Source organism: Vitis vinifera, chromosome 14 (genome assembly GCF_030704535.1).
Source record: "Vitis vinifera cultivar Pinot Noir 40024 chromosome 14, ASM3070453v1".
In the NCBI taxonomy this organism is placed as follows: Eukaryota; Viridiplantae; Streptophyta; class Magnoliopsida; order Vitales; family Vitaceae; genus Vitis; species Vitis vinifera.
In genome coordinates this window covers 3,466,426-3,578,721 of record NC_081818.1, presented here as the reverse complement: position 1 = coordinate 3,578,721, position 112,296 = coordinate 3,466,426, and the positions used below count along the sequence as shown (strand labels likewise).

The window sequence follows — 112,296 nt, the reverse complement described above, 5'->3', positions numbered from 1 at the left end:
GCGGTCACATGTTAAGTCACAGTCAGGTGCAACTGGCGAGAAGTACGTGTGCTGTTGTAGATAGAAGCCGACAAACAAGGAAAAAGGGCATGGGCCTGCTCTCTTCATCAATATCTATCTAAAAGCGATCCATTGGCTGATCAGTCTCGGTGGAAAGGTCAGATGACTCATGGCTTATCACCTTATCACTTATATACTTTTTTTTTATTTTAATAATAATTTATATTTAAAATTATATATTTATATTCTTAGTAATAACCTAAATTTTATTATATATATACTCTTTTTATACCCTTAAATGTCTAAAATTTTCTTTATTTATACGGGTCTGACATGATTCTTAGGGTACGTTAATATTTAGATAAAAATTATTTTTTATTTTTTGTTATGTATTTTAAAAATATATTTTTACTTATTTTTATTTTTATTTTTAAGTATTTTAAAAAATAATTATATAATATAAAAATTATTTTTAAAACATATTAAAACATATTTTTTGAGGTTTAGTTGCCCGTCGTCCTTGATTTGACAAATTATGAAGGACAAATTGAAGTGGGACCAAATATGATATTTTAAATTTAATACATGGGTCCACTTCCGTGCAAGTTTGGATTTATATTACTAAATTACTAATCCACGTATAAATAAAACTATAAAAGTAAAAAAAAAATTAGGTGAATGTAGATTCTTTTATTTTTATTTTAAATAAAACCTATATGAGAACTCTGGTATGAAAAGAAGAAATTTATCTTATATTTTAAAATCATTTTCTTTTAATTTAAATTAATTTAATGCTTCATTGGATATTATTTTTATAATAAAAATAACAATAACTTATATAAAAAAATATTAGAGTTGAGATTGGATGTTCAAATGGATTGATCTGACTCGATGTAATAAATGAGGTTGTAAACAGTTTTAAAATTATCAAAAAAATTGTCACTATAAGGAAAAAAAATTAAAAATTGTGCTCGATTTCTCAAATGTCATTTCTTTTTAAGAAGTCATTCTCCCTATCAAAATAAAAATGAAAACAATTCTTCATTTTGGAATAGAGGTCATTTCTTGAATTTTTCTTTCATTTTCTCCATAAAAATGAACATCAAGAATTGTGTTATGAAAAAAAGTGGTTTTTGTTGCCATACGACCAATAATTTAGTATCTGACTACATTCCGCTTGTAGATGATAAATGGACTTGCACAAAGGAATGTCCGAATGAATTTTTCAAGTACACCCCTTCAAATATTAAGTCAGACATAAAAGATTTGAGTAAGAATTTATTTGAAAAAAAAGGCAACATATATTTCTTTTGGTAAATCACAATTATTTATCCTTGCTAAATATTAATGTCTTTTTAATACCTTAATTGTGTATTTGATTGTGCTTTTACCATATTTAATGTTAATGATTATCGGTTCATAACAACTGTTATATCTTGATGAGCTTTGAAGTCTTGGCTTTTTAACTTCGCAACAGTTGCATCAATCAATCCACTTAATGTTTGTTGTAGTTAATACTTAATAGGCAAGAATGTATAGTGTCTGGTTGGTTTATCGGTTTATACCCTAAAGTGGACAGATAATGCTACATATTTCTTGTGCATAACATACATTGCGTTAGACGACACATAGGGATCATGTTAAACAATAGTGAGCGTCCCACAATTTTCATATTTTTAATTTTATTCACCATTTGAAAGTGAAAATTTTGGTTGATGAAACAATTAAGCGAGATATGTAGGTATCTCAAAAAATAGCCTAAAACCATTTTTAAATTTTTTACTATCTGATTTTTTTTATATTCATTATCTTTTTAAGATAAATTTTAAAGTTTATTTATTTTTTATTTATATATTTTATAAAAGGAGTTAGTATCATTATATCTAAAAATATATTTAGACCAAACCATAATAATTTAATATGATATCATAAAGTACTGGGTCAATTCTTGTTAACTTAACATAATTGTTTGGGAGATTGAATTCTAGTAAATTAATTAAATAATTTCGATACATCTTATAATTTAATGTCTAAATCTTACATTTATCTATCAATAATTTTGATTACACGTTATTGATTTAATGTCTAAATCTTAAATTCCTTGGTCAATATATATATAGATAGATAGCTACCGCCTAACAAATTTCACCAACTACACGTAAATGAAAGTATCAATTTTCTACGAATATAATAATAGTTTCGTGCTTAGAAAATCTCAAGTTGGACCCATTGACAAGAAGAAAATATCTTCCTTGTCATGTATGAAAATGATAGATCTACCACCGTTTTGTGACATGGCCCACACCATATGATAATCTGAAATGAAATTCAAATGAATTGAAATTCAATTCATTCTCTCATTCTTAGCTCATTAGAATATTGTTCCGTGGAGTAATTGGCTGCGCTTGATATGATGGCGAGACAAGGACAAACCAGCATAGGATACTGTTCTACTCCCGAAAAAGTCCATGATCTTTGGTGGAATAGGTGTCAAACATAGAAAGTTGGCTCCTTTTTTTCCCTTCTTTTCATGTTTGGTGGTTTTGGGGGAAGAAAGAGAATCATAATTGCAGAAAGCCGGCGTAAAAAAGATTGAAAGAAGTCAAAGTCCAGGTGTGATAGGAGTAATTCTAAAGAGGGTGAAGAAAAAAAACAAAAATTTGACAAGAATGATGAGCACATTTGATTTTTCGTGTCAAAGTTAAAGTATTAGATGTATGTTAGTGGGGGGAAGTTGGTATGCGATTTAGTAATTTAAAGGTCTCTAAAAATTTTAATTCTCAATAAATTCAAAGAAAATTAATATAAAATATTAAGTATCATTTTGTATAAAAAAATATATTTTATTTTTATTTTATATAAATAAAAAATTTAAAATTATGATGCATTGAAAAGGATATAACCGTAATCACATTTTTATTTTATATAAATAACAAAATTAAATGTTTTAATAAAACAAAAAGTTAAGATCTGTTTGAGAAATAAGAAGCGCATGTGATATTTTTTTATTTGCAAAAAAATATTGATGTGAAAATATAGAAACAAAGAGCTAATATTTGAAAAAGAAAAAGAGTCGATAGGGTAACAATGAATTGACTTATTTGAAAAAAGTCTTGTTATTTGAAAATTTTATCTTGTGTTTGGTACTACATGGTTCCATTCCACAATAACTTTGAATCATTCTCTTGAAGCTTATCCTCTTCATCATTAATAATTTGCTTACCTCGAAAAGATTTGACTATATAGGAAAATCCCAATCCATTGGTCATTTCAATACAATCAAATAGAAAGTCGTAAAAACTATATGATTGAATAAATCCATCTCAAATTGTTGCGAGTCGGGAACTCTTTCTCCTAACCCTTCTTCAAACTCCGATTCATATTTTTCATGGAGAAATCTCTTATCAAATGATAGAATAAGATTCATTTTGCATCATATTTAAGGGATTATTTGATTCAGGCCAAAAAAACAATATCACCACATCGTTATCAAACCGACTGCAACCTTTTTCTACTCATACCTTATTTTATATAAATAAAAATATTATATTTTTCAACAAAGCAAAAAGTTAGAACAGTAAAAAACATAAGTAAAATACCTAAAGCCATAATTGCAATTTATACTTCTTTTATTACTAACCGCATATTAAAAGGCCATCCTGGACATGCCAGCAATGTTGAATATACATATGGAGCATGTGCAAGTACACACATGAAAGGTGAGTCACTGAGTTGAGATCTGGAGTTAAGATTATTAAAAAGGAAGTTAATTAATTAATGAGTTGATTCAAATACTGAATGACATGGATCCTTAGGGAGGTGGGTCTTTCAGTCAGAGAGGGTTATAGAGGGAGAAGAGACAAATCCTTGGAGAATCAAGACTGACCTTGGCCATGCCAGCTACCTAACGTGTGGGGAAGATTGGCTACAATGGATGAACACATGAAGGTACACAGACAAATGGGTGGTGTTCCATGTGGGGGGTTTGATCCAACCACAATTCAGTACATACGTTGTCATGTGTCATTCGAGCATTCCGCGGAATCTTTCTTTCACATCTGTACGTCTCTTCTTACATCATTTTTGAAGGTTTTTTTTTTTTTTTTACCAAGTATTCCACCTTTAAGAATAAAAATTCAAAATCTAGATGGGGTTCGAAAATAATTTTTAATCTAATGTATTTTTCTTCACGTAAAAATCTATATCATACAACGGCATTAAGTGATTATGATTTTTTTTTTTAAAATAATTAAATCGTAGTCATCAATTACGATTTTAAATTTAAGTTTAAAATCGTAATTATAATTTTGAATTTCATTTTTTTTATATCTAGAAAATTATATTATTTCATTTAAAATATTTTAATTTGTTTTTTAAATGAATTTAATATTATGAATTTATTATATTATTTTTATTTTCTATTTATTATGAGTAATATTTTGAAAATACTATGTGAAATTAAATAATTCTTATTTTTAATTTAATATAAAAATATATTTTTTAGTTTTATTAAAAAAGTTGGCATTATAAATTATTAACCACTTACATATTAAAAAATAGAAAATAAAAATAATATAATAAAATATTAAATTTATTTTAAAAAATATATATGAAATTTAAGTTACGAAGCGTAGTCATCAAATGCAGTTTTAAAATTAAATTTAAAACCTTAATTGCTCATATTTATTTTCTTAAATTAAATCAAATCTAGTTTATTGATTATTTTCTTAAAAGGGATTATTTTTGGTCAAAATTCTCATATTTGGAACGCTAAAATAGAGGAGTTTAAATTGATTGGATTGCTTTTTGAACAAAAAACCAAATTTTATTCTCGATCTTTTACTAGGATGATTTACCTCCATTCTCATCATATTTTCATTACTATTCCCATGTAGTGTTAAAAGGATTAGGATCTGTTTTCAGAGGTTTCCATGCACAAAACAGCATCTCAAAGAAGTAGAAATGAAATAAAAAATCTGGCTGGTATATTCATTGATTTTCTGAATTTTGAGGAATCCACTGAATGGGTCAATCAGCTTCTTTGATTTACTAAATGGGTCAGCCAAATTCTTTGATGCTGGCATGCTGTGATTTTGAATGAGCCCTTCTGCTTCATGGGCTTATTGCAGAGAAAGATGAAGATAGGAGCAAAAACCCTGAAGAAGGATCATGGGCCTGTATCTTAAGCTTACTGTTAAAAGGCTAAGGTTAAACCATGGAAGTTGCAGCCCATCTAGACTGAGACAGTACCATGTACCAGCTCAGAGAAAAGGCAGTCAGTCATCTGTGAACTCATGAAAAACTGAGGGAAAAGAAAAAGGATTTGTATATCAGACATTGCCATGAGACTAGAATGTTATTTGGAGATCTCAGAAAAAGCCAAGACTGTAGTGGGTACTTAGTGAATAATGCAAAAAAACTGCAGAAAAAAGTATTTCATTCACAAAATTTCGATGCAAATTGAACAAGAAATGCCCTCATACAATCCCTCAGAATTTACAAATGCCTGAAACAATTTTTTTTCTTTCAGACTCCATTAGCTATGAGCTCTAAGCTGCTTTGCAGCTGTCAGGAAAATCTGAACTGCCCACAACTTGCCATTAGCAGATAAGAACAACCATGGAGTTCTGGGATTTTGGTTTGCTTCAAGAATGACCCATCAAATCACAAATATGATTTGGTTTCCAAATTAGAAGCACGGCAGCATACTACAAAGAATACAAGACAATCTGGACTCTGAAGCAGCAAAAAAACACCACCACCAAGTGAGTAACAGTAAAATTCTCAATGATCAATTTTCCTACTTTTTGATAGCTTCAGAATTATTTTCCAACTTCTTGGACCAGAGGCTTTATCTCAGGTTGAAGGTTTCGGCCTTGAGCTCAAGAAGTTGGGCTAAAATTTCTAGAAGAAAAGGATCATGTCCTAATTTTCTTCATTGTGGTGGCATGACAAATAATGAGGGCATTCCAAAATCAAGAGATGATTCTGCAAACCTGTTACATGATTTTTTCTTGGAAGATGACTATAACAGTGTCAGTGATATAGCAGCAGAACGAAGCTTGACACCGTCATCATCCCACTTAAACTGTGGGGCAGCTGCTCCAGCAATAAAAGCCTACAGGTTGCAAATAAAAGACAGATGGGATTCACTTGAATTGATAATTATTCATCCAAATGACCAAAAAAAAAAACAAAAAAACCCTGGTCTTCAAGTGGAAAAATTGGGATTCTAAATCTTGAACTGGCAGGTTCAACAAAGGGTATTCAATAGGAAATCTGTAAAGTTGATCAACTGTAAGATTGAAACTAGAGTGCTGCACGGTGAACCAATCAGGTTTACCAAAATGATTAGCCAAATACATTCAAGGGATAAATTGTCCCTCAACACCATTGACTGAGCCAGTGAACCATTTTGGAAAATCTGATCAGTTCACAATGCATTTTTCTGGAAAACTATTATCCATCATGATGCACAAAGTCCTAAGTGTGGTCTAGCTATAGTCCTTGATTGTATTCGAACACTAGAGGACATGTGAGAACAAACCTTTCCGCCGTTAACAGCAGCAACTACAGCTAGGTGCTGTTCATCTCTACCAAACTCATAGAAGTAATACGTCCTGAAATAAATCAAGTATTTAAACAGATAACCATGACAAGCAATTGCTTCAAAAGGCAGGATGTATTGGAATTTCGTTAACTTTTATAGAATATAGAGAGACAAAAGGGGGAGTATGCTAAGTCATATAGTCCAAACAAGCATAGTTGGAAGCTAGATGAATTCCTAATAATGTCATTTGTGTTATTGCTGATGATTGTAGTAAAGAAGGGAAGGTGCTTATAATTACTTTTGATTGTATTGAATTTCATTTCTTTTCTTGCCCTTCAATATATTACTTTTTTTTCCTCAGCCAAAAAGAAAAGAAGAGAAAAACAAAAGGAAATTACTAATCTTTCATAAAGACATAACTAGAACTTTGGAGGAATTAATTCTCAGTATGATTTAAATGCCCTTGTCTCAGCCTGAAGATAAAGTTACCTGAAACCATCATCTTCCTTTATTTTTATTGTTCGGGCAGAGTACAAAGTTGCCGCAGCTGCAATGGAAGTATGACAATATTGAAAATCAATGCCAAGATGGCAGAAGGAAGATAAAAAGAACTGCACTATGGGGGCATTAGGCCCATTACTCATACATAGTAGTTGATAGGGAAAAACTAAATCAGTTAGAACAGCTCTATGCCCTCTGAAGAAAGATTTTGCTATAAAGTTTTGCCTAAGAAATGCAAAAAGGTGGAAGAAAATAATGAGACAAAGTACCTGGGACAAAGATTTTTGCTGCCTCCTTCAAGGAACCTAAATCAGTAATATCTTTGGCCTGTTCATGTACGCAAAGATTATGTAAATTACTCTTCTAGTAAGAAGATTGTAAAGGGATGAACCACAATCATGAACGATATTAGATCTAAAACTATCACTGAGGATGATATTGATGATCCCATGTTGGTATTTCACTAATAATTGTGAAAATTGCCTTCCACAGGGCTAATGATTATGAAACAGCACAACCACCTCAAGGCTAATTGCTATAGCTTACATGGAAATTAAAATTTTTTAAGAACTGAATGTTCTCATAGCTGCTTATTGCAGAAAAACTCCCAGCTTGATCTTTATCTTGTGAGAGAATTCAAAACACTCTGGATGCTCTTATTTTCAATGAAATAGAGAAGCATGTTATCAAGAATGTCAGTTTACGAGAAGTATTAGGGAGAGAGTTAAGCAATGCTGTATCAATGTAATTGATTACAATGACAATTGTGTTAACAAACTTCATGAGATAGGATAAAAGCAAACCTATATGGTAAGACCTTCAGCTAGGTCATGGAAATCTACTTCTTAATCTTGAAGTTAAGGACTGTATGAATCAAATTAACAAGCAGAGTATGGGACAAGATACTTCAGAATTATACTAAAGGAGGAACTAGGCAAACAGATGCTTTTATCTATACCTCTTTTGAAACTTGAAAAGGCAGAGTCATTATTCAGGAAGGTGTTACATACGGATTCCCACAGGATTCCACAAGCCGCAAGCTACTTGGTCAGAACAAGCTCAAGGATCTTGTTCTTATTTTAGATAAAGAGTCATCATAGATCTCTTTTTATCATGGCAAAATAGAGTTAGAGGTCCTCTGGAACTTGAAACAAGAATGAACCCTGACATCATAGTTGAAAAGGCCAATCCACCATGGACCTCACCAAGTATCTAATCTTATGGGTAATCATTTACTTGGGAAGCCAAGCACTACTGATGCCAACGCATACTTAGAAGCATAGAATGGGAGAAGAAAATTTTGGCATAAAAAGCTTCTAAAACCCGTAGGACATCCACTTAAAACACCAGTGGTTTGTCTCATCTCAGGCATACTAAACGGACAGTTAACTTTTCCTTCTATTAAACCAACATCGTCTCAATAGAATAAAGGCACACATTTTGCCCACAATCTTCATTACTATAACTTAAACCAAGGTAGTTTCAAAATTGATAAGAAAACATTGTGCCAAATTCCAAAAATTCCAATTTTTTTTAATTAGATATGCGAAACATTATTTCTAAAAGAAAAAATTTCAAGCTTGCCACTGATAGAGATAATTAAACAAAAAGCACAAGACTATCGGTTCTGCACAAAATTAGAGAAAAAAAATTGAAATGTCACAATGTGGTATCTTCTAGCACCATTGGGCACAAACTAAGCTCGTCCTTATTTAAGAGTGGCAATATAAGGCTAATCGCTGATTGCACGACAACAAATATGGTAGAAACCCCAAATACAACCATTCAATAACAATTATTGATTTACAGTTCGTCTAGTAAAAAGAGCTCTATGATTAATTTAACAATGAACAAAATATCATAAGCACTGTTATTGTCAAAGCACAAACCTCCAAGAAGGTGATCTTCAGCTGATTGGTAGGCCGAATTACAACGCTCAAAACTTCTGATCTGCACCAAACAATAAGACATTCAGTGATAAAGAAAAGATGCACAACAATGAATGTCTATAAATTTGTGGAAACTTCACATATTCAGAAACTAAATAGCATAAAAAAATAAATAAGGGGTATGAAATTCAACAAAGCACAACTTGTATAGCCAAAATTCTCAAAAATTTCTTCCATTTGATTAAAATATAAACACAAAATCAAAGGAACTCGACATCTGATTGCATACCCATCCGAAGATGCAAACCTAGCTGCAAATGTCCTGGGCTTTGCCTTATCTCCATAAAGAGACAATCCAGCATTGAAATCCTAGAAACATAAAAAATTAAAACAGTCAAACAGGGACTTTTTGATATCACAATTCAGTGTTCAATACTGGAAATTTCATGCTATTGTAATCACAGAAAGTTGAATTTTCAGTTCTACCAAACAATTCTTTAGTCAATCACAGAATGTAGAAGAATAACTGTGTGAAACCATTTTCACCTCAGGCTCCATAATGTCCTCAAACTCAGGTGGAACCCGGATGGAGAACCCATCACCAAAGAACTGAAACCAAGTTTTGGTGTTTGCTATGGCAGACAGTATGGATTTTGAAGATGGGGAAGTATCAGCAAAGGCTATGGCAACTGGGTAGTGTGCTGACAAAGAAAATGCACAGAGGGAAGCAGTGTTGAGTATGAAGTCTCTCTTGGAGGAATTGCAGAGGATTCTGGGTTTTGGGGTGGTGGGGTTTGGGTTTTGGGGAGGTTTTAAGGGGCGTGGAGAGAGAGACAAGTGAAGAATGGCCATTAGAGAGAGTGGAGATTGAGTTCATGTCTGGTAGAGAAGGGAGTGGATAATGTGAGCGGGTATTCGGAGGAATGTTAGTGGTAGTCATAGTCTTTTTGCTTTAGTGGGAAACAAAAACGCTGCGTTTTGAGTTTTTTGATTTTGTTTTGTAAGTAATTACAGTGACAATAATTATTTTATTTAATTGAATTTGATAGTATTTGTACTCCAAAGTGTTTTAAATAAAAATATTTTTAAAAAATATCTGTCAAAGAATCATCTACAAATATTTTTCCAAAAAAAAAAAAATACTATAAATGATTTTTCAAAAATTTGAAAGTGTTTTTCAAAATTTTCAAATAAAAAAAGGAAAAGTACATAAAAATAAAAAATAAATTAAAGTTACTAAATTATTTTTAAGAGTTTTTTCGAATTCATTTTTAAGAATTTTTTTTTCTAATATTTGATTTATTATAAAAAATAAAAAAAAAATCAAATATAATTAAAATTAATTAAAAGTTTGTGTACATATTACTTGAGCTTTATATAAAAATAAAAAAATAAGTGAAATGAGTTTGAAGCTCTACCTAGAAATAGTTATTAACTTTAAATATATGTTTTATTTTATTTTTCTTTTTATTATTCATTTTTATTTTCTTTCATTTGAATTCTCCTTCAAAATTTTTAAAAACCAAATATAGGGTAAGAAAAATGAATTAAATAATAATAAAAATGATTATTTTCATTTATGGTTTACCATAAAAAATACAAAAAAAAATAAAAAAAATTCAATTTTTATATTTTCTTGTATTTCCTTTTTTTTTTATATCTCAACCGTTCAAGAAAGTTAATATCGAATGTAATGTAGTTGGAAATTCAAGTTGATATTATAATGTAACTCAAAATTCAAAAATAAAACTTATTTCAATTAGAATAAACTTCTCTTGTTATATTTTATTTTTATTATTTTTTAAAATAAACCTTTTGCCTTCCCTTGTTATTAATATTATTATTTTTTATAGACAAGATATAAATAATAATTTCTCTTGTTCATTCTCTTTATATTCCTATTACTTTAAATTGTACAAGTAAAAACATGCATGCCCACTTAGAAATTTTAAGGATAACTTTTATAAGATTTATAGGAATTATTAAAAAGGATAAATATATATAAAATAAAATAAAATTTGGAACTAAATATGGAATATCGTTATCATAAATTATAATTTTATGGAGTGGGAAGAAGGATTCCTATTGTCACGGATCATTCTTGCTTGTTCCGCACGTCAAGTACATTATTGGAAACAATCCCTTGCCCTCACACTACTACTATGTATAAAACTAGGGCTGAAGAAGAAACCCTATCAATTGCACTCATGGCTTCCCTGCTCAGGCCATGGTCGAATCTCCCTGATGAGATACTAGTGATGGTATTCAAACGCCTCCTCCACATCTGCGATCGGATTCGGTTTCGCGCCGTTTGCAAGGGTTGGCGGCTGCCGGTACTGTAGGGACCCCTCCCCTTGGGAAACACGTGGCACGCAGCTCATGGTGACGCGTGGCACGTATTATCAGCCGGACCATCATTATCCGAATTCCCCTAAAGATATGCATGGTGCAGTTATCCTATCCGGACCCCCTCAAGAAGAGGCAAACGACGTTTCAGCTTCTCCTATCCAAGGAAGAGCAAACGACGCTGGCAGAGTGTAGACATCCGGATAGTCTCCACAACACATCCGGATAATCAGCATGAGCCATCCGGATATAAATCGTCTGGATGGTCAATTAAAGTAAAGCGAGTCTTACACGCAATCACAACAAGCAGCCATGGCCCACATCCCATCACCTGCAGAGTGAGAAGACAAGAGGAAGTGACAGCAAGTCACTTCCCACGATCTCTGACAGCCGCATCACCTACCATGGTCTCTGACAGCCATTCGTAGGATGATAGTGCTCCTACTGACACCTATTATCATCATCACAACATAAAATATCTCCTCACCATTAATGAAAGGGGCAGTATCCCTGAAGCTGTATATATATGCCTTCACACGAAGAAGAAAGGGATCTTCCTGGTAACCTCTTGATACCTAAAAAAAGGCCAACTGATTTATATATCTTTCTCTGACCATGGCTAACAAAACCATCGGAGGGTGTGTCCGGACACCCTGTCCGGATGCCTTTTTGCAGGTGCAACCGCTGAATCAAGAACCCCTTGTGTGTTGAGAATCGCGTGTCCATCCATCTAGCAGCAACGTGGACCATCGGATACGCGAGGTGACAACAGGTACGACTCATTCAAGGGCTCTTTCCCATTCCGAAACTGCCATGGACAATGGAATACATGTGGAAGAAGACAACGGATTCAAACCGTACATCGAGTATTTGCAAGCTACGTGAGCCTGATCTCCATCAAGGCAGCAGCGCATCCCGATCTTACATTGTAGAAAACGGGATGATGGAAGGGAGGAGCAACTTCGTGGATGCGGAGGCTTGTGCGTCCAGAGACGGTTGGGTGCTTTTCTCCAAAGAGGAAGGAAAAGGGAGTTTGCTCTTCTTTTTCTTTAGTCCATTTACTAAAGCGGTGATATCCCTTCCTCACCTGGAGTCACCTGGGTTTGAAGTTGCCACATTCTCCTCCGCCCCTACTTTCCCTGATTGCGTTGTGTTTGTGACGCATCCACCCGAGTCGGGTAAAATCTCCATAAGCATATGCCGCCCCTGTGGGGATGATCGGACATGGAACGGCAGTATATTTCGTGTACCTGAGTTTTTCGACTCCGTGGAATCCGTGGCCTACATGGGAGGAAGTTTTTACTGTCATTTCGGATGTTTCTACCGGATGACATCTTTCAACACTGCCACTCAAAAATGGAGTATTACAAGAATTAGATCTTCTCCAACCTATGAAAACGACTATGCTATTGATGATTGTACTTTGTTTTGCTTCAGTAATCCGAATTACTTGCTGGAAGGTGAAGGAGAGTTGTTATTGGCATATGCAGCCAAAGATCGCTATTCCCTATATCCTGGTGAGTATGATGACGAATGGTTTCTTCTGTACAAGCTGGATTGGAAGCGCAAGGCATGGCGCAATAAGGGAAGGTTGAGAGGTGGGGCGATATTTCTTGGTAAAACGTCGTTTTGGATTTCAAGTGAAGGAGAAACAGAGATGGTAGCAAATAGGGTCCACCATTACTCCCGTGGCACCCCTAAATTCTTTCTGTCGCCCTCGGATTATCCCTTTGGGCTTCTCGAAGAACATAGAGAGAAGTGCAAGATTTGCTATCATCCTTGTACGCAAGGGCTAAAAACAATCTGGATTGCACCTCCTCCACAGTTTTAGCATCTTATATGTTTAATCATAGATTTGCCAGCCTCCTTTTTTCTCCCCAACTTAGAGATAACTTCAAAATATCAATAATTTAATATTTTAAAAAGCGTTTTATTTTATTTTATTTTAATTGTATGAATTTATTATTATAATTATCTGAATTTATGTTAACTTTTAATATTTCTACTTCAAAATATCAATAATTTGATGTTTTAAAAGTTTTTGTTTTTTTGACATTATTATATTGGAAGTTACATATAAATTTATTTTTTATATTTATCCAAATTTTCTATCACTATTGTTTCAAATAAATTTTTTTAACTCAAATTTCATTATAATAACTTTAACATAAATATTAATTAATGTTTGAAAAAGATTTTTATTGGAATAATAATTTTTTTATCATTATATTTGATAAAAGCTCACAAGTTTAGTAGGTGTGTTGTTTATACATGACGATTTGCTAATATCAATGATAAATTATTATCTTTAAATAATTTCTAAATACTTTAAAATTAATTAAAGCAGTACACATAAATTAAAAATATAATATTAATTAATAAATAATATTGATAAATAGATAAATGAAATATATTATAATATAATATAATAATATAAGATAATCTTTTATATTTTTTAAATTATTTAAATTTTTTTATAATTAAGTAATTAACTTAAGTTTTATACTTATCTTATCATATATTTGTTTTTTAATCATTTAAACATTTAGTTGTATCACGATTTTATTTAATGATTTAAATTGAAATTTATTATGATAATTCTAAATGTAGAATATCAATAATTTAATTTTTAAAAATTAATTTTTAATAAATAATATATTCATATAGTAAAAGTAATATTCCTATCATTTCCTAGCTAGGAATGATATTTTTAATATCACTTAAAATTAAATTAATTTCAATTGTTAATTTTAAATATTAATTTCTAATAACTGATATCATATCTCTTTATCATTCCAAATAAAATGATACTTCGGATTTTGAATTCTCATTTTATTTATTATTAATAATTATTCGAAAAATTAAATTAACAAGTCACATGGGTGAAACCCTAACATGGAAAGAGATAATGTTTGTTATTGTAAAGGTAATATGGAAAGAGATAATGTTTGTTATTGTAAAGGTAATTAACGAGTGAATTATTTTTTAATAATGAAATAATTTAAATTAAATTTAGGAGTTAAATATATACATATTCAATATTAAAAAAAGAGAGTAGTTTGATGATAAATTATTTGCTTTAAATAGTTTATAAATAACTTAAAATTAATTAAAATAATACATAAAACGACATAAATTAAAATATAATATTAATTAATAAATAATATTTATAAATAAATAAAATATTATCTATTATAATAATAGATAATATTGTAATATATTATAATAATACAAGATTATCTTTTACTATTCTTTAAATTATTTATATTTTTTATAATTAGGTAATTAACTTAGTTTTGGTTTTATCACTATTTCATTTAAATTCTTTAAACGGATATTTATTATGATAATTCTAGGGTGTAGAATATCAACAATTTAATTATTAATTATAAATAAATAGCAATGGTTTGTATTATATCCCTTCATATTGTAAAATTAATTTTTAATACTTACTTCCTTTGTATTCCTATTATTCCCAAGAATTTTTTTTAAATATATATTTATATAATTATTTTTTAAAACAATTTTAAAAAATTGAAAATAACTAAAATATGTTCTCTAAAAAATCAAGTTTTTTTAGAGAAAACTGTTTTCTATTTTCTAGTTCTTAAATGTTTTTTCTTATTATTATTTTTTTTTAGAGAATAAGAAATTGTTTTGAAAAATAGTTACCAAACAAACTCTAAAACTTTACAAACTGTTTATAAAAATAAAATTTTAACTTGAAAAACCTATTTCATAATTTTGTCATAAAAATGTAATTTTCAAATATTTTTTTGATAGTTTTATAGAGTATTTCAAAAAATAATTAGAAACATAGATAATATATCCATAACTTTTACATTATAAATAAGTATATAATTTCTAGAAATTAAGAAGAAGTTAAGTGGGTCTTTGGTAAACGTGACTTAATAACTTAATTTAAGTCATTAAGTAAATTGTATAAAATAACTTAATGATATGATTTAAATTCAAAAATAATTTTAAATAAAAATAATTAACGTATACTTAAATTTATATTTTCGTTTTACATTTTTTATCCCTATTTGCTCTAATTACCTCCATTATTTCTTTTGTTGATGTCCCACGACCTCCAATATTACTCGACATTCTTACCCTAATTATAATTTATGAAGATAAATATATCAATTTGATGATTTAAAATAAATTTTATCAAACAACTTTAATACTTAAAATATAAATTAAATAATAAGTTTTAAGTTAACAACTTAAACTCAACTTAAGTTATTAAATAATAAGCATTAAATACTACAAACATGAATTCGTAATGTCCTCCTAAATCATTTTTATACAAAAGCATAGACATGTTTAAAAATGAACAAATATGACTACGAGTCTTGAGGAGGTTGAATCCATATGGTCTTTAGGCTTTTCCTACAATAGCCATAAATCTTGGCATTCCCCGCTTCTCTTTTCTTTTCCTTCTGCCAAGTTAAATAATCATGGTCTCGAGAGTCATATTCATCAAAGCTACATAAATCCAGGGTTTGAAACTCTGGAACACCATCGTGGTGGTAGTAGATCCTGTTTGCTATTATCTCTGTCTCTCCCCCTGCTGATACGCAGAACGAGGTCTCACCCAGAAACATCGCACGCCCCCCCAGCCTACTCACACGCACCCATTCATTCCTCGACCAATCCAACTTCAATACATACAACTGATGCCAGCACGACAAGCTTTCGAATAAATATACGAGTAACAAATCTCCCTCACATTCAAGCAAGTAACTTTGAGAAAAGTAGTTAAACAAAGAATCATCAAGATGATCCATCGCTGGACAAGTTAAAATCACAAGACTGAGTTCTTGGTCAGCAATGTTGAAGGCCGCAAGATGGAAGCTACTAAAGTGACAGTAGAAAGTTCCTTCCATGTAGCCTACAGCTTTCAGGGTGCCAAGAGGATGATCATTAGCCACTAAGTCATGGGTCTTCCATGTTTTATTCGCATGGCTGTATATGTTTATTGAAATTTCATCGTAATTGCGTTCATATGGAACAAACACAAAACAGTGGGGAGAAGTTGGAGCCAAAGAGAATGTGGCGAATTCAGACACAGGTGACTCAAAGCAAGGAAGAAATATCACCTCTTTAGTAAAAGGGTTAAAGAAGAAGAACTTTCCTTGCCAGTAGTCATCCTTGTAGAAAAGGACCCAACTGTATCTGGAAGCACGTACCTCAGCTTTCGCGAAGTTTTTCCTCCCTCTCATTCTTCCCTTTTCTACCATATAAGAAAGTCTTCTGTTATGATGAAGCGGTTCGTAGAGCTTGCAAACACTCCAGAAAGAAATTGATTTTGGGTTCCGCCATTTATATTCCATTGTCCATGGCAACTTATCAATGGCTTTAATCCCACGATTAGGTTGTAGATGCCAATCCTCCGCTACATAGAGTCGTTCCATTATCGAGACTATTAAGTCTTGAGGAAGATCTGACCATGGCCTGATTTCGATTTCATCCATCTGGCTTTCTTCTACGTTCTTACGCTTTGGATTTCTCACTTTGAGGGCAGACATCATCACCCCTTCACACTTATTCGGTCTCCCTTCAACATATTATATATAAATATAATTTCCTAATTTAGTCTTATATTTTTTAAGTTTTCAAATTTGAATCTCACACGTTTTGCTTTCCTTTTTTTTACCACTTCTATTCTTTAAACCATATTTGGAATAGATAAAAACTAAGAAGGAAAATCAAATTTTATTCCAATTAATAATTAAATTAGGAGTTTTATATATCATAGGAAATCTAAAATAAATAACAATTTTTAATATTGCTCAAATTTCTAAAACTCTTTTGATTTTAAGAAGGATTACTAATTTCAAAATAAAATAAAAATGGAGGGTTAGATTTCCAAAATTGGATTTTCAATGACCATTTTAATCAAATAACCCTTAGAAATAAAATAATATCGTTATTCTGCACAACCATGTATCTATAAATATTTGGGAGGTTGAATCTAGGTTGTTTTGAGCCCTTCCTTACCATGACCATATTTTTTTTTTTTGGCTTTCTCTAACCTTTCTCTCAAACCAGAAGTATAATAAACTCATGTTAAAAGGTAAAGTCCAAGTTTGAGAAGTTGAATATGATATTGATGCGACTAATTTTAAAGCTAAGAAGATTGCTAAAAATATTAATTTTATCTTAAAGTAAATTAAAATAATTTTTTAAATTTGAGAAACATTACAAAAGCTATTTATTGATATTTTTAATATTATTTACAAGTGTTTCATTATAATTGGAGCAATTTGTTTATCATAAATATAGGTTTATTATTATGTCAATCAATATGTGAAATAAGAAAAATTCTTTTAAAATTTTAATGTGACTTTTTTAATAATTTGATAAATTATGCATATTCAGTTATATTTATTTGCAAAAATAAAGGAGGAAACAAAAGTAACAAATCCACTTTCCTTTTTCTTGCAAATTCCTTATTTTTATAAAGTAAGGTAGTTACTTTGTACCGAGTTAATCTGCTTGGATACTTCCAATATTTTGTTTCTAAACATAGAAAAATAATATTGTACTCATCCATAAAAAATTAAAACTAAAATTTCCAAACAAACACAACTTAAGATTTTTTTAAAATTATACTCATCCGTGAAATCCCTTATCTTCATTTTCTTCTCATGTTTGATAACTGTTTTAGAAAATAATTTTGAAAAATAGTTTTTGAGAACAAGTTTTAGAAATTGTTCTATGAATTTTTTAGAATAAAAGTCTAATTAGAAACTTTTAACCTATTTTTAAATATGTTTTAAAAATCATTTTTATATTTAATATTTTATTTTTAATTATTTTGTATGTTTGTATAATTATTTCTTAAAATAACTCTAAAAAAAATAAATAAAAATAATATAAAACGACTAAAATATGTTTTCTAGAAATATTCTATTTTCTATTCTTAAAAACAAAAAACAGTTAACGGTGTTTAGTTGTCCAACAAGTTTTTTGAGTTTTTTATTTTAGAAAACATAAAACTATTTTAAAAAACAGTTTCAAACAAATCTTAATATTTTTAACATATTTTTAATATTTTTAAATATGCTTTAAAAATTATTTTTATATCTAATGTTTTATTTTTAATTATTCTACATGTGTATAATTATTTCTTAAAATAACACTTGAAACACAAGTGAAAATAATATAAAACAACTAAAAGATGTTTTTTGAAAACATCCTATTTTTTGTTCTTAAAAATTGAAAACAAAAAACGGTATTTGATTGTCAAATGTGTTTTTTATTATGAAGAACGAAAATTTGTTTTAAAAAACCAGTTCTCAAACATATCCTAATATTTTTATTTTTGTGTCTTTTTAACAATCTTGTTTTCTATATTTGAAAATAGAAAATAGTAACTTTAATATATAAAAATAGACTCAAAGTATGCTTTAATCTCATTACTATCACATAATTAATAGGAATAATTACTTATAATTTATCTCATGAAAGAAGACCTATGTATTGGTTTCATTTTTCGCATCAATCTTTTTTTTTTTTCTTTTTAATATAAAATGTAGAAATATATTTTAAAAACTAAAAAAGACATAAATTTTATAACTTTATAAAATATATTAACTTTAATTATTTTTCCCACTTGCATAATTTTTTTTTTAAGTTTTAGTAAACACCCTATCTCCATCTGTTGCTTTTAATAATATTTTTTTAATTAAAATTTATTAGTATAGTTATTGTGAAAAAAAAATTAAACTTTTGAGCTTTAAAAAATCATTAAAATCATTAAAAATTAAGAAATTCTAGTGAAGTTTTTTTGTCAATACTTTTTTTTATAAAAAAATAAATAAATATTCCTTGGATTTTTTTCTATAAATTTTTATTTTAGTTCTTTAAATTACTAGATGAATAATTATTTTAGCATTTTAATTATTTAGCGTGCATGATAAGTATGTAGCGTGTAGAGTGGAACAAAAGTACCTAATATATAATACCATATAACTTAGCCTTCTAAATAACATTAATAAACCTATTTACACCTTAGACATTAATACAACCAAAGCAGCACCACATGAAGCTCCTATGGGTTCAGATCTCTCCATCTGGAAAAGAAACCAAGAAAAGATGTTGAGAACGGCAAAGAAGAGAGTTCTCAACCTTCTTGAGAAGATTTAAAACCATTATTAGATCTGAAGTGCACAAGTGTTGGAGTGGAACTCAAGTTCTTGCCCACTTCACTTATAAAAGATATTATCCCCAAATAAATCAATGAAGCCAAAATAAGTGTGATTGTTAGAGCAATGGTAAAGGTCTTGGACAGTTAAGTTTACGTGTGTAGTTCAAGTCTTAAGAAGGGCCATTTTGCCCTATAGTGGGAAATTAGGTCTAGGGTTTTCAGAATAAAGTCCTGCGCAATTCAGGAATAAGAAAATAAGGTTCTAGGATAAGATTAAAGATTCAATACGGTTAACAGAGGGATTTTATATCAGGTTTGAGTTGAAGAACAAATAGTCTTTGATTGCAAAGAAATTATGATGGGGAGAAGAAGCCTTGGCAATTAAGGAAAAGCAATCTAAGCAATCACACCTAGGATTCCAAACTAACCATGCTAAATAACAACAGTCAAGCACTCTGAACAAGTGATCATTTATTACTAATTGAGAAACTAGAGAAGATGAACAGCAGCTGGAGAAGAATTTGCCTATTGTTGAGGAAGACTTCCAAGGTAAGGTTTGTAGAAGAGAGTGGAGGGCCATGGATTGTTCTCACAGAGGGAAGCCATAGAGCTTCTCTTCCGTTGGTCTTAAGAAAGAAGAGATTGATTGGCTTTGAGGCCATTTGAAGAAGGCTTCAGATATGGACAAGTCCCTAGGATTTATTCTCAAATACAGGGAAAAAACTAGAGTGCACCTCTTGGAGGTGAAAATAAACCCCGATGGCAGATTTTGCAAATCCCAAAGTTCATAACAGGCCCAAAAACAACCTTTCTGGTGATCCCAAAAAGATCCAAAAGTAGTGGATGGGGAAACATTAGAGAAGCCATAGCATCTTCAAAATTTTTTCCCTCTCAAGCAATGGTTATTAAGGAAACACAAGTAGTAAAAAATGGCAAGGAGAAGCTAGGAATATTATTCATCTAGTAATTTAAAGAACTAAAATAAAAATTTATAGAAAAAAATCCAAGGAATATTTATTTATTTTTTTTATAAAAAAAAGTATTGACCAAAAAAGCTTCACTAGAATTTCTTAATTTTTAATGATTTTAATGATTTTTTAAAGCTCAAAAGTCTAATTTTTTTTTCACAATAACTATACTAATAAATTTTAATTAAAAAAATATTATTAAAAGCAATAAATGGAGATAGGGTGTTTACTAAAACTTTAAAAAAAAATTATGCAAGTGGGAAAGATAACTAAAGTTAATATATTTTATAAAGTTATAAAATTTATGTCTTTTTTAGTTTTTAAAAAATATTTCTACATTTTATATTAAAAAAAAAAAAAAAAAAAAAGAGAGAGATTGATACGAAAAATGAAACCAATACATAGGTCTTCTTTCATGAGATAAATTATAAGTAATTATTACTATTAATTATGTGATAGTAATGAGATTAAAACATACTTTGAGTCTACTTTTATATATTAAAGTTACTATTTTCTATTTTCAAATATAAAAAACAAGAATATTAAAAAGACACAAAAATAAAAATATTAGGATATGTTTGAGAACTGGTTTTTTAAAACAAATTTCCATTTTTCATAATAAAAAACACATTTGACAATCAAATACCGTTTTTTGTTTTCAATTTTTAAGAACAAAAAATAGGATGTTTTCAAAAAACATCTTTTAGTTATTTTATATTATTTTCACTTGTTTTTCAAGTATTATTTTAAGAAATAATTATACACATAGAATAATTAAAAATAAAACATTAGATATAAAAATAATTTTTAAAGCATATTTAAAAATATTAAAAATATGTTAAAAACATTAAGATTTATTTGAAACTCTTTTTTAAAATAGTTTTATGTTTTCTAAAATAAAAAACTCAAAAAACTTGTTTGACAACTAAACACCGTTTTCTGTTTTTTGTTTTTAAGAATAGAAAATAGAATATTTCTAGAAAACATATTTTAGTCGTTTTATATTATTTTTATGTATTTTTTTTAGAGTTATTTTAAGAAATAATTATACAAACATACAAAATAATTAAAAATAAAATATTAAATATAAAAATGATTTTTAAAACATATTTAAAAATAGGTTAAAAGTTTCTAATTAGACTTTTATTCTAAAAAATTCATAGAACAATTTCTAAAACTTGTTCTCAAAAACTATTTTTCAGAATTATTTTCTAAAACAGTTATCACACATGAGAAGAAAATGAAAATGAAGATAAGGGCTTTCACGGATGAGTATAATTTTAAAAAAAATCTTAAGTTGTGTTTGTTTGGAAATTTTAGTTTTAATTTTTTATGGATGAGTACAATATTATTTTTCTATGTTTAGAAACAAAATATTAGAAGTATCCAAGCAGATTAACTCAGTACAAAGTAACTACCTTACTTTATAAAAATAAGGAATTTGCAAGAAAAAGGAAAGTGGATTTGTTAATTTTGTTTCCTCCTTTATTTTTGCAAATAAATATAACTGAATATGCATAATTTATCAAATTATTAAAAAAGTCACATTCAAATTTTAAAAGAATTTTTCTTATTTCACATATTGATTGACATAATAATAAACCTATATTTATGATAAACAAATTGCTCCAATTATAATGAAACACTTGTAAATAATATTAAAAATATCAATAAATAGCTTTTGTAATGTTGCTCAAATTTATAAAATTATTTTAATTTACTTTTAGATAAAATTAATATTTTTAGCAATCTTCTTAGCTTTAAAATTAGTCGCATCAATATCATATTCAACTTTTACTTTACCTTTTAACATATGAGTTTATTATACTTCTGGTTTGAGAGAAAGGTTAGAGAAAGCCAAAAAAAAAAATATGGTCATGGTAAGGAAGGGCTCAAAACAATCTAGATTCAACCTCCCAAATATTTATAGATATATGGTTGTGTAGAATAACGACATTATTTTATTTCTAAGGGTTATTTGATTAAAATGGTCATTGAAAATATAATTTTGGAAATCTAACCCTCCATTTTTATTTTATTTTGAAATTAGTAATCCTTCTTAAAATCAAAAGAGTTTTAGAAATTTGAGCAATATTAAAAATTGTTATTTATTTTAGATTTCATATGATATATAAAACTCCTAATTTAATTATTAATTAAAATGCAAGTATTATTATTTTATTATAAATAGATTTTTTATTCTTTTATAAATACATATTTTTTACTAAATTATTATCAATATATATTAAGTACAAAATAATCACTAAATTGAGAAGAATAATCCTCACTCTCACTCTCTACAAATAAATCATTTAATTTTAAAATAAAATTCTAAAATTCTTCATAAAAATTGGACTTAATTTTCATAAGAATAAAAAAAATTTCTTGTTAATTTTATTAACTTTATTAATTGGAATAAAATTTGATTTTCCTTCTTAGTTTTTATCCATTCCAAATATGGTTTAAAGAATAGAAGTGGTGAAAAAAAGGAAAGTAAAACGTGTGAGATTCAAATTTGAAAACTTAAAAAATATAGACTAAATTAGGAATTTATATTTATATATAATATGTTGAAGGGAGAGGGTGATGATGCCTGCCCTCAAAGTGAGAAATCCAGAGCGTAAGAACGTAGAAGAAAGCCATATGGATGAAATCGAAACCAAGTCATGGTTGGATCTTCCTCAAGACTTAATATTCTCGATGATGGAACGCCTCTATGTAGCGGATCGAGTTCGTCTTCGTGCAGTTTGCAAGGATTGGCATCTACAACCTAATCGTGGGATTAAAGCCATTGATAAGTTGCCATGGACAATGGAATATAAATGGCGGAACCCAAAATCAATTTCTTTTTGGAGTGTTTGCAAGCTCTACGAACCACTTCATCATAACAGAAGACTTTCTTATATGGTAGAAAAGGGAAGAATGAGAGGGAGGAAAAACTTCGCGAAAGCTGAGGTACGTGCTTCCAGATACAGCTGGGTCCTTTTCTACAAGGATGACTACTGGCAAGGAAAGTTCTTCTTCTTTAACCCTTTTACTAAAGAGGTGATATTTCTTCCTTGCTTGGAGTCACTTGTGTCTGAATTCGCCACATTCTCTTTGACTCCAACTTCTCCCCACTGTTTTGTGTTTGTTCCATATGAACGCAATTGCAATGAAATTTCAATAAACATATACAACCATGCGGATAAAACATGGAAGACCCATGACTTAGTGGCTAATGATCATCCTCTTGGCACCCTGAAAGCTGTAGGCTACATGGAAGGAACTTTCTACTGTCACTTTAGTAGCTTCCATCTTGCGGCCTTCAACATTGTTGACCAAGAACTCAGTCTTGTGATGACAACTTGTCCAGCGATGGATCATCTTGATGATTCTTTGTTTAACTACTTTTCTCGAAGTTACTTGCTTGAATGTGAGGGAGATTTGTTACTCGTATATTTATTCGAAAGCTTGTTGTGCTGGCATCAGTTGTATGTATTGAAGTTGGATTGGTCGAGGAATGAATGGGTGCGTGTGAGTAGGCTGGGGGGGCGTGCGATGTTTCTGGGTGAGACCTCGTTCTACGTATCAGCAGGGGGAGAGACAGAGATAATAGCAAACAGGATCTACTACCACCACGACGGTGTTCCAGAGTTTCAAACTCTGGATTTATGTAGCTTTGATGAGTATGACTCTCGAGACCATGATTATTTAACTTGGCAGAAGGAAAAGAAAAGAGAAGCGGGGAATGCTAAGATTTATGGCTACTGTAGGAAAAGCCTAAAGACCATATGGATTCAACCTCCTCAAGACTCGTAGTCATATTTGTTCATTTTTAAACAAGTCTATGCTTTTGTATAAAAATGATATAGGAGGACATTACGAATTCATGTTTGTAGTATTTAATGCTTATTATTTAATAACTTAAGTTGAATTTAAGTTATTAAGTTGTTAACTTAAAACTTATTACTTAATTTATATTTTAAGTATTAAGGTTGTTTGATAAAATTAACTTAAAATTTATTTTAAATCATCAAATTGATATATTTATCTTCATAAATTATAATTAGGGTAAGAATGTCGAGTAATAATGGAGGTCGTGGGGCAACAAAAGAAATAATGGAGGTAATTAGAGCAAATAGGGATAAAAAATGTAAAACGAAAATATAAATTTAAGTATACGTTAATTATTTTTACTTAAAATTATTTTTGAATTTAAATCATATCATTAAGTTATTTTATACAATATATTTAATTTACTTAATGACTTAAATTAAGTTATTAAGTCACGTTTACCAAAGACCCACTTAACCTCTTCTTAATTTCTAGAAATTATATACTTATTTATAATGTAAAAGTTATGGATATATTATCTATGTTTCTAATTATTTTTTGAAATACTCTATAAAACTATCAAAAAAATATTTGAAAATTACATTTTTATGACAAAAAAATTATGAAATAGGTTTTTCAAGTTAAAATTTTATTTTTATAAACAGTTTGTAAAGTTTTAGAGTTTGTTTGGTAACTATTTTTCAAAACAATTTCTTATTCTCTAAAAAAAAAATAATAATAAGAAAAAACATTTAAGAACTAGAAAATAGAAAACAGTTTTCTCTTATTAAAGATAAAAAAACTTGATTTTTTAGAGAACACATTTTAGTTATTTTCAATTTTTTTAAATTGTGTTAAAAAATAATTATATAAATATATATTTAAAAAAAAAATCCTTGGGAATAATAGGAATACAAAGGAAGTAAGTATTAAAAATTAATTTTACAATATGAAGGGATATAATACATTAAAGTGAGTATGGGGATTTTCGGGTTTTAATTCAGAAATCGAAAGTTTTAAAGAATAGATTAAAAATGGAATTTTAAAATAAATGAATGAAATATTAGTGATTAAATAAATTAAAGTGAGTATGGGAATTTTCGGAATTTAATTCAGTAATCAAGAATTTTAAAGAATAGATTAAAAATGGAGTTTTAGAATAAATAAATAAAATAACAGTGATTTAAATAAATTAATATAAAATTAGAATTTTGGAAATTAAAAAAAAAACGGAATTTTGAAGGGTTTTAAATTTGTCACGTGAGATAAAGGGTCATGCACAAATGCATAAACAGGCTTAAGGGCATTGAGATAATGCTATTGGGCTGGGCCCAAAATGGAAAGGGACTCTTAAAGGTCATTCATGGGCTTGAGCTGCATTAAACAGTTTAGGCCCAACTAAAAAAACCATCCCCATGAACGCACTGCTCTCCCCCCCTCCCCTCTCTTTCCCTTCTTTACTCCGCCGGAGGGTCCTCTGCCGTGTCCGCTGTGAACGCCTGGCACGCCACTGACAGGTTCGTCCTCATCCTTTCCATCACCGGCGAGCGACAAGGGCTCACGGCGGCGACGTAGCCCCGCTACCCGCTATAGCCCTGCACCGCATGGTCGGATACCGTGACTGCCATGCCGCCGCTGCACTCACCAACGCCATAGATTCAGCGGTCCCTGCTTCTAGGCCTAAATGTCCATATCCCAGAATCTATCTATGGACTCAGTGCGGATGGGATAAACAAGCTCAACATATCCATCCATCATCAAACCCGAGCGGGAATTCGACCATTTATAACAATAGAGACCATGAGTGGTAGAGAGAACAAACAAGAGAAAATCAACAAAAGGAAAACAGAGCATGCGTATGCGAGCAGTCATATGCAACCTAAACAATCCTGTGGCCTTAGATATCCACAGCAAAAATTATCCAATGGTCCTAAAAGCTATATATATATAAGGATAGAACCTTCTGAACTGAGAAAACACAAAAGAGAGTCGAAATCATACCTGGGCCGAAACTGATAAGCTCCTCCTTTGCTCTTCTTTTGCTCCTCTCGAAAACCTCTCTCTGCGAATGCCCTTAGGTAGAATTTCTTCCTTCAAACACCACCTTCCTTCTCCAGCCCTGACATCTCGCTTGCCATTCCTCTTTTCCTCAAGTTGCTCGTCACTCTCTCGCCACCATGCTCTCCTCCCCAAGCTCTCTAAAACTCTCCCCTGTCCCCCCACCCCGCAACTGCCTCTCTTCTTCTTTTTGCAAAACTCCCGCCTTTCTTCTCCTTGCCACCCACTCTCTGCCCCCTGTCTCAATCCGGCCGCCTCATTCAGCCGAAATCCCGGGTAGTCAGAAAAGTAAAGGGGTGGGGGTCTACACTCATCTTCCTTGTGGATGTCTTTAGGCTTCTCTACAATCCTACGTACCACTCAATTGGTAATTAAATGACTCTAGGTCCTACTCCTCTATACTTTTGTATAAATACAAAATTGCACAAGGACTTATAATTAAAGGACTTACAAGTTTTATTTAGACTATTTAATTAAATGGAGCCATTTGGATTAATTGATTGAATAGAATTCATTGGGTTAGATTAAGTCATCCATGCTCATAAGATGAACACTTGAGCCCAATTGAGAGAGTCCATTTAAGCCCTCTTAGGATTTGAAGTTAGACTAACTACTATCTTCCACATTGTTTGGAGAGAAACCCTAGCCAACACTCCTCTAGAAAGAAACAAACACTTATCAATTATTGGGTGGAAGATCGTAAGGTATTTGAGATTTTTGCACACCTTAGAGTAATGCTTTGAAAATTAGGTATTACGCTTACGATTTTAGTTGCATGCATCCTTTAATCTATATTCAAAGGTTATTTTCCCAGTAGTATGCAAGTGAAATTCTTAAAAAAATCAAGGTGGAATTACACAAATATATTTTAACTCAATTTGAAGAAAATTTGAAATTCAAGAAAGATAAGTCAAGTGGGTTGGTTGATCCTACAAATTTTAGAAAAATGATTGGAATGTTTATGGAATTTGATTTCTATAAGACTGGATATTGTATATGTAGTTGAACTTGTAAATAGGTAGTCTCCACATTGGTCTCACTTGCAAGCAACAAATTGTATCCAATAATACATGAAAGATATGTAAAGCGGCAATATTTTTTTATACATACAAGATTGAGCTTGTTTGATACATAAATAGTGATTAGATAAGTGATATAAAAAAACAAAAAAACTTTGATATTGACATTATGCCCTATTTGGTAAATATTTTTTAAAACATGAAAAAAACCAAAAAAAAAACACATTTAATAACTAAAAAATAAAAAACTATGTTCTATTCTTAAAAACCAAAAACAACTCCTTTTTAGATAGTATTTTTTAGTTATTTTTATTTGTTTTTTAAGGAATCTTTTAAAAAATAATTATATAAACATAAAGAATGATTAAAAAAGTAAAGCACTACATATAATAAATATTTTTAAAAAGATTAATAAATAAAAAGGAGATAAAATGAAAAATAAAAATAAAAATATATAATTTTAGTACTCATCCTTCTCCACTTTGTTGGGCATCAAACTTTTCTCAATCCTTATTTTTTGACCTTTTTACATATTAAAAAATAAAATAAAAACAAATACATGGAAATAACAATTGTAAAATGACGAAAATGCCCCCAAGTGTTTTGCATGGCCACTAATAGACGTTATCCACAATCAAGTATAGCCACCAATCCAAAGCAGACATATGGCAGCCACCCAAAATCCAAACCAAACGCAAAACACAAAAAAACAGTTCCAAGAAACAAAAATAAATAAGTAAAAACAGAAAAAACACTTCGTTCTATTTTTCTTTCTCTGGGTCTTCTCTCTTTCCCGTTTCTAATCACAATCTGATATCATGGAAACCATTCTCTATCCTCACTCCTCTCCTCTCTTCAACCCCAAACCTTCCTCCTCAAAGGCCCTTTTCTCTCCTTCTATCCAACCCAAGTCTAACTCTCTCTCTTTGATCACCAAACCCATTACATCTAACCTCAAGAAACAGCCCTCTCAATCAGCAAAACCATTTCTATCACTACCAAAAAGCTGGTTTTCACATGCCCACCATGGGCTAGCAGCTCTAGCTCTATCTTTAGCTCTCAACTTTTGCCCACTCTTGCCTACTAATTCTGCATTAGCATCTGAGTTTGATGTGCTCAACGATGGTCCACCACAGGAGTCATATGTGGTGGACGATGCAGGTGTGCTTAGCAGAGTGACAAAGTCTGATTTGAAGCGGTTGTTATCAGATTTAGAGTCCAGGAAGAACTTGCGCATCAATTTCATCACTGTTCGGAAGCTCACTGTAAGTTTAGAATAATGTGATTTTCATTCTTTCTGAGGAAACCCTTTTTGGTAATCTGTGATTTGGGCAAATGGAGCTGCCTCTTGCATGAGTTATTCAAGTTCATGAAATGTCAAATCATTGTGTAATCAATGTCTTAGCATTCTGTAATTTGAACTCTTTTTGCAACACCCTTTTGATAATTTCAGCAAATGGGGGTCTTTGTGATCTAATTGTTTGGGACTTCATATGCAGAAAATGAGAAACTTGTTTTATTGTGTGCTTTGGTGCTTAGAAATATGGGGAAGTCTTGGCATATGTGAATAGAAAAATATGAAATTTAAGATTGCAATTGTGTAAGGGTTTGGATTTTAGGTATGAAAATTGTGATTTGAATTGGTTTGCAGAGTAAAGCAGATGCCTTTGAATATGCTGACCAAGTTTTGGAGAGGTGGTATCCCACAATTGAAGAAGGCAGCAATAAGGGTATTGTTGTGCTTGTCACCAGTCAAAAAGAAGGAGCAGTCACTGGTGGCCCTGCCTTTGTCCAGGCTGTTGGTGATACCATTCTTGATGCTACAGTATCAGAGAACCTTCCGGGTATAAAAACATTTCCTTTCACTTCTTAAAATTCTGGCTGTCTTGTTGTTTTATCATCAAAAGCTTGAATGGTTTTAACACTTTAAGGAATTCCAAAAGATGTAATGGTTTATTAATTCAATTTGTTGCAAGAAACCCTGATAAAAAAAAAAAAAAAAAAAGAGAACTGTTTGAGCTTGAGAAAGAACATTGAATGGAACACAAGACTTTAGGTGTTGTATAGATGATGAATAGAAGAGAGAGCCTATATTATGAGAATTATAAGTGCAGAATGGAACAGATATAAGCCATATAACCCAGAGCTCATTTGGATTCTTAAACCCAATTGTGAACTTACTGATAAACTCAATTGTAGCTGGATACAAACCAGAGAACTCATTCTACTTCCTATGAGATATTATGTGGTTTTACATGGCACAATGCTACTTGAACAAAGGGTTCAAAACACAATTGGGAAATAGATAGACGAAGGGCTAATTGCAAAGAGCACATTGCATGGCCTTCACTGCACATTCCAGGACATTCATCAGATGGATTTTGTTTTAAAACACTTTCAACATTGATGAGAAATTTAATTGTACGATGCAGTGGACTGATACTTAATGTACAAGATGCAGTGAATTAAGATTCCTGGTTGCTGTCTCAAAGGGTGGTTGAATGTTCAAACCACTTTTTTGCTTCTTTCTTTTCTCCTTTTTTTTTTTTTTTTTTTAACTTGAAGCTTTTCTCAAATTTTTATAGAAGGAATTTTGGCATTGGTGAAGTTGCAATTTATGCTAGTAGGGAGGTCATGGCAGATTCAACAAAGTGGGCCATCTGCACCCATCTACTAAGCTCAGCTGAAGGAATATTTACTTACAGAATCCTTTCTCGGAAAATATTAATAGGACGGTCATCATGCAGATAAATGCTGTATTCCAGTTTACCAGGGACCTATTGGTCAAGCCAGATTATAGGATAGTTCTTGTGCTTCAAAATGAGAGCATCATTTCAAAATACCCTGCAGGTGGAAGCCACCTAACCATGGTTGTTGGGTAATTGTAAGAATCCTTTCCATAATTCTGTCCTTCATGATGCATTAGGTGAATATGTATGCATCCCAAGGAGTAGCTTAAGATTCACAACCTTTGCCTTTTGCAAAAGGTTGCTCACTGCTTCTATTTTCATCGCAAGCTGCAAGCCCTTCAATCATGGAATTGACTGAGTGTTGAGCATGTTCTTTTGGATGTTGAGGTCTATTTAGCTGTAAGTGCAACAGATGTACTTGTGGATCTTGATATCATGGTTGGAGGAATTAATGGGTTCAGGGTATGGAATACAACTATTATCATTCTTTTCCTTTTAACAGAAACAAGCTCAGCAGTTCCTTCATTTTTGTCTGATTTTCTTAACTCTTCACAGGAATGACTTTTGTTAGCCAACGCTTTTCCTAGTAAGCTCTTCCACATTAAGGCAATGATGGGTGGGGACAAGTATGCTCTTACCTCCCCTCCGTTCATAACCTTGCCAAGCCTCTTCCCACCAAAATCAAACAAACAAAAGAAACCCCATTATAAGGTGGCTAGACATATATGACGGGGATTTCTAATATATTGAGTAGACTTCAAATGACATTGGTGAAAGGTAAGCATGTAGACGGTCTCGCATTAAGGCCCCTTTAAATGATCTTGAATATTCAATTCTATTTGATAAGTGAAGTTGAATCCATTGACACATCATATTGTTATTCAAAAGCTTCCCATGCATTCTTTTTATTTCCAGCCACTTTCAACCGGTTTGAGTGAAAAAACAATATCATACATATGAAAACAAACCCAACAACCCCTACAAGAACAGATTCTCATTTTTCTTGATTTGATAATGAATAGCAGTAAATTTTCCTCAGCAATTGAATTCATGGTAATTGGAGTATTTGATTTTGGTTGACTACTGCAGTTTTAGCAACTGAAGAAAAGTACAATGAAGCAGTTTTCAGCAGTGCCAAACGGCTAGTGGCTGCCATTGATGGCCTTCCAGATGCTGGTGGCCCATCAGTTAAGGACAACAAACGAGAATCTAACTTCAAAACCAGGGAAGAGACAGAAGAGAAACGTGGGCAATTCACTTTTGTAGTTGGAGGTTTGTTAGTGATAGCTTTTGTTGTGCCCATGGCACAATATTATGCTTATGTCTCCAGGAAGTAAGTAGCATCTATATTCTTAGATATGTGTTAAAATTAGGTTCTCTGAAAACTTGTATATCTTGTAATTGTACAAATGATCATGTTGTACAAATGATTGATGAGAAACTTGAACTCATGATAAGAGCAGATTTTTGGGTGAATTGTAAAATTTTTACAAATATTCTGCTGCCTTCTAGTCCAACAGATGATGCATTCATTTCATTGAAACTAGATGTACTCCTACTCATTGGTAGCTTTATGATTTCACTTAGGAGAGTGCACTAAGATTGCATTTAGGAGAGTGTTTTTACTGATTTTGAAGATGAAGTGCAAGAAATGAATTATGGGATATACAAAATGCTGCAGGCTTTTCATTTCTGACAACAAAATCGTATATTTTATACTGTACTGCTATGAGATAAAGGGGCTTGCGGGCAGAGTCTAATGTGAGGGAATAACTACATCTCCATAGCTTGTGCTGAGTCTGCTGGCTATAAATTCATGTTTGTATCATGTAAACCCTTTGGCAAGATCAAGTCGAAGAAACTAAAACAAAGCATTAACCACTCTTTCAGCATTTCTAGCTTTTATTCACCACCCATACTTCTTGTGATTATATCTATATATATTAGTGGACACATAAACAGGTGAGGAAGAAGAGAACAGAATGATATCAAGCATTTCGGATATTCAGGGCTTACGCTTGAGAAGGGAAGGCATTATCTTGTTTTAGAAAGGCGGATCAGAATATTTTCCAGTGAGTATTTGTGATGAAACATACTGGTTTGAAGCCTGTGTGTAATGGATTCCATCCCAGTTCACGTGCTCAGTACTGTCACTGCATCCTTTGTCTGTGACTGAGGTCCCTTCCACAACTCTGCCTTTTCCACAGTTGACTTGATGGTTATACTTTAATGGTGCACCTCCATATCCACAAGAAGCCATTAGGGGTTGTTTAAATCCTGGAAGTTAAATACATAAGCTGTTATCCTGATATACATTGTGGACCATATCCAAAAGTTGGTAGCTTAACATGGTATCAGAGCTAGAGGTCTTGGATTCAGGGAACTAACCATAGTGGGAATAATTTGCAATGAGGTTGGATATAATTGTGAAGATGTCAACATATATGACTTCTGCATCCGAAAATTGAGCCTGAAGTTTTCTACAGAGAGCTTGAAGCTGCAGATTGAAAAGCATAGAGGCTTGGTTATGGGAGCTGACACATCCTTGCTTATCAAGCTTAGATGGATGAAGTTCCAAATCGGGCGATATTCTGAGGCAAGCATCCAAGAGGACCCATGTTATGTATCCAAAAATTTCTTTCTCCTTGCTCGTATAGTTCCTGAAAGAGAAGAAAAAAAACAGAATATAGAAGGGGACTGTCATAAGGGTCACTCAGTCTAGAGAACAAATCAGGGTTTACTGATGGAAACTTGGCCTAACCTTGAGTCCAAATTCAAACTCTGCTAAAATTATTGGAACTGAAGCAAGAATCTGATCCAGTGATTTGGAATAGAAGGCATAGGCGAGATCATTCTGGCCTATATCAAACATGTAAAGTCCCTTCTGAAAATAATCTTCTCGGGGAACACACTTCTCATACTCTTTGTCTGCAACAAAGTGAGGCCACAGCATGATATTTGTGAGGTTCTTGTTGAAAACTGTTTCATGTTCTCCTTAGCCAAGTTCAAAGAAATTCTATAAACGAGCATGCAGCTGCAGCTTAAAACTTTTACATAAGAGTCCATACCTTGAGCCAGCAATTCAAGAACCCGGTTTTTGAATTGCAGAAACTGAGCCATCTGAACTCGAAATGAAAATGGGATGACCAAAGATGCATGTGGAAGTATGGTGGACCCTGCAGCAGCAAAATTGCATCCTTCGGGGAAATTCGGCATGCCAACTGAATCCAAATATGGAGATAGAAATGGAAGGCCCATTGCATCCACTGTCACACAATGGAAGAAGACACACTTAAGATTCAAAAAACCCTGTGAAGTTCTGTCTAGGTGACCAAATGGTACATAAAGGATTGAGGACCAACTTCAATGTTGTGGAAAAACAGAGAAACAGGGAGATATACAGTGAGAGAACGTGGATGAGATGGATATAGCAGAACATAGCTGTTTCAAACCAAAAAAACTATCAGTAATTTAAAAGTCTTCCAAAATGATGTGTAGTTTACTGAGAAAGTCTATGATCAAACGGCCATCACAGAACCGCCCAGATAGTTTTTGAAAGTAAGTCTGCCCATTAGGTGGATCAAGACGGTCACCCATTCCTGCAACAAGCCCGCCTGTGTCAGAATTCGAATCACCAAAATTGAAAACAGCAGGAAAATCAAAGTCTATGGAATTGGATAGTGGTGAAAAGGCTGAAATCAGGATGAGAATTTCGAGGATGAAGGTCTTGGTGGCCATGGCTATTAAGTTGTATATTAACTATAAACTAGGCACAGGCTTTTATAATTCACTGTCAGAGAAAGATTGGTGGCTTTTATCCATAACTGTAACTTGCTTTGAGATGTGGAAAGCTGAAAGAAGTCTGTTTTTATGCAGTGAAGAATGCGTCCTTATATATTCATGTTAGCATGTCTCTGTTCTTCTAGAATAATGTGATATTGGTTTGTTTGACACCCTTTTGAGGATTGAAACAAATCAATTTGTTTTGCTGCAAAAATTGTTGTTTGAGTTCATGAAAGTACAAGCATTGGATATGCTATTTTTTGTGTACCTATACCATTTTAGTATCCTGTAATTTGAACTCATTCTGCAACACCCTTTTCATGATTTGAACAGATGGAGTTGTCTGATACCTAATCTGCAAGTGAATCATATACAAACAATGAGAACATTGGTTTGGTTTCTGATTTCGTTCATAGTTTGCAGTAGAGTTTTGGCATATAGGATGTGACTTGAAAGAGCAAGTGAATGGGGTTAAAAGTTTTAGGTAAGAAATTTTTTATAATTTTTGGTCTGCATAGAACAGCTGGTGCTTTTGAGATATGAAATCTGTGATGACATTTGTAGGTAATTTCCAAAACTTTTACTAAGGTTATGCTGCCTGTTAGGGTAAAAAATATATTGATTCATTTGGTTGATGCTTTTCTCTTCTAGATCAAACAGGGTTCAGCAGTTATACCATCTGTAATGGGATTTGTTTGGGTCAAATTACCCACTACATATATAGTATCAGAAACCTTTTCCCCGAGTCATGCACCAGATCACATTATCTAAACCCCGTTCCACTTTTGAAACAGTAATAAGAGCACACTGCCTCTAGTAATACCAGAGAATCATTACACATTCACTAGTAAAAGCCCCAAGTAAGTTGTTAGGCAATGTATTAAAATAAAGAACCAAGTGCTATATAAGCATTTGTAGCTTTCATTGAAACTGAGCACTGCTTGTCAGATTTGTATTTTGTTCAATTTCTTGAAAATATCAGTGTACAATAATAGATTAGGAAGCAAAGAATGAAACAATAGGAATAAGGGCATTGGGCATTTAGAACTTGAGGGGGAGAAGGAAAGGCATCTTGTCTGAAAAGGGGGGATCAGAATATTTCCCAGTGAGTATTTGTGATGAGACATACTGGTTTGCAGCCTCTGAGTAATGAATTCCATCCCAGTTCACATACTCAGTACTATCACTGCACCCTTTGGCTGTGATTTCAGTCCCATTCACAACTTTTGTCTTCCCACAGGGGACCCGACTGTCATAGTTCAATGGTAGACCTCCATATCCACAGCAAGCCATCAGGGGGTGCTCAAAGCCTGCCAATAACCATTCAAACAAAACATAAATGTTTTACTTCAATCTGATTGGATTGAAGAAGAACACTGCAGAATAAAAGGAGCATGATCATAATGGTGAGGAACAAACCATATCGAGAATAATTTGCAATGAGGTTGTATTTTATTGTATAGATGTCAACATGTATGACTTTTGCATCCGGGTGCTGGCCCTGGAACTTCTTGCAGAGAGCTTGAAGCTGCAGATTGAAGAGTCTAGCAGCTTGGTTGTGCCCACTTACACAACCTAATTCATCGAGCTTTGAGGGGTCAGTTCCAAACTTGGCAATATTCTGAGTCAAGCATCCAAGAGGACCCGTGTTGTGTATCCAAAAATTTCTTGCTCCTTGGTCATATAATTCCTGGAAATGAAAGAAAAAGAAGGGAGAGTCGTAATGTTTACTCAATCCAAGAAAGGGGGCCTTGAAAACTTGAAGTTTGCTAAATGGAAACTTTCCTAACCTGAATCCCGGTTTCGAATTCTACCAGAATTGTTGGAATTGAAGCAAGAATTTGATCCAATGATTTGGAGTAGAAGGCACCAGCAAGATCATTCTGGCCTATATCAAACATGTAAAGTCCTTTCTGAAAGGAATCCTCCTGAGGAATGTACTTTTGAAACTTTCTGCCTGCAAGAAATTTAGAATCACAGCTTAGCATGGCGGTATCTGTTGAAGCCAATCAACTCTGATAAATTTATAGCTTCAAAGTTCACCTTTCTCCAGCAATTGGAGAACCCGAATTTTGAATCTCATAAACTGAGCCACCTGAATCCCAAATGAAAATGGGCTTACAGCATTGGCGGATGCTGGAAGTACAGTGGACCCTGCAGCTGCAAAATTGCACCCTTTTCGGAAAGTTGGCGCCCCAATTGAATCCAGGTATGGATTAAGAAATGGAAGGTCCATTGCATCCACTGTCACATAAAGAAGAAATAGTAAAACTTCTACCTCAGATTAAAAGACAACTAAAAAACAGGGGAAACAGGGGGAAAACAGGGGAAACAGGGGACCAGTCTCAATGTAACATACTGAGGAAATCTATGATGAGGCGGCCATCACAGAACCGCCCAGCTGGTCTTTTGAAGAAAATCTGCCCATTAGGCGGATCAAGGCGATCACCAATTCCGGCAACAAGGCCCCCGGTGTCCGAATTCGAGTCACCGAAGTTGAAAACAGCAGGAAAATTGAACTGTATGGAATGTGCAAGAGGTGAAAAGATGAAGATAAAAGCGAGAATTTGCAGGATGAAGGATTTGGAGGCCATGGCTGTAGTAGCAGAGGAGCTTGCAGCTTTCACTTGTAATTTTAACTACCAAACAAACCACCCACAAGCCTTTTATAAATTAAAATGACACAAAAATAAATAAAAAAATAAAATAAAATAAAAAGGGTTTGGTGGGTTTTATTTATGGGAGAATGTTTGCTTTGAGATATGGAAACTAGGAAGAGGAGTCCTTTTTGTTGAATGAAAGAAATGGGTGTCCTTTGTATTCATGAAAATGACCAAAATGCCCATTTGAGTCAACCAATAAATGTTATGATGCTTATTTTATAAATAATCTTATCATCTTATGAATCTTTTGACAATAAGATATTTAAAAAAATAAATTGTAAAGGGGAAACATTGTTTTCCTCACCCTAATGTAAAAGAAAACAAAATATAAATATGAAAAATATCTAAAACATCTATATTTTGAAAATAAATCATGAAAACATTTGTTGAAATGGTAATATTGTTGTCTTAATCCTAATGTGATAATAAATATGATCTTTAGTCTTATTTGGTTCATTAGATATACTATGAAATAAGATAAAATATATAAATCGTATGTCGAATATAATGTTTGGTTAATAATGAGATAAGATATGTTATAATATATCACTTATTGTGCGACGTTTCAACCATAGAAGCAAAATATATTATTCGATCATCGTTTTAGATGTTAAATATGATAATCTTCAATTGAAATATAAAATATACTTATCTTATGAATCCTAAATTTATTTGTTACATCCATTTCCTCATTTTTTTTTAATCACAAATATTATTAACAAAAAATAAAAAAATATGTCCGTTAAATACTAAATTGTAGAACAATTTTCAAACAATATTAAATATAAAAGAAATTTCATACTTTTTTTTAATAGCGAATAATGGGATATAATATAATTTTTATTTTAAATAAAAATTACTCATCATGAATATAGTATATGATATCTCTAAATATAATATTCAAAAATATTATTTCATGTTAGAAATAAAATCTTAGGTGTCTCATCTACCCATCAAAGATAACTTTTAAATTTTGTTGGTGCTAAAATGTTTATGAGAAAGGATGTAAGAAAGAAATATAGAGATAAAATGAATGAAACATGAGGTAGGTGTAAACTTATTTTTGTATATTTCTAACTTCTATTTCAATATTTATAAATTTATAAATTTCTAACAAGTTTAAGACTTCTTTTTATTTATTATTTTATAAAATTTAAGAAATGGAGGAATTATTCAAATTTCTCTTTATATTATATCTGCATATATAACACTTGTGAAAGAAGATTGTCAAATATTAATAAAATATCGATATCTTTTTTCAAAGTCAATATCTTTAATAATCGAATTTATTTTAAGAGATTATGCAACTAAGTGAAATAAATTATGCGTATTACATGTGTGCTACCTTTAATATGCAACTCTATTATAAACTCGAGATTATTTTAAAGTTGAATCTCAAATATTTATTTACATATAATACTCCAAAAAACTCTAATTTATATTATAAAAAAAGTCACCATCAAATTAGACTTTTAGTATAGCTTATCTATCAAAAGAATTGAACCTTGCCCTTCTAGAACATAAGTTTATTATGAATTTTTTTTTTTTCCTTTTCCTTTTCAAGTGTCCTTCAAATTTAAATGCTATTCATGTGCACGTAATCCCACACGCTACACTATAAGTGAAAAGGGATTTGAGATTTGTACTAAAAACAAGGTCATCGTTTCAAACAAGTAAGATGTAATGAAATCTAAAAGGACAGAAAAGCGGTGGTGTGAAAGAAATGTTTGGAGGGGGAGTTTGGAAATTATGAGAAGCTTGAGGAGCATTGAAAGCAAAGGGAGGGACCATTTCTGAGCTCCAATTTGGAAGCAATGGGTTGATTTTCCCTTTCACGAGTGGCAAGGTTGCGAAGCGTTGCAGGCTGTACTCCAAAATATTGGTAAATCCCAATAATGGGCCTTGTACTTTTGGAATATGACTATTGCATCCTGATTGTGCCACCCGAGCCACTTTGAGATGACATCTTCCTCCTCCCATTGTCTTCAAATCTTCCAACTTCACCACCTCCCCCAATCTCACATTTTTCTTCCTCAAATTCCTTCAAACCATGACCCAATTCAACTTAGGAGTCAGACAACTTCAAACGTGATGCTTGTGATCTTCTTCAACTCTAACAAATTTACATCGCTACTAAAAGTAGTCATTCAAATTCATCCTATAACATCTGGTTGGACCTTGCTATACCATCGATATGACATGGCAAAATGAAATCAATCAGATCTGATCATATATACACTTTTAAGTCTCATTATTTTTATATTAGTTTCATATATTTGTATTTTCATCGAACAGCTTAAATTTAATCATATATTTTTAACAATTTAACTCACATATTCGATCATTACCAATTTGAGACCCAAATTTTTGCGCCTATGAATTACCTATATTTGCATTGGAACAGCAGCTGATTCCATGCTGGCGCAGGATCCTAGAAATTTGGTATAAGATAGCTGTCTTGCAATTTTAAGAGATTCCATTCCTGTCACGGGAATGTATTGGTTAAATAATTTGACAAGTCACGGGATCTGCAGGTGCATTAGTCCAAAACTGTCGCAAATGCCACTCAAAATCTCACACCTTCCAGAAAATGACAAACGAAACATGATACAATCGAAGCAGTACTGACAGAGAAAATTGATGTAAAATCTGTAAGTCCAAAGTTCAATCAGCCTACTCTATCCAGTCCTTGATAGAAACTCAGACACCATATTTATTCTGAGATTAGGAACATTGGACATGGTAATTTGCTAGATGCCTCTGGAAGTTGGTAAGAAATGGTTGTCATGGAGGTTTATATAGAATTCAAGTGTTGCTAGGTTGACTACGCCTCTCATTCCTCCTAACAAACTGATCTGATGAAAACAGTCGAACAAAAAATTGAATGGAGGCGAATTATGCAGAAATGTGGAACTATGCATTGTCATTATCGGTCAAGCCATATCAGGAATTGTAAAAATTTGCTTCCTTATCTGTAAGGATAAGTGGTGCTCAATGATTTCATTGGTTGTCGGATGAAATGGTATATGGTCCAAGTGAAGATCAATCAAGTGGCAATTTGGATGCATCTACCTATCCACATGCATATCAGGCATTTCATCTCTTTGGGTTTCTCCACCTTTTCATATTATGCAAAAGAGTGTAAAAATAACAGATGGCAATAGTTATTCAAATTGATTAAGCAGAAATTTTCAAGTATGGAAATGCAGTTTGTGTTTTGTATGGTATACTAATTTTTGTTTTCAGCATCTTGACATGAGAGAGTGAAACAGCCCAGGAAAGGAGAAAGCTGAGAGTGCCTGAAAAACCTTATGCAGAAAACTGGTATTTCCTCCAGCCTTCTTGTTGAGTGTGTCAACCCTTTCAGCAGCTGCCAGTCTGAACTTGAGAGCCTTATTCTCTATCTTAAGCTGTGAAATGTAAAATCCCAAATCAAATTGAAACAAACACAGTAGTTAAAGCTTAGGTTTCTCTCCTTAAAAGTTCTAAGCGACTTCCAGGAAGAACGAGCTCTAATTGGATTTGAGCCAAACTTTTGTAAAAGTTTCAAAAAAGGAGCAAAAATTGCTCATTTTGGGGTTTGATATATGTACTTAAAAGATGACCATTAGAGTAGGCCGGATATTGATATCAATTGCATCTAATATTTTTCTCTTACCTCCTCAACTATCAATGTCAGCTCTTCCAGAGCTTCTTGCAATGAGGATATTGTTCGTAATGCAACATCTTCAAGAGTTAACTCCAAGTCTTCAACTGAATTTGGATAAGAGAAAATCCCCTCAAGTATGAACAACTCCTCCAGTAAATTTACATCTTCAATATCCAGTTTCTCTGTCAACTATATTAATAGAAGCTGTGTATTAGAGACTGACAAACAGAAGTTTGAGTAAATGCTGATGTAATGTAATTTTAATCTCCTCAAAGACTGGTATATAAAAGTCTGGATAAATAATTTTTCTATGTAATTCTAACCTTGTTTAGAATTCTCTCACATGACCCATCTTTAGATGGTGATTGAGTTCCATGCTTCTTGGTATACTTATCATCGTTGTGACTGACACGTGGTGATGCCTTTATATGTTTCGCCCTGCCCCAATAGACACTGAATCAAAGACTTTGTTTTGTTCTTGTGAGAGTAGGTGATTACAGCTAAAAAGGATCTAGGAAAGGTTTAGCCACAAAGGAAAGCACACCAAACATTTTGAGAAATAGATAATTTCCCCCAACTGTTTTGTTAGCAAGTCCTAGTTGTAAACACAAATCATTATGATGATCTTCTCACATCAATGACCAAAAGCCTTAAAAAACAAGCATATCGTAACTTTGTAAGCCTAACAAAATGCCACCAAAACAGTATTTCAATTGTTACTCTTTTATTATATACAGATTTGTTATAGGTTGTTTGGATTTTGAATCAGAAGGTAAGTAAAAGTGATGCTTCTTTGGGAGAAAGGGACCTAGAAGAAAAAGGTCTACAGGATGGAATAATTTAGATTATTTCTTTATTCTCACCTAGGTGAATCAATTCCATGAAGAGTTCACTATGCTTTCTCTTAATTCAAATTTTCCTCCACATTTTTTGTCCATTAGTTATCATTTTATTTCTCTATATCAATATAGAAATAATAAGCCTTCAAATGAATGTGGATTAAGATACCTTGCACCAAAGCGGAGGGTGGACAGGCTTTCTGAAGCATTAGAAGGGCTCGGTGAACAACAACACAGTAATGCAGTTCGCGAATTCCCTCCCTGTAAAATGAGAAATACTTGGTTTTCTATAAAAATTGATAATCAGGACAGTGGATTGGGACCAGAGGATGGAACACCTACAAGAGCATCTTGTAGAATCCGTGTAAGCTTAGAATCACGATATGGGATGTGATTTGCTCTGCCCTGTGGACTACAAGTCAAAGCATTTATCACATTCCCAAGTGCAGAAAGGGATTTGTTGATAGTCTTGGCTTCATCAAGAAGTTTCCCCTCAGCTCCAGTTTTCTCTACTTTCTCTGACCCCGCCAAGTCCACAAGAATTAACTTTCCAGTTCTTATCCTGTCACAGTCCCAAAATGTTCAAAGTTTCTTGGTACGTATTCCCAAAACTAAATTGGGAGGAAAGAGAACCTCTTATCTTTAGGAAATTCCTGCTGGACTGTAAAGATGTAAACACAATGACTTCTACTGCTTGCCATGTTCATTTCTATCCAGGTTAAAACGCAAAACAGAATTTAGCAACTTGCTTGCCAAAAAATGGATGAAAAGAGATTGAAAAAGAAAAGTAAGGATACGGGTCTCTCCAACTGCTCTGTTGGCTATTCCTCTCTGCATTCTCAGGGTCTGTATTAGAAGGTGACCTAAATCTATATAACTGAAATGATTTATGACTTAGTTCTTAATCTTACAGAGAGGCTATGTAATGCTTCTGTACTGTCCAATATAGAGACCTGGAAAATGAGAAAGTTAAAACACTCTTACAACTGAAAAAGAATATAATAACACTGGTTTTACGAAAAACTCATCATCCAAGTCAAGGATGAATATTCAACTTCATGCAACCAAATAAAATTCAAATATCAGCAACCATCATCTTGAGTTGCAATGTAGTGGCTTAGTTGGAGTTGGTTTCAAATCATAACACTCAACTGACCAGCATGCTGGAAGTATTATTGCAAATGAAAAAAAAAAAATGGAGGAATATGGCATTGAAATTATTCCTTTAATTTTGGATCATCAAAAATAGGATTAATCATCAAAATTGGCGGCAAAAGATAAGGCTTACTTCTGTTACTCCAGACAATAATATCCCATGCACTTTACTCTCCTTGATCTGTATATTGTCTTTCAACAAATCAAAAAGGTCCCTGAGAAGTAGGAACAACTATTACAGTTAAAAAATTGTGCATTAAGCATAAGCTATCCAGAATTTCAAGAATTTTCATTTCTGTATCATTGAGTTAGGAATAGCCAACCAGTAACCTGGAAGAGAATCACATATTTGAGGATAAATACTGTGATACAAACCTTACTTTCTCCATGTAGATCTCTACCTATAAGTCAGAAGACGTTTAAAAGTTAGATTTTGTGTTTGATAATGAAATTGCAGGCCTTGCAGCTAGCTCACAGCGCAAACCAAAGATATAATATGTCCTTATACCATGGACAACTTAATTGTGTACTTGGTTGCTTCATCAGAAGATTTAATGCACTGAAAAAGTCCATCAACCACTCTGGGAAGTAAGCCTTTCTTCTGCTGATCACATTCCAGGATGCTCGGTCCCTGATGCAAAGGAAAAAATTGAGAGTAATATCTATCATTGTAGAACATCTTTATGATGTTATTACTTTACCTCCATGCTATATGTCTTCCCTGCTCCTGTCTGTGACCAAAGGCAAAAATAGGCATCAATTTGACACAAAATTTAAACATTCTATTGAAGAAACTAGGACCAAATCATGTGCACTTAGTAGTTTCATTACTGATTACCAAAACAATAACTGGGAAGGGGGTGGTGGAGTTTGTTAATAACACTGAAAGTCTAACACTTACCCTTTATGCCACAATTTCCATAAATTAACTATATCTTACCTGTCCATAAGTGATGATTGTCCCATTAATTGCATTAACAGCATCTGTTTTTAAGACAGACCCAGAAAAAAAAATTACAACCAAATAATGAGATGAAGATTATGCTTAAGCTGCTTGGGAATTGCATTAGAACATCAAGCAAAGTATTTAAACTTATCCTATGTTTAACTGGTTAGAAAACATAAGAAAGGAAACTTGATAAAAATTACAAAGTTTTAAATTTTCTGCATTATGAGAAAACTAGAACTCCCAGTGTCTTAATTGAGTTGACTTCTCATTTTAGGAGAAAAATACAAAATAATAGACCACATAACATTTTACAATTTCCTTTTTCTCATCTTAGCAAACCAACATAAAAATTATACACACAATCAGGCAAAACTGCTAAAGGTAAAACTGATGGGTTCAGATTGATACCTCGAACAATAGGCAGGGCTAGAAATTCATAGACATCAACTTGCTCAGATCCCTGATAAAAAACCCTATCAAAGCTAAAGGTGAAATCCTCTTCCTTCTCATCCTGCCATACATCAATTCAATTATTATAATGATTTTTTCATGAATACACAAACAGAAACAGATGAGTAGTGAATTTTAGTGAAAGATAACCTTGAAAATGAACGTTTCTGAATCTAGGCTTTGGACAGAAACGCTATCACCGTGATCTCTTCTCTCTTTTGAACTTAAAGGTCTAAAGCGAGCGCAGACTGTTATGTGCGACATATTTTTATGGTGCCAAAAACCTTAATCTTCCAAGAATTAGTGTTGAACTGTCATGAAATTCAGCACAAAAAAAAAAAGTATGACATAGTGGACCTGAAAATTTTAGAACTAGCACTCTGTTTTGTCATTGAGGCAAAATGAAGCGAAAAAACAAAAGAGAATAAAATTCCGTTTAACTTGAATAGAAGTGAGTGAGGCTTATATATTGTTATATTATTGTGTTAAGTTGAGATTAAACATTTCTTTTCCTTCAGTTTTCTCGGCAACCAAACAGGGGGGGAGGGAGATGAACTGGAACACTGATTTGTACATCGAAACACAAATGCTTTGTCACCGAGAAAACCGAAGGAAGATAAAAAAAGAAAAAGAAAAATCTAGTTCTTAAAATTTTCTGTTTGGATCCGAGAAAAAAACTACGAACCTTCCAAAATCGGAACCATATAACAAAAAAATGTAAGTACAAATATAACCTTCTCTAGTTTCCTACAATTTTCGCAGCAACCAAACAGAAAATGGATTTTCGTGACCTTACATTAGGGTGAAGAGTAAATTTCACTGTTTTGGCGGGAATGGGTTGATTGGAATAGAAGTGAGTGTGGATTATAATTTATATATAGGTTCAATTTGGTTGATTTTGCCACGTCAGCGTTAAAAAATAGTCTACTCAATTGCCAACAAGATTAGATTGAGTTCACGTATAATTAATTGCACTCCTTTTTCCTAATGAGGGTATAAATCATATTAAATAATTTAAATAACCAAATAATTTTTTATAGTAGTGATTTATTTTAAATCATCAAATTAACATATTATCCTTATAAATTATAATTAGGACATATGAGATTGAGTAATAATAAAGGTTGTGAAATAGTAAATTCAATTTAGATTTAAAAATAAGTTAATTATTTTTATTTATTATTTAAAATTATTTTTTTTAAATCGTATCATTAAGTTATTTTACCAAACGTACTTAATTTATTTAATGATTTAAATTAAATTATTAAGTCACTTTAAGTCATTAAATAAATTAAGTATGTTTAGTAAAATAATTTAATGGTATGAATTAAAGTAAAAAAATATCTTTAAGCAATAAGTAAAAATAATTAATTTATTTTAAAGTCTATATTTTCATTTTATTTTTTTACTTTTATTTATCCTAATTACTTTTACGATTTTTATTTATTTATTTTTTATGACTTTTATTGTTACTCGAGCTCACTTGCTTTAATTATAATTTATGAGGATAAATATGTTAATTTGATAATTTAAAACAAATTTTAAATTAATTTTATCAAATAATCTTAATATTTAAAGTAAAAATTAAGTAATAAATTTGAAGTCAACATCAAATAAAGATATCTCTATTAGGCTTCAGTGTTTGTTTTTTTGATTTTTTGCTGAAAGTAATTTAGTTTTAAAATTTAAGTTGTTTGTTTTTTTATTTTTTCATGACTTATTATAAACTTTTTACTAAATAGAAAAAGCTAAAATATGTAGTTTTTTTTAAATAAAAAAAATAACATATTGATTTTTTTTACTTTTTAATACTTAATAAAAATAAAATACTACAAAAACAAATAACTTAATATTCAACACTATTAAACATTAAGATTCTATTCAAAATTAAGTAAAAAAATAAACACCACAACTTAAAACTATAATTAATAACTATGGCTTTGATTTTTTTTATAAAATGGTTTAAGTCATAATCACGGACGATTTTAAGTTTTACAAACTACGGTTTTTTTGATGTGGATACTTACGTGATTGAGACATATTAGGTCGAGTATTATTTTGGAATTAGGTTTAGTTGGTGGAATTTTTTTATATTAAAAAATGAGTTATTATTATTGTCTAAACTCAGTTTTTATAGGGTGGAATACGTACGGTCCACCGCAATACTATGGAGCAACACACGTGTCAAAGCTCGATTGCATTTGGACAAACCAAGTCAAAGAGCGAAAATCTTTGACCTTCGGAATTCATCACAAACCCTGAACTACTCAGACGGCAGAAGCAGCCATGGCGGAGCAAGGCGTCGATCCCATGGCTCCTCCGTTTCTCCACTTGCTTTCAGCGTTTCTCGCCATGGAACCCACCCATTGCCTCATCTCCTTAGCCCGGTACTCCCCCGGCGCATCTTAGCAGGGCCCGCGCGTTCTAGCAGTTCTGTAGTTTCTTTCTCCTTCTTCATATTTGTATTGGAATGTAATGGATGTGTTGTGTTTGTGTGCAAAACGCAGTGTTTGTGGTGGAGGTTTGATTACTGAAGGAGTTCAGCGTTTCATTTGGGACAATTGTATCAGCAAAGTGAGTATTTATCTCTTCGTATCTGTTTGGATGCCGAGAAAAATGGAGGAGAAGAAAAGAAAATGATATTTTGAATCAGGTGTTCTGTGTTATTCTGATTTCCGGAAAATGAAAAACTCAGCTGAAGTCAGCGAGCTAGTCGCATTAGGCTAGGTGGAGTTAGTGATTTGGTTTCTTAGGGATGATGAAGAAGTTCAGATTTTTCTTCGCCACCAAAAGGATTTTTAGCCTCCGTTCTGTTAAGTGGAGGAATAATAACGAAAGTTAAATTTTGAATCTTAAGGTATATTTTTAGTCCTCCAGAACATCAAAGACATGGCTCTGCTAAGCCTAATAATTGCAGTAGATTGAGTCAAGTAGAGGCTTTAACTTTCTTAGCTTAGATGAAAAAAAAAAATGGTGAATAACCTATACTCAAAAATTTAACTTCTGTTATTTTCTAGAGTGTCTGTTTAACCAGAGAGATGTTCATCTGCTGTTTGGCTGCTGAGTGTAGAGAAACAGAGAAGAAGAAGAAGAAGAGAGAAATAAATGGGTATCTCTTTTTTTTTTTATTCAATGAGTAAAGCTGGGCTTCCCCTGTTTTTATACAGAGAAGGGGACTGAACAGTACATGGCCTTTTCAAATTTAAAACAAACTTTCAAAACAACCTGCATACGTGTCACATTCTTCCTTGTTAGTAATGCATTACCACACCATTTACATATTACCAGCTTCAATAAAACTAGGGAAACGATCAGAGAATGAATCTTTGAATACATTGTTTATAGCCAGATGGTTCTGTTCCCAATCAAGTTAAGGTTTTATTTATATATATAAATTAATAAATTTATCGTACCCTGTTAAGCTTAATTCAGCAATGCAGGTTGAAAAAAGCCATGTGCCTTACTCGAAGAATTTTCTAAAGAAGCTTATAAATGAAATTGAATCAGCTCATGGTGATATATTGGATGAATTATACGAACAATATGCCTCTTACATGATTTTGTTGAAGGTAAAATGTTCTATCTCTGGCTGGGCTGGTTATTGTTTGTTTCTCTCTCAGTTGGTATGAAACTATAAAATCTTAACTTGTCACATTTTAGGATGACAGGTTGGTGAAAGAAAACTCAAGGGTCTTGAAATGCATTTCATTTCTTTTTCCTCCAGGTATGAACTCTTAGTTGTGAGATGTTTACTTCTGGAATTTCTAGAATCTCTCTGCACTAGCTCATGTTTAATTGATGTTATTGTACTTTTGTAGGCTGCTTTGGAGTCCCAAGTTGTCCAAAATCAATGCAACTGGCAGTTCCCCTGCACTGTTCACTCAACATGCTTGAAGGAGATACTGGGTATGCTTTCTTGCAGTTACATTTTGTCCTGCAATTAACAAAAGCAAATGGATGGTGTTGATTGCGCCATTCATTAAGAGCATTTGATCTGAATTAACCATCGGCAGTCCTTATTGGAAAAAATGCAGTCAACCTTACCACATAGTCTTAACTATTTTCTTCCATGAGGGCACCTCTTGTTATACGCAATAATTTAGTAGAGCTTTAACAAGGTTACCTGGAGTCCATAAGAGCTATTGGTTGAGGCTGTGAGAAAAAAAATGATAACCTATTGTTTAACTTAGGACGAATCTACATTTTGCAGACAGAATAGAAGAGCAAAAGTGTATTTGTTTTGCTGAGATCCTGAGCTTGGTTGTTGAGTTGGGTTACAACAGGATTAGTGGCAAATCTATGTAATAAACTAGAAGTTACTTAATCTTTGTCAAACTGAGTAGCCAGGCTTGCAAGCAGAGAAAATTCAGTCAGTCCACTTTGGAACAAGCTAAAGAAAATTTTAGGAAGTGTGTTGACTAGTTCCTTATGTAAAACCTAAAATAGATTGGAATTTAATTGAGGCATTATTTTTAACATGGATGATGGTGTGTTTTTCTGTTAATGGACCTTAAAGGGAATTTTGAGTTGGCTGGGAATGGAAATAATAATTATTGAGCTTTTCCTCATCATCCAAAACAAGTTAAATTGCTTAGTATTGTGTGCTACTAATTAAATGGAGAAAGTGTTGGAGGAATTGTCATTTCTATTTAATTTTTAGACCCCTGGTGGTGGTGCATGTCTGAATGGAAGCATGCTATAGAATAAGTGTAGCTGAGATGAAGGTGTTATGGTTGGGAAGGTTAGAAAAGTCAAGATTAAAAGTTTTGAAGTTCAAGAAAAAGTAGTGGCAGCCACTAAGGTGAGAAGTACGGGGCTGTTGATTTAGAAGGTTTGGTCATATATATTAAAAAAAAATGCTAATGCTGGTGAAAATTTGTGATTTATTTGAAGGTCTAAGAGAGGAAACTGAAGCCCTTGGAGGACATGGTTAAAATTAAAAAGAAGAGATAATGCATTTGTGATAACAGAAGATTTGGCAATCACCATGACGAAATGTTGGCCTATGATTTATGTGGCTTATCCCAAATGATTGTGATGTGACCAGCTGATTGATTGAGTTTAATTATCCTACTCAACCTCCACAGGTGATGGAATATTTACTTGGGTTCTATAATCTTTATATTGGGGGTGTTTTTATCAATTTTATATATGAGGAACATTGTCATTTTCTACGAGTATAATAACTATTCCATTGATTTTTATTGACTAACATTAAACGTTATGCAGGTGTTCCATCTGGCCCTCAAGTCTTTTCTTGTCAGAGTTCATTCTTTCTCATCCAGAAATATTTTCTAATAAATCATGTTTTGAGGTAAGATATATGTACTAGGAATTTGTTTCTTGTGATGCAACACTGGTTCAATTCAAACCATTTAGGAATAAGCTAAGAATTAATCCAAAGGGATTTTCTTTGGGGGGAAGGGGCCTTTGAGCAGAAACCTTATTTAGTAAGATGGTCTATTGTTTGCTCAAATAAAAGAAAGGGAGGTCTAGGGGTTAGGAATATGTCATTGCACAACAAGGCCCTCATGTAAATGGAGTTATTGTTTTTGCATAGAAGAGGGAGGCTTTTTGGAAGCAAGTCATTAGCGGTAAGTACAAGGAAGAAGAAGGAGGGTGATGTTCCCAGGAAGTAAGAGAAAGGTATGAGGTAGGGTTGTGGAAAACCATAAGGAAAGATTGGGATATTTTGAGTGGCAACATGGCCTTTGCCATGGGTAATGGGAGGAGGGTGAGATTTTGGAAGGATAAGTGGTGTGGTGGTGATCTATTGAGCACTTCTTTTCCATCCTTATATGCCATTACTTCATCCAAGGAGGCTTGGTACCCTTCAGCTGATGGGGGTGTTTGGGCTCCCTGCTTTTTTAGGCAGCTTAATGATTGGGAGGTGGTTCCTGTGGAGTGCTTTTTCCAAAGACTACAAGGGAGGAGGGTGTGTAGGGATGATAAGGTGTTTGGACAAAGTCAAAGGATTGAACAATTTTTGTTAAATCCCACTACAAGGCTTTGGAGTCGGAAAGACAAGGCTCTTTTCTAGCTGGTGTAATTCGGAATTCATGGGTGTTGTGGAGGGTGGGATTCTTTGCTTGGGAGGCTACTTGGAATAAGGCCTTAACCTTGGATCATATGTAGAGGAGTGGGTAGTCTTTTGCTGGCAGATGCTTCCTTTATCTCTTAGAGGAAGAATCCGTCGACCACATCCTCATGCAATGCGATAGGGCAAGGGATTTATGGTACTTATTATTTTTTCTGTTTGGGGTGTCGTTGGTGCTTTCCTTCTCAATCAGAGTGACATTGTTAGGATGACACAATTCTTTTTTGAGTAAAAAGAGAAATAAAGTGTAACGGATTGCTTTTTTATGCCTTTTCTAGACAATGTGGAAGGAAAGAAATAGTAGGGCGTTTGAAAATGAGGAGCATTTGGTCTAAAGGCTTAAACTTTCTTTCCTTTATAATCTTTGGGTGTGGGCTAAGGTGTATATAGTCTATTGTTGATTTTGTGGATTGGTTGGACTCTGATTGAGGGGGGGGGGGGGGGGGGGGGGGGGGGGGGTTGTTTTTTGTTGTTCCCCTTATTTTTTGTGGTGCTTTAAGGCATCTTTTATATCCTTTAAAAATAAAAAAAAAGCCAAAGCCTATTACCACAGAAAAGTTCAAGCATTGCTTGAACTTGATTAATGTCTCCAGTTTCTAGATGGGAGATACCCCAACCTATTGTCCCAGGTGGAGTTATAAGCTATGTTTCTTGTCTCCTAAGGGGGGAGTGAATATTTACCAAGGTGGAGATTGTTGTAGTATGTGGCTCATATTTGAGTGAAAAGACATATGGAGAAAAAGGAGCAAATGCTGGAGTGAAGCTTCACTCCGACATTTGCCATTTAGGCTTGTACTTCTTTTGTTGTGGGCCGAACGATAGGTTGGGGGGGTTTAGAGGTATTTTTGGAATTTCATTCCTAAGGGTTAGTATAAATACCCTTTTTTATGTAACCCTAATTTTAACATAGTGAAAATCCTCTTTCCCTGTTCCCGTGGACGTAGGCAATTAGCTGAACCACGTTAAATCTCCGTGTTCTTCTTTCTCGTTTTTCTATTTTTCGCTATTAATTGTTGCACGGATTCCAACATGGATTACTCAGCATTACAAATTCTCTTGAAATTTGCAAATAATAATCATTTATATAGCTTTTGGTTCAAAACATGCCAAGAAACTTACTCAATTTTGGCTGCTCAATACTAACCTTATAGGTTGGGCATGTGTTTTATATTTTGTAATACACTACTCCAGTGTATTTTTTATTTTTTATTTTTTTTAAATCATATTGCGGCAACCTTATATATTTATGTATTTATGTGCACATTGTAATCCCAAATTTTGATTGGTTAAAAAACAGGTTGGTTCTGGTGTTGGTTTGGTTGGCATTTGTCTGGCCCATGTGAAAGCCTCCAAGGTACTTTATTCAAAATTTATGCTTATTGTTAGAAGGAAAGCCAAAGTCTTCTCCTTCTACAGCAGCATTGCTATATGAGAAATATCTAAAAGAATCTTGTTCCCTTCCCTCTTTTCTAACATATTTCTTTCCCTTGTCCATGCATCATTACTATGAGCTCTCACAAGTATGAAGGTGTTTTCTTGCATGTTCTATAATTGGAGAAATTGGAGAGAAATTATGCTAATTCATAGGAGTTGATCTGAATGCATTTCACATCTCATCAATTATAACCATTCCATGATGGACTGCCTGTTTTGGTTGGGTGCAAGGTGGTAGGATATTATAATCAACCTGATATCCTGAGCTTTTAACTGTAAATAATAGTTTTTTCAAATGAAGTGCCATAATATTTTGGTTGACTCAATTATGTAGTTAAATTGGATTTTGGGGTGATGATCCTGTTCTAGATGTCCAATCAGGTGTTTAACTGCCTTTACTGAATTTGCAGAGGTGCATGGAAATGTAGGATAGTTTTAGGCGTCATAGCTGAAACTTTCTTGAAGTAACAAGTTCAAGAATGCAAGACATTGAATAACTCAAAACAGATTCCATATTGAGGTAAATTACTCATGAAGCTAGCAGTTGGATTCTGTATTACATTGTAAACATTTATTTAGTAAACTCAACTTAGGATACAAAAATGCTTCTTGATGTCAATGTAGAAAGAATTTAATAAAGAATATGCATTGAACATGTTTTCTAAGAACCCAACCCATGCACCCAATATCTATAAGTGAAAATGTTAATCACAATAATGGACTACACCTAGAGGGGGGTGAATAGGTGTTGTAGAACAATTTAAAAATTCTCCCAACAAAGATTACCTAACCTTAGACTTTCTCAATGTCAAGAAACTTCTCTTCCAACAACTATTCAACAAAGCAAAACATCCACAAGCAAGATTGTATGCACTAACACTCTCCCAACAATTTATAAATGTAATACACATGCAAATGCTTCAAGAATCCTCAAAAATAAATCAAAAGAACAATTATCTCCTCAACTCATATCAATTTACTCCATGATATCATTAACCAAAATGAGCAAAAAAATTATTAAGGATATTCCATGGATCATCACACTTATATCACCTCATATTTCTTCCATTCAACATATATGCCCAAGTAATCAATGATATCAAAAACAAAAATTAAATCAAAGTGTAGTGAGAGAAAGAGACGATTAACACCGGATTTTAACGTGGAAAACCTCCGAAGAGATCAAAAACCACGGGCCTACCACTGATTGAAAAACTCCACTATGAAGAATAAAAACCAAGTACAAGGTTTTACCTAGCTTAATGTCACGGACTTAGTCGTTCACTAAGCTCGTGCGGCACTTAGACAAGCCAAGACGCTTGATCTTGCTAAGTCAGCCTTGCTCCCCAACGCTTAGCTTGCTAAGCTAAGACACTCGCGACTCAAAAGCTTAAGAAGCTTGGTAGGCAACTCCTTAAAGAATGGAAGCTCTATTATCTCAAGAAAGCCTTTACAAGTGCTTGGATGCTCACTTGCTTGGTGCCTTGGCCAAATGAGGCCCTCATCTATTTATAGGCACCAATGGAACTCTCTAGAACCTTGGAGGGTTCCTTACAACTCAAGACTATTCTAGAATGTCCTACATCATTCTAGGTACAAGCCTATATACAAGTATATACAAGAGTCTTCTAGATTTCTCTAGAAAGCCTTGGACTCCTCCTATGCCTTCCACCATAGTGTAGAGATGTGTGGACATCTCTAGACATTTCTAGAACCTTCCACACTCTTCCCACTAATGGCTTAGTGTAGATGGCTCTAGGAGTCTCCAGAAGCTTCCCTCCTCCTATATAAGGCCATGGGGAGGGTCATTTGAAGCATCCTGTGACACTCTCCCCCACCGATGCGGTCGACGTCCTCGTCATTGCCTCATTGGGAGCTGAACATGGTTGATGAATTGCTACAAATCCTAAGGAGTCAAAGAATCACCCTAGAGGAGGACTTGGCACTATGGAAGGGGGGGAAAAATGGGAAGTTCGAAGTTAAGGAAGCATATGAGATGCTGATCAGCCATAGTACCCTGTTTTTTCCCAAAAAGGGCATTTGGGTGGAGAACTTTCCTTCCAAGCTAGCGTTTTTTGCGTGGGAAGCTACTTGGGGGAGGGTTCTCACGCTTGATAGGCTACAAAAGAGAGGATGACAACTTCCTAATCGCTGCTACTTATGTGGTTTGGCTGAGGAAAACGTCAATCATCTTCTTATACATTGTACAGTGGCTAGAGTGTTATGGGGGATTGTTCTTGGCTTAGTTGGAGCCCAATGGGTCTTCCCTGAAACTTTTAAGGAGGCGATTGTCAGCTGGAAGGGTTCTTTTGTGGGAAAAAAGAGGGAGAAAATTTGGAGATCCATACCGTTATTTATTTTTTGGACGGTTTGGAAGGAGAGGAATAGATTAGCATTCAGGGGGGGGGGGGGAGTTAGCTATACAGAAAGTTAAGAATTCTTTTGTTTGTAATTTGTGGGGGTGGGCAAAATTGTATAGTGGTGTGGAGTCTCGCTCCCTTATAGGTTTCCTGGAGTGGATAGCCTCCAGTTAAGGGTTGGTTGGTTTTTGTTGTTTTTTTGGTAAGCTTGTGAGGCCCCCGTCGCCTCGTATACTTCCTGTATGCTTTGCGGCGTTTTGCCTTTTGCTAATATATGTGTTTGCTTATCAAAAAAAAAAAAAAAATTCTGAAACTTCTCGATGTGTTTCCAGAATTTTCTCAAGGCATCCGCATGTTCCCAACTTACCTGCCTCTTAGGTAGTCCTTTCCATCGGACTAGATACTCTATCACAGGAGGGACCCCTTGTCTCCTAGTGACCCGTTCAGCCAGGATATTCTTTACCTCCTTCTCCCGTGAGGCTCTAGATGGATGCAGACCCGTGCGCTTTCGATGCTTAGAGTGATGCTTCCTCTTACCCATTGAGTTCACCTTTCCCTTGGTGACCTCTTCCATGTGTGTGCGGGCTACCTCAGCTCGCTCCCCTTTTTCCTCCTTTACTTGCACCCCTGCTAGTAAGGAGGTCTCAGGCGTACTAGGCTTCGGGTTGAATTGGAGGGCACCTAGTAGCTGCATTGAGCCCATATGTGCTTTGTCCTCCTGCTCCCTCTCCTCGATTATGGCACTGAGCGCCTTCCTCTTTGGACAATCCCGTGCCCAATGTGGACCGTCACACATGAAGCATTTGATTTTAGGCGTAAACTCCTTCCTTTCTGCCTTATCCCTTCCTTCTCGGACGTTAGACGTCTTGCCTGATCTCTTTTTAGGAGCATTGTGGTCCCTTGGAACCTCGTCTCCCCCACCCATGGCGTGGCTATCCTCCAGAGACTCAACCTTGGAGGAGTCTCCCCTCTTATAATCCGTTAAAGACTCTGCTATTGCCATGGCAATGGCTAAGTCTTGAACACCTCGACGCCTCAATTCGTGCTCGGCCCACCCTTGCAGGTTATCCATGAAGTTGAATAACAACTCCTTCTCAGTCATGTTAGGAATCTCAAGCATGAGTGAAGAGAATTCCTTGACATAGTCGCGTATCGAACGTGTGTGCTTGAGACGCCTCATGTTTTTCCTAGCCAGGTAAGCCACATCCTCGGGGTAGAACTGCCTCTTGATCTCCCTCTTGAAGTCCTCCCACGTCTCTATGGTGCAAATGCCTTTCTCCATATCGGCAAACCTTCGACGCCACCATAGAGTAGCTGTGTCAGTAAGGTAGAGGGTTGCAGTTCTCACCTTAGCCGCCTCATCCGTCAATGCGATAGCTTCGAAGTATCGCTCCATATGCCATAAGAAGTTATCTAACTCCTTGGCATCCCGCTTGCCACTAAACCCTTGTGGCTTCGGCACCTCCACCCTAAATGCCCCTTGTGTGGCCATGACCCGTGCTGACACTACAACCTTGTAGATGGCCAACTCCTGCCTAACTTCCTGGTCTCGGGACTCCATTCGAGTGGCCAAGGCCTCTATCCTTGACTCCATGCTAGCAAGCATGCTCAAGACCTTTCCTTGGAAGGACACAAACTCCTCGTGCGACACTAGTTGAACTTGTGAGCCTAGCACTCCCTCGCGAAGGTCTTGGATCTGCTCCCTTAGATCCTCTAATCCCTTCTCCATGCCTTGCTCGATCAAGTCCACCCCTTCTCGAGTGTCTGCCATGGCTAGCTCCACCTTGGCTAGCCTTGCCTCCATGTTGGCTAAGGCGTCACGAGACTTATCCTTCCTGCCCCTGCCCCGTGCAGTAGGCTCGGTCTCCCTTCCACGGGTTTGCTCACTAGTCTCCTCCACGTTAGAGCCCGACATGCTTCCTTTGCTATGCCCACCTCGTAACCACGCTCTGATACCACTTGTCACGGACTTAGTCGTTCACTAAGCTCGTGCGGCACTTAGACAAGTCAAGACGCTTGATCTTGCTAAGTCAGCCTTGCTCCCCAACGCTTAGCTTGCTAGGCTAAGACACTCGCGACTCAAAAGCTTAAGAAGCTTGGTAGACAACTCCTTAAAGAATGGAAGCTCTATTATCTCAAGAAAGCCTTTACAAGTGCTTGGATGCTCACTTGCTTGGTGCCTTGGCCAAATGAGGCCCTCACCTATTTATAGGCATCAATGGAACTCTCTAGAACCTTGGAGGGTTCCTTACAACTCAAGACTATTCTAGAATGTCCTACATCATTCTAGGTACAAGCCTATATACAAGTATATACAAGAGTCTTCTAGATTTCTCTAGAAAGCCTTGGACTCCTCCTATGCCTTCCACCATAGTGTAGAGATGTGTGGACATCTCTAGACATTTCTAGAACCTTCCACACTCTTCCCACTAATGGCTTAGTGTAGATGGCTCTAGGAGTCTCCAGAAGCTTCCCTCCTCCTATATAAGGCCATGGGGAGGGTCATTTGAAGCATCCTATGACATTAAGCCAACCAATCCTTCCCGGACCACTTGACTAGTACCTTTACTTTCAGCTTCTCACCTTCATCTTCCGGAGCACACTTGGAGTCCGCACCAAGCTCAATCACGGCCTCTTCTTGAATCCACACAAGAAGAAAATGAGTTTTTGCACAAACCCAAATAGAATGAGAGATTGAGATATGAATGAAGGAATGAATCAACCCATTTATTGCTCAAGAAAATCCATTAAAAATTAGTTTGGAAAACATTAAGAGAAATGGATTTTCTTTGCAATCAAAAGCCCCAAATTAGGAAAACAATATGAGAAAATGAAGAACACATGAGGTGACTTCTCTCTCCACGTTTTCTATAGTCACTCTCCAGAAAAATGAGAGAAGATTGCTTTTTAAAGTGTAAAAAGAAGCCCTTAATCTAATGGCTGAGATTTGATAAAAAAAAAAAAAATTAGTTGGATCAATCCACCCCTGCACTTGGATCGATCTAGAAACAGGGGAATAAAAGTCTTGCACCAAAAACCATTTCTCCCAACTTTCTAACACATAAAGATTAAAAACCGGGTTGATTCACATTCAATCACCACACACTTGGCTACATACCTTGGCCTCTTAGTAAAATCTTAGTCTTCAAAGTCAAGTAGTCCGAAGAGGAATTGGAAAGCCGAGTTAGGGTACACTTAGGAATTTTGTCCGGAATTGCCAACCTAACTAAACACTAATAATAAGGAATATATATATTTATATATATTCTACTGAGAACATGATGGGAACATAATGGTCATTTGAATGTCCAAAAAAATGATGTATTTGATGCTGAACATTCACAAACATGTTGTGTTTGATGCAGGTGATATTAAGTGAAGGTGGCCTGTCAAGTTTAGCAAATATGAAGCTTAACTTGGAGTTGAACCAGTTGAACAACAGAATGGATGATCCGGGGACAACTAATCAAGATCCAAATTTGGTGAGTTTCAGTCATATGAATATTAATGTTCTTGCAATGTATTTTTTGTCTATTAAAATACAAGGTTCTCACAATGTACTTTAGCTGAAATGCAAAATGCTTTTTGTTCCAATCTTGAGTTCAATTTGTTTTCAAAATGTTCTACTTAATTTCCCTGCACAAGATGAATTAATTGGGTCTCCGAAATCTTAGGATCATGATTATTAATCGGATGATTCATGTTTGAAAGAACTGTTCAAGGAAACAAGTAGCCCTTCTCTCGCTATGAATTGATCACCAGATTTACCCTACTTGTTCCATCTACTAATCTATATTGTTGATCTGTGTGGCATGTCTCGCATTTTGTCTGAAATGCTCCATCTTTGAAAGGGCATAGAGTATTTATCAATCCAGCGGACTAGCCCCATTTGAACTATTCTGACTTGAGCAAGTAGAAGAGCATTTGTAAAAACATGTTAGTTTGGAATTTTGAACAAGAATGGTGGGTTTTGACTTTTGAGTTTTCTGGTTGTGAAATGATCAATATGGTCGCTTATTAATTCCAGCTGTTTTATTGATTGACTTGCAAACTATGATGCTTAACTAGCATGATCTCGGGGTGAAAATGATGCCTCTGATATAGCTAAGGCTTCTACCCTTTGTGCACTCATAGTAGTTGAATCCATTCGTGGAAGTTTAGACCCAATGCCTCAAATATAAGGTTCAAATTTTGATTTTAATTTTATGGTTTCCTCGTTCACCTGATCCTTGCAATTTGTTGGAAGTTTATGAAGTGCAGTATCATGTTATGGGATTAGGAAAAGACCCTTCGGCAGTTGAAGCTGACTTGAACTTTGAAACACAGGTAAAATGCATTTTTCTGCCATGGGAATCTGCAGAGGAAAGTGAGCTCCAAAATTTCATGCCTGACATCATGTAAGTATAACATTCAACCAATGTTGAATGCGTGTAGTTGTCCTAGTAACCCTGTTTAAGTTCATTCCATACTTTAAGTTGGCTCTTGAACACATTAGGAACGCTTCTGACTTTTCAGTTTCCTGCTGACACTGGTTCGGTTCTTCTCTTACACCAAAAACCCAAGTTTGTTAGATAACTGAAAATTTTGAAATCAACAGTGGGGAAGAGTTTGACATTTTGTTATTCGAATTTGTAACACAGGTTACAGTGTCAGTTTCATTCTTCAGCTTATTCTCATTTTCCTTCTCTTTCTACAGATTGGGTGCAGATGTAATCTACAATCCACTTTGCCTCCCACATCTTATCCGAGTTCTGGCTACTCTTTTGAACCAAACCAGATCCTCGTCTCCTCTCCAGCAAGATAATTGTGTGGAATTTTCACCAGATAGCAGATGTATTATGGATGCTAGAGCTGAAGGTGCTGATATCCACAACCATGATCATGGTAGTAGATCTACTACCAATGCGGATGGTGGTGGTAAAAATTCAGTCCCTGTGGCATACATTGCTTCCGTGATTCGCAACATTGAAACATTCAATTACTTCCTTGCATTGGCAGAGGAGGCGAACCTGGATGTCAAGGACCTGACTGAACAATGTAAGCCATTTGATTTACTTCCTTATATGCAGTCATATGACAGATCAAGTATAAGGTTGTTTACTCTCTCATACTTGCGCAAATAGCTTCTGCATTGGCCTCTCTATTTCATTTTGATGGAGCTTCATGGATGTGTAATTGGGATAGTATCTCTTTTATTTTCAAGAAAGCCATTCCTTTGTGAAAGATTATTATATAGATTGTTATTTCTCTTGGAAGTTGGAACCACTACTAGAAAATAATTTAGGACAAATTCAGTGAAACACTAAAGTGGTGTTTGGATATGCTTTTTGTTTTTTATTTTTAAAAACAGTAGGGACTCCTATATAAAATATAGGAATTGTTATAAAGAAAAATGTTTTTTTGATATTGTCAAGATTTTAGTATTTTTTAAAAATAGTTTTTAATCAATTATTTTAGCAAAATATATACAATGTCTTGTGAGTGAATGACTTTAAAGCAAAATTATACAAAATTGTAATTGTATACATCTATTACTTCGTAATGGATTCAATGACGGGGATCAAAGAACTGTCCATGTACCTTTATCTTTTGAGGCTCGAGACTTGTTTTTGTACCAACTCATTGGACTCTATGTATTAACGAGTGGAAATTGTCGAGGTATTTGTGTAAATAGGTATAATTCATGTAATTGAATAAACTATCAAAATGAAAGAAATATTTTTATTAGAATCATCCTTATGATACAAAATAATTAGTAAAATTTTAAATAATTTTTTTATAAAACATAGTTGTTAAAAAATTTGCTTGATAATTTTCTTTGTAGATATTTTCCATTTTTAAAACTATAGAAGTTTCAAATTGATTATTTTATAAAATATTGTAATTTGGTTATTTACAATTTTGGTCTACCCATGCGTTTAATTTAGTAAATTTTTAATTATTTTAATATTTTCCATATTTATTACTATTAGGTGATTTTAGCAAATATGAAAATAAAAAAATAAACCTTCCAAAATATGAAATATATTTCTTATTTAATTCATTTCTTTTTATTTTCTAATCTAAATACCGTACTCCACCCTTTGGTAATATACGGTGTCCGACAGCTGGTGCTGACTCACTGCTCATATGATAAATTATTCTAATAATTGAATTTAATATTAAAATTTATTTGTCTGCTTGTCTATTCTAGACCAATCAACAGGCTTGGCTTTCAAGATTATCCCTTATTAATCCTATGCCAACTCTTGCCTATCGCCACCTCGGTTACGCAACCTCCTTCAAGAGAGCTGACTGTATCATAGAAATTCGACCTTAGTAATCTAATTTCGTATAACCGCTGACAACTGTTTTCTAGCACCAGATATAATTTTCCAATCCTTTTAATAGAAAAATGATGTAATTTTTTGTATTTTTGTCAATAATGTTGAAGCCGCGGTGTTTGGGAATCCGACTGTCATCTTCCTAAAATAAACGTGGAGATTGGAGCCATCGGCGCTGTAGTTTTTTTGAAACCAATGGCGCACTCTACAAGTGTAGATTTCTACTTTCAGTAGCAGTTTCACTGTGTTTATTCATAGCTTCCATTCTTGAAAGTCAAAGCCCAATTTCGGAGTTTTCAGTCATGGGGGACCCGGGAAATCAAGAGATTGAAGTGATCCATTCATGGTCTGCTCCCAGATCTATCAGTACCGGCCTCATGTACTCGTTTGCTCAGGTTTGTGCTTCTTTAATTGATCGATTGTTTGGTTGCTGAGAAAAAGAAAATGAGGGAAAAGAGCAAGAAAATGGATGGAAGTCTTGAAGTTTGTGTTGGTTTCTGGTTCCCGCTTGATCAAGAGCTCACACTCACTAAGCCGGATGGTTGATGGTTGTGATAGTCAGAGTCGAGTCGAGTGGAATACTACCGAGAAGAAAATTGAATTCATTTCTGCTACCGGCGGGGGTTGGTAGTGGGTTTTTTCAAGGGATTTCCTGAAAATGGCAGTTTTCAAGGATGGTGTAAAATTCGGATTGTTTGGTTCATTGGAAAATCAGTTTATTGCTCTTTTGGTGTTCTACTTCTTATTACCAGTTATGTGCTATTGGACACCTTTGACATTTTGGATGGGGGATTGTTCTAAAAGTTAGATTCATGTTTATCATAAGAAAAACATGTACGATTAAAATCAAATCAAACAAATGAGAAACTAGGGCTATGAAAAATGGGAATGGTTGAGGGACTATTAAGATTGAATAGTAATAATGTTGAATCAGAGTTAACCTGATTTTCCAGTGTGTGGGTTATAATTGGTTCCCAAAAATTAGATCTATCTTGGGCTTGGCTCCTGTCTGGAAAATTCAGGTCCAGTAAGTAAAGGATTTATACTGAAATTGTAATAATAGTAACTCAAAAAATGGATTAAACCCACTCATATGTCCTGTTGAATATGTCAATTGGAAAAAGCATCAGCAAGTGTTCTAACTTGTAACCATCATTTGCATTCTATTTTGTGAAATTATTTAGTTGGATTGTTAGTAGAGAGATGCTTTTTGAATGCTTTTGCTGCTCATTGTACTTATTAATTGAAAATAACTAAGCAACATTTCCTTAGACTTGAAGCCATTATTTGTGCATGTTTCTGAGTTACCTCTAAAATTAATTCCTCCTCGTTAATTTTATGTCCTTTTGGTTGTGCTTTGTGTTTTCCTCAGAGGGATGATTTTGAAGTGCTTGATGAACCCCTCTATGCAAATTTTCTTCGGGTAACAGGTGTTGAAAGGCCCTACCGTGAGGAGCTTCTGTCCAAGATGGTATGTTAGATTGTTACACAAAATTATCATGTTAAATGAAGCTTGTATGCATTTTTCTTGAAGCAAATTCTGCATTCTTTTTTCCTGTTCTGTTTTTGAATTGTGTGAAGAAAATGGAAATTGTGACATGATATAGATTTGGTCTTCTTTTTGGAATGAATTACTCTCTTTGTTTACATTGCAAAGTAACTTGGGTCTAAACTGCTAAATCCCAATAGGTTCGTTATATGTCTTGGGATTGGCTTTCCTATATACAGGACTGTGAATGGGTCAGATCGTGATCCAAATTTGATCCAATTTCTACCTCATTAAGGTTGATATCCATTAGATACATTGATGATTTAAAGTGGATACTCCATCTTATATCAAGAGCCAGAAGCCTTCTGCTCCTTGGTAAATTTACTATTACTAATGCACTAAGTTTTGTTGATTCAAAAGTGAAAACAAGACTTGTGAAGGGTTTGGAGAGGAGTTTGCTCCATTCTATTTGTATAGTCCAGTGTGGTTTGCATATGTTAAATTAGCATGATCTGCACAAAAAATATCTTATCTTTTTTTTTATTTTGGTCATCATAACCTAATATGTCCATGATTTTGAAATTTGACAGTTGATTATTATGAAACTATTGTATTCTTTTCCCACTAATACAATGCAACCTTTTCTTTTTATGCACTATTGCATCTTTCCTTATGCTTGACATTGAAATTTAATTGCTTGAGCTGGAATAGGAATCTGATGGAAATAAAGTTGTAAAAGAGATCATTTTTGGTCCAGGAGGAAAGAAGTATCGGTTCTGCAAGGTAATCAACAAGTTTTACCATTACATTCAAGCATGAAAAAGTTTAGCAAGCTATATTAACTAAATGTAGGCTGATTTTTTTCTCTGATGAAGTCTTTTTACATTATTATTATTATTTTTTTTTTGTAAATCAAAATATTACATTATCATTATGTTTTTGTTTCTACTTGAATCTATGGAATAAAGTGTGCAAAAAAAGTCAATAAAACAACCAGACGTTCCTAGAACTTAAGACCTTATAGTCAAACAGAACATGAAGCAAGAATGACTCCATACAAGCACTCTTTTTCACATCAAGCTATATTAACTAAATGTGGGATGGTTTTTTTTTTCCCTGATGAAGTCTTTTTACATTATTATTGGTTGGAAAAAACAATTTATTATTTGATAAAAAAATAGTACACACACACACACACACACACACACACACATATATATATATATATATATATTTATTTATTTATTATAGTGTCTAAGAGTCTAACACCCATTTACAGCTGTCATAATCACTAATTTATAGCCATCCTAGTCAATAGTTGACTGTTATAGTTATCCTAATTTGTACATTGATTGACTAATTCTAATTGCTAATATTAACAACTAATATGCGCAAAATATAGGTCCTTTAGAGCTGATCAGGCCTTAAGATCAGGGGATTCTATTGATTTCCTACACTCCCCCTCAAGCTGGTTTGAAGATGTGGTTCATTCTTAGCTTGCATGTCACTGAGTTGAAGCTTGGATTAGACACTCCTTTAGTGAATTTATTAGCTAGCTGCAGTTTTGATGAAACAAAAGGAGTGCAAATGAAACCATTATCAATCTTTTTTTTGATGAAGTGTCTATCCACTTCAACATGTTTAGTGCGGTCATGTTGAATCGGGTTATGTATAATGCTTATGGCTGCCTTGTCTTTGCAATATAGCCTCATAGGTTCTTCAACATCTACTTGTGATTCCTTTGATAGAGTTCCCATGAGTTCACAAATACCAAGGGCCATAACTCGGTATTCAGCCTTAACACTTGATCCAATAACTACCGGTTGTTTTTTTCTCCTCCAAGTCACCAAGATGCTTCCTACAAAGGTGCCATACCCTAAAGTAGATCTCTTGTCATTGTAGATCCAACATAATCAACATCAATGTAAGCCTCTACTTGCATGTGACTATTTTTAGAGAATAACAATCTTAGAGAATAGCAATCCTATGCCTTTAGAGAATAACAATCCTATGCCTAGAGTAGCCTTTAAATATTTCAATATCCTCACTATAGCTTCCAAGTGATCTTCTATGGAGACATGCATGAATTGACTTGTGACATCAACAATATATGCAATGTTTAGCCTTGTATGAGATAGGTGTATCAACTTGCCAACAAGCCTTCGATATCTTCTTTTATCAACCGACGCTCTGTCTAAGTTTATCCCTAACTTATTATTATGATCTATAGGTGTATTCGAAGGCTTACGCTCTAACATTCCGATTTCTTCTAGAAATCAAGAATGTATTTTTCTTCGAGACACATATATTCCTCTTTTGATTGTGCAACTTCAATGCCAAGGAAATATTTGAGACTGTCCAAATCTTTAATTTTGAATTCCTTAGCTAATTTACTTTTCAAATTCTATATCTCCTTAAAATCATCACCAGTGACTATAATATCATCCCCATAGACAATAAGAATAGTCACCATTTTCCTTGGTGATCATTTGATGAACAAAGTGTGGTTCCTTGGCTTTTTTGGTATTTGAACCCCATAAGGGATTTGGCAAATCTTTCAAACCAAGCCCTCAGGGACTGTTCCAAACTGCATAAAGACTTTTGAAACTTACACATCTTCTCATTCTTAAACTACCCCTCAAATCTAAGAGGTACATCCATGAAGACGCCTTTTTCCAAGTTCCCATGAAAAACATCTTTTATCCAAATCGTAGAAGTGACCAATCACAATTTGCAGCAAAAGATAGTAGGATTTTGATGGAGTTCATCTTTGCAACAGGTGCAAAGGTCTCTTGGTAGTTGATCCCGTAAGTTTGAGTGCACCTCCTAGTGACCAATCTTGGTTTATATCCCTTTATAGAGTCATCAACTTTGTACTTGATACTTACATCCAAGTGGATGCTTTCCTTTAGAAAGATCAACTATATCCCATCTTTCATTCTTGTATAGGGCCTTCATTTCTTCATCTATTGCCTCTCTCCACTTGGGGTCAACAAGTGCTTCTTGTATATTTTTTGGGGCTGAACTTGAATTCAAGTTTGTAGTAAAGGCCTTATAGCTGTTGTTCATCCAGTATAAGACAAGAAATTCAATGATGAATGTTTGTTACAATTCCTAACACTTTTTTTGATTGCTATAAGAATGTCCGCATTGGTATCAACCACTTGGACAACATTGGGAGGATTCAAAATTGTAGAATTAGGCGGATTAGGGGACATACCTTCTTTTAGGGTCGATGATTGATCGTGCTTAAAGAGGATTTTGACCTTGTTCCAGCCCAATTTTTGGAGGTCTTCTTGAGTAAACAAGCAACTTTGAATTTTGAGACTTCCCTTGATTTTGTAGCTCGGAATTTTTAGACTCCCCTTGCATTCTGGTTCTCTCACCCACCCAAATAGGCATCAAGAAAGGTAGGGACTAGTTTTGGTACTGATCTTCCACTTCCAATTTCTCTTCCTGAAGATTAGTTTTTTGATAATAAAGCTAGTCCTCAAAGAAGTTAACATCCACTATAACAAATTTCTTTCGAGAAGCAGGATGGTAGCATTTATAACCCTTTTGAGTAGGAGAGTAGTCTAAGAAGATACATTTAGTAGCTCTACGGTCAAGTTTAGATTTGTCTTTACTTGGGATATAAACAAAAATATTGCATCCAAACACTTTTGAAGAGAGAGTCCCAAGCCATGGTATATGGGAAAAATAATTTTTGAAGCTTTCAATGGGAGTTTTGAAGTTAAGGGCTTTTGAAGGCATATCGTTTATTAAACAAGCTGTTGTAAGGATAGTGTCTCCCTAAAAAGTCATTGACACATTTCTTGCAAACATAAGTACCTAAGCTACTTCAAGGAGATGTCTACTCTTTCGTTGAACCATCCCATTTTGTTGAGGGGTATCCACACATGCAGATTGGTGGAAAAGGCCATTTTAAGTGAAGTGTACTTAGACTTTCATTGGAGTACTCAATTCCATTATCATATCAAATCACTCGTACTTGGACACCAAATTGTGTTTGTATCATTTTGTAAAAGTTTTGCAAGATGAGAATAGTTTCAGATTTTCCCTTTAGTAGATACACTCAAGTAGTCCTACTGCAATCATCGATAAAACTAATAAATCACCTGTCTACAAAAAGACAAGTTATCCATGAGGTTCCCTACACATCTGTATGTATAATAGACAAAGGAACTTCACTTCTTTTATACTCAAAGGATAGGGATCCCGATGGTCTTTTGCCATTTTCCAATTCACACACTTCACACTTGAACTTAGAGCTATCTAGGTTGATACAAAGTTTAGGATGCAACTGTTGTAAGCAAAAGTTAGATGCCTTAATCTCTCATGCATTAGCCAATAGCTTTCAAAAAATCCTTTAGCTCCCTTTATTTGATAAGCCTGAACTTTTCCTCTTTCCTTGGTGTCTAGGTACTATAGGCCATTTCCCTCCTTAGCATTGCCAATCATTTCCTTGAGGTGAGGTCCTAGAAAACACAATAATTTGGGAAAAAAGTTGTTAAATAGTTGTAAGTTTTTTTAAGTTTGAAAAAGGTTACGAGACGTTTTTGGGACATGCAGTGCAGAAGTGAGGGTAATATTTGGTTGAAAGATGCACTTTCCTTTGCCACTAACTAGAGTAAGAGTTCCATCAGCAACCTGCACCTTTTGTTTGCTGGAACATGGTATTTATGACAAGAAACGATTGAATTCTTTTGGTCACATGATCATAAGCTCTTGAATCAATGATCCAAGAGTTAGAATTAGATGTAACAGTGGTTGTAAGAGCTTTATAGAGTGTACTTGATTGTGTAAAAGCACAAGAAGTGGAGTAACGTCTGATTTTCCCATGATCTTATATGGAAGATCAAATTGTTCCTTCCTAAAAGGCAGATTTTCATAAGCTGAAATAGATTCATTAGCAGCAAAGTTGGGGCCTGGTATTATCTAAGCTTGAAAACTCTCGTTGGTCTTTGGAAAATTTTCCATTCTTGTTCCATTTCTTGTGGCCTTCCATTCATTTTCCAACATGTCTCTCTTGCGTGTTTGGGTCTTTTGGAATAGTCACACCATCTTGTATCTTTCTCCCTTCCCTTGTTTGTGTTTGGATTGTTTTCCACAGCCACATTGAGAGCAGAATTACCATAAGATGGTGTTTTCATCATAACACCAATTCTAAATTCTTCACTGTGCATAAGGGAACACTACATTCAAGGAAGGAAGGGGAACTTTTCCAAGGATTTGGCTCTGTACCTTATCTAACTCTGGATTCAAGCCAACAAGGAAGTCAAAGATCCTCTATCTTTCAAATAAATTAACAAGCTTTGTAGCATCCTTGGGTGATTCCATTTCAATATGTTGATTTTTTTTTTTTTTTTTTTGATAAATATTTCAATATGTTGATAGATGTCCACCTCATGCCATAATACCTTCAATGTATTATAGTATGATTTGACTATCAATTCTCCTTGTTTGGTTGCATGAATCCTGTTCATCAATTCAAACACTTGAGCAGCATCTCCTTGCTTTGAATAGGTATGTGTAACAACATCCCAAATCTCCTTCACCATAGCAAGAAATAAGAAAGGCTTAGCTATTTTTGGTTGCATTGAATTCAGTAACCATGACATTATTAAAGAGTTTTTAGCTTTCCATGATTCGAAGTTAGGATCTGAAGTTTTTGGTTTTGTTATTGTCCCATGTAGATACCCCATCTTCCTTCAACTTAATAAAAAGAGTTTGGTTGATTGAGACCACTCAAGAAAATTATGATCATTGAATTTTTGGGTGGTGATTTGGAGAGTAAGGTTGTCGAGTTGATTGGATACTTTAGGGACTATTGAATTCTGATTGGAGGTTTGTTCAGCCATGTGGAGAACTGAAGATGGAGAAACAAAGATTCAGAAGGGGTGAAAGGAGGAGCAGATACCAAAGTTAGGAGAAGGAAGGGCAGAGACACCAAAAAAAAGAAAAGGAAGAAAGGTAGGGTAGAGTAGCCAGAAAAATTGAGCCTAAGAAACTAAAGTGGCTCTGATACCATATTAGTTGGAAAAAACAATTTATTATTTGATTAAAAAGTAGTACACACACACACACACACACATCATAGTGTCTAAGGGTATAGCACTCTATTTATAGCTGTCTTAATCACTAATCTATAGCCATCCTAGTCAATAGTTGGCTGTTACAGTTATCCTAATTTGTACATTGATTGACTAATTCTACTAGCTAATATTAACAACTAATATACACCAAACATAGGTCCTTTAGGGCTGATCAGGCCCTAAGATCAGGGGATTCTGTTGATTTCATTTGATTTTTTTTTTTTTTTTTTTTTTTTGTAAATCAAAATATTACATTATCATTATGTTTTTGTTTCTACTTGAATCTATGGAATAAACTGTGCAAAAAACGTCAATAAAACAACCAGACATTCCTATAACTTATGACCTTATAATCAAATAGAAAATGAAGCAAGAATGACTCCATACAAGCACACACTTACACGTCATAAATTGAAGAAAAATGTTATTTGATAAAACAGTTATTTTATTTGTTTTTCTAATATTATTTAATTAGCATAAAAAAAATTGAATTATTTTGCAATAAAGTGACTTGCTTTGTCATATGGTGATTGTGAAATTGAAGTACGAAGCATTTGTTTAGAAACTGATTTTAATAACTTCACATCTTATCACCTATCAACAAAGTAACTTTACATCTTATGGATTAATATGTTAAACTTTTCCCAAAACTGCTGAAGTTTTATAAAATATTTTATAACAGCATAGGTTATTGAATTTTGATAGGTTCCGATAGGCTTTGGTTATGTTATTCTAAATTATGAAGGTTCACAATTGCCCTAGCTTTCAAGCTAGTTCTTTAAAACCGAAAACATTATGGCTATGCCGATGGAAACATTTTGAATTACTAATAAAACATTTTGAATTAATATCATGTTTAAATCCATGTATTCACTTTTTTTGTCTACAGCATATGGCAAAACAATATGTACCTGGCTTGACAAAGGATTTAATGAAGAAAGGAAAGCACTTCATATTGATACGGAATCCCCTTGATGTTCTGGTAAGATGTGAAATTTATATTTGTCACTTGTTTTAGGTATAGCATATCTTCTTAAAAACAATGAACCCTTTAGTAGCATATTATTACATGGTATGTGAGATAGGTTATCTTTAATTAATAGAAGTAAGGAGAAGAATAAAGGAGACAGAGGGAAAGATAAACAGAGGAGGCTGGACAAAATAATTAGAATGTACAGTGTTTCTTTTCATCTCTTATATTGTATACTAGTTACTTACTATGGCAAAAATGCCAAAGGTACCCTGTAATGGTTAGAAAGATTACATACCAAATAAAGGGACAAGATGGTCCAGCAGTATGTCCACTCCTAGTGGGTTGCAATTTTCAAATTGTTAGGTTTCTATGGCAGCAAGTTTTTTGTTTTTCTTTAATTTGTAGAGCTTAAGAAACTATAGGATGGTATGCTGGCATAATTTCTTCATGGTTTAACTGTTTCCGATTTTCCATATCCTTCAGATCACCAAGTTGTGTGTGCTCATTTTCATCTGATGTTTTTTTCAGCCGTCCTTTGACAAGGTCATACCTTCATCCCTCATGGAGCTTGGTTTGGCAGACTTGGTCTCTATATATAGTGAACTGTGTGATCTGGGAAAACCTCCACCTATTATTGATGCAGCAGACCTTCAGCAAGATCCCGAGGTTGTAGATCTTTCTAAACACATGGTTTTCTTCCACTGCAAAAAGTGTGGATATGACTGGACATTGCTCATGGATACTCATTCTAGATGCCTGTGTTAAGAATTAATTCTCTATTTTAATTCCAAAATGACACAACATTAAAAATGTCTACCTTTTTTTTTTTTTTTCCTTTTTTTTCCTAACATGAAGATCTAGTCTGTACATCTCCAAGATTTTCTAGTTGGGTGGAAAAATCTTTCTTTAAAACTCCACTGTATGACCAAATTCTACTCTGAAAATCTAAAGTTTATGGGACCTCATGATAGATTTCCTATTGACATGTGCCTTGAATACAAATCATGGTGCACACACACATGTAATGTTCATGTAATATGCACATGTAACATGCATGTGTATTACACACACGGACACACATGTGGTGAACCAGCACCTTTTTCAGCACCCAAAAGGTACTAGTGAACTAGAAGCAAAGAGAGGGATGTTACGAAACATGGAGAGATATAATAACTGTAAAATTTCATTATTAGTCTGTAAATTCATCTCATTTTATGCTCACATTGATTTCATGGTCTATCTAGTTTCTTAAAGAACATATTCTTCACAGCCATTATCTCTCCCCCATTTTAATCTATTATATGATAGAGAGTGGTCCTTTGAATCTTGCCAGAAGCTTATCCATGTCCTCCATCTATTCCAAGATATAGTTATGCAGGCTAAATATTTGGAAAACCTGGCTGATCCCTTGTAGGTTAGCTGACTGCTAACATAAACCTTAAGTTTTCAAGTATTTCCTTGAAGTTTGAGCCTATAAGTTGTTCAATATACTATACAAAGTTCTATTTGTGTTTAGATGGTTTTTAATTAAAGTGCTTCTGGCTTTACCAAGAGCTTAATACAGCAGTAAGGACAAGGTTGCTTCCTGTGGAAGCCTTTGTAAGCTTGTCAGGAAGCTGATTCATGTTCAATAAGAATTTCATAATGCTAAGGTTGCCCATTTGGAGTCATGGCTTCAGCTTCTGGATGAAAAATGATAATAATAAGTTAATCCTAAATGACATCTACCTTTTTTAATAGTTTCTTCATAGCTGAATGTGGCATCAGCTACAGTGGGATGTAAAAATAAGTTCATGTTAAAGTTATTTAGGGTTTCTCAAAGCAGAATTGCTGCTTGAAAGAATTTGAAATTTTGGGATGAACTTAGATCACCTTATACGTTCTTGTTATGGTTAATTCTATTTGCTTGAATGAATATTTTATTTTATGTTGGAGACTGTTAATTGCATCCTTTTCTTAAGATCCCAGGTAGGTATTTTGTTTTCTTGTTTTAAGAGACTGCTTATTGTATCCTTTTCTCATAATTTGTTAGTTTTCTCACCTATTTTTATTTTTTTAACTTTTAGTTTTTTTTCCCTATCATAAAAATTTTGGAACCTCACTCATTTTTGGGGATATTTTAAGACTTACCTTCAGTTATTACATTGATGTGCAGGCTATTTTACGGGGTCTTTGTGAAGACTTGGGTATTTCTTTTCAACCTTCAATGCTCAAGTATGCAACTGTTATTTCACTTGAAAGTATATGGTCTTTTTCTCTGTAGTTTATTTGGGCACTTTTTGTTAAACTTTCATTGTTTAATCAAAGGTAAAAGAAATACATTTAATGAAAGTTAAGTTTGATAAATATTTTTTTGTTTTCTTAGTTTACTTTTAAAATAAATTAGAACATATGGTTATTATGCTTGCCTCAGTGGAGCACAAAACATGCTAGCTTTGACTCTAGCTTTGAGGAAATATGCCCTGTTAAACAATCAATGTCCCTAAAAACTTAAGCTATTAGGATTTGGGCCCATGATGAATATCATGGTCTTCAACACCTTACCTCATGTGTGATCCTAGACCTGCACATGTAGAAACACATAGGCCTGTGGGCCTGTGGGTAAACAAATCATGGACATGGGCTCAATAAATTGGGGACTAAACATGTGGTGAGGTTCAAACTTAGGATCTCCACTAAACGAGGCTTACCATATTGGACAACTAATTTTTCTCAAAGCTCAAAGTATCAGGATTTGGGCCCACAATATATATCGTGTTGTTCAACATTCTTTTCCAGTTCTTGTTTAATATGCTTTCAAAGGTTTGGTTTTGGCCTGACCTTATCCTGGCCTAATAATTCAGCTAATTACATATAATTAAATCATGACTTTGTGTGTATAATAGATTTTCAACCTGAATATTTTCAGATGGGATGCAGGACCAAAATCAATAGATGGCATTTGGGCTCCATGGTGGTATCAAAGTGTACACAAATCAACATGTTTCAAACCAGGAAGAAAGTATCCTGCGGTATTGGTTTTTATTAAAACATAGCTCTGCAAATGATATTCCAATTAAATGAAAGATTACTTGATTGTGTAGAAGGTTCTCTAATTCATTAAAGAGGCATCAACTGATCTCAGCTTTAGTTAAATCATCCCTTTCTTTTTCCTAATAATTTTACATTACTTTCTTATTGACATGGAGGCATGTAGGGAGCTCGACCAATGTGTGTTGTGTTCAGATTTGTGTTGACTTATTATTTGATGCTGGGATTACCAGTGTGCCAAAATGAATTAGCCCAAACAAGATGTAATACAACATAAATAGGCTAAAACTGAAAATCATAAAAAGTAGGAACTAATGCAGCCATTGTGAGGATAATAAGATATTTTTGTGTCTGGTTGTCCATGTAAACATGTATATATATATATGAAAATACATTTAAATTTAGATTCTGACAATTGTGTAACCTGGAAGATCAAGCTCAACATACAAGTATGTTGTATATATAGCTACTGTATATTTTATAAATACTACTAGTCATTCATTCTCTCTCCTTTTCATTTTCCTTTTTCCCTTGCAACTATATTCTTTTCATATTAAGCAGTCATTTCTTGTATGTTCCCTGCTTGTTTTACTAGTGTCAGCATGTTTGCAATGTCACAAAATTATTGACATTTCTGGCATATGTTTCCAGTTGCTAGAAATAGAAACAATTTATAAGGAAATTATGATGATTAATTTATTTTTTTGAGAAGGCTGAATAGGTTTGACAATACTTCTCTTACAGTATATTATTTGCAGTTTGTCAAAATATTTGTGGTATTTAAATTTATACATTCTTGCTACTCTTTTTTTCTCTGTTTTTCTAATTTTGTTGTAAATCATTCTTTAACTAATCTGAAATCACTGATAATGGTATCTCTAAAGGCATCAATATGGTTTTATTTATTGAAATGTATACATTAAGATAAATCTGATGCTTAGGTATCAGGATGACAGGGAGAGTCTTTTTGGTTTAGCTTACGATTTAAAGTTTTCTTTCAGCCATTCCCTTTTTCTCTCTATGACTTGCTGGAGCAGAGTTTGCCATTATACAACATCCTTAGGCGCCATGTCAAGCAGAGGGCATCCCTTCGTAAGTCTACCTTGCCAATTCCAGATCTTCCTGTTCCTGAAAATGAGAAGCTGCTTGCATGGGTGGGGGATGAAATTGTACCACGTGAAAGTGCCAAGGTACTCTTATATTGGATATTTGGAGAATCTTCCTGGAAAATTTTAACATCATTGAGCTCTCAGTTTATGTTTCTGATGCATAATTTTGTGATTTTTTTTAAGGTTTCGGTGTTTGACTCTGTTGTCCAAGGTGGTGATTCAGTGTGGGAGGGGCTTCGAATTTACAACGGGAAGATATTTAAGCTTGAAGAGCATTTAGATAGGTTAGTGAAAGAAAATTGAGAAATTTGATAAGAATAATACTCCTCTTTTTTCTGTCTTGAGGAAATCTGAGGGATTAGCAACCGGACAGAATCCTCATCTTTATTGTTTCTCAAGTTCACTTGAAACTTGAAGAGAATAGAACCTATCTTTTTATTTGGATCAAAATGATACTTTTTAGCTAATTCAAATTATTTTTTCTCATTATTACTGATGATATGAAAGAAAACATTTTGAAAAAGTTCATGGATGAGATATGGTCATTACAATCAATGTCTGTAGGCTTTTGGTGTTCTTTGTGGTGGTTATGTGAATGTCCCATTCTCCCTTTGTGTGAATGTCCATTTCACAAAATATTTCTCATTTTTAATTCATAAATGGTTACTGGAACATTGTCTATGACTCTGTATTAATGCCAAATTTGAACTCGGATTTGTTTTCTTTTATCAGGATGTTTGACTCAGCAAAAGCACTGGCTTTCAACAATGTTCCAACTCGTGAAGAGGTGTGGATCTTTAGATGAATTTTGATTGTTTCATTTATGAGTACAATGTTGCCTGTAGCTCCTTACTTCTCTTTCTGAGTCTGTAGGTCACATTAGAAGTTTGTTCTTTCTATTGCCTTATGCCTGACAGAAGTTCTGTTTATATTCATGACACATGACTATATGCATCAAAATGCAGATTAAGGCAGCCATCTTCACTACCCTTAATAGGAATGGAATGTTTGATAACACACACATTCGACTGTCGCTGACACGTGGGAAAAAGGTTGTTTCTTCTCTTTCTCTCTCTCTCTCTCTCTTTTTCTCTCTCTAATTCACATTTCACACACACAAACACTCGTTAAAAATGCACACAAAGACAAGAACCAATGTTGAATTAGGGTGGGATAAACAATAGATTATAAGTTTGTTCAATAAGGGGAAGAAGCAAAAAGAAAGAAAAAGGAGAGAGATTAAGAAATAAAGATATGGAGAGAGCTTACAGTTTGCTCACACTAGGATTTATTGTACATTATAACCAATGAGCAAAAAACTAAAAATACTCCTTGACATAAGATTATAATTGGACCTTTCTATTCGCTGGAAGATAGCAGCAGCAGTAGGAATATGTGCCGTATGTCAGCATAAAAAAACAACTTCAGAGGCGTTCCTTCTGTTTGTCCACCAACCTATTGGTGCCTACTTTTGAAACCTTCATATGATTGACATGCTTTGGGGGGTCCATAAGAACTTTTCTTGGAGGAGAATCAATTCCACTCATCTCAGCTGGTCATTTGATCATAAATGCAAAGAAGTATTAAAATTGTCAGGGCTTCCTCTTTAAAATTCTGGCTACCTTTCCATCTGGTGATGTGATTCATTGAGGGATGATAATATCATGATGGTGTAGGAGTAAGGAGCATGAGGAAGAAGACCTACAACATCAAAGAACCAGAATCCACTGGTGGCTTCTTGAAACCACCAAAAAAAAAATTACAAGAAAAAAAATTGAGTTGTTTTATCCAAAAAAGCTATTTAAAAATTTTCTTGTTACAGCCCTATTTACAATTGGAACCCCTAATTGGCAAATCCTACTAAAACAAAAATTCATTAATGTGATTGATTATGAGTTCCTGTTTAGTTCATTGATGTGATGTAGAACTGGTTTGAGACAATTCCAACAATATGCTATATGTCCCATAAACCCATCCTAATCAAAATTAAGCTCTTTACTCGGTGTCAATAGGCTCCTCCTTTGCATTTTCCATTTCCAATGTCTCCAGGAATTACACAAATTCTTGTTCCACATCAAGCACAATTTATTTCTTAATGTTACATTTCAGTGGTGGGGATACATCCACCATTCATATACTATGTGCTTTCTATTAAACTAACTCAATTTTAAAAATGATAAAATATTTGTGCAACTTCTTCGCATGCCTACTGTTTTATTGATTTGCTATATTCTGGTGTAATTCAGGTTACTTCTGGAATGAGCCCGGCATTCAATCTCTATGGATGCACTCTAATTGGTAATTTTAATTTCTAGTATATCCCCAATGTTACAATGGCATGGCTGATTTAAATATTCTGTCTTTTTAATGCATAGTCACTTGGGCTCTATATCAACCGAATCCAGTTACCTGATATTTTTGTGTTGTTGAGGTTGTTGTGCAGGGAAGCACTTGTTGTAGTATCCTTTTTATATAGCATTGTCCATGAAACTTTTGTTCTTCCTGAGAGTCAGCTGCATGGCTAGTTCCTTTCAAAAGCCTAGGCAATTAGTTTGAAGCGCATAATCACATTGAGTGTTAGACTCCTACTTTACTAATTCTGAAACTCCAGCGATTGTAAATCTTGGATGCTCACCTAGTTTAAAAATGATTACTTTGATAATCTCACAAGGAAAATTGAGGGATGTGTTGTTTGTCTATGGTTATTGATGTAAACAAAGTTGGATCATATTGGATGCTTCACAAAGTATAATCAATGTTCATTGTTTTTAGATGAGGACTTAATTCCCTTGGACACGTGGTGGCAAGATCTTTGTAAATATTTCATTTTTATATACTTAAACTTCCACATACAGTTAAGTTCAACAATCCCCTTTTGTTATGTAAGTTATTTTGGAATGATCACTTTCTTCCACATACAGACACCAACTTCAATGAAAGTTGAATTATATTTTTTATATTTTGATATATAAGAAATTCTCAAGTGCTTCCATGTATAGCTGTGTCCCCGTCTCTATGTTCTTTGTAGTTACTATGATTGGTACCTTTTGTCCTTGTCTACAAACATATGTGTCCATCCCATGCTCTCAAGTAGCCCTGCAGATGTCCCAACTTTATATACTTTCATGTCTAATTAGCCCTGAAGGCATGTTAAGTATAGTACAAATAAAAGAGAAAATACATATTTGAATATCTGAAAGAAGTAAATATCATGGTCACTTGTGAATTCTCATGACTCTGATCTTTGAACACAAGTTTTTCAGTCAGCTTTTGACATACTGACGTATGTTCTAAAAATAATGAACTTCATTGGCAAAGTCCAAACTATTTCCTTTAGATGGTAAAACATTCTACTTTTAGTTGACTTTAAAGAGTACAAGTTAGTAATTGTTCTGAGCTTTTATTAAACAAGTTCTTAAGTTGCTAATGAGAGTTTTTATTTATTCTAAAAAACTACCCCTTTTTTGGTTACCTCTAGAATATGCTATCCCTATGTATAGGTTTCCTTACACAGCAGTTCATGTCTCTTGAAAAATGCAGTGCTTGCTGAATGGAAGCCACCCGTCTATGACAATACAAAGGGTATTACTCTGGTGACTGCTACTACACGTCGTAATTCACCAAATGTAAGGTTCATAGTGTTCTATGTTACTTTTAGTTGCAATATGCAATGAAGGGGAATATAAAGAACTTTTTGCTTCCTGCAGCTTTAATGCCACAAGTTTACAGTGCATTTCCTGGCTACTATTTTTATGGGTTCCATTGGCAGAACTTTGATGTTGGTTCATTCTTTTTAAATGACTGGCTCTATTTGAATTACCAAATTATATACCTGTTTAGGTACCACTGAAGTGAGGAAGGAGAGAGAGAAATCCATCCTCCTTTAGCTAACTTTTTTTTTAGCAACATGAAACAGGATTGCATCAATGTTTAAGATAGCACCCTACATAAGTGCAAAATATAAAGAGCACAGACATTATAATTAGAAAGAGTAAACCACACTATTCTTTGAAGAAAATACTCTTAGTTTTGGGAAATATCATTCTTGATGCAGAAACTGAATGCATTTTCTGCAATAAATGGGACCTGGCTTTGGTTGTAGTGACATGTAGTCAATAGTACCCAAATTTCAACTGGGTAATTTTACCAGCTCTATAGATGAAATTTTACCAGCTCAACTGGGTAATTAAGTTGAGGCTAGTTTTTTTTTTTTAGATTTATACTGACCAGGACAAAATTCTCCTTTTGGTTGTAATCTGTATGGTAGTCCATGTTTGAATTGTTCTTATCATAAACCAGTACAATGTAGATATGCATAAGCTATTAAAAATGTAGACTTATTCAGTAAAGAGGAACTCATTAAAACTTGGACCTTGGGTTTATGGTGCAAGTTTGTTTATTTCTGTTGTCTGTGTTCTCATGTACATCAGAGGTGTAGTTTGCTTCTCTTACTAGATTGTTATTTATCTCTTACTAATTTCATGATTACTTTCTGCCGTTATTTTCTTGTTCACAAAGATGTTGCCTGAAGGTGGATGTTCCATCTGAACAGTGTTTTAAAATTTTTTTTCTTTAATCCTGTGGGCATAAATACACTGTTGACGGTAAAATGGCTCATGCAAGACATCTTATAGTGGAATATATCTCAGTAGCCTAAAATCCCATCACAGTACAGAAAATATTTAGTTTAATCTCAACCACAATTTTTATGTGGTGGATATATTCTTATTTGCTGATGTAATTGACCCTGATTTATTTTCTTTTGTACCAACCAGAATTTGGATTCAAAGATTCACCATAATAACCTTCTTAACAACATACTTGCAAAGGTATTGTCCTCTTCACAACACTTCATGATTTAATGTGAAGTTTATCTGATAGTACAATAATCTTTCATCAACTGAGTGTATATCTCTTACCATGCCATGGAAGATAAGCAATTTTTTGATCTTCTGGGTTTATGTAATATGGAAATTCTCCTTGTCCTAAACTAATAAATTTTATCAGCTAATAATAACATGGCATAGAAAATTGATGACATCATGTTTACCATCAAATCTACATGATATAATGTATAAGAACATGGTAGATACACATGCTTTTAGTCTATGGTACTCTGGTGGTAGCCCTTCATTGTCCTTATGCATTCATACATGTACAGATCTATTATGTCTTGTTGGATTTTAACTTAAATTAGTTATTTGGGGTGGTACAGATAGAAGGGAATAATGCAAATGCTGATGATGCAATCATGCTTGACAAGGATGGTTATGTTTCTGAAACAAATGCTACAAACATTGTAAGACTGCATTTTCTGTATTTTGGTTTCCCATTCCTTTGCCTTTGCAAGGAGGTGGGACCCACCATTTGTTCTATCAGAAGTTCAATTTGGGGTATTTAGTTTGTGTTATATTTTAATTTTCATGAACAAGTTTTAAAAGTTTTCCTCTGAGAGATGGTTCTGAACTCACAATTTGATGATCAACTTAACATTCAGATGTATTTTCTTTAATTGCCATAAATGGTAGATCCCACCTCCCTGCATGTTCAACAGTGGTGTACTACTCTGATAAATGATGTTCAGGCAGTCTCCAATTGGTAGCTTTCGCTCTCATCATTGAAAAGAAGCAGTCCCTTGAAGATTCATTGATTTTGACTGTAGACTTCCTGACTGAAAAATATTCCTCTGTTTCATATTGCAGTTCTTAGTGAAGAAAGGTCATGTTCTGACACCTCATGCTGATTACTGCCTTCCTGGGATAACTCGAGCTACTGTAAGTTTCTTTCATTTTCTTATTCAATCTGTAGCAATCTAACATGAAGAAATTTTTAGCTTCTTTTACCCTGACCTATAAATAGGTAAAACCTGCATACATTTGAAGTGATTGAACGTTTGAAAGTAGAATGTAGGTCAAGTGTGAACCCAGTTTACCTGCACCCATCTTGTGGGGATGGAAAAGACTAAAATTTTTATAGTGTTTAGAGGGGCCTTCTCTTGACAGCTAACCCATTAAGATACAGATGGATGTGTGCAATAAAAGGGTGTGATTTAGATCTCCTGAAATTTACAAAAGAATGGTCAACAAGTTGGACCTAAAAGTTGAGTTGCATGAGAAATTAGGAAAACATCCAACAAATATCTGTCTCAGATTGGATGTATTAATATGAGTTTGAATAGATGATATGACTAAGTAGAATAAAATGAACAGCATAATAAGGTGTCAACATTTCTTATAGTAAGATAATATGATAAGTTGTCAAAGAGTAAAATATTTTGGTGGTGATCTGACCAATTTATTCTTTGAGGTGGCAGGTCATGGACCTAGTGGTAAAGGAAAAGTTTCCTTTAGTGGAGCGGAGAATCAGCCTATCAGAGTTTCATACTGCAGATGAGGTCTGTTTTTGTTTGACCAAAACATCCATCAGGAGCACCTGATGAGTCATTGTTGAATTTCAGTGACTAGTATTCTACAAAAAAAAAATGATGCATTTGAAAAGCTGGCACCTTTCAGAATTGCAAGAATTGTATGATGATCACTTTAAAGGTTTGTTTAGGTTAGTAATCATTGAAAACGTCTCAAACAACTCTGCATAATAACTCAGAAAGTCTACTAAAAAATTTGGTTGTGTCTAATTGGAAAAAACCTGAAATGGTCATAATTCTGTTGGGTAATGAATCTACTCTGCAGGGCCTATTCAGATCAAATTCGACCAACCTATTAATAAGAGGGCAGTTTTGAAAAGGGAATATCAACTAAAATGTTGTATTTAAGAACTTCCATAGCAATAATATATCATTTTTATCTGTAAGTTTTCTTTCAGAAAGCTGATTAATCATAGAAGATATTATTGATATCGTCTATGTATTTACATAACAGTGATAGCATACCATTGCATGAATCATATGCAAATGATGAATGTATGAAAGCAATTTGTTGAGAATATATGCATATACTTTGTCTATAAAAAAAAAAGAGAATATATGCATACACTTTAATGGCTTAGGAAATACTTTCCAAATCATGAAATTGGAATATTCAATGATAAATGAAATAAAACATTTTGGCTTCAGATTGATATATGATTGACCATTCCTTGATTCAATAAATTGAACAGTTACTTTGAGATCTTAATAATTTTATTTTACACTTGTCATGATACAAATTTAACTGTAGTAAGTAGTAGAGATTCTTATTCTTCAATGAGGGCTGTTTTGCTGCGTTATGTTATTTCCATCATACATAATAGTCTTGCATATCATTTTTTTAAGAAGTAAATTTAGATTTCAATAAATTTAAATGTATCATCATTTTTAAAAATTCATAAAAATTTAAACTATACCTGTATATATGGAAAATCTTAATTTTATATTATAAACTACACAAATATGTATTGACAACTTTTAGTTTAATCTATTAATTGTACATTTGTTTTTGATGTAAAGAACTTGCAGTCTGTATTCACAAGTGCATCAGCTCTATTCTTTCATTATTGTCAAATCATTATTTCTTGGCATCTCTTTTCTTCTGAGTTTGTTTTGTATTTCCAATTATTTCCATGAGTTTCTATCCTATGAAAAAAAATTCTTGCCACTTTTGTTGCATTTCCCAAACATTTCTGTTCATTGACAGGCCAAAATTCACCTCTGATCAGAAAACATGGACCGCAAGTTTTGTTTTGAAATAATAGCAGTGATCATCTAACATCAAATTCCTATAATGCACATCATATGCCAAGATTGATGAATTCTGGTGTGCTGAATTACTTTTCTTCCACTAGGATTCCATAAAACTTTTGCCAACAATTGCTCATATGCATGCACACATGGGAATGGTATTGGATCCCATTGTATGATCTATAAACTTAAGATATCTCAGGCAATGACCAAGTGGTTTCAAATATATGCTCTGCAGCATTCTTTTAAATGTCAAATGTGATCAACTGTTTGGGTAGTGGCTCTGAATCTAGTAACTTGCTATAAAAGTGCCCATTCTAGCTCAAATCTATTTTCTTTTAAACATTTTATGCTTTTAGAGTAACAGCAAAAATGCTTTCCTTGCAGGTATGGACAACTGGAACCATGGGAGAACTCAGCCCAGTAAGTTCCTTTTATTGTATGTAATGAATCTGAAAAGTATGGTGTAGTAGGGGCGCATCTCAGGCATTTGTTGTTTTGGTTAAATATTTTGGAAATACTCGGTTTTGATTTTTGTTTGTATGAATTGCAAGTTGGTTAGTCTATATTTTTATCCCATATGTAAAAAAATTGGAATACGTTCTCTGTGGACATTTGTTATTTAAGTGGAACTTGAGGAAAAATTTCAAACTCAGGTTGGTCTCATTCACTCTCTTGTTCTGGGTCGGGTGTACTAGCGTGAGGCTTGAGTTGGTCTACTCTCTGTTTGATGATGCTTTAGAGGCTTAGTTCAGCTGATGTTTGATATAGAACCTACCATCTTTACAGTCCCCTCCCCCCACCCCCCACCCCCCACCCCCATATAATAATCTTCTTCAAGCTTAAAAGTTATATTATGTGAGATAGATTTTTGTTTTATGGGATTGAGATATTTTAGGCTGAGTGAGCAGTTCAAGTATACTTGGCTGCCATTAGCCTGGCATAAAGCCATTTGGTCAGCCATACAAAATCCTGGAGAGGGAATGACAGTAAGGCTTGGTTTATAAGGACTGAGAGCTTCTGGGCTTGGGATATAGCCAATCTTGACTCAGCTGATGAGAAGTACTTAACTGGTGTCAAACTTTTACTAGTACTTACTGACATCTTCTGCTAAATTATGACTTCAATTCTACTAAAGGTACCTCAACCTTTATTTTTAGTAACTAGTGCTTCTCACCGCTTTCTTTGAAATCCTACTTTTTCTGACGCTCGATTGTGAAATACCCAGATGAGTAAGATTTTTTATCATGGCATAAGTGCCTTGTCATGTTTCTACTCCTATCTCAGTTTGCATTCATGATAAGTGATGCCTAATCCATGATAATTCTTTTGTTAGGTTGTCAAGATTGATGGGCGCCCTGTTGGTGATGGACAAGTAGGGCCAGTAACTCGACATCTGCAAAATGCTTATAAAAAACTTACAGAAGAATCAGGGGTTCCTATACCCACTTCCGTCAGTTCTTGAATGGCAGAGAGCTTTAGAAGGTGCGATATTTTTCTTCTGTTGCAACTTCATAATTCTTTTGGCCTCATACCTATCCATTGACCTGAACTGGGATTTGTGTTGCTGAGGAATATAAATCCATAACTCTTTCATGCACCAAGCAGACTCTTCTTAATCATAGTGTGAAATCCTAGATATGAATTAACAGAAGAGAAGGCCAACTACCAATGGGCCTTGCTTTTGTTTTTAGAAGATACATTGTAACATAGATGATGTTGTAACCCTTCAAGACAGGCCTACTGTTATTATTTAAACTTAATTTTGATTATTACTTCGTGCCTACTTTAGAACATTGTTCCTATCAGCGTCTTTTCCTTTTATACCAGGTCGTCAAACAAAGTGAAGGTTGGTGGGCGACGAAAGGAAGTTGCTTCCGAGTATTCAGACATTAAAGCTTTGGGAGCCTTCAGCTACCTATCCAAAGATCATGTACGGAAGCTTCTCCTCCTATTTGCCTCTCTTTGTGGTTGCAATTTGCTCAACTCTTTAGTGTGGAAAACTTTTAAGATACTCTAAAATTCAGGACATTATCTTTTATGGTAAGATTAAATCTTGCTTATTGTTAGATGGTGGCCAAATAGAGTAAGGTGGTGTTTGTTTTTTTTGACTTTTTGATAAAACCAATTTGTTTTCAAAATTTAAGTTATTTGCTTTTCTACTTTTTTATGATTTATTATAAACTTTTTACTAAATGGAAAAAACTAAAATATGTAACTTTTTCTAAATAGAAAAAATTGATTTTTCTATATTTTTTAATACTTAATAGAAATAAAATACTCTAAAAACAGACAACTTAATATTTAACACTATTAAGCATTAAGGTTCTATTTAGAATTAAGTAAAAAAAGCAAACACCATCTAAGTTTATAGCTGACTGGTAACATAAAACAATAGAGAAGTTTAGAAGAGGACTTCAACTCACTCTTCAAGTATATATAATATTTTTCTAGAAATATTGTTCTTTTGTATTCTTTATAAATAAAGGGACATTTGAAAATGTGTAAATCATTAATAATTTTTGTAATATATAATTTTCTTTGGCACTTTGTATGTAAAATTGACAAAAAAAATTTGAATTTCTAATTTTATAAATATAATTTATGGAATTATTTTATAAACTTGAATTAGTATAACTTAGAAGTTTAGATGGTGTGATGAAAATTCCACCTTGTCCACATTCTATCAATCATTCAATTAACAAAAGAAAAATATAGTCTAAAAAGAATGGTAGGAGAATACAAATAGGCAAAAGTTAAGTTTCTATTTAAAAAATGTTTTTAAAAATTGTTTTATGATGTTTTATAGAATAATTTGTTTGGAAATTTAAAATGTTTTAATTAATTTATTTATTTTTCATATTTTTAAATATATTTTCTATTTGGTAATTTAAAATATTCTTAATTTGTTTTTTGTTTTTTTTTTGTTTTTATATTTTTACATGTAATACTTTATTTTTATTTATTTTTCATATTTTTATAATTCTTTTTTAAAACATTTTTTTTAAAAATAACTAAAATATATTATCTAAAAATACCATTTTTTTTAAGAGTAAAAAACTTTTTTTTTTCTATTTTTTGGTTGTTAAATGTATTTTTATGATTTATTTGTTTTAGAAAATATAAAATTATTCTATAAAAGTAGTTACTAGGGTCAACTGAGTATGTAAATTGTTTTTAAAAGTATACTTTTTAACTTGAGAAACCCATTTAGTAAATTTCTTTTACTAAAAATACAATTTTAAAATAATTTTGAAATATGTTTTGATAGTTTTTGTTAGAGTGGGTATACGAGTTTGTAAATTGTTTTTAAAAGCATATTTTTTTATAACTTGAGAAACCTATTTAGTAAATTTTTTTTTACTAAAAATGTAATTTTAAAATAATTTTGAAATATGTTTTGATAGATTTTGTTAGAATATTTTAAAAAATAATTAGAAATATAAAGAATATTTTCATAACTTTTTCATTATAAATGAGCATATATTCTCATAAAGCAGAAGTAAAAAAAAACTACTTTTTATCTCTTATTCCTAGACACAACTTAATCAAATATACCCAAATCTTGAGGAGGTTGAATCCATATGGTTTTTAGGCTTTTCCTACAGCGCCCATAAATCTTGGCATTCCCCCCTTTTCTTTTCTTTCCCTCTGCCAAGTTAGATAATCATGGCTCGAGAGTCATACTCATCAAAGCTACATAAATCCAGGGTTTGAAACTCTGGAACACCATCGTGTTGGTAGTCGACCCTGTTTGCTATTATCTCTGTCTCTCCCCCTGTTGAAACGCAGAACGAGGTCTCACCCAGAAACATCGCACCTTCTGCAACCAATCTAACTTCAGTACGTACAAATGATGCTAGCATGACAAGCTTTCGAAAAAATATACGAGTAACAATTCTCCATCACATTCAAGCAAGTAACTTCGAGAAAGGTCGTTAAACAAAGAATCATCAAGATGATCCAGCGCTGGACAAGTTGTCATCACAAGACTCAGTTCTTGGCCAGCAATGTTGAAGACCTCAAGATGGAAGCTACTGAAGTGACAGTAGAAAGTTCCTTCCACGTAGCCTACAGCTTTCAGGGCGCCAACAGGATGATCATTAGCTGCTAAGTCATGAGTCTTCCATGTTTTATCCGCATGGCTGTATATGTTCATCCAAATTTCATTACAGTTGCGCAGATATGGAACAAATACAAAACAGTCTCAAGTAGTTGGAGCCGAAGAGAATGTGGCGAGTTCAGACACAGGTGACTCCAAGCAAGGAAGAAATATCACCTCTTTAGTAAAAGGATTGAAGAAGAACTTTCCTTGCCAGTACTCTTCCTTGGAGAAAGGGACCCAGCTGGATCAAGAAGCACGCACCTGGGCATTCGTAAAGTTTTTCCTCCCTCTTATCCTTCCCTTTTCTATCATGTAAGACTGTCTTCGGTTGTGATGAACCGGTTCATAAAGCTTGCAGACAATCCAGAAACATATTGATTTTGGGTTCCGCCATTTATATTCCATTGTCCATGGCAACTTATCAATGGCTTTAGTCCCATGATTGGGTTGTAGATGCCAATCCTTGCAAACTGCACGAAGGCGGGTTTGATCTGCTACATAGAGGCATTCCGTTACCGAGACTATTAAGTCTTGAGGAAGATCTGACCATGGCTTGGTTTCGATATCATCCCTGTGGCTTTCTACTTCGTTCGTATGCGCTGTTGAGGGCAGCCATGTCTGCTTCACACTTAATCGCTCTCTAACTTGATGGATTTGTAGAGAGACTGAGAGTGAGGATTATTCTTCTCAATTTAGTGATTATTTTGTCCTTAATATATAAGGCGAATTGGGCTTTAGACCCATTTGACTTTGATTATTAATAAAGAGTCCTTCAAACACCCATAATTGACTACAAGGATATGAATAATAATTTACTAAAGAATATTCATTTCATTCTATTCTTTTATATAAAAGAATAAAAAAATCTATTTATAATAAAATAATAATACTTGCATTACAATTTTAATTAATAATTAAATTAGGAGTTTAATATACCATAGGAAACCTAAAATAAATAATTTTTTTTAATATTGCTCAAATTCCTAAAACTCTTTTGACTTTAATGAGGATTACTAATTTCAACATTAAATTTAAATTTTAAATTAAAAAAATATCATATATACAAGAATGCAAATAAGTGACTTCTCAACAAAATCATATAAAGATCAAATTCCCAAAAATGAATATAAAATTTATATTTATAATTTCAATTATTAATGAGATTAATTAACTATTTCAAATAATTCAAGTAACTATAAACAATTACTAAAAGAAGTTTAACATACAGTGATTATCCTTTTAAATTTAGCAATTTCAAACACATTTTAAGAAAAGAAAGAAAAATATATCACACATCAAATTAAATAACTAAAATACTCAAAATATTATCAAAAAGAAAAAAGAAAAAAAAGGAAAGAAAACTATATTATGCATCAAAATAAATAATTAAAATACTAAAAATAATATAATATTTAAAAAACAATATAATGTTTATGAAAAAAATCTAAGACACAAAATATAATCAATATGACGTCAAGTGTAAATTATCAATATAATATGACAAATACATAGTAGTGGAGCCATGGATGAGGATGTCATCTTTGTAGTTGAGAATTAGGATTTTTGTTAGAGTTGGTGACTGGAATTTTATTTGGTTTGACCTGAAAAGTTCGTAGTGCGACATATGTGGTAAAGAAAAATTATGAGATTTTTTGGAGGGTTTGTGATGATAGTGGAGGGATCAGACCAAATTTAGGGTCATGATCTTTATGCCTATGCAGCAGCCACTAGAATCTTTTCCATTTTTTACCAATTTTTTGACATAATAGATTTTCTTTTCCTCTACCTATATGTTCTTATTTTGTTTTGTTCTTGTTGCCTATTCTCGTTTTTTTTCGTAACAACTTTGTTCTTTCACTACATTGTAATGTTTTTGTTATCCTTTTTCTTCTTTTATTGCCATGAGACATTGATCTTCCTCTTCTCTTTTCATTTGAATAAATATTTTTTTAGAAGCTTAAGGCCAATATTTTCCTTATTTCTTTATTTCTTTTGATTTTCATAAGCCTTTTATTTTGTATGAGCATATAATAATAGAGTGAAAACCAAGATGATCACTAATGTATTTGATTTGTTTTATTTATTTATTTAACATATAAATAATGGGTCTAAATCATGAAGTGTTATGCTATATACATGGAGGAGGCCAACTAGTGAAGGGTATTGATGGCTTTGAAGAATATAAAGGGGTCACATTGATGCCATATGTGTGAAAGAGCATATTTCATATATTTATTTTATATACTAAACATGGGTACAATTAAATATTGATATATGGTGAAATTCTATCCACCTTATGCAAGGTTAGATCATGATTATAATGTAGCCATGTTTGAACTAAGGAAATTGAACTTTAGATAAGCTAATTGGGTTGAAGAAAATAGACCTGAACATTGGTCGATGTCCAAGTTTCCCAAAAAAAAGATAGGGCAAAATAATGAAAAATCTTGTACAATCATTTAATACTTAGGTGAAAATTGAATCGTCATCACTCTATTTGCAACTTTCTTATAGAGTACATGATAAAGTTGGACAACATGCTAGTCAAGCACAAAATGGAATCAATGAAGTGGAAGGTTTCATTAGCACAAAGATCGAGGAAAAAATACACATGAATATTATCAAGGGAGAGACATTGCCTGTTAATTCCTTTATGAATGGCATTTTTGGTATTTTTATTTGGAAGGCATTATTAAATATCAACATCATTCATAACACTCCTGTACTTATAAGGCTTGACAAATGACAGGAATCCTATGTGAACTTACATATGCAATTATACTTTTGATAAGTCAAAATGTATATGATTTTATGGAAGACTAATACAAATTCATGAAATAAGAATTGATATACTTGGGCTTTTTTTCTAGTATTGAGACTCATAACATGTTAAAAGTTGATAAAGATGGTGTCGTTCGCAACATTACTTTGTGTACTATTCTCTTAAACCTCCTTATACTAAACACCATCCTCAACGGCTAAGAAAAAAAAAATTGGAAATCACAATTCATGGAAAAAAAAGATAACATATTGTTCTTATTGTCGTGGAGCTAGTCACAATCACAAAACATGCAAGAATCCAATATCTTGATTATTATACATGTTTTTTTTGTTTGAATTTTTACTTCATTGTTATTTCATACTAAACTTCATTGGTATCCTTTTAATTTTCACGTAATTAAGATGCATTTCCAATAATGTGAATTTCCTTATCTCACTAATATGGAAGGTAATCACACTTAGTTTTATTGCATGTGTAGGCAAGTTTCATGCCAAAGTAAATACATGTGTTAACTCAAGAGCAGATGACCCAATTAGCAAATTGGTGGAAACAAAACCAATAGGTAATTTTAATTAATAGACTCAATTTGCTATTCTTCCTTCTACTCTTTTTTGCAGCTCAAACTGCCATTACTAGATCTCCCACCCAAGCTATGATGTGAAACAATTCTACATGAAACATTTCATAACAAAATCATCCCTCACATACAATAAAAAATAGTCAATGGGCCAAATCTTGAAGGAAACCCAACTTATAGCAGACTCTAATTTCTATTGTTAGATGAACACCTGTGAAAATAGTTGGAAAACCAAAGTTAATCAATTCTTATCTTAAATGCTTCAATATTGATATACATGAATATGTTCCAAACATGAAAAACATTAATACTGCTTATGCAAATACCTTTTTAATGTAGAATTCTCCTTCACCTTCTTAAGAGATTTACACAAATCAACGTGCTTGCCTAGAGGTATAAACTAAATAACAAGAAGTGCAAATTGGACAAGAAACCAACTTTTGAGACTACTCCACTGGGTTTCATACCACTCGGTTTGAGAGCTAAAAGATAGAGCATGTCCATCTCATGCCCTAGAGTGAATTATGCTCCTATGTCCATGGTAGGGAGACAGAACAAATTGATATTCTTAAAGAAGCTTAAACGAGGGAATTCTGGAGGGATGTGTGTTCTATGGACATGAGGAAGAGATTGACAACCAATCTAATTGTTCTTTAGCAATCACAAATGTAGTTGTCAATACTATTATCAAAGACCAACAACACTCATGCAACCTCGATACAAATCCTGTGGAATCATATAGGTAAGGCTATTGAACAAAATGTGAGAAATGCAATCCACATGGAGGAAAGGTCTTGTAGAAGTATCTAGTTTTTGTTGTTGTAGCACCTGTGAATATAATTGGAAAGCTAAAATTATGAATATAGTGTTGGGATATTTATAGGTGAATGGAAATTAAGACATACTGTTTCAATTAGACACAACTCTTCCTAATGGACACAACTTGTGTCAAAGAATATGTCAAGTATTTAAGACACATATCTTCTAAGACTCACCAGAAAACCTATAAATAGGCTTCCCCATGGCATTTCTCATTCATTCCATCATCAATTCTCTCCACTTCTTCTCATTTCTTCCAAGTGCTTGGTATTCAAGAGAGTTCAAGTCATCAAGGGATTCACTTTTTCTTGTGATTTGGAGTGCTACTATCACAAGAAAGTGATTGTTGTATCCTAAGAGACGATTGTCAACAAATTGTAAGCACTAGTGCGGGGCAAATTTGTCTTAAGGACATAAAGTCAAACTCTAGCTTCAATAAACCGTTTGTAAGATTCAATATACTTACCTTCTCGTTTATTTATTATACATAATTATTTGACCACACATTTGTGATAATTCCATAATAACAATCTTAAGACAAATTTCTTTTTAATCTTTTGCTTATATCTGTGTTTTTAATACAGTTAATAACTTGGCCTTTACAAATATTATTGATACCCCTGTTGTTACACCTACTACTACCCATGGTGTGAAACCAGAGAAATTCACTGGGTTGGACTTCAAACGGTGGCGACAAAAGATGTTTTATCTCATAACACTTAACTTGGCCAAAGTGTTGCATGAAAATGCACCTACCTTAAAGGAGGGAGAGACTGACAAGCAAATTGTGGCAACAATTGAAGCATGGAAACATTCAGATTTTCTATGCAAAAATTACATCTTCAATTGACTTGACAACATGGTGTATAATGTGTATAGTCAAGTGAAGACAACTAAGGAGCTGTGGGAGTCTTTGGAGAAGAAATACGAGACTGAAGATCCTGGCATGAAAAAATTCATAGTTGGTCGATTTCTAGATTAAAAAATGGTTGACTCCAAGACAGTGACAAGCCAAGTCCAAGAGCTTCAAATAATTTTGCATGAATTACATGCTGAGAAGATGGAATTAAGTGAGTCCTTTCAAGTTGCAGCAATTGTTGAAAAGTTACCACCATCTTAGAAGGACTTCAAGAATTAACTGAAACGCAAGCACAAGGAAATGGGGCTTGAGGACTTGATTGTGAGACTGAAAATTGAGGAAGATAATCGTGTCTCTGTGAAGAAAGTGGGAAAACATCCCATGGAGTCCAAGGCAAACTTGGTGGAACCAAAGGCTAATAAAAAGAGAAAGCACTTTGGTGAAGGTCCAAGTCAAAGGAAGAACAAATACAAGAAGTTTGCTATGAAGTGTTACATTTGCAATAAGCAAATCCATAGGGCCAAGGATTGTCGCTTGAAAGGACAAAGTAAGGAAAATAAAGCACATGTGACTGAGGAAGAGGAGTTGGCAAACATGCTTTCTGCATTGGTACTGTTTGAAGCCAACATGGTAGATAACCCAAACGAATAGTGGGTTGACACAGGTGCCACCCGTCATGTTTGTGGAGAAAGAAACATGTTCTCTACATATGTACTAGTCAATGGTAGAAATTTGATCATGGAAAATTCTACCACATCTAGGGTTGTGGGAATTGGAAAAATGGTGCTAAAGACGACTTCTGGAAAAGAACTTGTTGTCACAGATGTGCTATATGTGCTTGATATTCGCAAGAATCTTGTTTCTGGTTCTATGCTTAGCAAAAATTGGTTCAAGTTAGTTTTCGAGTTTGAAAAATTTGTATTCATGAAAAATGGGATGTATGTGGGCAAGGGGTAAATAACCAATGGCCTGTTTAAGATGAATGTAATGACTATTAAGTGTGATTTCAATAATAATAATACAAGTACTTCTGTTTACTTGATTGAGTCTTTTACTTTGTGGCATGATAGGTTAGGACATGTTAACCATAAAACTTTAAAAAGGTTGATTAACATGAATTTGTTGCCTTCTTTTAGCATTGATTTTAAACATAAATGTGAAGTGTGTGTGGAAGCCAAGATGGCTAAGTAGCTGTTTCATTCAATTGAAAGGAACACAGAACCTATGGATTTAATTCATAGTGACATCTGTGACTTAAAGTTTGTACAAAAAAGAGGAGGAAAAAGGTATTTTATTACCTTTATAGATGATTGTACAAGATACTATTATGTGTATTTGCTAAGAAGAAAAGATGAGGCCTTAGATGTGTTTAAACACTACAAAAATGAGGTTGAAAATCAACTTAGCAAAAATATTAAGGCAATAAAAAGTGATAGAGGTGGAGAGTATGAAGCTCCTTTTGGAGAATTTTGTTCAGAACATGGAATAATCCACCAAACTATTGCTCCTTATTCACCTCAATCAAACAGTGTTGCTGAGTGCAAGAACCTTACATTAAAGGAAATGATGAATGCCATGTTGATAAGTTCAGGTCTACCTCAAAACTTATGGAGAGAAGCAATTCTTTCTGCAAACCACATTCTTAACAAGATACCACACAAGAATAAGGATGTAACTTCATATGAGTTATGGAAGGGTCACAAACCCTCTTATAAATATTTGAAAGTGTGGGAGTGTTTGACTAAAGTAGTATTGCAAAAACCTAAACAAGTTAAGATTGGGCCTAAAACTATTGATTGTATATTTATTGGATATGCAAGCAATAGTAGTGCATATCATTTTCTTGTACATAAGTCTAGCATTCCTGATATACATGAAGATACAATTATTGAGTCTAGGAATGCGTCATTTTTTGAGAATATTTTTCCTTGTAAAGAAAAGCAAGAAGTAAGTTTAAATAAGAGAACTTATGATACTGCAAATGGTAATCATCAAAATGAGGAAGAACCAAGACGCAGTAAGAGAGCCAAGAAGACAAAGTCTTTTGGCCTGGAGTATCTAACTTACATGTTAGATAATGAACCCAAGACATTCAAAGAAGCAATGTCAACACCAGAAACCCCATTTTGGAAATAGGTTATCAATAGTGAAAATGAATCCATCATGCATAACCACACATGGAAATTGGTGGATTTACCATAAGGAAATAAACCTTTGGGTTGCAAAAGGATCTTCAAGAAAAAAATAAAGCCTGATGGAACAATAAATAAGTACAAGGCTAGATTGGTAGCCAAAGGATTTAAACAAAAGGAAGACCTTGATTTCTTTGATACATATTCACCAGTTACAAGAATAACATCTATTAGAGTGCTAATTGCAATCGTAGCATTGCATAATTTTGAAATTCATCAAATGGATGTTAAGACAACCTTTTTAAATGGCGAGTTAGAAGAAATATATATGGAACAATCTGAAGGGTTTGTTGCTCCTGGACAAGAAAAGAAGGTGTGTAAGCTGATAAAGTCCCTATATGGGCTAAAACAAGCACCAAAACAATGGCATGAGAAATTTGACAAAGTAATGTTGTCAAATGATTTTAAAATTAATGAATGTGATAAATATGTATATACAAGGAATACACAAAGTGAGTATGTCATTGTGTGCTTGTACGTGGATGATATGTTAATTATTGGTAGCAATAATGATGTCATTAAAGCTACCAAGAAAATGCTAACCAATTATTTTGATATGAAAGACATGGGTGTCGCAGACGTGATCTTAGGTATAAAAATAGCCAAGACATCTAGTGGACTAATATTATCTCAATGTCATTACATTGAGAAAATTCTTAAACGGTTTAACCAATATGATGATAGTCCAATTAAGACACCAGTAGATTTAAATCTACATTCAACTAAAAATAATGGTCCAGCAATTGACCAGTTGGAATATTCTCGTATCATTGGTAGTTTAATGTATGTCATGAACTGCATGTGTCTAGACATAGCCTACGCAGTTAATAAACTAAGTAGGTTTACTAATAATATGGGAAAAGACCATTGGAAGGTGTTGGTTAGGGTTCTTAGATATCTAAGATACACCCTAAACTATGGACTTCATTATTTAAGGTATCCAACCCTACTAGAAGGATATAGTGATGCAAATTGGATATTTGATATGAAGGACTCAAAGTCCACAAGTGGATATATATTCACAATTGGTGGCGTTGCGATATCATGGAAGTCATCTAAACAAACATGTATTGCAATATCAACGATGGAATCTGAATTTATTGCTTTAGATAAAGCAGGGAAAGAAGCAGAATGACTTCATAATTTTCTAGAAGACATTCCATGCTGGCCAAAACCAGTGCCTGCAATATGTATACATTGTGATAGCCAATCAATGATTGGAAGGGCACAAAGTAGCATGTACAATGGTAAGTCTCGACACATCCGTCACAGACATAATACTGTAAGGCAATTACTTGCAAATGGAATTATTTCCATTGATTATATTAAGTCAAAGGACAACCTAGCGGATCTACTAACTAAAGGATTGTCTAGAGATCAAGTAAACTGCTCATCGAGGGGAATGTGATTAAGGGTTTCATAATGGAAACCCAACCTAGCTAACTGGATCTAGGTTCAATGAGGACAACTAAATTATGAAATACTTTGTGAAGGGCACTAGGGAAAAATAAATTCATACCCATTCCTATGGTGAACTAGTGCTATACAAGATGTGTTTAGGATAAGCTATGCTTTTAATGATTCTAATAATTTGAAAGAGTTCAAGTGGAGTATGGTAGGATACTCGCCATAGGAATCACCTATGTGAGTGTGAAATGGGGCCGTTTCTATGAGAATTTTTAAGGCTGAAATTCTCTAAAGCACTCATGAAATCGAGAATTGTTCAAGGCCAAAATGAACACAACTGTGAGAATCAATGGTGATCCAGAAAGGAATTGTGTGAATACTATTGTCTTGATTTACATCAATAGCTGAATAGTTCAAGACATCACATTCACTGATTAGCTAGTAAATCCGATAGTATTTCACTAAGAAAGGTTCAAAGCCACAAACTATCTATCCTGATGCAATCACTTTCCAATTTTGTACTCTCTTGATTGTTTAGTTTTCCATTTGCCTTTTTTAAGTCAATTTCCATTCATGTGGGGGATTGTTGGGATATTTATAGGTGAATGGAAATTAAGACATATCGTTTCAATTAGACACAACTCTTCCTAATGGACACAACTTGTGTCAAAGGATATGTTAAGTATTTAAGACACATATCTTCTAAGAGTCACCAGAAAACTTATAAATAGGGCCCCCTTCCCATGACATTTCTCATTCATTCCATCATCAATTCTCTCAACTTTTTCTCATTTCTTCCAAGTGCTTGGTATTCAAGAGAGTTTAAGTCATCAAGTGATTCGCTGTTTCTTGTGATTTGGAGTGCTACTATCATAAGAAAGTGATCGTTGTATCCTGGGAGACGATTGTCAACAAACCATAAGCACCAATGCTGGGGCAAATTTGTCTTAAGGACATAGAGTCAAACTCTAACCTCGATCAACCGTTTGTAAGATTCAATATTTACTTACCTTCTCGTTTATTTATTATACATAATTATTTGACCATACATTTGTGATAATTCCAGAATAACATATAGTTGCAAAGTTTTGTAGAAAACTTGTGCATTAATATGATAGAATATCTTCCAAGCTTTAAAAATATGAATGTAGTAGATGTAAATAGCCAGCTAGAAAGGAATTCTCCTTCACCCCTATCTTTGGGAACTAAATGTGATCCCATTCTTAATTGGTTTTAAAAAAATCAAAATGATTAGTTAGAGGTATGGAATAGAAATAAGGGAGTAAAACTTGGTCAATACACGACCCCATTTTTGAGACAAAACTCTAGTATTAGTTTGCTACCATTTTATTAATTTCTTGGCACTAATAAAAAGTTTATCATATTGTTGTTGCCAATGTTGAATCTAAAGTTTTGGATTTTCTGATTATTGATTAATTTATGTAATCGTTGTAAGCTTATGAAGAAAAATTAAAAAGAAAGAACTAAGAAAAATTAGAACAAGTTATGTAAACAAAGCTTATATAAAAGGGGAGGAAAAAGAATCAAAGATGCCAAAATAATTGTGGTTTATGTTTGTAGGTGTAATTGTGGTCAAGGAAATAAAGGAAGAGGGTGGTTTTGTTCACCAAACAATGAAGGAATAAGTCAAACTTTTACATTCCTTAAAATGACATGAAAAAGGGCGCAATGCAAGACAAAACAAAAAAAAATAGGGATGAGAGGTCTAAAATTTAATATTATAATTGTTAAACATTTGGTCGTTATGCATATGACTATAGAAATTTCACTAACAAGCATAAGCAAAAACATATTATGTCAAAAAGGAAAAAAAATGAAAAGCCCATTATTATTGTGATATATATAAAGAAGAAAGTCAAAAGAATATAAACAACCATACGTGTGGATTCAAAAGTATATTCGTGGAGCATGATAAGTGACAAAATGATAAAATGATCATATTACTTTTTAATAAATGGCAAAGAGGAAGTTAGATCTTGATTGATTTCCTTTTCTTTTAAATAGAAGAAATCAATTTGTTTCACAATGATTTTATTAGTCTTTAATGTTCCATACTCTATAATATGACAAAGTAGTAGAAATTTCTTCTTACTATCAACGTAAGAAATGCCTAAAGAATTTATGAAGAAGCATTTGATTGTATAGTCAAAGAGGGTAGTTGTCTCCTTGATAAATGTGACTTACACATAAATGCAATATAGGAAATTTTTTTTTTTGACAAAAACCACATTAATTTTATCAAATATTTGAAATATGCAAGAGGTCCTTCCTCACAAGGTTGCCATTAGAGTGAGACTTCCAAGGGGATAGATGTCCCCTTGATAAATGTGTTTATACCCTTGATAAATATATGACTCATCTATAAACACAACAAAGAAAAAAAATTACATTAATTTTAACAAATATTGGTAAAATATGTATATGAGAAACAACATAATGTATAATTAAGAAAACAGAAGAGATGCACAATAGAAGAGAAAAAGTGAAGTTGTAGTGCATATGCTGACAAATATGATATATTTTATCATTTTTGCATTTTGCCTATTTCTATTTTACATTCCATTATTATTAGCAAGCTCATAACATAAAATAAAAATTTGACAATTTATTTAGGAATAGTGAGGTGCATAAAATAAAATTGTAAGTTTATTACCTCTTTTTTTGACTCCACTCATGCCATTAAAGTTTTATACCGAAATTGACCATGAAAGAAAATAAAGATCTTTAAAAACAAATGTCAAGAAAATAATAATCACATATAATTAGAACAAAGTATTAATTTCAAATTAAAGATACAATATATAAAATTCAGAACTCTAGGTGAAGGTGTCATTCACTTGTTCACTAAATGACCTAACAAGTGCTTTGTAAGGCAACCTCAGGTTGCAATATACCAAGTTATTTCCTAAAAAGAATGGACAAAATAGACTAGTATTTGTTACTAAAAGTTGGAATAATGAACTTTTTTTTGTTGGTGGATAGATTAAATACAAGGAAACAAAACAAAAATTTCAAACTTGTTTCATGATCATATATATATGTAAGAAAAAAAGACATGATACAGTGTCATATTTTTAGAATTCAACATGATAAAAAAAATATCAAAACTAGTGGAGTCAAATGTTTCATAATTTCCCTTAAAATCACTAATTTTAAAGAAATATTGGGAAAATGTAATAAAAATAGTGAAAATAGGATTTTGTGGTTACTTGGAACTTAGGATACTAAAATATATGGATCAAATATATCAATATGAATGAACAAACTGAAAATATTAATGTGAATTAGCAATTTAAATTATTTTTTAGCAAATATTTCTCTAAATAATTTCATAAAGAATTAAAACTAATCTAATTAAGTAAAAAACCAAGGACCTATAAGAATTTGAGGAAACATTAAAATGAATTTATTTTTTTAGAAACTAAAATTCATACTTAGCTCCTACTATTAGAATGGTACGTGTTACCTTTTTTTGAATTTTTCTCCAAGAAAACAAACACTCCTATTATGACAAAAAATTGAAAAGAAACCACAAAAATGAGATGATTGAGAAATTATCAATTAACAAATTTTTTTGGTGCACATAAGAGATTGAGAGCTTAAAGAAGCTTGGAAGAAGAGTTAGGAGCTTCATGAAGAGTGTTTCATGCAGATGATGAAATAAGCAAGGGGTGTAATTCTAAGGTTTTGTGATATAAGATAAGCTTTTATACAATATGATCAACAAAATTTTTGGAGCACATAAGGGATCTGAGATCCTAGAGAAGTTTTGAAGAAGAGTTCAAAGCTTCATGAAGAGAACTTCACACAGATGATGAAATGAGTGAAATGTGCAATTATAGGGTTTTGTGATATAAGATGAGCCTTTATAGGATACAATTAACAAAATTTTTAGGGCACATAAGAGATCTGTGAGCTTAGAGAAGTTTTGAAGAAGAGTTTAGAGCTTTACGAAGGAAGCTTCACATAGAGGATGAAATGAGTGAAGGGTGCAATTTTAGGGTTTTCTGATATAAGATAAGCTTTTAGAGGATATGATTAACAAAATTTTTGGAGCATATAAGAGATATGAGAGCCTAGAGAAGTTTTGAAGAAGAGTTCAGAGCTTCATGAAGAGAGCTTCACACATAGGATGAAATGAGCCAAGGGTGCAATTTTGGTGCAATTCTAGGGTTTTGTGATATAAGCTAGGCCTAGGATTTTGTGATATAAGATAATTTGTTAATTTTGGGCCATATAAAAGAATTTTATTTTGCAAGTATAATTTTATATGCATTGTATTAAAACTTGAATCTTAAACTTACATTATTTATGTATGATATATAAACTTTGTTTTATCATTTTTTAACTTTAGAGTTATTTATTATAAAAAAATTTGCATTTTAGACTTGCCATTTTTTTTATTTGTATATTTTAATGTAAACAAGCAATATAAACATGCGGTTTTATATTATTTTAGAAAAGCCTCATATTGATCAATTTGTGGTTTTTGCTATAACAAATAATGTATTTGCTTGGTATGCTAGGCAAGCATGAAAAGTTCCACTTGACATAAAATGTTTCAAACTTCGAATTATTTTTTCTTCCCATTTGTATCAACTTGAAAGTTCACTTAAGTTTTGTTGTGATGTATTGTTAAAGATCGTACTATCATATTTCTCTCATGATTAGAATGAGAATAAAATAAAAGTAATTAAAATGCATTATAACCTAACAACTTCCATTCATATTGAAATGACATAAATATAAAATAAAATTGGATTTAAGGAAAATTTTATATATTAACTATAAAGATAAGATGACTAAAGTTTGAATCGATCATTTGTTAAAAAAATTAGACATAAAATAACTTTAGTTTATATCTAAATCCAATTTGTTTTTTCTCTCATAAAATTTCATATGTTTGAAATTTGTGAAATTATGAATTTCGATATTTTATCCAATTAAAATATGAGGACATTAAAAAAAAAAACTAAGATGATACTAGGACACACTTTCTATATTTTATTATTAATTATTAAAAATAAAAATATGTGAAGGGCTTGGGAATTAAACACAAGCCTCCAACATGATATATTGCATTAAATTTTCTATAATAACCACTTGGGCTACCTAGATCTTTGATGTATTTTGCACTAAATTTTACATATATTGTTTGTCCCTCTAGATTAATTTTAATTATCTTATTTTAAAATTTTATTTAATAAATTGTTAAAAATATAAGCAAACAATAATCTTATTAACGAGTCTCTCTCCATATATATATATATATATAGACACACACATGATGAGCATTGAATATGAGAATCAATTATATTTAAAATTGTACGTTAAAAGCATGTTTGAATACAATTTTTATTTTTTATTTTTTGTTTTTAAAATTAAAATCTTACATAAAATATGTAAGTGTCTATACAAAAATTAGATAGATACCTCATATATTTGAAAATATTTTTAAAAAATTTAAAATCTAATGAAGTAAAAAAATTTCACTTCCTCATTAAAAAAAAAATATATATAAATTTGAAAAGAGTTTTTAAAATACAAACTATTTTTTTTTTCTTTTTTTACAAGAGTTCTTATGTTTTGTAAAAGAATTTCTATTTTTAAGAATAAAAAATAGGAAGTGTATTCAAATGCTACAAAACTTATAGTTTTAGATTTGTATCAAATTTGGTTTAAAAGCATACTCAAGAATGTAGTTATAAATTTTATGAGTGGTACTCCTAAACTGTGTTTTTAGTATGTGTTTTTATTTTTATTTTTATTTTTTAGTTTAAGTTAGAAACTCCTTTTAATTTATAGATTTAAATATGTTGGGGTACAAATAATCTCATTCTTAAACTCAGAAGGTAGGTCACATAAATGATAGTTTTTAGAACATGTTGGAGGATTATGGTGTCAAATGCCATAAAAAATTTGGCTTACCATCATTGGGTGCTACTTGATTTTTAGATAAAATGATTAAAACTTGATCTAATAACTGGTATCAAAGCTAGATTCATGAGTTTGAGTCATAGGAGCATCATGATAGGGGAGAGATTGTTGGATTATAACAAGGGAGAGATTGTTGGATTATAACAATGCCACTGAAGGATGAGTCACCTAATTAATGATGACCCTTAGAACAGGTCTACAAGGACATTATGTGGGATTCTATAAAAGGTTTGACCTACCTTGATTGGACACCAATTGATTTTCAATTGAGATGGTTAATGCCTAATCTAAGGAAATCTTCAAAAGCGGAAAATGCAAAAAAAAAAAAAAAAAAAAAAGTTAAATAATATATAAAATGAAAAATATATAAAATATAGGAAAATAGAAAAAAAAAATGGGTTATTAGTATATGTTGACATGGAGTGTAATTAAATCTTATATATAGTATTTTCATTTATATATGCCTAAAAGCTAAGGTGTAAAACATCCCTATAAAAGCTCATTTCACACAAAACCCTAGCATATCCATCTCTTTCTTATCTCTTCCTTTATGTTTCTCCCTAAAGCCTCCAACTTTCTTAGATCTCTCCAACACTCTTAAAGTGTTGTCATTCTATGAGTAAGTTCATAGTGACATTCTGATTCTTGATTTCTTTTTAGTTCTCTTCTCATAATAGGAGGTCTTTATTTGGTTTGGAAAATGGTTTAATAAGGGCAATAAGCTTAGTTTTGAGAATAAATATAAAGTTTATTTTTTATTAAAATAAATTAATTTAATAATTTTTTTTTTCTAATTTTTGTATTTGTCCTTGGATTTAGATTTGGATTGGTTTTAATTCTTTGTGATATTAAATTGAGAAAAAAATTATAGAAAATATTTTGAATTTGTTAGTTCATATTAATAATTTTTAGTTTTTTTCATTTATATTTGTGTTAAATATGTGATTCATGTATTTTTTCATGTAAAGTTCTTCATTCTCTTTATCACTTCCTCTCATTCCATCTTCAAAATCATAATTTCAAAAGGAGATTATGGAAAATTTTGCTCCATTAATGTGTCATACATATCTAGTTGAAAGTTTTCCCATATTTTTTAACAACCTTATTGAATTTTGAAAATTTGATAATATATAGGATGATTTTAATTTCTTATTTAAATGATTAATAATTAGCAAAAAAAAAAAAAAATTGAGTTTTTTGCTTAAAGACTAAAAACTTATTATCATTCTTGTTTTGAGCTAAAAATATCAGCCTATGTTAGGTTTTCTTTCAACTAGAGGTACAAATTTTATATGTATATCCTTACTTAGAGATTAACACTTTGCATTGATTGTATGTCCTAGTTAGTTTCTTTATTAATACTTTTTCTCATAAGAATTTGATTTTCTTTTATGATTAGTTTTGCTAACAGAAGACAAAATTTCAATAGCATGAGTGGAGTCGGAAAAATGAGGTACCATACTTAATTTATTCTATGCACTCTAGAGAGGTTGATATGAACTATTCTATTAAAGATCATGAAGTCTTGTGGGTCGTGTTATTGCTAATTTGCTTCCACATTGTGGAAGAATACAAGGCAAACATGTTGTTACATCAATTTGATATGAGATATGTGTCAAAACCATGTGATACAAATGTTAGGTCACAAAATATCAATTTGAAGAACCCATATGAAAGTTAATTATTTGCCTATCAGATAGTTGAATATGTTTAGCCTTATTAGTATATGTATCATGAAATGACATTTTTCATCGATGAACTTGTATAGGAAATAATTTAGAATTTTTGGAGTCAAATTTCATTTCTAATAGGGACATATAAAGATTTTGGTGACAACAATTATAAATTTTTTTATTTTTATTTTTATTTTTTTTAATGGTATATGCATGTTGTAGTTAAATGACATTTCTCATTAATGGACCATTAAAAATGACTTTAAAGACGTGGAAAAAGGATAATTTGGTTCCAAAAAAAATGACTATAAGCATTTGTTTAAAGAAAAATGACTTTTTGTTTTAAGAGGGTGGATAGTTGTGAAGTTTTTGAAATGATATTCATAATTTCCCAATTTGGTGTAGTTTTAATATTGAGGCCGAGTTTCTTTTGGATTAGTTGCTAGTTGAATATATATTTAGACTTCACAAGTTTCTTATTTATTGATCATGTACGATAAGGTATGCACACATTTTCATAGATGTTTGAATTGAATTTAATGGTGAATAGAATTTCATAAGTGATAAGGAAATATTATTTTGTCCATGCAAGTTTTATAATGTAGTGCTATGTTGTTAATTGCATTATAAATGAGCTTTATAAGGTGTGGATTACAGGAAGGCTTAGAAAGCATAATGATATGGTGTCGAGAGCTTTTTATAACTACTAAAGAAGATGTTGCCATTGAGGCAAAGATACTAGAAACTTTTTTGATTTGTTGAAAGCCAAGTAATCTCATGAATAGTTAAAAAGGAAAAAGGTTTATAGGAGTATAACGAGTGGCTTTGGGAAACCACCACTTAAAAAGCAAAACAATTATGCTTTTTTCGCAAGGGACATTTATCTTCATGAATTGTATAGATTCTTGTAGGCACTGTATATTTCCTTTTGTCTCCTAACTTTCTAGCACATCTCAATTATCTTTTGGAGTGTTTTAGACTTGTTCTTATGTTTTTTATTTTTTTATCTTTATTATTTATTTTATCACATCCTTCATTTTACTAATTCATTCCAATGAATGTGTTGTTTGTATTAAAAAAAAATGATGAACTTATCCTAGTAACTTAAAAATTTTGTTCCTAGGATATCGTATTGTTTGAAATGAAATTTGCTAATTGGTATGGTTCGGTTTTGTTGACAATGTGATGTTATATTTTATTAAGTATTGTGTTCAACTAGTATTGTAATTTATTTATTTATTTTTTGTCTTATGGCTTAGCTTGACTTTCAATCAATAGTATATGTGCTTGATGAATACTTTTATCATAGCTATATATATATTTATAATGTTTAATTTTTTGATGGTGGAGAGTGGGAAGCAAACTATAGCACTAGGTATCTAAATTAGCTAGTGTTGATATTTATATATTAATTACTATATCAATAAGTCTTTTTGTTTGTTTATTGATTTATGAGGTCCTATTCAATGTGATTTTTTTTAATAGTGCTCCTCGATATATAAAGAAAAAAGATTATGATAATATTATCTATGAATGCACATATGATGTTGATGATCCCGATTTAGGTTTGAATATTCCCAAGCCTAAAATTCCAAGTGTTGAAGAGTCAAATAGATGTCTTCAAAAGTCTCGTAGACCCATGATCTTCCACTCGACAACACTTTCTTGATCTTTTCTAGTAGGAGAAGAGAGGGTGGATGCTATGACTCTCTTTCAATTTGGAGGTGGAAGACAAGTCTATGGAAAAACTATGAAAACCCTAATCCCTAAGGGGGTATTTATAAGGTTCTGTAGTAGGTAAGGGGTTGGGTCACTTAATCTAGCCTAAAATGGGCCCTAATGGATTAATTAATCCAACAAGGCCTAATAGTTAAACAATTAACCCAATCCAGAAACCTTGTTCACTTAGTCCTATGCAACTTTACATAATTACCAAAACACCCTTATGCACAAAAGTGAACTTAGAGCCAATTTGACCCTCATAACCCATGCCAACAAGGTATTTGAGCTCAAAGTGGGGACCTTTGGGACCCATAGGAGTATTGGATCCTTAATAATCCAATTCTGAAGTTGATTCAACATCCTACTACAGAGAATCAACTGAACTCCAATATCCTATGTAAATAACAAAGAGACACTATGTATTTAGGTCCTTTATACTAATGGTTCAATAGGGGGATAATATACCTTAGATAATTAAAAAAAATCTTTGATAGTTCATCATTTATAGTGGTAAACACCCCATCATCAACTTATAAGGATAAATAAAAGTGAAACTAGAATATCATTAGTAAAATTCCAGATCTAATTAGTTTTTTGATTATATGAATATCCTTGATGGTTCATCTTAGGTTCTATTTAAGTTTATTAACTCAAAGAATTAAAGTTCATTATAGTTGCTAGTAAAATTTCTGGATATTTTTGTGATCATTCGTCATTAAATTAAGTCAACCTATTATTTAGTTTCTAACTACTTTCTCATAACATTTTTGTGCTATAGGAATAATTTAATCCAATTGTTAATGCAGAAGGCTGAGACCTTTTAGGGTTAGCAATAGTATTCTATTTTCAATTATTTGCATTTATTAAAGGCAAAAGAAATTAAATGTGGAGGAGTGTATTTAATACCTTTTTTAGCAAATGCACAAAGGGGTAGGGATTTGGAGGCATGTACTGTGCCATATTAATAGTCCAGTGAGAATCTTTCCTAACTGTTTTGCTTATTTTGCATTTATTTCCTCGTTTTCTTTATGATACATAAAAATCATTTTCCAAGGTCATTACCTTGGCTTCCTTTTTCCACAATTGGAACCCTAGACCAACCTTCTTGCAAAGACAAGAGCTAACACTAGGCATCGCTAGTCTCTTGACCTGTTTGTTTGTTTTTTGTTTTTGTTTTTGTTTTTGTTTTTTTTTAAAGTTATATTCTCTCTATATTTCGTTGTTTTCTTTAATAGTTGATAATTGCCCATTGTGCAACTACCAAGTTGTAGAAGCAGCTACCTTATGATACATGAGAATCATTTTCCATTTATTTCCCCATATATCAAACAACCACTAGGCTATGACTTGTTTTTTTTTTTTTTTAATTAGTTATACTCTTTTTTTCTTTCTCTATTTAGTTGTCTTCTTTTATAGTTAATAATTGCCCATGTATAGCTTCCAAGTTGTAAGAGGAGCTACCTTTTTCAGTTGTATTCTCTATGATTGGTAAGTTATTTGATAATAGTTGCTTACTATGCAGCTCCCATGTTGTATCAACAACAACCTTTCGAGTTATGGGAAAGGAAATTGTGGAACTACCTTTGGTGGCGACACGAGGTGATTACCAAGGCTAGGTGACTATCTTTTTCTCTTTTAGAGTTTCTTTTTCATTGAGATATTTTTTTAGTTCAAATTATTCTTTTCTCAACAAGCCAATAGTTTGTTTCCATAAAGCAAAATGTGATAGTGGCGATATGACATCCACAAATAATTGTTTCTGTAGGGTTACTGATTACTACTCAAAAAGTGCTATTTCATAGCTTGTAATTAACTCTTTTAAACACTTTTGAGTAGTAGTTATCACCTTTTAACCCAATTAACATATTAAGGACCCTTGCAATCAATTCTAATCAAATTGTGTTAAGTTTTGGTGTTTTGATAGCTTTTTGATCACCAAAGCAATCTGAGATTGAGGAGAGTTATTTGGAATCCATGGCAAAGCAATGGAAAACTTAGAAACATGAAGAGTCGAAGCTTTGAAGTCCTTTGCCATAAGCAAATCCAGAATACAAGGAGTATGGGATCCTGCTCATTCCACCCGGACGGGAATCATAGCTCATTCCACCGGGGTAGGAATTCCATCCGGTTGCCGCCGCCATTCCATTGGCTGCCGCCACTTTCCACCCGGATGTATCACATCCGGAATTCTGCTGCCGCCACCATTCCATCCGGATGTCTTACATCCGGAATTCAGGAGTCGGATGGGAGAGGAGGGCGTTTCAACTTCTCCGGATGTACATATCCGGATCCTCTAATAGCGCTCACCCGGAGAGTTTCGCAGCCAATTTTGCACAATGCCGCGGTGTTCTCCTGAAGCTTCCCGATATTTGCGACCGACATCTTTAGATATTTTTCTTTAGATATTTTGCTTGAGATAATTGATGTCTAAATACCCAAAGTCTCCTTGTAACCCACCTATCATAGGATTCCTTAGTCTTTAAGTAAGTATAAAGGGTAAATAACCCTTTCTATATAGTTTGTAATCTTCTTTGAAAGAAGGATCAGAATCGAATCTTGGGAGCTTGTTCCTAGAGACGCATCCTTTGAACAGTTTTGGGAAGGAAGTAAAATACAGAGCACTTGCTCTGCTTTTGTTTTCACGTTATTTTCTTTCTAGCTAATCAAACTCTAAGGATTTTTCCTCAGAGGATGAGAGGCTAGGCTCTTTGTCTCTTGGAGTGAAGAAAGCCGGGTAAATTTCCTCATGTATAAATTGGAAGTTTTGTTGTTTTAGTTTTTAATGAAGAGAAAGTGTGACCCATTAATGGTTTTTATCTTTTTAGTTAACTTAAAACGCCTTTAAATCACCTGGGCCAACACTTGATAAGGCAAGTGATCTCCATCCATTGAGATGCACTAGTTTATCTCTTGCGAGCCTTTGGGAGGTGGTTTGAAGGTAGGATTTTCTAGAATAGCCAACACTTAGTAAGTTTTTGGCCTCTAAGGAGACATCCATTAGTTATCTCTTGCGAGCTTTTGATGGGTAATCCAAGGTTAAAGATCACCTTGAATGGCAAGTGCTAGGTGAGAGGTATGAGCCATTGCAAGGTGCATCAGTGAGAGGGATTTAGTGTTTGAACCCATTAAAGAGAAGCATCTGTACAACACCAGTTCGGGAAATAACTATATGTTAAATACCCAACGCGAGGAAAATAAACAAGTGACCAGAACTCTCCTTTTTGTATGAGGAATCTGAACCTAGTGATCTAAACTCCAAGAAACACTTTTCTTTGTAAGTAAAATTAGTTACTATTTTTGGTTAGTTTAAAACCAAACCTTTTTCATTCAAACATCTTTATGTTTTCTTTTAAAGCTAACCTTGAAATGAAAATGCACCAATTCATCTTTGAAGTAATATCAATTGTGAAGTGAAAACCCATCCCAATGAACGATCCTAGAGCCACTATGCTATAGTAGCTTTATCTTTGCTACCCTAGTTCATGGTGTAATAGGTTATAAATTTTGTTGATTACTCCCTCAATCAAGGAGCACCAGCTGGACATGAATCAGCTGATACACCGACTGGGCACGAATCAGTTACTTCCAGGTCTTGTACACATGCATCAAAAGACTACTTTGTCTTCTCCAAGTGAAAAGCCTTGTGCTTTCTATTGTTGAAGGAGTTGAGTCCTTATGGACAAACAAGTTCAAATTCCATAAAATGGAACAAGAGGAGGTATATGTTTGATAACTAAACAAAGGATTAGATCTTTCTTTTATTGAGGAACACAAACATCCTTGATGACTAACACAAAAGTAATTAATCATGTTGAACTTAAGGTATGAATGACAATGGTTAAGCAACTCAAACAAGGTGACTTGATATTTTCATGAACATCTGAAGACAACATTGTCCATTCCATGATGATGCCTTTGTTTTAACACTCTTGGTTGCCAACTCTAAAAATACAACAAATTTTGATAGATCTTAGGAGTTTTGCTAATGTTTTATTCTTTGTTACACAATATAGTTAGTCATAGTTGATGACAAGTAGCAACTTTGTAGTAGGATTCAATATGGATTTTATATTTTCCAAGAGCTCATTACCTATTTGAGTAGAACCAACTATTATAATGATGAAATCTTTAGTAGTCGACATTGTATACTTAGAATGCTATTCTTCACACAACTTGGATACATCATATGTAAGTTGTATCATCTAAGTATCATCATAAATTGCTTTTTCCTACTCCACAAAGAGTAGTTAGAATCATAAGGGTTTGAGCTTTGGCTAGGAGATGTTATAAGGTGCTACCATGTAGAGGGCTTTCACGAAAATGAATATTGGGTTATGTGAATTATAGAAAGTAGAGATTGCGATGGTGAAACAAATTGACACTCTCTTAGTCATTGAGAATACATAAAAGGTTAACTTAGTGAAGTATTTAGAAAGCACGAAGGTTGACTTAGGCACAACCTTAACTAAGCAAGAGAAATGAGAGTTTGTGACACTATTGAAGTCTTTTTAATATATATCATTTTGAGATGTCAAGGATATGATTGAGCTAACCTTACTATAGTTGTACACCACTTAATTGTTGACCGTTGTGGCAAAAATTCAAGAAATTTTTACATGAACAAAGAAATATAGGTTGTTAGGAAATTTATAGAGGCTTTTAGAAGCTAGGTTTATCAAGGAACTCTAGTATCCCATTTGGTTCTCTAATACAATAGTTGTACCTAAGAAAAATGGGAAATTGGGAATTTGATTTACAATATAGACCTTAACAAAGCATGCCCAAAATATTGTATTTGCCTTACCAAACCTAACCAACTAGTAGATGCAATAACAAGAGGCTAAAGATTATCTATTTTGGATGTATATTGATGCTGAGGACATAGAGACACCAACTTTTATAACCAATAAGGGAAGTTATTGATACATGGTAATGCCCTATGGTTAAAAAAAAACATATAAGAGAACTTATCAGGGAATGGTCACCTCTATGTTCTCAAATCTTCTAGGAAAACAATGGAGGTCAATATTAATGATATGTTGGCCAAAACTAGAGATGAACTTCACTAGTAGCACTTACAAGAAAGCTTTGAAGTAATGAAAATTTTTGGAATGAAACCCAACCTTGATAAATTTGTTTTTATGGTTGAAAGTGGGAAATTTGTAACCTATATAGTTAGCCATAGGGGAATAGATGTGAACCTGGTCTAAACAAAAGCAATACTCAAGACGCCCTCACTATAATCCATTAGAGATGTCTAATGCTTAACTTATCTAACTGTTTCCATGTGTTTGTTTTATTTTCAAGTGCTCATATAGATGTTTGCATTTCTACAATTTTCTTAGAAAAAAAAAAGATGTTTGGAGTGGATGGAGGATTGGAAAGAGGCCTTCCTTAAGGCTTCCAATTATGCCTTCAGTGTAGTCTTAATCAAAGAAGATAAACAGTTGCATTTGCCCATTTATTATGTAAGTAATCGTTTCATGACTTTAAGACAAGGTACTCAATCAATGAAAAGATATTATTTACTTTAGTAATTGCCTAAAAGAAATTGAAATTTATTTCCATGATTGATGAGTACTTTTATCATAGTTTTAGTTTTTTTTTTTTATAATTTTTTTCCTTATATACTGTTGAATGTTTTTTATGTTGGAGAGTGGGAAAGGAACTACTGTATTGGGTATTTGGTATCTAAACTAGTGCTGATATTTGTGTATTAATTACTATATCAATAAGTTTTTTAATTAATTTATTTATAAATTCCTATCCAGTGTCGAATTCTTTTATGGTGCTTTTTGACATATAAAGAAAAAGGAAGATGATAGTGTCATCTATGAATGAACGTATGATGATGAATTCAGTAGTACATGTGAGGGGAGAGATGACTGACTGTGAGCATAGAGTGCACATCTCAATATTGTTGATGAAGCGCGTCTAATGTCCATTGTAAGAATCATGTTTACATAAATTGTCCAATAAAATTTAATGGGGATGTCTAGCAAATGTTCAGTGTAGTGTAGAACCTAGTATTTTTCCCTTACAAGTGATGAATTCCAATTTATAAAGTGAAAATCATAGATTCCACATCTTAAAGGAGATAGGTTGGGGATGACTGCCATGAAAATATTTATTTTGGTTATGTCAAGTTGGTTAGTTATTTAGAGAGAGCATGTGAGACATAACTAGGCCTTGAAAGGTGTCATGGAAGAAAGAATGCATGGAAAAGAAGAATAATTTTGAAGTAAGAATTTTATTGATTCAAATTACAATATGTATCTTAATGTTTGCAGAGACTTTGGAAGTGAGTATGTTAAAACTACATTGCTCGAAACTTAAGGTTGTGGTTGGCGTCTCCTCACTAATGAGAACATTAAGGTAATAGTTATAAACATATCATGAACCTTTTTTTGCTCTAAAACAACCCTACATGAGTTACTTGGTTTCTACTTTTTGTGTAATTCTAATACTCCCATTATTAGACTTATTGGATATACAATCACAAGTTGATCACTATCCCTCTAATTATTCCTTGTTAAAGGACAAGTTATTTTAGTTTCTCTTTATTTACTTTATCCCTGCTAACATTGTATTATGTAATGCATTTTTGTATGAAAGTTTTTATTATGTCATATTTATTTTAAGAATAGAATTATTAGTTTTTAGTATATAACCACTTCATACTTATTGTTTGAATCATTGGAGTCTTAAATTTTGATGATACTTTTGTAACTAAATTATAAAATGTAAAGGTTATGATAATTTTGTACCTAATTTTACTATGATCATAATGTCAACAACAACAATTTCTTAATCTTCATTTATGTGCAAGATTTTTTTTCATTTTTTTTTTACTAATATAGGTAAGAGAATTGGTTATTGAGCACTATGGAGAGGTTATTTCATGGACTGAAGCAAGGAGAAGGTCCCAAGTTTTTGCATCCCAAGGTAAAATTTATATTTATTAGACAAATGATAAATATCTAATTCACTTTCTCTAAAAATGTTGTACCTTCTTTTATGACTTGATGCATGATGCATATATAATTTTCTTAATGCCAAGTAGTGTAATGATGATACTAAAAAGGAGAATCTGGCTAGGTTTAATCTAGCTACGTTTATAAACCATTCATGGTAAGCTACTTATAATATAAAATGCAATTGATGAAAAATAAGACATTTGGAAATTCAAAGTGGCTTTGCTCCTTGTGTAAGTCTATGTCCTTAAAGTATCTAGTGATTTCTTATATTGTACCAAACCATATTATAAGACAATGAAGTAGTGAATTCTATGCTTTTATATTTACGAATTTTCAGTTTGAGGACTAAATGGTTTATCTTTCATTTAGAGATTAAGAAAGAAGTTCTATATTGTGAAAATGTTGTTAAGCATGAAATCCTGATTATCAATTATTATGTAACTTGTTATTGCCAAAATTTAATTATTTATTTTTATATATAGTTGGGAAAAATTGATGCTATGGAGAAGCTGTGCTTGGTGTTGTTTTCAAAGGGTCAAGTTATTCAAGCCATTAATGAACTTCCATGGAAAATATATTTTTGGTGAATAGAAATAACTCAACAAGAGTTCTAAACACCTTTGAGCTCTATGAACCTTATCATCCCAAAAATTGATGGCCTTATGTTATATAAATGAAAGAGAAGCTACCGACATGAACAACAGATGCAGATTCACTAGAAGCTCTATGCTTTTCTTGTTTTGATGCTTATAAGAGCATGAACATAAGTTGAGAATAGCAATAATATGGGGTGACTGAATTGTTTAATGAAGGATTAACCAATTTTGGTGAATAATAAGCAACTTGCTCGTTATTTGTTGATTGCAAATCATTAGCTTCATTTTTTATGAGATTGAAAATTTAGTGTACTAGATCTTGAACTCTTGATGACTTCGATTTTCTTGACAACCTTTTTTAACATTGATAGTGAAAGACCCTACAACCAATAAACACTTGAACTTGGAACTAGTAACATTTTGTTAATGAGGTTATATCATTCCCTAATGATTTGATGTCTTATAAGATCCATCCATGTTGCCAATAGTCTCATCTGCTCCAATTTCTATTGATTACATTTGATTTATTACATACTCAACAGAGGCATTAAACAAAATTCCATTAGCATATGTTAACATGAGGATAGAACTTGAAGCACTTCATCATTAAAAGGCTGATCTACATTGAGAAAACTTTTTATTGTCACTTCTTATATATGTGAAGAGTTGAAAACCTTTGAACTTGCTTATAGAGACTAGAATTTATTGGTAAAATGAGAAAATTTTAATTCTTATCATTGCCAGAGTGACTTAAATTTTATGTGAGCTATTACTGATACTAAAAGGATAAGACCTACCTGCTTTGTGTACATGTTCAATTGGGTGAGGCATACTTGGGTTGAGTAAGAAAACTTGGAATACCAATCTATTTCTTAGTCACAACATCATTTTCAGCTTCATTTTCAACTGGGGAAGCAAGAAATATAGTGACTGGTATATTATAATTTGGGCAACTGTTGACCAGAGAAGATTTTGTGGATAGTGAAATTTATCTTTTTCACTATCCAACCTTAGGATGGGAAAGAGAAGTTTGGATTCATAAAAGCATGTAGACACCAATAGGCCACATCCATGTTAATGTCTTTTAGTTACCTTTTTAAATATGTAAAGATAGGTGTAATCCCACATATTGTGGCTGTATGTCTCCACAATTGTATCCTTTCATTAATGACTTTAGTAAGCAATTACCATACCTATATGACTCGGTTGTATATTTATACATTCCCTTGATTATGATAAACAAATGTGTAGAGAATTAATTTCTTCACTTTGGTCGCTATCTCTGTAGCTAATGGTAAGACAATAAAGTAACACAAAATATCTATCATATTATTTCCAATAGTGATATTTTGTTCTTATGTTTCACATAGTAAAGATTTATCTATTTCCATTCATTTAGAATATATTAGTATGCTTCATTTTTTTAAGTTTATTTTGTATTTTTTTAATAAAATAAATTAGTTTATACATTGATCTCTTAACAACACGTGGGTGAAATTTATAAGATTTCAAATTACTTTAGCATCATCAACTTAAAATACTTCAAATATCATTGGCATATATTTTAAACAATTTAGGCTACATTAAATGTTTAATTCATTTTTCTCTGTCAAAAGGTGCATTATTTGAGCACAAAGCCTTATATATATATATTAGAAAATTATGTTCTTTCCCTTTATTGATTATTGGATGATCAATCCCATATCCTCAATATAACGTTTTTTGGTAATTGGCTCAATATATAAGCATAATTGGTGAATTAAGGCATAGTGCTAGGTTTTTAAACATAGTTTGTCAAATCAAATTTATTTTTGTTTTTATAGAGAAAAATTTAAATTTTTTTAGTTTGGTAGCATAAAAATTAATAGTTCTCGTCAAAAGTACACAATATGCACTATGGTGTACCCAAATTCTACAAGCTTAAGCTTTTAAGAAAATTTGTTATTTAATATGGTATCTTCACCTTGTTTGGTGGGAGGTCAAATGTTACCTTGTCAACATATGTTTATCTCCTCAATTTATTAAGTTCACCCTACTTGTGATGGATCTTTTTGGGAAAATGTAAGAATCCTTTTGGTTGCTTATTTAAAAAAAAAAAAAGATTGAGAAACCAATAATGCATGTTTTGCCCAGTAATAAATTTAAGGAAAATAAAAGGACTTTTGTATTTAAAAAAACAAAAGAAAAAAATAATCTAAGGATCAACAACTCCTCTCAAGGAGTTTTTTTTCCTTGGGATCATGTGTGTAAAAGAATAATTGTCACCAATTCTAGATGAAACTCATTTGAGGAGATAATGGCCAATAAGCATCACTATAATGAGTATAACAAATGTTAGTGTAGCGATTTGTTGTTCCTTTGGCCTAACCAACACTTAATGATGATTGCTAATGGATTGGACTAAACATGACCTTTTCTAGTTGGCCAATGAAGTTTTTGGATGTAGCCTAGTTCTCATACAATTTGCAAAGAAGTAATGTGACATTTAAAAGCTAATTCAAGCTAGCTATTAGCCCTTTGACACGAAGCATGCAACACCACGACCTCATGGAGCGGCACCT

At 33.0% G+C, this 112,296-nt stretch overlaps 8 protein-coding genes and 1 pseudogene across 12 annotated transcripts; 4 read left to right on the top strand and 5 right to left on the bottom strand.

Annotated features, from left to right (window-relative positions):
• Positions 1-5,420: 5,420 nt before the first annotated feature.
• On the bottom strand, positions 5,421-9,854 carry LOC100249532 (uncharacterized). The gene is made up of 8 exons (XM_002284907.5): positions 9,487-9,854; positions 9,230-9,309; positions 8,941-9,001; positions 7,321-7,378; positions 7,040-7,097; positions 6,548-6,620; positions 5,997-6,118; positions 5,421-5,736 (listed from the first exon to the last, which is right to left on the bottom strand). The coding sequence occupies exons 1-7, from the start codon at positions 9,790-9,792 to the stop codon at positions 6,026-6,028; spliced, it is 729 nt and encodes a 242-aa protein (XP_002284943.1). The 5' UTR covers positions 9,793-9,854; the 3' UTR covers positions 5,421-5,736; positions 5,997-6,025.
• A 1,203-nt stretch (positions 9,855-11,057) lies between these two features.
• Positions 11,058-13,148, top strand: LOC104881399 (F-box/kelch-repeat protein At1g57790). Its single transcript, XM_010661520.3, has 2 exons — positions 11,058-11,273; positions 12,059-13,148. The coding sequence occupies exons 1-2, from the start codon at positions 11,103-11,105 to the stop codon at positions 13,115-13,117; spliced, it is 1,230 nt and encodes a 409-aa protein (XP_010659822.2). The 5' UTR covers positions 11,058-11,102; the 3' UTR covers positions 13,118-13,148.
• Positions 13,149-15,635: 2,487 nt separating this feature from the next.
• On the bottom strand, positions 15,636-16,820 carry LOC104881409 (F-box/kelch-repeat protein At1g57790). Its single transcript, XM_010661565.1, has one exon. It carries the CDS (start codon positions 16,818-16,820, stop codon positions 15,636-15,638), a length of 1,185 nt encoding a protein of 394 aa, XP_010659867.1.
• Positions 16,821-23,001: 6,181 nt separating this feature from the next.
• On the top strand, positions 23,002-24,213 carry LOC104881410 (F-box/kelch-repeat protein At1g57790-like). Its single transcript, XM_010661566.1, has one exon. It carries the CDS (start codon positions 23,002-23,004, stop codon positions 24,211-24,213), a length of 1,212 nt encoding a protein of 403 aa, XP_010659868.1.
• A 3,814-nt stretch (positions 24,214-28,027) lies between these two features.
• Positions 28,028-31,491, top strand: LOC100254639 (UPF0603 protein At1g54780, chloroplastic). Its single transcript, XM_002284903.4, has 3 exons — positions 28,028-28,570; positions 28,957-29,149; positions 31,085-31,491. The coding sequence occupies exons 1-3, from the start codon at positions 28,124-28,126 to the stop codon at positions 31,330-31,332; spliced, it is 888 nt and encodes a 295-aa protein (XP_002284939.1). The 5' UTR covers positions 28,028-28,123; the 3' UTR covers positions 31,333-31,491.
• Positions 31,492-31,864: 373 nt separating this feature from the next.
• Positions 31,865-33,046, bottom strand: LOC100263008 (GDSL esterase/lipase At1g54790-like; annotated as a pseudogene).
• Positions 33,047-33,148: 102 nt separating this feature from the next.
• On the bottom strand, positions 33,149-36,473 carry LOC100259746 (GDSL esterase/lipase At1g54790). Of its 5 annotated transcripts, XR_009467706.1 has the most exons (8): positions 36,138-36,473; positions 35,822-36,022; positions 35,569-35,735; positions 35,198-35,468; positions 34,908-35,088; positions 34,053-34,133; positions 33,358-33,594; positions 33,150-33,261 (listed from the first exon to the last, which is right to left on the bottom strand). XR_009467706.1 is itself a non-coding variant. In XM_059742827.1 (7 exons), exons 1-6 carry the CDS (start codon positions 36,370-36,372, stop codon positions 34,097-34,099), a joined length of 1,092 nt encoding a protein of 363 aa, XP_059598810.1. In that variant the 5' UTR covers positions 36,373-36,473; the 3' UTR covers positions 33,149-33,594; positions 34,053-34,096. The 5 variants fall into 5 exon arrangements, 3 of the variants coding, with proteins under 3 accessions (XP_059598810.1, XP_059598811.1, XP_002284922.1); XR_009467705.1 differs by having other exon boundaries at positions 33,149-33,594; positions 34,047-34,133; XM_059742827.1 differs by having other exon boundaries at positions 33,149-33,594.
• Positions 36,474-39,583: 3,110 nt separating this feature from the next.
• On the bottom strand, positions 39,584-44,321 carry LOC100240968 (kinesin-like protein KIN-1). Its single transcript, XM_002281091.5, has 16 exons — positions 44,280-44,321; positions 43,634-43,794; positions 43,442-43,544; positions 43,025-43,068; positions 42,786-42,815; positions 42,593-42,715; positions 42,460-42,485; positions 42,218-42,299; positions 41,841-41,882; positions 41,727-41,760; positions 41,563-41,638; positions 41,272-41,491; positions 41,099-41,190; positions 40,414-40,528; positions 40,100-40,279; positions 39,584-39,851 (listed from the first exon to the last, which is right to left on the bottom strand). Exons 2-16 carry the CDS (start codon positions 43,745-43,747, stop codon positions 39,684-39,686), a joined length of 1,449 nt encoding a protein of 482 aa, XP_002281127.2. The 5' UTR covers positions 43,748-43,794; positions 44,280-44,321; the 3' UTR covers positions 39,584-39,683.
• Positions 44,322-45,721: 1,400 nt separating this feature from the next.
• LOC100264940 (branched-chain-amino-acid aminotransferase-like protein 2) lies at positions 45,722-82,137 on the top strand. Its single transcript, XM_002284879.4, has 30 exons — positions 45,722-45,870; positions 45,991-46,057; positions 46,924-47,052; positions 47,144-47,207; positions 47,302-47,389; positions 48,713-48,797; positions 50,878-50,934; positions 56,740-56,856; positions 57,701-57,771; positions 58,071-58,489; positions 59,998-60,092; positions 61,070-61,168; positions 61,898-61,969; positions 68,171-68,263; positions 68,783-68,920; positions 70,410-70,468; positions 71,163-71,265; positions 72,286-72,474; positions 72,577-72,677; positions 73,126-73,180; positions 73,359-73,445; positions 74,640-74,691; positions 75,934-76,019; positions 77,169-77,222; positions 77,609-77,692; positions 78,096-78,167; positions 78,707-78,787; positions 80,456-80,491; positions 81,405-81,553; positions 81,899-82,137. Exons 1-29 carry the CDS (start codon positions 45,770-45,772, stop codon positions 81,531-81,533), a joined length of 2,883 nt encoding a protein of 960 aa, XP_002284915.2. The 5' UTR covers positions 45,722-45,769; the 3' UTR covers positions 81,534-81,553; positions 81,899-82,137.
• The last annotated feature ends 30,159 nt before the right edge of the window (positions 82,138-112,296 follow it).

Coding starts and splice junctions, on each gene's coding strand:
- LOC104881410 (XM_010661566.1), top strand. CDS start 23,002: ATGCCTGCCCTCAAAGTGAGAAATCCAGAGCGTAAGAACGTAGAAGAA.
- LOC104881409 (XM_010661565.1), bottom strand. CDS start 16,820: ATGTCTGCCCTCAAAGTGAGAAATCCAAAGCGTAAGAACGTAGAAGAA.
- LOC100254639 (XM_002284903.4), top strand. CDS start 28,124: ATGGAAACCATTCTCTATCCTCACTCCTCTCCTCTCTTCAACCCCAAA. Junction 28,571..28,956: donor TCACTGTTCGGAAGCTCACT/GTAAGTTTAGAA, acceptor ATTGGTTTGCAG/AGTAAAGCAGATGCCTTTGA. Junction 29,150..31,084: donor AGTATCAGAGAACCTTCCGG/GTATAAAAACAT, acceptor TGACTACTGCAG/TTTTAGCAACTGAAGAAAAG.
- LOC104881399 (XM_010661520.3), top strand. CDS start 11,103: ATGTATAAAACTAGGGCTGAAGAAGAAACCCTATCAATTGCACTCATG. Junction 11,274..12,058: donor GCAAGGGTTGGCGGCTGCCG/GTACTGTAGGGA, acceptor AGGTGACAACAG/GTACGACTCATTCAAGGGCT.
- LOC100249532 (XM_002284907.5), bottom strand. CDS start 9,792: ATGGCCATTCTTCACTTGTCTCTCTCTCCACGCCCCTTAAAACCTCCC. Junction 9,310..9,486: donor AGGACATTATGGAGCCTGAG/GTGAAAATGGTT, acceptor TTATGTTTCTAG/GATTTCAATGCTGGATTGTC. Junction 6,119..6,547: donor CTGCTGTTAACGGCGGAAAG/GTTTGTTCTCAC, acceptor TGCAACCTGTAG/GCTTTTATTGCTGGAGCAGC.
- LOC100264940 (XM_002284879.4), top strand. CDS start 45,770: ATGGCGGAGCAAGGCGTCGATCCCATGGCTCCTCCGTTTCTCCACTTG. Junction 70,469..71,162: donor TTTCAACCTTCAATGCTCAA/GTATGCAACTGT, acceptor GAATATTTTCAG/ATGGGATGCAGGACCAAAAT. Junction 72,475..72,576: donor TACCACGTGAAAGTGCCAAG/GTACTCTTATAT, acceptor ATTTTTTTTAAG/GTTTCGGTGTTTGACTCTGT.
- LOC100259746 (XM_002284886.4), bottom strand. CDS start 36,372: ATGGCCTCCAAATCCTTCATCCTGCAAATTCTCGCTTTTATCTTCATC. Junction 35,469..35,568: donor AATTCGAAACCGGGATTCAG/GTTAGGAAAGTT, acceptor TTTCATTTCCAG/GAATTATATGACCAAGGAGC. Junction 35,089..35,197: donor TGCAAATTATTCTCGATATG/GTTTGTTCCTCA, acceptor GGTTATTGGCAG/GCTTTGAGCACCCCCTGATG.
- LOC100240968 (XM_002281091.5), bottom strand. CDS start 43,747: ATGTCGCACATAACAGTCTGCGCTCGCTTTAGACCTTTAAGTTCAAAA. Junction 42,816..43,024: donor CAATCATCACTTATGGACAG/GTAAGATATAGT, acceptor CTTTGGTCACAG/ACAGGAGCAGGGAAGACATA. Junction 39,852..40,099: donor TGACATTGATAGTTGAGGAG/GTAAGAGAAAAA, acceptor TACATTTCACAG/CTTAAGATAGAGAATAAGGC.